At 38.7% G+C, this 116,147-nt stretch overlaps 2 protein-coding genes across 5 annotated transcripts; one reads left to right on the top strand and one right to left on the bottom strand.

Moving 5' to 3' along the window:
- Nucleotides 1-259: 259 nt before the first annotated feature.
- cbr4 (carbonyl reductase 4) lies at nt 260-10,326 on the top strand. Its single transcript, XM_028444963.1, has 6 exons — nt 260-394; nt 2,328-2,476; nt 2,563-2,683; nt 5,144-5,298; nt 7,357-7,491; nt 8,551-10,326. The coding sequence occupies exons 2-6, from the start codon at nt 2,332-2,334 to the stop codon at nt 8,727-8,729; spliced, it is 735 nt and encodes a 244-aa protein (XP_028300764.1). The 5' UTR covers nt 260-394; nt 2,328-2,331; the 3' UTR covers nt 8,730-10,326.
- A 468-nt stretch (nt 10,327-10,794) lies between these two features.
- palld (palladin, cytoskeletal associated protein) lies at nt 10,795-115,327 on the bottom strand. Of its 4 annotated transcripts, XM_028444712.1 has the most exons (21): nt 115,129-115,326; nt 110,528-111,463; nt 72,169-72,344; nt 70,431-70,497; nt 69,651-69,768; nt 69,511-69,573; nt 61,100-61,241; nt 60,988-61,011; nt 60,410-60,529; nt 54,908-55,373; nt 29,148-29,840; nt 26,311-26,455; nt 25,911-26,012; nt 21,556-21,777; nt 20,928-21,077; nt 19,360-19,448; nt 16,599-16,731; nt 14,590-14,797; nt 14,353-14,518; nt 13,870-14,003; nt 10,795-12,020 (listed from the first exon to the last, which is right to left on the bottom strand). In XM_028444712.1, exons 2-21 carry the CDS (start codon nt 111,460-111,462, stop codon nt 11,860-11,862), a joined length of 4,314 nt encoding a protein of 1,437 aa, XP_028300513.1. In that variant the 5' UTR covers nt 111,463; nt 115,129-115,326; the 3' UTR covers nt 10,795-11,859. The 4 variants fall into 4 exon arrangements, with proteins under 4 accessions (XP_028300513.1, XP_028300514.1, XP_028300515.1 ...); XM_028444713.1 differs by lacking the exon at nt 25,911-26,012 and having other exon boundaries at nt 115,129-115,327; XM_028444714.1 differs by lacking the exons at nt 110,528-111,463; nt 115,129-115,326 and adding an exon at nt 88,391-88,540.
- Nucleotides 115,328-116,147: the final 820 nt, after the last annotated feature.

Below are 116,147 nucleotides of genomic sequence, written 5' to 3'. Positions count from 1 at the left end.
ATATATTATATTTATAGCGTTTAAATGTGGAAGTCCAAACTAGAGCACATTAAAGATGAAATTGGATGTTTTCTAATCTGTTTCCCACTTAATATTAAACTGTTCCGTATTTGTCCCCTATAGTTTAATCTAAATCTTAGTTTAGGGCCGAAACTAAGAGTTAAATTTGAAAAAAAGAAGTCGCTGCTGAATAGTTCAGTGCATTATGTGGCACAAAGCTGTGTTTTTAGCTCCATCTAGCGGCTACAGCCTGGTAGTGCAACAACACACAACAAACATGGCGGCCGTGTTCCTCCTCTGCTGTCTGTCTGTCTGTCTGCTGTATATATATCTATAAAAACTCATTTAAACATCTAATATTTCAGTCAACACAAGTATAACTGCAACGCGTTATGTAAGTAGCTAAATATTGTCCATTTAAATTCAATACAAACAGTTACATACGTGGAAAGCTGTTATATTGAAACGCACAGCAGAGAATATGGAAAAATATGACTATTATGTAATATTTAAGCGATATTATATTTCTCTGTGAATGGTTTTTAAAACTGTATATGTGATTATTAGGTGGAAGAGTCATATTTGACCCTTCATGGATCAGTTACTGTTCATTTATTCATGGTTGTTTTTCTATTGTTTACCCACGTGGTTAAACTCAAAGTCCTTGACTGTGTTTAATGCCTTAGTAGCATCTTAGTACACAGTTATTATTTATTATCAATAATGGAATTTATTAAGCAGACCAGCATAACCTTAGCCTGAAAAATAAATATTGTTTTTCCTGTAGAAATGTGTGATAGATCACTACTATTGTCAGATGGCAAAAATGTGATTTTTCTTTTTTAGGTAAGGCTATATATAGTAAGTAATTAAAAACTAGTGAATATATGACAAATACTCTAAAATAGAGGTATGACGATAGTAGGGCAAAAAGAAAGGGAAATATGTGAGGAAAAAAATGAAACTAATGCTTTATAGTAAAGGCATAAACATTGGTGAAAATGTAAACCTTTTTTTTTTTTCTTTTTCTTTAAAGTAAAGCTAATGTAAAATACTAAAAACTAGTGAAAACATGACAAACACACTGACAAAGAGGTAAGGGTATAATATAGGAAGTTTTTAAACACTACACTTCGATTTAAAATTTTGATTTAAAATTTAGATTTGATTTTGATTCAAAATTTAGATTTGATTTTTATTCAAAATTTAGATTTAAATTAGGGGTGTCCCGAGCCAATATTGATATCGGATATCCGTCCGATATCAGCCAGAAAACGAGTATGGGATTTTATAGGACTGCATCTAAAATCTTTGATATAAGCGCTCCGATAAGTTTTAGTGGTTTTTGTCCCCATTCTCAGTTGTTCCCATCATATACTGACAGTAAAAAATAACTGAATAATTTGTTGACTATTGTTCTCTGAGTAACATCACTTGATCAAACTTTATCTAACATTCAACACGACAAAATAAGTCATAAAAGTATGTTTGATTCGTTAGGGGTGTCCCGATCCGATATCGATATCAACCTGAAAACGGATATCGGATTAAAATTTCTGATTTTTTTATTTTATTCTTTTGCAATTATTTTTTTTTATTATATTTATTCAATTGTAGAATACTATAGATATTATGTTGAAGGTCAACATTTATGAAACCAATTGTTAATAATAAATGGGTCAGTTTTTCTCATATCTACTGTTGCTGACTATTGTTCTCTGTTTGAGTAACATCACTTGATCAAACCTTTTCTAACATTCCGCACTACAAAATAAATCATTAATATTTATTTATTAAAAAAAAAAGAGTAACAAAAGTATAGGATTCATGCTGATATCGTATCGGATCAATATTGGTATCGACTGATACGCAAGGCCGCAATATCGGTATCATATCGGAAGTGAAAAAGCTGTATCGGGACATCCCTAATTTTAAAAAAAAACGTTTACATTTGGATTCAATATTTAGATTTAACATTTAGATTTGGATTTAATATTTAACTTTTAGATTTAACATTGACATTACATTTTTACGAGGGAAAAAAAATCACACATTTCACAAATATTGTTGTAAATCTGGGCAAAAGTAACAAAAAAAAAAAAAAAAAATTCCCATACATTTCTTAAATGTGGTTTGTGACCAAATGTTGAAAAAAGTTAACGTTTATTTTAGCATGCGCTACTTTACAATCAGCGCCCCATAGCCATACTGGACTCTCTGGGTTTGAGACCCCTGCCATTGTTACCGCTCATAGATAATAATAATAATAATAAAAATAATAATAATAATAATAATAATAATAATAATAATATACTGTGTGATTCCAGCGTGATGTCCAGGCTGGCTGTGGTGTGTGGAGGCTCCAGAGGGATCGGACAGGCTGTTTCCGTCCTGCTGGCACAGAGAGGCTGCAGGGTCGCCGTGGTCTCCAGGAATGTGGAAGCAGCTCAGGACACTGTGGCATGTCTACGTGGAGGTCCACATCTCTATACCAGTGTCTACTTAGCTTTAGCACAGAGTTCAGAAAACACGCTTTAAAGTGTTCTATGTGTTTCCCTCCAGCGGACCACGTCGCTCTCTCCTGTGACGTTTCCAAAGAGGAGGAGGTGCGTAGAACCTTTGAGAGCATTTGCCAAACCAGTGGGAACATCACGTACCTGGTTAACGCTGCTGGCATCAACAGGTGGGAACACATGAGAGATAATGAGATAAGATACAATAAAACTTTATTGATCCCCCAATGGGGGAAATTTAGATGTTGCAGCAGCTCCAGAAAAAGAGGGAAACAGGAAATATAACAGCATCAAACAATAATTAAATTAAAGGAAGAAAAAACACAATAGAATTAAACAATACAAGGCATCAACACTATGTACATATAGAGAAGTGTGTTTGTTAAAATACTGAGTCATACTGCACTTATTCTGAGCTGACATGAACATTATAACAATGACCTCTACTGTGCAGTGTTTAACAGGATAACACACCTGTAGATTATTCACTCCATCTTTGAAAGTGTGACCTGAATCAAGGAAGGTTTCTTATTTATACAAAAGGGAAGATGAACCTAAGGTGCAGCCAGACATAATGTAATATATGAGAAAGATAAAGTACCAAACATCTGCCTCCTATTAGGGCTGGACGATTTTGCCTCAAAAAAAAAAAAAGCTCAGATTTTGTAAAGAAAAATTTGAGTTTCAATTCGATTTTCAAATTTTTTTTTTTTCAATGCACTTAAAAATGACTGTAGACATCAGATATATTGTCAAAAGTGCAACTTTATTGCTGCGATTGTCCTCAAGAGTTAAAATGCATGAAACAATCCCAAAATAAAAAGTAAATGAGACTCCGTCATTCAACAATTTCAAGCTTTAACCCAGGTTTAAGAAAAAGTGCAACAGCGCCTTCACAGTAGCGTCAATTTTCTGATTAAGAAATCATATAACTACATATTTTATAACATCACAATTAAATAATAAACGCTTCCCTTAGCATCTCAGCATAGTGTGAATAAAACATTAAACATGGCTGTGGCACACATATAGCCTACTCAAAGGGTAAACACATGTAAACAAAGAGGGGGATGGCTCACATCGTGGTACGGTAACCCACAAGACCGGAACGCAAAAAAGTCTGAATATATATATATATATATATACTGTATATATATATATATATATTATTTTATTTTATTTTTTATTTTTTTAAACTCAAACTTGCAAAATAAAAATAGTTTTTATCTACAAATTTGATAAATCATTTAAATCTTTTTTTTTTGCCCAGCCCTACCTCCTACTTTTAGTAATAGGGTCAATTATAATTGTAATTGCTTAATTTATCATTAATTTCAATTATAGGGTAATTTTAGTTACCCTATAATAAATATAATAATTCTGTTGCTTTCGTATTGTAATTAAATTGTAATTGATAATAAAACTTCTATAGAAATTGTCAATTATAATTTAATGCAAAACTGGGGAACAATGTTACATTTATTTCTACACATATGTAGTTAACAATTATAAAATATGTTTCATATCAAGCTTTCCCACATTTTACCATAAAAAAAAAAGTAAACAAAAAAGATCAGATGCCCACACCAAAAATATTAAAACCTATATTTTCATTGATTAGGAAGCCTAACTGATACTTATAAATATTAAAGTTCTAAATTGTTTTTACAGTTATAGGAAAATAAAAGTCACTCAACTGATTAATGCAGAAAACGTTGTAGAGTTTAAAATAAATATGTGATGTGAATAATTAAACTTCTCTCATAGTTTATGAAAACAAAGAAAAAAAAAGGGTTTCTTGTGTTAAAGCTGCAGTATGTAAGTTTTTGTTTTGTGACTCCATAATCATCTTTAAGCATATTTTAATCCGAAGTGTTCTGAGTAGACGATGAATCTCTTCTCCCTCTCCTGGCTCTGTAAAATTAAGTTTATAAATCCAGGAGCGTGACGCTGGATGTCAACCAATCAGAGATCTTTCTACAAACACGTGTGCTCTATGAGCTGTTTTTGGTGTTACTATCGGCTGCTGCACGTAAAGTGTAATGGCGGACGTTCCAGCAGCAGAAGTCTCCGTCATGGCGTTAGGCACAATAGTTACACAGCAAATCAAGCGTAAAAAGGCAGACCGGGGTGGAGATGCCACAGTTTAAAGCCACAAATGTACTCGGGAGTAACGGAGCGCTTTGCATCCTCGTGGATCCCCGTTACTTTGCAGAGTCTGCCTCACACACTCTGATGTCAGAGAGAGATTGAGAACAGATGGGATAAATTGAGTATAAACCTAGGAGAAGTATATTAAAGGTGAATTCATTTTACACTCTGAATGTGTGAGCTCTCTGGCAGGGAGTAGCCGATGGCAGCAACCGCTGCTCAGGACAGTAACTACAGAATAACACGTACATTCATGTCAGAGTCTTTAAAACACCAAAAAAATATCCACTAATACAAGACAACGTTCATACATTTGTCTATATGTCTCTATTGAGAAAAAAGTCACTAAGAGCGTTCAGAAAAGTTACGGCTTCAAAATGGAAAGAATTCCACACACTGCAGCTTTAAAATAGGAGGTGAGTTATAAACTGCAGGTGTTTAAGGGTCACTAATCCAGCTCATGCGTCTGTCTCTCTTAGAGACTCCCTGTTGGTGAGGACCAGAGCAGAGGACATGCTGTCCCTGCTACACACCAACCTGCTGGGCTCCATGCTCACCTGCAGAGCAGCGCTACGCAGCATGCTACAGGCCCAGGCCCAGGCCCAGGCCCAGGGAGCTGCTATTGTTAACATAGGTCAGTTATTGTCTGACAGGGTTGATGGAGAGATGTTTGAGGACAATGCTGTGTCTTCTTTATGGTCGCTAGGGGGCAGTGTGTCCTAATGTTTGAGTTAATGCTGCAAAACTCTAGTAAAACTGTAAAAAGACACACTGTATAGCAGAGATAAGCAACATTCACTAAAATGTGATTTTTCTGATCTGAGGGCCAAATTTCAACATTCATGTCATTGTTAAGAATGAGTATCTTTGTTTTGTTTTGGGGTTTTTTTTAATCTCATTTATTGTTGTTTTGAATATATTTCTTGTTGTTTTGTTTACCTTTCTGTCATTTTTGTCTATTTTTGTTGTCTGGTGTGTTACGAGTTATTTTGTGTGTTCCAGAGTCATTTTTGTAGCAGTTTTGTGTATTTTTCATTAATTCATTTGTAGTCGTCTTGTGTGTTTTTCAGAATTTTTCTGTCATTTTGTATGTTTTTTGGAGTCATTTTGTGTGTGTTTTTCTTGCTGATTTTAGTATTTCTTTTTGTCATTTTGTGTGTTTTTGAAGTAGTCTTGCTCATTAACTTTGGGGGCCACACAAACTTAGACCAAGGGCCGCATGTGGCCCCCAGGCCAGCAGTTGCCTATGTCGGTGATGCTTTTATTGTTTAAAAACACAATCAAGCATATGTTACATGCACTACATGTACACATATACTATAATAATACCTGCAGCTACAAACAGTGACATCAGTTAGAACGTGGACCGACTGGTAACGGTGTCGCTGTCAAATGTTGATATCAGATATCAGCAAAAACAAAAATCAACAGGTATCTGATTATATCGGCCTGAATCTGAAATCTCCGATAAAATAAATTCGTTTTATTAAATGTATTCTAATGTTTATGTTAAACAAGTGGTGTTTTTTGCAATTTAAAAACACAATTTTATGTTATTATTTTATGTGTTAATGTTACAAGTCAGTCTTCAAAATTATTAATTATTTATTTATTCAATTGTAGAATATTATTTTGTTTAAGTTAAACTAGTTGTTATTTTGAACTTTTAATACTTATTATTTTGTTTTTATTAGTTTTCAGGGTATTTTCCTTTTTTTTTAAATTTTATTTTATTCATTTGTATAATGTTCTTAAAATGTATGTAACCTGATGGTTAATAATAACTGGGTCAGTGTTTCTAATGCCGGCTGTTGCTGACTATTGATCTCTGTTGGAGTGATTTCACTTGATCAAACCTTTTCTAACATTCCACACTAAAAAAAACAACTAGTACATGTATGTATGAGTCGTGCTGGTTCAAAGTGGCAATATTGGCTTAAAAGTGGCAGAAAAAAGTAGGAACAATGAGTTCAAACTCGCAAATAATGGGCATGACAAATCGGGAATGTGGTTAAATTGGCAAAAAATAAGCATGAAATATGGTGAAAGGAGGTTAAAGGTGACAATAATGGGTAAGTATGTGACATTAGGTGGGATAAGTGGTGGAAAGGGTTTATAAGTGCCCAAAATGTGTTGAAAGTTGCAAAAATGTGCAGAAAATGCATTGAAATGTGATGGAGAAGAGGCAGGAAGGGGAGTAATGTAGCAAAAATGCATTAAAAGGAGCAACAAACAGATCTGCTATTATAAAAATATGATTGTTACTATCTGTCAATCACAACACAATATGGATACAACTGTACGAATTATGTAAAATGTAATAATTTTGAAAATTGTGTTTGAAAATGTAGCAGTTGTCTACTTTGAAAATGAAAAATGAGTTCTAAAAAAAAAGAGTAAAAATATGGCGAGAAAAAGTGAGGAAAATATGTTCAAATATGGCAAGTTTGGTGTAGTTGCAGAAAAAAGGGTAAAAATAAGTAAAAATAGGCTCAAATTATAAAAAAAATAACAAAGCAAAAAAAAACATTGTTAGTTTCTTTAAGGCATCTGGCGGTGGCGACCCCCTCCCAGTGTCTCGCGGCCCCAAGGTTGAGAACCCCTGCAGCAGTAACTAACTCTTATCATTAGATGAACTGTCAGATGTTCCTGCAGCTCCTGCTAAAGAATGGTTCTATCTTCATGTTTCTAGGCTCTGTTGTGGCTCTCAAAGGGAATCCAGGCCAGTGTGTCTACAGTGCCAGTAAAGCTGGGTTAGAAGGGTTCACTCGCTCCTTGGCTAAAGAAGTGGCTTCACGTAACATCAGAGTCAACCTCCTGGCTCCAGGTACCAAAGTAATAGATTACAAGCACTCACGTTACTGTAATTGAGCTGCTTTTATGGGTAGTTGTGTATTTCTAAATCAGTCATTTTACTTGTACCTAAGTATGTTTTTAAAAAAGGAAAGTCATTCTTTACATTTCTAGACCCAACCATTACTGGGTAAATTATTATTGTTTGTTTTAAAATGATAAACAGACATTGTGAAACTACAAAAATTCTAATGACCAGACAACAATCAAATGTATGACATCATAGCCAACCAACCAGATTAAATGTAATGCCAAAAGAACATTAAATGCTGGTTATTTTCTCAGTTTTAGTGTTCATAAATGTAGCTATACTTAGAGTCTGAGAATATTTTTAACCCCCGCCACAAAGTGTGAAGGGGGATAAACATTAGGTTTGAGCTCCGTGTGTCTGTGCGTCCGAGTTAAAGAGGACAGCTTTTCTCAGAAACCGTGTAAGATAACCACATTCTGTTCAGGGTATCAATACCTTGATAGAGTTCGAAAATGAGAAGCACGCAATCATTTTTTCCCGAGTTATTGCCCTTTTTCCGTTTTATTTACTCTGTATCTTCAAAGAGGACAGCTTTTCTTAGAAATGGTTTGAGATAGTTTGTAATTGTATATTCTGATGTGAAAATATTTTACATCTAAGTTCTTAAATTTAGGACATTTAGGAAAAGGTTGTGAGTTATAACGACAACCCATCTGGCGGGGCATGTTGATGACTATGTCTTCTTGTTTATTTTGAAATGAATTTATTGGTGTTATTTTATTTAAAAGATAATTTGACATTTTGACAACACATTTTCTCTTATACAGATGCCGTTGTGGAAAATAATTAAGTTCCAATTGTGCAAGATTTGGTCTCTTTTTTTTTTTAAGTTTATATATGAGATGTTTACTGTATGCAAAGGAACCGTGGCAAGATTTATACTTTTTACTTGTACTTTAGTACAATTACAATCCAGTAACAGTACCTCTATGTGATTATGATACATCAGTACTCTTTACATCTCTGCTGATGTGTGTTCTCTAATGACGGCCTGTCTGCCAGGGTTCATCCACACTGACATGACTGCAGGGATGAAGGAGGAGGACGTGGCTCGCTCCATTCCTCTGAGGAGGTTTGGGAAGGTGGAGGAGGTCGCCCAGGCCGTGCTTTTCCTCCTGGAGTCGCCCTACATCACAGGACAGGTGCTGGTGGTGGATGGAGGACTGCAGCTCAGCATGTAGGGAGGGTCAGGTGACTCAGGACCATGCAGCTGATGGAGGACCGTGGGAAGTTATTGTGAAACACAGGAGAACCAAACCAACCAGTCTGTTTATCTTTGTGTTGAGTCACAGGCCTGATCACGACTAACGTCACAGACTCCACAGTGTCTGGCCCCGCTCGGACCCCCGTGACCCTCAGCTCCACACGTTTAACACCGTTGGCCTTTTTCCACCACTGCAATGTGTCACATCTACTGTCCCCTGTAGGGGTAACCAGGGTGGGGGTGGGGGGGGGCGCATGCTTTGCTGCAGCTGGAGGAAATTAGAGGTAGTGTGTGTGTATCTTTAGCTCTGGGAATGTTTTGAGGGTCTGGTTTCAGCCCAGTGTTGACAGTTGAGGACTGAGATGACTGTCGTTCTATGATGTTTGTTTGTTTCAGTAAAACAAAATATGAAAAATCCTGATTGGGGTCAATTACATTTTTCAGTTACAATTATCCATGTTCAATAAGCATTTTCACACACTGGAACTGAGCATGCGTGACCTGGGCGGGGTCATAGGTCAAGAGGGATATAAGCATAAACTCGTTCACTCTGTTGATATTTCCAACTTAACAGCATTTGTAATGTTATTCCAGACATCTTTATTGTTTTTATTATTAATATTACACATATTAGGACTCTAGGAGGTGTCCAGGGTTTTCCGCTGATGCCACTTTCGGCCGATCTGAGAACTTTTAAAAAACAATGAGAGCAGCTCAGCAGCAGTATGGAAGTTAGGGCAGTCCCCTTGCTTCCACACAGGTGACCCCTGATGGTCAAAAACACCAACTATCTGGGTCTGCAGCGGGCCCGGGAATGACACACATATCTGAGCACTTTTGTAAAACCTATGAGAGAAGCAGTTTCAAAGTGACAGGCCTCTGATTCCACACCGAAGCTTTTAACTTGTGATTGTTATGTATTTTCTGTATTTACCTTTATTCTTTTCTTTTTTTTTAACTTGTGTAGTTGTTTTAACAACTGAAATTGAATTTTTGCATGCGTAAATAAATGCATTATCATTATTGATGGGACTAGCGAGATGTCCGAGATGTGAAAAGGACAGTATGAGTTCTCACTTTGAAAAGGTACATTTACTAGTTAAACCATTCACTAACCAGGTCCATGATTATTTTTTATTATGCTATTATTTTAATTCATTTGATACATTTGAAGAAAGTGCATTAGTGATGAGTAACAGCACTGTTTAGCTGACTGGTCACTGTTTGAAAAGCAGGAAAAAACAGAATTTTTAGCTTGTGTGCAGCATTAGCTTTAGCAGCTAAAATCTTTCAAGGAATCAATGCTACAATAATCTAGATTTCTGTCAGACTCACTGTTTACACCGTCAGACATGGGGAGTTTATACCTCTTGACCTTTGACCTCATACGCAAGAACTGAACGTGAGCGAGATTTCCGAGAGTGTGAAAAGGCTTAATGCACCTCCATTACGATGACGGTGACAGACATTGTTTCCAATTACAATTAAAATTGCAATTATTTGTTTTTTCCTTTAAAGTCAATTACGATTACATTTTGAATTACTAAAGTTCAATTTGAATTAACCACAATTATTGGGCCTGAAATAAATAACCTCATAAAACACAACCTTCCTCTTGTGTTAGCTTTCTGTTAGCATCTCTCACGATATTAATACATGGGTCAGTTTGACCCATGTATTAAATCAGCTGTAAAATACACTAAAATGTATTATTTATCATCTAATTCGTTTCTCATCTCTTGGTTACCTTATTAGGATTCCTAATCAATGAAAATATTGGTATTAATATCTTCGGTGTGGGTGTCTGAGCCTTTTTTCTGTCAGTATAGGCCTTGATTTAAACGTTTTTTTTTAAATGGTAAAAACGATCCTGAAGAGAAGTGACGAGTAGTGGGAAAAGTTTTTTGTAAGATTTTTAAAGTTACATTTAGAATTATACTTTGGTCATAATTGTAATTAATTATCAGTTGCGCAATTACAATTATAATTGAGCCCAACCCTGCAGATTCTCATTCTGCTCGTCTGTAGAAACACACACATCGTTTCTGAAGAGTTGGATTTTTATTCATTTTCTAAAGTCATTTCAGGAGAATAATCCATATACAGGCATTGATTGGCATCAAAATATGTGAGTGTTGGAAAAAAGCATCCACTGTGGGACATGAGTCAGGTTTCCTGTTTGTCTCTAACTGTGAAAAGGAGGAAAATATGTCGTTTCTATACATCCTGAGGACAGTTTGGCACTGTACAAGTGTCCAGAAATAACATGCAAAGAAGCTTTTGTTTGCGTTAAGTGACTTTAAAGCAGTACATATAATTATAAAAACGTTGTGATAACAGACGAGATCAGATGCACATATAAGTTATGTCAGGATGGATGGGGAAGCATTTCGTCCTTTTCATACAAAAATAAAATGAACAATCTGTGATGTGTGTGTGTGACGGGAAAACACTGAAAGCATTCACGGCACCCTCGCTCCATATGTCAAATCACTTCAAAACAAACAAAGAAGGAAGAAGAAAGTCACCCAGATGACCCCTCCCCCACCCCGTGGTTAACGATTCCATCCAACCTTCCACTGAAACACCTGCTGTTTCCATCCCAAGCCTCATCCTCACAGTAACTGTCTCTCTTAAAACCCACATCATCATTCTTCTATTTATTTATTTAAGAAAAAAAGAAAAAAGAAGACTTTTTAAGGCCCGGCCTTGCCTAAGATCTCATTACTCATTGGACTACATTGTGCTACCCACATTCTAAAAGTGATCAATGATCTCCATAATCAAAGCTGTGCATCATCCGTCTGTGTACACTACTGAACATGCATAGGAACTGTTTGATCCTCGGTTCTAGATGTAAGAGGCACTTAAACAGGCCCAGTCGGTCTGAGCGCTGAGGGAATAACTTGTTATAAATGGTGTCAGTCTATTCAAAGGTGGAACCATCACAGTTGTGCTCATGCACGCTCTGGTTTTTGCAGTTCACTGGAGAGGTAGTGGGCTTTGCTGATGTCCTGCCTCCTCCGTGTTGTTGTTGTTGAGTGTGTGTGTGTGTGTGTGTGTGTCTCCCTAGAGAAACACAGGTTTCCTCGTCTCTGTTTGGTTTCTCACAGGTCGTCACTTTCCACCAGGCTGCCAGGCGACAGCGGGCTGGAGTCGGGGAAGAAGGCAGCCTTCACATCCAGGCCTCTCTCTGTCAGGGCGGCGTAGCGGCTGGTGGACGGGCGCACCTTCTTTGGTTTGGGGATGTTGGGCTGCTGCCACTGAGCTGGAAAACACACGAGGGTTTGTCACACAGTTAGGAAGGGTTTGGAAACACCACAGGTGGCTATTGTACTAGTCTTCAGTACTCAAGTACTGTAAAAGTATAGATACTTGAATAAAAAACTACTCTGGTAAAAGTAAAAGTATTGAAGTTGCTCCCTTACTTGAGTAAAAGTAAAAAAGTACATGCTACTAAATGTTCTTAAAGCTGATATCCGGAGTTTCTGAGAAATCTATGTTTATGTATAATTCTTTTGAAATGCGAAAAAATAGCTAACTAGTCTTTTACTATGGTCTACTGCTGGTGGTCATTCATATACATTAATGTATATAAGTCCCTCCTTCGTCCTATAGACCCCTCAACAAATGGAAATGAGCGCAGTGATCGCCCAGCCAATAGGCTTCGACTTCCTGTTTTTGAGAATGAATGCGGAACTGTGCACGGAAACAAGGCCGTGCGTCAGCAAACAGGTAAATATGATTTGGGCTCTTACCTGACCCATAGACCTACAGTATATCAATGCAACCCGATGCAACCTTGTTATGTTCCTCGATGTGCGTACAGAAAAGTAGAGGCGTGGCTTCTGGTAGACTGGGAGAGGCAGTAGAAGGAAGTGACGTTGTTTAAGGCGGGGCATCGAGACATTTCTCAGAAACTCCGGATATCAGTTTTAAACCAGCAAATTCCATATCTTTTATTTTTCTAAGAACTTGTAGAATACTGGTACATGGAAATAAATGTAATCTATTACCCTTTATAAACACCTGGGGGTATTCCAGAAACCTGGTTATGTTCAAAAACCTGAGTATGTTTGGGCTCAAATATGGGAAACTCCGAGTTTCCGATTCCTGAAAGCGAGGAAAGCTAGACTTTGAGTATGTCACCATGGTAACATCTCCATGAACTGAACCTGCTCGCTGGCAGGTTTTTTTGTATTAGAAACGTTGGGTTTCTACCTGGCTCCGCCCCTTTTGAACACTGCTTCTCAAGAAACACTTAAATTTATCTTGACACTCTTCTCGGACCACACATCACACAACACACACGTGCTCACATCATTACAAATGTTGTGCTGCTTTATGTTTTTTTTGCAAAAGGTAGTTTTCTGTCCAACATTGGGGATGCTGAGCATTTAGGGAAAGGCTCCGTATGCAGAGAAATCACAAAGGTTGCTCTGCATTAAAACTGGATACAAACCTGTGGCAAATGTAAACGGTAAGGAAGTGCGCTTGAAAGCACAGAGTCATAAATCGCCCTCTGCTAGCTCGTTGCCATGGTAGCTCGTGTGATCTTTGTTCCATTGATGATGGCTTTTTATCATGCTCTTACACATGAGTAATCCAAGGTTTACATACTCAAGAGTTTCTCATCGCAGGGTAAGTTGACCCAGAGTTTATGGATAGACTCAGATAGATAGACCCCTCTAGAGAATTTAGCACTCATTATTGATAACATTTGTAAATAAAATGTTTCAAGAAAAAAAATTGCAAATGCTCAATTAAACCAAGAAAAAAAGAGAATCATGTTCTCCAGGTTTCTGGAATGGAGACGTGCCCTTTTTGGTCTGAAAATGAGTCCTACTGAGCTGAAAAGCCTTTCACAAGCAGCAGAAGCCGTTGTTGGTTTGCGTCATATTACGTCGTGACGTCACCTTCGAATGTCTTAAAAGTAACGAGCTCATTTTTAAAATGTGAGGAGTAGAATGTTTAAAAAAGTAAGGATTAAAAGTAAAAAGTCACCCAAAAAAATACATACTCACGCAAAGTACAGATACCAGAAAAAACGACTTAAGTACAGTTACTGTATTTACAGAGTTACTGTTTCAGTTTGCTGAATCACACGCATCTCTTACTGTGAACGTCGAGCCGTGCCGTGCTGGAGACGATGCCGGCGTCGTTCTTGGCTGAAACTGTGTACCAGCCGGCGTCTTCTTTCATAGCAGGTTGGATGATCATACACAGGTAGCCACAGTTGTCCTGGTGCATGCTGGGAAATAGAGTCCATAATGTAAGGTGAGATGCTTTCATGTGGAACATGAACTTTATTTATAAAGGGGCTGAAAATAGACATTACAGTTCAACGTTAGCTCTATAAATTAGAATAGAGTTCCCAAAGAGGCGGTCGTACAAAAATAATAAGATTGTGTTGTATTTGTAGAAATGATACCGTAATTTATTCTTTTATTCAGTTACAGTTATTGATTTCTGACTGCTTTGCACCTAGTAGTGTTGTACACAAGACCAAACTATCCGAGACCAGAATGCACCAATACCAAGAAAAGACCAAGACCATACTACAACACTAGAGATGAGATTAGAGACTTGAACAGACGCACCTGATTCTGTCTGTGTTATGAGTGAAGGACTCGTTCTCCCTCTTCCAGAATATCTGCGGCGCTGGCACTCCTGTGACGCGACACTCCAGCCTCACAGGATGTCCATCGGCCACACTCGTGTTCTGCAGCTTCTCCACGAAGGATGGAGCCTTGTGCATCTCTTTAGCTGTGGAGCAGGTGGTGTTACAGAGGTGCATTGTGGGAGTTCAAAGCAGCACCTTCTCTGCGTTCCTCTACCTGCTACGATGAGTTCCAGATTGAAGGAGTTCTGTCCGGCTCTGTTGCTAGCGATGCAGGTGTAGATTCCAGCGTCCCGGCTGGTCACGGGCTCGATGACCAGGGAGTGCACACCGTTCTCCCTCACCAGCATCTTGTGGGCGGAGTCAGGACGGATCGTCTGACTGTTCAGCTGCCAGATGAGGTCGGGCGTGGGCAGGCCGCTGACCTACAGAACATGTCGGGGTTGTGAGAATACAGTTTGTGCCCTGTTCCTTTAACTTGATTAGTGAGTGTTTGTTGCTTAAATAAAACAAACAATAACACTTTACTTGAAGAGTAACTAAACCCCTGCTTTCTGCTGACCTGCCACAAAAAATGCCTTGATTGTGGGCGTTACACAGCTGCAGAGGGCTGCTTCACACGGAGCAGTGGAGTTCCGCAGGGATCTAGTTTGGTTAGGTAGGTTTAGGGTTAAGGGTTTGGGTAACAAAAGGTTAAGGTTAGGGCTAGGGTTAGGGTTAGGGTTAGGGGTTTGGGTAACAAACGGTTACGGCTAGGGCTAGGGTTAGGGTTAGGGGTTTGGGTAACAAACGGTTACGGCTAGGGCTAGGGTTAGGGTTAGGGGTTTGGGTAACAAACGGTTACGGCTAGGGCTAGGGTTAGGGTTAGGGGTTTGGGTAACAAACGGTTACGGCTAGGGCTAGGGTTAGGGTTAGGGGTTTGGGTAACAAACGGTTACGGCTAGGGCTAGGGTTAGGGTTAGGGGTTTGGGTAACAAAAGGTTAGGGTTAGGGTAACAAACGACACTTAATGACAACCTCCATGACACCTTATTCATGCTAATGACAGGTGTCATGTCTTAATATGTCCCAAGATGACACTGCTTATGGCTGCTTTGATGTGTTGGTTGGTGCACATTGTTTTTGTAGTAAACTCTGCTACTGGTTGCTCTTACACCAGAGAAGAGTTCTTGAGGCACTTGTATATATGCATATAAACAATATAATTTATTGTTATTATTATTATATTTATTATTTATGTTACAGGTTTGTTTTTTTGTTCTTCACACCATCCACCAAGTTCAATTCTTTGTATTAGTTTTTTAACTGTATTTGACAAATACAACTTTTTCTGATTCTGATTCTTCTGATAATAATGATAGAGTAATGTCCGATTTATGTATAAAACTTCAAGTAAAGTGTTGCCAAAAAACTAATAAATAAAAGTAGGTAAAAACATGACGGATGTGTGTGTGTGTGTGTGTGTGTGTGTGTGAGAGTTTGCGTGTGTGTTGTGGATCCTTCCTAAGCTGGAGGCAGTGATTAAACATCTCCACTGGTTTTTTGATGTCTCACAGGGACAGGAATGCAGAGAAAGGGAATGTTAGCGTGTCAGCTCTGACAGCAGATCCTCCAGTGGCTCACAGGGCGGGGCTCACATGGATCACCCCAGCACTGTGATTAGCATATTTTCTCTGGCGCTTTGATTCACTCCATCATGTTATTTTAGACCATTGCATCACCATCGGGATGAAAATGTCAGGATAACATCCACCGATAACAATGTGTAGTCCTGAGTGGTTACTGAAGTTACAACAGACTAATGCAACTGAGGCTTTAAACCAAGCTCACATTTAAGTTAATGACTCCACTTATCCACAAATCCTTCTATATTTGTCCTTTTCTGTCGAAGCATGAAAATCCCCTTCGTTACACATATTTATGTGAGTCATCCTCAAACCTCTGCTGACTCCATGATGGTTTACCCACAGGGTTCCAACTATGGACAAGAAAACAAGTTCAGATCACGTGTCAAACTCCAGTCAGCCCATGAAAGCAGACATTCTGACTCGAGCTCTCCTTATGAGTAAAACATGACGAGAAAAACTGATTATTGCGTAAATCCCGACACAGTTTGGTTCCAGATGTTTGTGACTGAACGTATAACTGGGCCGAGTGCAGCTCCTAAATGAGAACGAGGCGTAACAGGCGTTTTCTCTTCATCGCACACCCTTGTTGTGTGTTTACCTTGCAGTCCATCCGGCACAGTCGGCCCTCCTGAACTATGAGGTCACCGGGCGCCTGCAAGAAATGTGGGCGGAAGTGACGCTCTTGGATGTTGTCGTTCTCGTCTCCGCTGTCTCTGGACCTGGACCTGGGCCTGACAGAGAGAACAGGACATCGACGTTTTTCATTCAAGGTCTCTATCGTCTGAACTTTGAACTGGAGCATAGAGTTAAGGTTGGACAATTTGTCATGCAGAAGGACAAGTTATGTGAAATCATCTCCCACAAAGGGGCACCTTTTTGTGGCATTTGCATGTTCTCCCTGTACCGTATGTGTCCAAAAACACATTCTAAAAATCTAAAAGAAGCAGTAAGATAGCGTAAACCCCTACCAAACACCAAATATCCTCATCTGATCACGGTACCAGGATCATTCACACTTTAAAGGCTTGGAAGAAATGTCTATCTCCATTAAAGGTTCCCCAGTAAGTTCAAATGTATGGGCAAAACTTGTGATGTAATGCACAACCCAGATCCCATGTGGATGAAACTGGGTTACTATAACTGAGTCAGATTTCAGAAAAATCAGTCAATTACAAACCAAAATATTAATTATTGAAATGACCTTGTTACCTTGTTAGGCTTCCTAATCAATGAAAATATAGGAATTAATATTTTTGGTGTGGACGTCTGAGCTTTCTTTGTGTCAGTATACCCCTAGATTTACAGTTTTTTCAATGGTAAGTTTTGTGTTAAATTATAATTGACAATTTTATTAGAATTTTAATGGCAATTACAATTACAAAGTCAATTATCTAAACTCAATTACAATTTAATTATGATTGCGACAGCAACATATTTTTAAAATTTAAATTATAATTGAATGATTTTTTTAATCCACATTCAGTATATTGATCCGGATTCCTTCCAACATCTAATGGAATGTTCCATGGCGTAAGGTCTATATTTTGTCAAAATCAGTGTGTTTGATGTAGTCCTGCTAATCAATGAAGGCTGGGCAATATATCGAGATTCAAGACATATCAAGTTTTCTATTTTGGCAATACAGAAAATTACAATATTGCCTATATATATATATATATTAGCTCACTTTGTATTAAAATACTCGTTTTAGGAATGGCTGCTTTCACAATTTCTCGGAACAGCACGAAAAGTACAGTTAGATGTATTTCTGAGTGAGTCCTTACCCAGACCTTCACCTAAACAAGCCACACTACAGAACTCACTCACATGTGCTGTCCTTTTTGGAGAAAAAGACTAAAGTGGATCATATTCTGCAGCTGTTTGTTAATAAATGTGCCTGTGTGGAATTTTGTATCACCAAATTTAACCCAGAATTGTCTTTCTGGTTAGACTTTATTTCAATTAAAATTATTGAGATTAATATCGTATATCGCCATTCTGAGAAAAAATCTAGAGATATGAATTTTGGTTCATATCACCCAGCCATAAGGGTTAGTATAAATGTTACCTCTTTAGCGGAGGCATCACATTCCATTGACTGACCAACCTACTGCCACCTGTTGGCATGGAGCAGTATTTCGTTACCCTGACTACAGATGTTGGATGTAGCCAGCATTTTCAATCCAGACCAGTTCATTACATTATCAGCAGACACCATGTAGAAGCTGTTAATAAGCCAGTGACGCTCAGCATGTGGCTCTTTATGTCTTCATTGTAATTATTATTCCCATAGAAACTTTAACCCCTTTTTACCTTTTTCGTTTGGCCATTTTGCAACTTCTTTTGTCCCATTTTTGCACCTTTTCAAAACTTGTTTTAGACTTATCCAATTTTTGTCCTTTCTTTATTTTTTGTGTCCACTTTTCATCCGAATAAGCTACCTTTTGCCTAATAATACCACTTGTTTCCTTTTTTCCTACATTTTGCCTCTTTTTGTTCCACATTTTTGCCATTTTTCATGATTGTTTGCCATGTTTTGCCCATTAAGCTAACCTTTGCCATTATCTACCACCTGGTTCCCATTTATTTGTCCATTTTTTGGCCACTATTGACTGCTTTTTGCCCATTTTAGTCACTTTTCACTCTTTTCTGGCCACGTTTTTGCCATTTTTGGACCATTTTTGGCCACCTGTTACCATGTCTGCCTCCACTCGCCGGTCAAAAAAAACACGTAGCAGACTGGACCGGCCCACTTTGGGTCGACGGCCCACCGGGACGATGCCCGGTATGCCAGATGGCCAATCCACCACTGGATGTAACAGCTTTACTTTAATTTTCCTGACGTATTATCCACATAAACACCTGAGCACTCATGAGGAATGAGTAATGGGTTCTTCTCTCCTCATGTATGAACACTGAAATCCTCCATAACACTGAAAACAACTAATCACACTGGTTTAACGCTTCGGTGCTGCTGTGTCGGAGCCAATAGGTGCTCTTTTTGATTTCCCCCATAATAACAATGACTTCACCTCCCAGAGAAACCAAGACAGTTGGAGACGATGATTACTATCTGTGCTCTCATTTAATCAGGGAGTGTTCACCTAGATAACAGCCTGCCCTGAGAGCTGCTGTCAGAACATCTGTGATTCACAACACCTGTATTCACCCAAGTTCAATCTGTATAGACAAAGTCATCGGCCAACAGGTGCTGCCTTTTTTTAGTTCACAGACAGAAAACATTTGGACACATAAAAGCCTCGTGAAATCGTTCACACAGAAGTTTTGCAGATGTTAATGAACATGTGGCAGCCAGCCGTTTGAGGCCCACACTTTTTTTTTTTTTAATGGTGTCCCACCTGCGCATGTGTCCAGGTGCCGAGCGTTGGCTTCGGCCTCGTTGGTTCACAGCCTGAACCATCATCCTGCCAGTGCAGCTCACCCTGCCCTGAGAGAGAGAGAGAGAGAGAGGGCTGATGAGGTGATGACACGCCACGAGCAGCCCTCACGCTGAGAGCAGGAAATAAAAAGTGTGAGTAAAAGCTGGAAAAAAGATGTTTAAAAGCCTGTTGAACATGAACTTTTGACCTGAATGAGAGTTACAGTCATTTCCTGTCCTACTCAACGCCCTCTTCCTCTGCAGGCGTATCACTGTGTTATTATCTCACTAATGAGTGCTGACATCTGCTACAAGCTGCACATCTACTGGAACAAGAGCAAATATTTATTCATCATAAAATCTGATCTGATCTCTATCCAAGCAAATAATACAAACACGGTGACAAACGCTCTGAAATATACATACAGGACCAACACACAGCTTCTCTGGCTACTGATCTGACCCACAGAACCTCCAAGAGAACATTTAGATCATATCTTTTAGAACAGTATAAGGGTGCTTTATGATGGCGCTACGCGAGCCACATTTAGCCAAACTAAACACAGGAGTGGCTTATAGCTCATACCCATTCAGAACAGCTGCTGACTGTAAACGCAACACTGCTGTGGTTCAATCATGCATAGAAGTTAAGAAAAACCATAGACGGTAAAAAGAATGGATAGGACAATCTCCCCGGTGGAGTGAAGCCTTTTATTTTTAGAGCTCCCCCTGCTGACTGGCTGCAGTATAGGTCATAAACCCCACCTCCTCAATGATAACAGATAGGATGTGGGTCAAACTGTAAAGTTAAAATGTTTGTCACATAACCTTTTTCCAAACCTAAACTCTGCTGTGATCATTAGTTATCATCACCCTACATTGTGTTCAAAAGCTAATTTTTTGTAAAGTTATTTGAGGTTGAAAAACAGGATTTTACGTCATATATGACGATGATTGACAGCCGCGGATCGTGAAGGAAAGCCGAGACGCCATCTAACTTTTCCGTTCAGTTTTTTTTGTCTTTTTTGAGCTGTCAAAATGAGTTGTTCTGCAGTAAACTGTTCTAAACTGTTGGTACAATTTCCAGCGGTAAAGATACTTATGTTCTTTGTGTTTCTGGGCTGCGTAAGTCATCAGAGCAGTATGCTAAATGGGAGGGGCGTGTTAGCAGGGCTCCTCCCACCGGACTACTGTGCAGACTCCAAATGACGTCAAATTTGCAATTTGGCGCCATATTTTGGCTTCAATAAGGTTTAGTGGGAACAGCTACAGTGCACGCCCACTGGTTTTAACAAGTGTCCTCAAGGTATTCTCTATTAAATCCATAGTTTTCTGGTTATGTACGTACAAGTATTACTTGTCATTATTGAAGGTGGGACGATATATCATGCCACAAGTTATATACAGTATATTGCAATATTTAAATGCCAAAAAATATATTGTTGAGGGTACAAGTGGTATCACAAGAAGGAGGGGTCAGAAAAAAGCCGTCATGCACAAACGTTCTTCCAATGACGTTTGTGTGTGTATTCTCACTCTTCCGCTCACCTCGGGGTTTCCCGCTAAAATGGTGTAGTTTCCATCGTCGTCCAACGAGGCTGCAGCTGTGTGCAGGGAGCAGGTCCCATCAGGGTCTCTGCTGATCCTGTAGTGCTCACTCCTCTTTGAGATCTGCTTCCCATCCTTAAACCAGTAAACCTGGGGCAGGAAGAGAAGCACTCTTTTACACTGAGGGCCTCAGGAAATGAAATGAATCAATGAATGCATTCCCTCCAGATCAGTGCTCTAATGTTGTTTTCAGTATTCATTGAGTCAGTATAAACTGCATTTAGTCATCGATCCAGTTTTTCATCTGTGTGTTTGCAGAATTGCTGGATTTGGGTTGTTATTATGGACTGATGCTGGATGCTAATGCCTGACCAGGTGAAAGCCACTGACTGAACAGACTCACTATTCTACTAACACTGCTATCTGTGCCTCTATCTGACTTTTTTTCAATCCACGGTGAAACCTGTCATCACAGTGTGATTAATTCAGGCACGCAGTGAGGCAGGAAAGCCCTCCCCTTATCCAAGCACACTGTACATGTACACTATCAGCCTCACACATCATCACCTTTGGCTGAAAATGCTTTAAAATGACCTGGTCTTGATTACGTCCTGTATATAACGCACACCTTGGGTTTGGGGTCTCCATTGACCTTGCAGGAGAAGGTGACTGGCATGCCCTCAAAGACTTTGCAGTGTTTAAGCTTGTGGTCAAAGGACGGCGCCACGCCCTGTCCGGCAGTGTCTTCTTCATGCTGCACGTCGTCGTCCGACTCCTCCACCGGAGAACGCTCCAGTCGGAACTCGATCTCACTGATCAGGCGCTGCTCGAAGCTGGAAACTTTGTATTCCTACAAAACAGAGGCAGACGAGGAAGATAATGAAATATTGTGGTAGGAACCAGAGAAAGGAAGGAAGCAGTGGCAGAGTGATGGAGGCAGGCGTGTTTGAAAGTGAGAAGGAAGCATTCGTATTATTTTTTTTTTTTTAAAACAAACTATCCTCCAATCTCCTAACTGTATGAACCACTCCTCTTCTCATCAATCCTTCATCACCACAGCCCTGCAGAGGCAGCGGGAGAACATCTGCAGAGCCTTTTGTGATGACACATCGCTAAGATAATGACAGGCCTTAAGCACGAGGTGGAGAGCTGAACTCACTCTGCTCCTCCTCTGCTGAAGGATCATTCTGGAATCGTACTGAAGCTGTAGGTTCCTCCTAAAGAGTTCCCCAACCTAAGCCACGTTCACTTTGGCTTTTTTCAATCCCATGCAAAATCAAAGTGCAGCATTCATCACGTGAGGACAGAAGGAAAGAAACGTGCACATAACATGATGACTACAAATCAGGGTTGGGCTCAATTACATTTTACAGTTTTCAATTATCAATGTTTCCAATTACAATTCAAATACAATTACATTAACCAGCATTTCTCCAATTACAACTTTTTTTTTAATCCTCAGAAAGTCAATTACATATAAGCTCTCAATTACTAAAGTTTAATTAAAATTAAGCACAATTATTGAGCCTTTGATGAATAACCTAATAAAAGCTAACCTTCCTCGTGTGTTAGCTTTCTGTTAGCATCTTTCATGATCAGCTGTAAAATACACTAAAAACAAATATATTTCATTCAATTTCTATTGTTTACATTGTTAGGCTTCCTAATCAATGAAAATATAGGTATTAATATTTTTGGTTTGGGCATCTGAGCCTTTTTTGTGTCAGCATACACCTCAATTTATATTTTTTAAATGGTCAAATGTGGGAAAGCTTGACGTGAAACATATTTTAATAATTTTTTACTATATACAGTAAGTGTAGAACTGTAACACGGTTCTCCAGTTTTACGTTAACTTATAAAAGACAATTTTTATAGAATTGTCATGGCAATTACTGTACATTTACAAAGTCAATTACAATTTAATTCCGATTATGGCAGCAACAGATTTTTAAGATGACAATTACAATTATAATTCTGCCATAATTGCAATCAATTACAAATATAATTGACCCCAACCCTGCTACGTGTACAAAAGGAGAGTTTGGTGCCGACGTCATCAGTGTGCAGTTACAGATCTAAGTGTGATCACGTGATACACAGAAACAATGGAGTAAAAACCCAGCAGGTGTGAAAAGAAAAGGTTTTCAACCTTCTGAGGATAAGAGTCTGTATCAGATGAAGGGTCTTCCTGTTGAGAGAAACCATTGTGTTGTCACAGAAGAGGGGACACTTTGTGTGTGTTTTTATGAACCCGCGTGAACGCGTCTCACCTGGAGCTGAAACATTTGTGACATGAAAGCTTCAGAGGGTTTAAAGGTGTGAAAATCACACACAGAGCTGTGTGTTACCCCTACTTTAGTTACTTCTCACACACACACACACACACTGGTTTTAGTCTATACGTCTGGGTACCAGCTTTATCATGTGTAGGGTCACTTACAGCAGATGTTATTACTAAGGGGTGAGAATTGGCAAGGATGTTGCAATACGACACGTATCACAATATCTGGGTCACAATATGGTATTATCGCGATATCACGATATATTGCATTATTCTACCCAGGTAATGTCAAAATTAAACGTAGAGATGAAAAATCAAGTTGCTGTATATGATCATCAGAATATATTGATCATTCAGAGGACAAATTGAGTCAAAACTATTTGCTTCAAAACATCCCATTTAATATTATTATTATTATTGTTATTGTTATTATATGTAGGAACAGGAGCCAGTAGTTCCGCAGAGAAGTGAAAATGTCTCCAGCATGAAAAATACAATAAGAAAAATATTGATTAAATATGAAATAAATAAATAAATACATTTTAAATCGATTGAAAAATAAAAATCGATTTAAAATCGGCACCCAAAAATTCGCGTTATATCATCAAATCAATTTTTTTTTCACATCCCTAATTATGACCAAACTGGCTGCCAGGGTTGTAAAGGAGCGAAACATTTCTGCAAATATTTCAGGGGGAACTTGAGCTCAGGAATTTTGGAAATATATAAAAAATGTAAATAAATAAAAAAAACCACCGCAATTATTTATTGAAATTGCTGTAACTGTAAATAACTGATGCTAATGTTTTAGATCAGGGGTGTTAAACTTATTTTAGTTCAGAGGCCAAATATGGACCAGTTTGATCTCAAGTGGGCCACAGATTTTAGCAGGAAAATGAACAATTTCATCATTAATATGCCCTAGTTTACTTCCATGTGTAATTTACTGTATATGTAAAGGAAGGCACCGACATTATCTAAGCAAAGTCTCTACAGGATATTCACTTTAATTTCTTTGATTTTGTGACCAATGCCTTTTAAAATCAAGGACATTTAGTGGAATAATCTGGAAGAAATATAAAGTTCTTTCAACATTTTGAGATTAAACATAACTGACATCATGTGATATAAGACATGGAGAAACTGTGAGCCTTGCAAATATTGTGGAGTTTCATTGAAATTGTGTATTTGGAGGGACTGAGGGGCCCGTGGGCCAAATTGGATGTTCTAAAGGGCCGGATTTGGGCCCCCTGCCTTGAGTTTAACACTACGACTTTCAATACTCTGGGTTTTTCCTGTTAATTCCTATTGGAAAGTTTCCAACTCAAATAATAGTGTTTAAAATGACTCCCAACTAACCGTTTATTCCAATAAATAACCTCCATGAAAAATTTATATTTTTGACCTGGAAATGTTTGCAACCCTTGTGGTGACACCCTGGACCTGCAGGGCCAACATATTCACTCTGATGGGCAAGTTTGGGATTCCAGTTACCCTAACATTGATGTTTTGGGGGTAAATAAAGATAACTCAAGCACAGGGAGAGCATGCAAACCTCACAGAATCAAACCCTAGATCAGTGTGCAGTGCCATCGTGTACCCCTGAACTAGGGGTGATAAGTGTCAGTCTTCATCCCACCCCAGGCGTGAGATGATAGGAAATGATACAAACTATAGAAATCGATCAATTCAGGAGCCGCTAAATCACTGTTTTTTTTTCAACCTTGGGGTCGGGACCCCATGTGAGGCAGCCTGGAGTTTAAATGGGGTCTCCTGAAATTTCTGAAAAATTTAAATAGATTTTTGAACTTTTTTATTTCCATAATAAAACACAAAATCTTAAACAATTCATAGATTTTCACTTTGTGAAATGTAAATCTAGTTCAACTAAAATGTAGTAAAACAAAAAAAAAAAAAACAATCTGAGCTCAAACATGATAAAAAAATAATTTAGAAAAAAAAAGTAATTCTTGATATCAAAATGGGGTCATGATCCAAAAAAGGTTGGGAAACACTGCACTAAATACTGTTTCTGCTACATACTGTTACAGAATGAGATACTTTAAAATGTGTGTTAGCACTCATTAATTCCGTCATTATGCTCTATAGTGGTTTTTAAATAGTTTTCTAAGCAAAATGTTGCAGTGGGACAAAGGGGGGGCCTTTACCCCAAATTGTTTGTGAACCACTGCCCTAGACCATGATGCTGTGAGATAGAAGTGCAAACCACTACTTCATTTTAAGGCTTATTGATTATTTTCTGCTTAAGTTTGGAGTTATGGAGTGAATTGAGCCTTTAAAGGTGTGAAAGTGTCACTTCTGCTCCAGCTTCAACACAGCTCACTGAGACACAGGGCAACGTTGCACGCTTGTAGCAACAGTGGTTTCCAACACTTTGCATAAACAAAGCTTTTTATGGCATTGCACGGACATCTTTAAAGTGTTTACACCCTGCTTACATAACGTCCGTGGTGTTTACAGTAGGAGGGAGACTGGCTTCAGTATAAATAGAGAGCCAGTGATGATCAGATAGCAGTCAGGTATCAGTGGACACAACAGGGAGGGGATTGTGTGCTATACATGCCATAGAGCAGATACATCTGTGGGAACAAAGAGCTGTTGATGTGGATTATCTGGGTGACGGTGTACCATGCCCGTGTGTGTGTGTGTGTGTGTGTGTGTGTGTGTTGGCCCTGTACCTGTGTGACTGGCTCCTCCTCAGTGTCCTGTGTGTTTAAGACTGTGGCGGCGTTGTCAGCACCCAGCAGTCTGCGCGCCATCTTCTCCTCATAGGTTAACCTCTGGAAGCAGGGATTAATGGGTCAGCCTGGGTTAGTGTGTGAGTCGCACACACACACACACACACTCACACACACCTTTAACAGTCCACACCGTCACCTTGATGGGTTTAACGTGTGTGTTAATGACAGATGACTGGATTTATTGAAGTGATGATGACTTGTTAGAAGGCTCTTTAAAAGGTAACAGCCATTTAGGGATGTATGAGGGATGGATTTGACTTTAATTTGTGTTACCGTCATTGAACGCACACACACACACACACACACACACACACACACACACAACACACACACACACCTGTTGACCGTTGCTCATGCGTTCCTCTTTAAAGCGCAGTTTTCTCTCCAAATCCTGGATGACAGCATCTTTTGAGCCCTGGATGTCTGAGTCGGAGGCCAGACGAGGCGTTTTGGTGAGCGAGGACTTCCTCGGGAACGCTTTGCTGCACATAAAGACAATATTAGCTGCAGTACTTGTATATATGTACTGTATATATTCATCATTTATCCTCAATATTTATTAGTGAGGATGCAGGAGGCAACATCACTAATGTTATCATTTTCTTTCTTCCGTCTGCGTTAACTCCTCCTACACCATTCGTTGCATTTGTGATTTGTAACTTTTAAACTTTTTGAGTTATTAATGTTTTTGTGAAACTGCATTGACTTTTCAGCTCTTATGTCATTTTTAGAGTGGACAGCTGGTTAAGAGAGAGTGGAGCTGTTCCCATATTCAGCTAGTACATTAAACCCATTTCAACCTTAATGCTAATATTAAGCTATTGCTAGGTTAATGCTTAGCTAATGCTATGTTAATGATATTGCTAGGTTAATGCTAATGCTAGGCTAATGCTAGGTTAGTGCTAATGCTAGGCTAATGCTAGGTTAGTGCTAATGCTATGTTAATGCTATTGCTAGGTTAATGTTAATGTTAGGCTAATGCTAGGTTAGTGCTAATGCTAGGCTAATGCTAGGTTAGTGCTAATGCTATGTTAATGTTATTGCTAGGTTAATGCTAATGTTAGGCTAATGCTAGGTTAGTGCTAATGCTAGGTTAGTGCTAATGCTATGTTAATGCTATTGCTAGGTTAATGCTAATGCTAGGCTCATGCTAGGTTAGTGCTAATGCTAATGTTAATGATAGCTAATGCTAATGCTCGTTAATACTAATGATAATTTATATTAATGTTAATGCTAATACTAGCTAATTCAAGTGCTAATGCTAATGCTAGTTAATGCTAATGATATTTATATTAACGTCAATGCTAATACTACCTAATTCAAGTGCTAATGCTAACACCAATGCGAGATAATGCTAACGTTAACACCAATGCTAATACTACCTAATTCAAGTGCTAATGCTAACACCAATGCGAGATAATGCTAACGTTAACACCAATGCTAGCTAATGCCAATGCCAATGATATCTAATGCTAATTTTAATGCTAGCTAATGCCAACGCTAATGATATCTAATGCTAATGTTAATGCTAGCTAATACTAATACTAATTTATATGAATGTTAATGCTAATGCTAGTTAATGTTAATATGTGCTAATGCTAAAGATAGCTAATGCAGTGCAACATGGGCCAGCCCTTGCATCCTTACTTGCATTTTCATCAGGAAATGAAAATATTCTAGTTATTAATATTATTATAGTGTTTCTGTTTATTTCTTTTGTTTTTCACTCCATCCACCAAGTGAAATTCCTTGTATTGTTTTTAAACTGTACTGTTAATAAAATTGTTCTGATTGTGATGGGAGAAAACAGAAAGTGGAACGTTATCACAGACTCATAACTGTCTTTACTCTTCTTCACTCCCTCTCCTGCATCCACCCTTATCTGGACATGTCCAGCTTGGCCAGTCAGTCCTCTTATCTCTCGTGACTGCTGCAGGAATGCCAGTCGGAGGGGGAGGGGGGGGGGATGGGGGGGGAGGAAGATGATGAAAACATATTGAAAAAGAGCTGAGAGAGGAATGTCTTTCTCTTCCATTGAAGCTGCTGTCATTACTTATTCACTAACTAAATCATTGGAGGCTAAACTCAAAACTTGAGCTTTACCTTATTGTTTCAGTTATTATGTAGCATTCATAATCATCATCTTTTGATGGGTTTTCATGGGAATTCCAACTTTTATTAATCTCATCTTCTTTCCTTGGTTATCTTGGATAAACTGCAGCAATAAAATATCTGATCTTTAAATCTTGGTGTGTCATCATGGGCATAGTTTTGTCCATTTGTGCTCTTGTTCATATCTATCCATTTTTCTAAATCTGTCATTAAAGACAAACACGTCCAAAATAAAAAGAAGATGATAACTTGTGACAAGACACTGAACCCTACGTTGCTCCCAGTGGTTGACTAGTGCCTTACATGGCAGCTCAGTCCCATTGGTGTGAGAATAGGTGAATGAGCTGCTTTGAGACTATTTAAATGGGATAAAGCGTTATTTACATCAAGTCCATTCATAAATATTATTAAGCTTTTTAAATGTCAGCTCATTGAATAATACTTCTATGTAAAGTTTGTATCTGTTTAAGTTGCACCATGACTTAATTTCAGCATTTAGATTGTATTTTACAAAGCAAAAGCAGATTTTATTTTCTGCCAAATGAAACACATTTTTTGTAGATTTTCTCAATTTATGAGCTTGAAAGAAAGCTACAAATATTATATTTTACATATATAACCTGTAGAAAATGTGTTCATTCAGCAAGTTCTGGTCATATTGAAAGAGTCGGACCAGAGGAAGACATACTCAAACTCAAGGCTCGGGGGCCAAATCCGGCCATTTAGAGCATCTAATTCGGTCCGAAGGAAAACGTGAATCATTGTGTAAATGAAACTCAACAATATTTGGAGGGGCTCAGTTTTCCCAGCGCTTATATCACATGATGGCATGTTTTTATGTTAAACAGTTGGGAGAAAAACTAAGTTCTTGCTAAATCTATTAATTTTCCTCAAATTATTGCATAGTATTTTCCTTAATTAAATAGAAATTGGTCAAAAATCTAGGAAATTTAAAGTGAAGATCCTGTTGGGACTGATATACATATTTTGTATTTTATGTATACATACAAGTGTAAACTACAATAATGTTGAAATTGCTCGGTGTGACTGAGGGACACTTACACGGTGCCGTTGCCTCTGGGGAGACCGAGGGCGTTGACCGTCGGACTGAAAGGTGAAGAGGGTGACGCGGGCAACACGGAGGACAGGTAGCTGGAGGCTGGAGACGGTGGAACGGAGGAGAAAGGTGAGGACATGTCTGAATTAGCTGGAGACATGGAGAAGAGTGGGGGTGGAGGTGGAGGAGGGGGGAAGTCCTGGCCTGGTGAAGAAGGCAGGTTTGCTGGACTGAGGAATGGTGGAGGTGGAGGTGGGAAGGATGGAGAGCTGGGAGACTCCACGCTGGCAGTCTTAGTGAAAGGAGGGACGACCACTCTGCTGAAGGGCTTCTGAGAGGGAGGGGGGGACAGCGGGGAGGACATGCCGGACCCAGAGGAGGGGGAGGACTGGGTGATGTAGCCCACTCCCCCGGGGCTCTGAGCAGCTATGAACTGCTTGGGCCGTGCGTAGTTAAAGGTGCTGGCCTGCATGGCGACGCTGCTCTCCAGCTCCTGGAAAGAAGGAGGAGGTGGGAGAGGTGGAGACGGAGGAGCAGGTGGAGGTGCTTCTTGAGGTGGGGGAGTCAGTGGTGGTGGTGGTGGTGGAGGTGGTGGTGGTGGAGGCTGTAGTGAAGGCAGGAGGTCCTGGTTCAGGTGGAGCTGCTCCTGCTGCTCCAACAGAATCTGATCTTGGAGTTGCTTCAGCTGGGAGGCGTTTCTGCGGAGGACAACATGAAGAGATGGAGGTCAGTGAAGGAGAAGCTGTCTCCACATCTGTAGTCAGAGCACAGCTGGCAGAGGATGTGAAGCAGCACAGCCTTTGCCTGAGGGGGGGCACTGATAGTCTATCAGCTTCTGGACTCTAACAAAGACCTGAAAAAGTCACACTGCTGACAGTTAACGTTCAGTAAAGCAGGTGATAAGTGCTCAACACTGTAAAACATACACAAGGTGTCAACTAGGCCTTTTTTTGTAAGAGTGTATCGAACTCAAGGCCCAGGGGCAAAATTCAGCCCTTTAGACCATCAAATGTGGCCTGCAGGAGAAAGTTAAAAAGACAGAAAAAACATAAATTATTGTCCAAATGACCAAATAATTCAGTTGTAGATAAATCTGCCCAGATATCTCAGATCTCAGAAACTCCACAATATTTGGGCAATCGCAATTTTCCCATTTTTTTCTCACGACTGCAAATTATTTCACATAATTTCTGCCTGGATATTGTTGACGTCTTACATACTTTAGATGTCATGCCAAGTACAAACTTGGGGACATTAATGTTGAAATTGCTTGTTTTCTCGCCTAAAATCTAACTGCTTTGTATTTGGCCCCTGAACCAAAATGAGTTTGACAGCCCTGGCCTATACTCTTTGAAACTGTATATTGTGCTGACACAGCACAAACAGTTTGACTGAGATAGAGATTCTGCATTCAAAATATAAAATGAAACGCGTAACATTTAAACATCTAAACATTCTCAACAGTATAGTGTGTAACAATCGTGTCATTGTGCATGTGGAACCTTGATTTTTGAGCGTTCATCAATTGTCTTATTTGAATTTTTTAATGATCAGTAGCTCCCAAACTTTGATCTTTTCACCCCCTGATGGTTAGCATGACGTGCCTTATGTGTTGTGTGTCTTTAACACGCTGTTTCTGCACCAGAAACAACTATTACTAATTCACTTATCAATGTTTTTCAGACGTTTAGACACTTTTATGTATATCTTTTGTTAGTAGTGTTCTGCTAAACTCAATCTCCTTAATTTTCATACGTTCCCGTTCATATGTCCTGACCTAAACATTAGTCACAAACAGGTTTTACATTCTTTTTTCATGCAGTTTTTTTTAGAGAAAAACCTTTTAATTTAAAAAAAATGTAAAATCTAAATGTTAAAACTAAATCTAAATGTTAAATATTACATCTATATCTAAATATTAAATATATCTAAATCTAAATGTTAAATCTAAACAGTGAATTTGAATATGAAAATTTAGATTTAGATTTAACATTTAGATTTAGATTTAACATTTCAATTTAACAATGACATTATATTTTTACGAGAAAAAAACATCACAAATTTCACAAATACTGCTGTAAATCTGGTCAAAAGTAACGTAACAAAAGTCACATACAATTTGTAAACGTGATTTGCTAAATGTTGCGAAAAGTTGCCGTTTATTTTAGCATGCGTAACTTTACAATCGGCGCCCCATTATTTGTCACAGACGACGCCTGATGATGAACGCGAAGGTGTGCTTGTTCACTTTTGGCTTGATTCTCTGTGTTGTTGCGTCATGGAAGAGGAGAACGAACTCACGCGTTTCCTCAAGTCGGTGTTTTACTCCTGTACTTTAATATTTGCACCGGGAGAGTTTTTAAAGAGCACTCAGTTCAAAAGTTAGACATGAACTCTCTGTGGGGTTGAGAATGTAGAGTTTGTGAAGTGTTCTTTGCAGGCAGGCAGTCTGTAGAGTGAAGACCACATCCCAGCATCCCAGCGGTGCATGATGTCGGGAGTCCACTGAGTTCATGTGACCTAAACTCTTCCAGATGTGGAATAATCAGCAAAGCGCTCGGACTATTATTCATGTGTGACAATGCAGAGAAACCCTCTCCTCCTTTTAGCTTCCCTGTGTTCATTTGCAAACAGCACCAGTGAAATGTGACAGTTGGAAGTGTCGTGTAACAAAGTACTGGAGCCAGAGGCAGCGTGACTGATGGCTCGGTCGTGGCTGCTTATTTTAGTCCTTTCCTCCTTTTCCGAGGAGACGGCAGCGACTGCTAATGAATCCTCATGAATTCCACAGCGCGCATTGCAATCATTCCAAGTTTTCCCCACCTGCACCTCTCATTACTGCACCAACCACAATCAGTTCAACGTGTTCCCACTTTGTATACATATTCCTTTACATTGCTTAACGGGCCTCCTGCTCGGGGCTTCAGCAGAAACGCTGCTTTTACAGGAATAGTTTGGCAGCTCGCAGAGCTTTGCAGCGGTTTGATTCCTTTTTTGGCTGTGTAGGAGCAGCCTGACCGTCAGAGGAAACACCATTCATTTCCTCCTCTCCAACAACACACAGCCTCAGTGCCTCAACAACATTTTCAGGGTTTACCTTTGCATTTAACGCCCTCTTTGTTTCTGATTCAGAGCCTCTCACCTCTGTTTCAGGTCAGAGTGGGACATTAAATGCACTTTCAGGCCCTTTAAAGCTGCAGCATTTCACATACAAAAAGCATTGGTCACACTTTACTTGACATTTTATATATAAAGGCTGGCGTCACACTGTCATTATTATGACATGACACGTGTCATTAGCATGAATAAGGTGTCATGAAGGCTGTCATTAAGTGTTGTTTGTTACCCTAACCCTACCTAACCTCTAACCCTAACCCTTCGTTACCCTAACCCAGTGACTACCCCAGACTACCCCACTTTCTAAACCCAAGTACCCCCTTTGTCTACTACAATATTTTGCTTAGAAAGCTATTTAAAAACAACTATAGATCATAATGATGGAATGAACTAGTGATAACACACATTTTAGAAGAAACGGATTTTGTAAATAGAAACAGTATTTAGTGCAGTGGTTCCCAACTTTGATATCAAGAATTTCTGGTGACCCCAAAGACATTTTTTTTCTAGAATTACTTTTTGATCACGTTTGAGCTCAGATATTTTAAATTTTTTACTACATTTTAGTTGAAATAGATTTATATTTCACAAAGTGAAAGTATAGAAATACAGTTTAAGAATGTGTTGTTTCATTTATTTTTTTAAAAAGAAAAATAATAATAATGAAAACATTTCTAAAATGTCTTTCAATTTTTCAGAAATTTCTGGTGACCTTATTTAAACTCCAGGTGACTCCACATGGGGTCCCAACCCCAAGGTTGACAAACACTGATTTAGTTCTTCCTGAATATATTTATCTGTATAGTTTTTATCATTTTCAGTCATCTCAGACCTGAGGTGGGACCAAGACTGACATTTGTATTTGTTAATTTCTCTCTCAAGTACCTCCTGTAGTGCCATCGCGTACCATTAGGGGTACACGTACCCCCATTCCAGAAACACTGTCCTAACCCCTTACCGTTTGTTACTCTAACCGTAACCCTACCTAACCCTACTAGATCCCTCCACCTAACCCAAAAAATGCCAACATAGCTCCAAAGGTGTCATAATTTAGCGAACGACATATAATGACAGCCTTCATGACGCCTTATTCATGCTAATGACATGATAATGACAGCGTAATGTCAGCCTTATGTATAAAACTTCAAGTAAAATGTTATCAAATTATTTAATTATATTAATGTGACATGTGGCCTTCATAGAAACACCATTAACTACAGTGGTCAGATTTGATTGGACAGTTAAAAAGGTCAGAGAGCTACTTTTACGGCCCAGTTAACAACGTTGGTGCCCCTGTAGTAACACATCTCTCATCTTTGAGGTTGCACATGTGCACGATCAACCTCTCCATCTGTGTTAAATCCAGCACAGATCCAACGTAGTAGATCATTCAGGGATCGGCCGCAGTGACCTGCTCAGATTCTTCATCCCAGCGGAGAAGAAAGGCTGAATTTAGAGGGAAGAGCTTCTCTGTCGTCATGCCAACAGCTCTGTATTTTGCCGCTCCGCTCCGAGCCAACTGGCCCACATAACTACACGAAACGCTCCAACTCTCTCCCTCTCATTTCTGCTCTTTTCTTCCTTCAACCTTCAACATTATAAATAGGTTAGTCACAAAAGCTTCTCATTTTAGTCTAAATTACTTTCCTGTTTTGTTTTTTTTTGACTGAAGGGAATCAGAGAAGGAGACCAGAAGGAATCTGGTTTAAGGCTCAGACAGTAAGAGATGAACCAGACACTGTGGGTCTTTATCAACACAAACACAAACACCACAACTACTTTAAAGAGTCATGTTTTCACCACTGTGGGCTTCCTGAACAGAGATCCAGAGGTGCGTTAGCAACAGGTCTACGGTTAGATTATCTGCTGTCTGCCTCACGAGCTGCAGCTGGCTGTACAACCCCAAGCTGCTCCATTTGACTCCACTGATGACAGGAAGTATGCAACCAGAAGGGAAGGAGGAGGAGGAAGTTGTTGAATGCTCCCGAGCGTTAATGAGGGCTTTCCTTTCCTAAACAACAACAACATGACGAGAACTGAGGCCGAGCCTGTTCCCTGGTGAAGCCTGGAGGTGATCATAAACAGGTTGGAGAGGGAGAGAAAATAAGGCCTCCTCTCTGTTATTCAGCAACACGTACAAGGAACGGGATTTGGAGGTCGTGCTGCCTTCAGGCAACAAACGCAGCGTGTGTTTGCCTCACACTTCTGCATCAATCACACCTATACGCATGAACACATGCCTTTTGTTATAGACCGACCATAAAAACAAAAAGTTAACAAAATAAATTTGACCTGTCACCTTCAATTGTGTAGCAACACTAAGAGCGCGTTGTTCATGGTATTTGCTTAGAATTTAGATATTTTAGTTTGAGTCAAAAGAAACGATACATTTGATCTCACCTTATTCCTAAAGGCGTGCTAAGAAAATGCCGTTCATGCTACCCTTCTTTCTATTATCAAATACAGCCTGTTTGATAATATAATAGCAGTAAACAGGTTGAATGTACAGTATATCCTATATCTAGTGCTTTTATTGTGAAATGCTAGAAGCCAGAATCAGTAAATAAACAAAAATTGCGCTCTTTAACCTAACAAAGTTGATTTCTTTATTTGTCATTTATTAATTTAATACAAAATAAGTTGAAGGTGAAGTGTCTTTCCCAAAGACAGAATGATAGATATCACTAAATACCTAGAATTCTCAGTGGTCTCCCATCCAACTACTAACCAGGCACAGATTCTGAGATCTAATGAGATCGGGCAATGACAGGCTGGTGTGGCACCATATTGGTATTTCTCCAGGTGTTCTTGTTTTTTGCCACGGGCTAAAAGCAGTTAGCGTAACTGGAGTCAAATACAGACATTCGCATACATTTTCAAGCAACTTATTCTATGTGTTTGGGATGGATAGTGTGTGTACACTAGGGTGGTTCACAATATAATGTAAAAATTTTTTTGCCAGATCACATTTTGCCTTTTTCCTATTGGTATTTTGAACATTTGTACCACAAATTGAGCCTGTATTGTCTGTAAAGGCTGGCGCACTTTTTCACTGTTTTTCTACCAAAGAATGCGTAACGTTCACAGATATCTCAAACTTAAACGATAAAGTTACCTCACGTTTCTGAAATTGTGATTAATAATAAAGCATTAGAACAGTTCAAGCACTATTCCTGAATATATGAAAAACAACATCAACATTGTGAAAAAGTGTGCCTCCCCTAAATGTGCAGCGATCAACTCCATTTTTGGTACAGATGCTAACAATGCTAATGTCAACAAGGCAAAAAGTGATCTGGCAAAATTTGGTGAAAATGTATTTTGTGAACCACCCTATAGTGTACACTGACAGGATTGTATGTTATGGTTTCATTTACAAAACTTCTCTATCATGACCAAACTAAATACTTGCCCTTTATAATAATAATTATGTTTTACATTGTGTAGACAGCCATGACAAAACTGTGAAGAGATTCACTTATCCTGCCGACAAAAGGCAGGATTAATGGGATGAATGCGTGCCTGCTCACACCTGGCTCCAGGTTCCATCCGTCATATTCAACATGGAGTATTGCATCATCACTGCAGTCGTTACCATGAAGTCATCTGAAGGCCTGAGGCTGGATGAGAGCGACGCAGTGACACAGTTCAGATCTGCTGATCAGACAGTGACTAAAACTGGTCTGGACCTTCTATTATGTTTAACTGTCAGACTACAGTGTGTCATGATGGAGAAGTCTGAACATCTACTGAAAGGAGGGAGATTACATCTTGACATCAGCTAAAAAGAGGGTCATAAAATTGTTGACCAGAAAGTAGAAATGAACTTGAACAGAAAACATGAATCTAGACTGCTGCTTGGGGGAACAGAACCCATACTCCAGACATAGACAACTGGCAGCCCCTCAGTTTAACTCTGTGCGGCCCTCAAAACAAAATTGTAATCGATGAAGTTGGAAGTCAAACGAACATAATGCACAAAACTCCAGAAATACAGAAAACTACAGCAAATTGTCAACAAAGGTACACAAAATGATGACAAAGACACACTAAACAACCACTTCAACACAAAATAACTACAAAAACAACAACATATGCAAAAGGACTTCGAAAATGCCAATGAAATTGCACAAAATGACAGAAAAATACACAAAATAACAACAATAATAAAAAATCTAACAAAAACACACACGATGACTCGAAAAACACCCAAAAATGCATTAACATTGACAAGAAAATAGACAAAATGTATTCAAAAATACACAAAATGTCTAAAGAAATAGAAAAATAAAACAAGAAACCCCCACAAAAAGAAAACAAAGACAAAACCCTTTATTTTTTCCTGTGTTAATGCTCAGATTTGTGGCCCCCACCCTGATAGAAGTTGCCCATCTCTGCCATACACAGTCCATCCTTCACTTCTTCAACGGTTTGTTCTGATTACATTCTCAACCCCGCTCTGTGGCCGGTACCTCTTCATCTTCCTCCTCCTCCTCTTCAGCTCTAATTGCACACACACCACATAAAGCAGAACCAGACTGTTTTCCTTTCCCCCGCTCTCTCTAAAAGCATTGGACTTTTTTTTTCTCCTCATCCCAGCCAAACCAGCAGCTCACGGCTGCTCTGATCAACCACTTTCTCCCTGCCCTACTTTCTTTGTCCCGACTTCTTTTCTACTCCTACAAATACTTTTCCTCGTCTTTCTTCAGTTCGGATCATATTTCAAGTCCAAATGTAAGGAGGCCTACACTTAGCCCTGCTTTTCTTTATGTACCTCCATTCATCCATCCATCCTCTGCTCTCCCACAGAGATTCCTTTCCCCTATTTTCTAATACAAGAATTCCAAAGAAGCCAAAGACATTCTTCCCTGGATTGGAAAGGGAAACACATTGCCATCGAATGGGATTAGCAGCAGGAGGCAAGGAGGAGAGAGTCAGAAAAGTGAAGAAACAAACCCCATTGTGATAACTAATCCATCCGACCACCAAAACACTCAGCAAACACACAAACAGTCAGACACGACACTACGGAGACACTCTTTTCCTTCTCTAATGCCTGACTTATGAAGAAATGGATTACACATCAACTCTCTGAATCATCAACTCTAAAAAGTGCTGAAAAACACTGACAATAAAAGTTCATTCTATTTCCATCTTCCCTTTTCTTCAAATCTGAGGGTTTTTTTGTGTGCATTTGTGTGTGTTATCAATAATGTTTTAATAGAAAAAACCTTAAAAACAGAATTATCCTCTGTCAAGTTCCTTTTGATTCATTTTTATCCATGTTCCTTCCCTTCCCATGAGCTTTTCATTAAAAAAAAAAAAAAAAAGCTTGACAGTTCACACAAATGATGAGGAGAAGCAGTTTTACCTTGCGTGCTGTGCTGGTCTGTGTGTGTATTTCCCAGCTGCAGAGTGTGCGACCGACTCACTGCTGCCCTGTCAGGTACGAGGAGCATTTATAACGCCCAGCAGCCAGACAGGGACAGACCTGATCACTCTGTCTCTCTCTCCCTCTGTGTGAGTCAGCCTGTCTCACAGACTCCTCCTCTCCACAATAAAAGCCTACCAACCCAGAGCTCCTTTTCAGAATAAAAGAACCCACATACCAAAGTGCACTGACTTTGCAGCTGAAGAATACATTTGTAACAAAAGGAAACGACTGTCTCACATGTATCCGATTACGTTTAATCAATCTTTCCTTTCATTGCTGCCTAAATGATTGAAGACTCGGGAAACAGGCTTGTCTAGGAGAGAATCAAAGACACATTTATTAAGTTAATCATCAAAACAACTCTGTTGGTTTCAGATGATTTGTCTATTGTGAACTCACATTTGAAACCAGGGCACCAACTGAAAATGAAACCCACAATCTCACCCCGGCTGTAGACGTAAACATTGTTTAGCGTTCATATGAGAGCAGAGTCCAGATTGAATGTATTATCTCCTTGTCAAGCCTATAGGAAATAATGGTTTTATGTAACCTGGTCTGTTTGGAGAGGGCTCTAAATAATGGAAAGAGTGGCTGTGTCGGCATGTGTACAAACAGCCTCAACAGATGTGGTCAGTTGAAATAAGTTTGGAAAGTAATTTCTCAATTGGAGATTTTTGTTGCATGATGCAAGTATTTTTACTAGAATCTCTCATTTCTGAGTGTGAAGTTTCTATTTTTAAAGGCATGTCGGTGAGTCATGGTGGGTTGGTGGGAAGGACAAAGATTTGGAACATTGAGGTGACAGCATGTGTGCAAAAAATGTACGGTAGTGTTTTTGTTCTCTCTCACTCTGTGTGTGTGTGTGTGTGTGTGTTTAGAGAAAGTTCAGATGTGCCCTGAGAGAGGGTCTGCCTTTGTCTCATCAGCGAGTCATTACCTGTGAGTGACTCACTGAGACAGACGGGGTGGAAGTCGTCTGACCTTGACTAGTTGTCAGCAGAGTTGTAAAGAAAGAGTTCTGATGTATCCTATACTCAAATAGAAGTAATGTTACTTGATTGAAATTGTACTCAAGTACAAGTAATTCAGACATAAAATACTCAAGTACAAGTAAAACGCAGCTCAATTAAATAGTACTCAAAGTAAAAGTTAATTGTTACTTTCACAACAAGTTAATTGTTGGTAATAAATCTTGCCATGGTTACCTGGCATACAGTAAACATCTCATGTATAAACTTTAAAAAGAGGAGATTAAATCTTGCACACTCTTGAACTTCATTTACTGTATTTTCCACAAAGGCATATGTACAAAATAAAAGGTTTGTCAAAATGAATAATTATTTTCAAATAAAACAACTAATGAATTCAATTCAAAACGAAATTTTTTTTTATCAGGCTCTAAGTATAGCTACATTTATGAACTCTAAAACTAAGAAAAGCAACATTCATTCAATGCTGTTTTGGCGCGGGGCATTATGTTTAATCTGATTAGAACTGAATTTATTTTGCTGTGTTTGAGTGCGTGTGTTGTTGAGTGTGCTTTTTGGACAATGTGTGTGCATGTGTGTGTGTTTGTGTGCACGTGTGTGATTGTGTGTTGTTCAGTGTGCCAAGAGTAATTATTGAAAGTGTCTATTTGTACGGTTGCCGTATGGACAACCCCTGGTGCTATTGGTACGGTTACCAAAGTACACGTACGTAGCGTCTTAGGGTTAGAGTTAGGGTTAGGTTTAGGGTTAGAGTTAGGGCTAGGTTTCACTCAACCTAAACTGGCCAAATAGGGGCACTGCACTGTGGCTGTTATTTTATACATTTTTATCTGTGAAAACAGAAAAGTGCACAAAAACTCCCCTTTTTCTTTGCTGATGTTACGGCATGTGCTACTGATGGTGAATTGTGCCAATTGGAGACATCAAAAGGCATATTTGGGACGATGTATGTAGGTAGCACCTTATACTCTGCTTTCACATTGTTTTCAAGCCAATATACATAACTCAATTTTAACTGTTTATGATCAAATAAGCAAGGAGAGGATGGAAATATTTGAACTCATGTTCATAGTACAATAACACAGTTCTACTAATTCCTACAGTGTTTCTAGAGAAACGTCAGAATGTTGTCTTTCAAAAGAGACCATCTCCATGCATGTGCACCAAGGGGTTCAAACACAGTTATTATTCCAATTTAGGAATGTCTTGGATAGACATTTTTCCAAAATCTCGGGGGACATTCAGGGGTTTTTAAGGAACCAATTTTTTAAATATTTTACTTAGTAACAGTTGGGTGTAGACATGTAAGAAAATGCTTTATTTCTTTCAAACACACTGAATCATAACATAACCTAACCGCGAGAGCGGATATAGGCTCGTCTGTGAATGGTCGCATTTACAGACCTTGGAGTTGCTGTTAGTTTACCAATAAACGGGAAGAGATTCGTCACCTTTCTAATAAGTATTGACTAGACCAACTGGGATTGAAGTCCAAGGCCAAGACAGGCTGACTTGATAATAATGTATCATGTTTTTCTGCAGTCAGTGCCTTCTCCTCGTCCTTCTCTGTCTTCTCTGTATCAGGTGTCGTGAAGCTGATGATGGAAGTTCCTGATCTGTGGTTCATGGCTCAACTAGTCTGAAACACTCTGATGTTCTATCTCTCTATCCTGTTCTGTTGGTCCTTCTGTCCACTAACCCCAACCAGTCGACGCAGATGGCTGCCACCCCTGAACCTGGTTCTGCTGGAGCTTTATTCCTGTTAAAAGGGAGTTGTTTCTTCCCACAGTTGCTAAATGCTTGTTCATGTGGATCATGTTGGGTTTTTTTCTTTCTTATTATGAATTTTATTTTTTAATAAGTGCATTGAGATGACTTTGTTGTAAATTGCGCTATACAAATAAAGTTGAATTGAATTGAACTTAAGTCAAACTACTGATTTGGAAATATACTCAAAAAAGTACAAGTACCCATAAAAGCAACTCAATTACATTAACGTGAGTACTTGTAATCCATTACGTTCACCGTTGGTTGTCAGTGACATCAGACTAAAAGTGTATGAGAGTAAAAGTTGACAGGAGGAAGCTGTGTGGTGGTTGGACTGGGATATCCGATAGGAGCAGTGTTTACCACTCAGGATCTAATCGTAGGTTGATTGACCTCATCTGGAAACAATGTTTTTCAGTGAAAGTTTTCGTGTGTGTGCTACTGTCTATTTATACACTGTTGTTAGAAAACGCTCCCTCCTTTTAATGAGGCAGACCACTGAAGCCGCTTAGTTTCCATGCTGTTCTCCCCGACTCTCTGTGTCTCTTTTCATTCTCTGTGTATCTTTCCTCACGGCTCCTTCTCCCTCTCTGTGATGAAGGTCAGCTCCCTCAGCTCACTTCCTTATTTGGAAAGTTTCTCCATTCCATGCAGGTCAGTCCCAGATTGGCCGGCCTATCCAGTGGTTTCTTGGTTTGGCATTTTAGCCAATCCAATGTCTTCCGTGTCCTTTTAAGGCCTGCCCTTCTCTGACTCTGGAGGATCTGCTTTTTTGCTCTCAACTCCTTTGTTTTGTATTTAATGTCTCTCTGACAACAACAAACTTGTGCTTAAAACACTCCCAGATCAACACAAAAGTGCCAGAGAACAGTCTTTACTTTGATTCGTAGTAAGTGCCCCCCCCCCCAACAAACTGCTGTGAGTGTTACAGGCTTCACATGTGGCTTTTTAACATGCACGTCTTCCGTCAAACCGCAAATAACACCTCGACAAAAGAGTGCTTGTTGATAGTTCATTAGGCAGTCAAATGGCTCGCACCACGTAAACACAAACTGTTGAGAGGAAGCGCTGAGTCACCGAACAGAAATGTGACATTATCCTGGCAGCTGCCGTTCCTTGCTCAGCAGTACAGCCCTGACAGGAAGTGTACAGTAAACCCTGCTTTACATTCACCAAAGGCTAATGATGACATCACAGCCACACACACAACAACAGCAGCCAATCACCTGCTGTGCTTTTCGACTGTGAGCACACACACACACAGACAGAAAGAGAGACACGCTTATCATTGCTGCTGGAGAGGATTTTCTTTTTTTACTTTGTTGTTTAAAGTTTGTGTAACGTTCCCACGACAACAACCTCAGGGAGGTTAAGGAGGTTAGGGAGGTTTACAGCTACGACTGCACTCGTTTAATCCACACAGGATGGGAATCATGTCAGAGAGGAGACATTCAGGGGTTCAACATGACAGCAAAGCAAACTCTTTTATTAAGGATTTGCCTTACTTCCACTGTGGCATTGCAGATAGAGCCTCAATAAGTCACCATTAAGGTGTTAAACACTCTAACGTGTGTCTAAGTGCCTGTGTGTAGCGACTGAGCAATACTCACCTCCAGAAGAATAGTATCATGAGGACATGACTTCATTACGTTCACTGGATCCTGATGTTCCTGAGGGGGAATGCCTGTTTGTGCGAGTTATGTTCTTTTCTACAAGCATTATTCAGTAGCTTTTTTCTCTCTTTGGGATGGGAATTGATAAGAATTTAGCGATTCCGATTCCATTATCAATACTGCTTATCGATTCAATTCTTTACCGATTCTCTTATCGATTCTCATTGGGTGAGGAAATTAAATAATACAAATGGATTTGTTTGCTTTAACTCTTTGTTATATTATCTTTATATCTTTAATTTCCTGCAGGGATATCAGTTCTCTTTTAATCCATCAGGTATAAATAGTTTTCACTGGATAATAATATATACAAAAGCGCTATATAAAATTGATGAATTATTATTGTTACAACATATGACACATTATGGCTACAAACATTTGACAATTTTTACAGTGCTCCTTTTGAACTTGAACAACTTGATCCAAAACTAATTCAGACATAAAACAAATAATTATTCTGTAAAAAAGAACATATTAACCAAAACTACAGCTGCACTTATGTATTTAAACGGTAAAGCTTTAGTTTAGCCTTAGTTTACATTTCTATAAATGGACGTTTAGAGATGCCGTCACCGTTGTTACATGTGACGTCATCAGCCGTGTGTGTGTGTGTGTGTGTGTGTGTATGGGGGGTGGATCGCTTCTAAATTCATGCGCACGTCTATCGAACGCGTAAACGAACGCGTACCATGCGCCTGCACGCCTAACCATTTTTTCTTTTTCTTTTTTTTTTCTAAGTATTTACATGTCACGCTACATAGTGAAGGTCACCTGATCGCTATAGCCACACCTGCCACTACACCTAACTACGTAAATGAGGTAAGTTTAGTGAAAGTTAGGCAGGATGCTATACGTGCATTAGACTGGTGCGCATGAATTTAGAAGCGATCCACCCCCCATGGTGTGTGTGTGTGTGTGTGTGTGTGTGTCTGTGTGTGTGTGCGTGTGTGTGAAAGAGCACACAAGAGCAAACTAAAGACAACAGTCAGTACCAGTCCGTCTCCCGTGTCTGATTACTTGTTATGAGGACATAAACTGGTGACGAGGTGTGTATTCTTGCTCAAGTTTGTTGTTTTCGGAAGAAAAGTCCGTGCAAGAAGCAACTTTAGCGCGAGTGTACTAAACCCGGAAGTGACTAGCGTAGCAACAGAGACGCTACAAATACAGCATGGAGGACAGCACAGCTACAGGTGGAGGAAGTAGATTCTCCACAATGGATAACTATATGGTGGAAGGAGCTTCACTTGATGCTAGCATAAACACAAAATACAGGACCTGGATGAGTTTATCGTTACGTATTTGCGACGTAAGAGGAACCGATAAGCGGAATTGAAATACAAGCAAGCAAACGATTCCTAGAAATTTGATTACTGGGAACCGGTTTTCAGAAAGAACTGGTTTTTGATTCCCATCCCTACTCTTTGGTAGAGTAAAATACTAAAAGTATTCTGGGCTTGTGTCCCACACTTGCCCACACCCTAAAAGCATCATGCTCAGTTTATACAGGTACAGCTGAAAATAACATGAGCCAAAAACCAACTATTGAGCATCTTAGCTGAATAGACATAAAATATTCACAGTATTTTATACAATATTTATACAGTATTGTGCTCTCAGCTGTCACTTTGAATAGATCATAATATATAAAATTGGGACATGATATCGTTCGACAAGATATCTCGATATTATAATATCACAAGGGTACGAGTGGTAATCTTCTATGCACCAGATTGTTATGTTTGTTTCTATTTTTCTATAGTCCTATGGAGTTGAAAAGGCCATATTCAGACCAAGTATGTAAGTATATCCAGAGTTAAAAACTAAATTTTCCCTTTTTTAAGAATATTAGAATATTGATATTGCGAGCCCGTTATCATCTATTGTATCGTGAACTCAGTGTAGTGTCCCACCTGTAAATGGTGGAGAAATCAGTCAGTGATACATTATCTAAAAGTGAATGATGTTGGATTTTACATCATTATCACATTTTTATTATAATTTTAATGATAATGAAAATCGCCCAACACGTCATATCTTCTGCTCTTATGTTCTAATCTTGGTCTACAGACGTCTGTCCTAAATACATCCTGGGTGGGTGCAATCTTAAATCCCAAACACCATAAAACCTTTAAAGGAGCGTAAGGCAGAATTTGTCCACAAAAATCCTATTAATTTTAAGTCTTTTAATGCTAATGCTAATGTGTGATGGAGCGTTCAAAATCAAAAACAATATCTCCCTATTGCCTTGAACAGGCTGTGTGATGCATTATGTACTGATATTCTGGGCCCTAATTTTGCGCATAGTTCTGCAGACGTGATGTTAAATGACGTTGATGTGCGTTCTCAACAGCTTGGAGAGGCGTCCCACTCTACTGGATATAAAGAAGTAGAAGAAGAAGACGGCTTGAAGACTTGAAAGCAGACAACCATGGTGGACCAAACTACTATTTCAAGGTTGTCCTCTTCTGCTCGATGGTCCTGCCTGCATCCCTGATGCTGCACTCACTGCTATTGCTGCTGCAGCAGGAATGAAAAGAACGCTGCGCGCAAGGACACTATGTGATCAAAATCGAGTTCCGTCTAGTATCCATCCTCTACTTGCAGTAAACAGCCGTATGAATGGCGAGTAAATAAATAACCGTGTCACAGTATCAGCTCGGTGCTGTGAAGAGATGACTGTAGTTACCCTAATGGCCATTGTGTCACTATGGAGTCTTATTTCTTGATCCTGCCCTATGCTCCTTTAAAATACATACAGTAGGTTTTGACTTTTTAACTCATTGACTGCCAAAAACGTCTAAAGACGTTAATTGTGTTTTTCGGCTGGGGTTGCTGGGAGACAGTGTGACGAAGCTCTCCTGTGAATATCGAGCTTGTACCATGATGTAGTGACCAACTGGGGAGACTCGGCATGTCCAGCAGGAGGAGGAAGTTGCGTGTGGGGAGAATGACGGGGGGAGAGACTTGGAGGAAGGCCAAAATACAGTAAGAAATCCATTCAACTCTGACCTAGATAGCAAAATAATAATAATTTTGCCATCAAAAGCCTGGTCTCGGTGTTGTTTTTGTAGTTGTATGGTAGGAAACTAATGTGGCTTCAACGTCACTAATAGGTTTTTTCAGAAAAAGACGTTTTTCTCAGCTTTTTGTCACAAACTGGCGATTTGTGTGAAACTTGCCTCTATTCAACTGCTGTATACGGAAGAACGAAACAAGCTAGAAACAAAATATTTTTTTCTGATGACACTAGATAGTCTAATCTTTCAAATTTCAGATTGTCATAGTACAAAATATTCTGTGGGTCTTAAAAAATCAGTGAAATTCATCTAAAACTCCTGACAATATGGGGTTGGCTGCTCTAAAAAAGGGCTGGCAGTGAATGAGTAAATCTTTTTTTATTTTGTTATTAAAAGCTGATATCCGGAGTTTCTGAGATATCTATGTTTATGTATAATTCATTTCATATACATTAATGTATATAAGTCAATCCTTCGTCCTATAGACCCCTATACACAACTCACAACAGCAAACAGGTAATTATGGTTTTGGCTCTTACCTGAGCCATAGACCTATATCAATGTGACCCAATGCAACCTTGTTATGTTCCGCGATGCGCGTGCAGAAAAGTAGAGGCGTGGCTTCTGGTAGATTGGCAGAGGCAGTGGAGCAGTTTAGAGCGCGACATCGAGACGTTTCTCAGAAACTCCGGATATCAGCTTTAATGTATACTCTTAAATTTCTCTGTTCAGGTTTATTATTAATTAAAATACAATGATTTATAACTTTGACAGTTCATTTATTGTTGACACATTGTTTTGGTAGTTTGTCAGAAGTCAACCCTGAAGCTACTACCTGATGCATTGGTGAACAAAGCTTTTTGGAAACAGTTGAGAGTAAAGTACTGATATATGAAATAAGGACATGAAATCACTGAGCTCAGCTTGTGGGAAAACTGTGGGATGAGTTTGGGAATAACAGAGTGTTCATTAACAATGATTGATGACCTTGAGGCATTTGAAATGATACTGTTTTCACTGATGAAGACTGAAGACATGACCTTTAAAGAACCTTGGATCAAATAGACTTTTGGCTCAGATTTCCTTAAGTGCTTTAACACAGTTTGTCTTTCTAACTCAAAACTCTCAAACTCAAATTGAATTGTTTGGGCTGTCAAATCTTAAATTCCCCTTTAAAGCTAAAACACAACTTCCTGTCCTTATAGTTGCTGGCTGACCATCTACCTAAAATGCCAACTCTAGCATTAAAAAAAACCCAACTGTTGTTTTTCACATTTATTACACTAACTGGATCGCCAAGCCAGTTCTTAAATAAACCCACAGTGGGGAAAAAACTTGGATCATTCTTGACACAGAAACGTTTGATAAATGTTGTGAGAAATGCTTGAAATGACGTTCTGCTTGAATCAAGTCTGTTTCCTATCAGACAAGAGAAAAATGTGCCTCGGAGAATGAGCGAGGGATAAAAATCACTATGTGGATTCAAATCTGTGGAGGAGGACAAGTTCAACTGTCAGTGTTGATTCGCTCTCCTTTCATAGAGAGATTAGGCTGAGAAATGAAGGATAATTGTTGCTTCTGCTACTCACTGTGACACCCCAACCATCTGTTGGTTTGACCTAATACTGCAGCAGTCAAATAAGGAGGTCACACCCTGAACAACACATTGTGTTTGCCCCAGTGACAGGACAAATCCCCAACGCACTAAATCCTAAAACCTTTGTTTAAAAAATGAACATAATCCCAGTATTATGTACAAATATAAAATAACGACATTTTATTACAGTTGGGGCTGTTGTTCCTGTAAGAAGGGTAAGGGTTAATTCAAAAGAAAGGTTCGTGTTATGGTTAATTTGATAAATATATAAAAGAATGAAGTCTGGGATTTTGTACATTACGATTTTATTGGTTGCGATTTAGTCATTGTGTTTGTTCAGTGTCAAGACACAGCCATGACACTGAACAAACATCTGCCAATCCATCCATGCATGCAGAATCATTATGTTTACTCGTAAAGATATGAATAAATGAAGCCACATTGTGAATGGCAAAGATTGTCCAAAATGTCCTTGTAAACTAAACTGATCCCCTCCTTGTTTTAGCCCTTGAATTCATCAGACTGATGGCTTGTTTTCGAGAACAGCTAACACAATTACGTTCTTGCAATAATGCCAAAATAACTTTGTTTTCTATTAGAAAAAGAAAAAAAGCTTTATCCATTTTGTGCTTACTAGCACTTGAAAGATTTATGAGAATGATACAAAAACATTGGCCCACTTTGGTTTTTCCAAGTTCAAACTATCCCCAATTTTACGGCTATTTCTAAACAAGACATTCAAAATATTCTAAATAAACAATCCAAAATATGTTATGTACTGCAAAGCCTAAAATTATATACACATACTAATAAATAGTGACTTATGTTGTGGCTACGTTCCTTGTTTATTTTTTGGCAATTTTTGGACAAATTGACCACTTGTGATTTCTTGTGATTTATTGAAATGGATTAATTTATGATGCTGAGGCCATTTAATCACACAGGAAGGAGTTTTAGGAGCGCTCGCTGACACAATTAAAACAACAGATTAAATTATGGAGGGGTTCTCATGATATGTAGAGGGGGTACACACAGGTGAAAGTAATGGATTACAAGTACTCACATTAGTGTAATGAGTTGTTTTATAGGTACTTGTACTTTTTTGAGAATACTGTATTTCTAAATCAGTAATTTTACTTGTACTTAAGTATGTTTTAAAAGAAGTAAAGTAATTAGTTACATTTCTACATCCAACCATTACTGAGTAACTCATTATTTTTTTGTTTTAAAATGATCAACGGACATTGTGAAACTACCAAAAGTGAAATAACCAGACAACAATCACATCATTGCCACTAGTCAGATTAATCGTAACATACGACAATGAGTGCCGGTTATATTCTCAGTTTTAGAGTTAATAAATTAAGCTATATTTAGAGCCTGATAATTATTTTAAATTTTGAAATGAATTAATTTGTGTTATTTTATTTGAGAAAAGAATTGTAGATTTTGACAAACCTTTTATTTTATACAGATACCTTTGAGAAAAATAAATAGAGTTCCAATTGTGCAAGATTTGGTCTCTTCCTTTTTAAGTTTATACATGAGATGTTTACTGTATGCAAGGGAACCGTAGCAACATTTATTACCAAAAATAAACATGGGGTGAAAGTAACTAGTAACTTTTACTTTGAGTACTATTTAATTGAGCTACTTTTTACTTTTACTTGAGTATTTTATGTATGACTTACTTGTACTTGTATTTGAGTATAATTTCAATCAGTACTCTACACATGATATGACTGAAATGCAAAGGAGGTAAACGGGACGAAAAAGGTTGGGAACCACTGCTTTGGATCACGGAAATGGCGGCAAATATATTTACATGTTGTTTTTTTTTGCAAGCATCGTGTAGGACAGCAATTCTCAACTGGTGGGTCGGGACCCAAAAGTGGGTCGTGGACCTGTAATAGGTGGGTCACGGGCAGCGCTGGTCAAAAATGAATAAATGCTTAATGTCTCTCATGTTGGACTTGTCTTTTATTTTGAAAGAAACTTTTCGTTTGATAAGCATGCTGTGAAATGCATGTTGCACAGGAAAAATATAGATTTATATTTTTAAAAATATATGTGTATGTGCTATTTTTGAGAAGCAAAATTTGGTTAGTGGAATTCTAAAAAAAAAAAAGAAAAGTGGGTCGTGATTTAATGACTGTAGCAATGTGGGTCCCAGTGTGAGACCAGTTAAGAACCCCTGGTGTAGGAGACGCTCCACATCATAAAAAAATAATTCATCAACCTAATCTTTTAATATCTTTTAATGGTATTTTTCTTTCTGACCATGCGTAATTCCTAATAATAGGTGTAACATTTTTGCACAGCAACTTATTGGCTTTGTAAACAGTGTCATTTTTACTGCCTTTCATTTAAAAAAAAAAAAACAACAGCCTGATTCACATCCAGCCTCTCCCCTGAGAGTTTCCTTTGATTCTTGTGCTGATGTCTGGCATCAATGCCAGGCATCACACCCAAAAGCCCTCCAGCCCTGCTAACCTCGTCTCAATGCAGTGAAATAACAGCAGCTCTGTTTCCAGCTCAGCTCTCCTGGCTGCCAATTTACACAATGACTTCCTCCATCTCATCAGCTCAGTGTTATTCAAGCTCAAATCTGTTGTTCCTGGGACTTGGAAGAATTTACATGCACACATATCCAATCTCTGTAAACACTATGGAGCGAAAGGTATAATTATCTGATGCAAATGTTTCTTTTCATGAACAATATTCAGTGCTGCTGTGCAAATAAATCCGTATAGGCCAAAAGGGGTTTTTATAGGTAAAGTGATGAAACCAGGATTTAAAAACGTTTTCAAAGCCCAGAAAGATAAATATAAAGTAAAACACTTCCCTGGACTGTAAAACCTTACACATTACCATACAACTGCTTTCATGTAAATACAATTAAACCAAGTTACTAAGAAAGACACCAGGTTCTGAGTTTCTACTCCTGTCTGTTGAGTTTAACAGAGTGGTTTCTTAGAAGGTTTTGTAGCTTATCACGTAAAATGCCAGTAAAATGTAAAAGCGACTAATTAAATGAACAAAGTGGGAATTCTTTTCAGAGATTCCTGTGATGAATTAAGCAACAAGTGGCAGATAAGAAACTACGGCAGCCTGCGAAAATGTGCATCACAACAGGATCCTCTAAACAGTTTTTAACTCACGAGGTCGTCTTAGGTAACAGCGCAGAGTGTGGCACTGCTACGACCTTTGGTTAATAGTGTTGCTATTTGTTACTATGTAATTACTAAATTTAAATAGGAGGGTGCAGAAAAGGCAGCCTAATTGCCTCACAGTCCGGAGTTGATTATCTCTTCACGCTGTTTTAGTGGAAAAACTCAGAGGGAAGCAGCTTTACAGTCATCCTGCTTTTCGGAGAAACTCCACATGGAAGCCTCACATGTAAACAACCAAACAACACAGGGTTTGCAAAAGGTAAACATACTTTGTTTTTCAGAAACTCAGAATTGTATAGGCTTAAAACCAAAATAACCTTTATTGATACTGAGGCATTGATAGAACAGAAAGCGGGTCATGTTTATACTATGAGTATGTTCGGGCTCAAATAAGGGGAACTCTGAGTTTCTGGTTCTAGAAAGCGAGTTAAGTTATACTCTGAGTATGTCACCATGGTAACATTCTCCATGAATTGAACCTGCTTGCTGGCAGGTGTTGTATAAGAAACCCCGATCAAATAATTAGAGATGCTCTACACCACGAGCGGTGTTTTTGTCGAAGAATGGATATTCTTACTTTTCCTAAGGAATATCTTTGGGAATGTTACCGCTTTTCAAGGAACACTTTAATTTATCTTGACACTCTTCTCAGACCACACATTTGTAACATCACACACTGTGGACGTGCGCTCACATCATTACAAATGTTGCGCTGCTTTAGGTTTTTTTGCAAACGGTAGTTTTCTCTACAACATATGGGATGCAGAGCATTTAGGGAAAGGCTTGCATTGCATTAAAACACCTACTGTCGTCTTTTGTAAAGTTCCCTGGATACAAACCTGTGGCAATTAAAGGGGGAAGACACATTTATAACCTTCAATATGACCATTCTGGATAATATTTTTAGATTTAATTTTTAGCTGCTGCCAAGTTTTCTCTTGGTCGATTGACCTTTTCGTCTTAGAATAGATATTCTCCACACACTTCTAGCTTCTAGCTCTATCTGAGTGAAATAAGTCGCTCTCTTCCGGCTTGTTGCCATGGTAACTCATGGTAGCTCATGGTATCTTTGCTCAATTGATGATGGCTTTTTATCACGCTCGTGCGCAAGAGTGACTCAAGATTTACATACTCAGAGTTGATTGACCCACTTCAGCTGTGATGGAATCTGAGACTCAGAGTTTCCCATCACGGAATATGTTAACTCAGAGTTTATGGATAGACTCAGACTGTGTTGAACCTCCTTTCTGAAATATCCCTCCCAAGTCATTTCATGTTGTTATTATAATTATCCAAAAACTAACCACCAGATAACAGGAAACCATTACCAAATCATTAAATCAACAATTTATTGAATTAATAGCTGCAATTTTCAAAAACTGTCCACTCTAAGACGCACCAAAAAGCGACAAAAAAGAAAGGGGAAAGTGTTCCTAACGCCATGCAGTTTTGTATTGGAATGAATTTGGCTCATGAATGCTTTTTGTGACTCATTTATGGAAAGCCACTTTTCCCCCAGCAAACATGAGACACTGACCAAGTAAAGACAGCTGCAAACTTCTTCATCACTAACAGTGGCAGGCCTGGAAGGAAGTACTTCATGTTGTGTAAAGATGGAAGGTTCTTCCATTTCTTGTTAAAGGTGAAGAATCTAAATGCTGTCCTATGAAATATACGACAGTATAGATTGCAGAAAAGACAAAGGGACAATCTGAAAATTAGGGTGAAATTAACACAAAAAATGCTGCAAGATCCTAGAGAGACTGACAATCTATTCACATCTTTTTCTACGAACATCCTGCACACAGAAGTATGGCTGTCAGCAACTGTTGCTCTGTTTCCTCCTCTCTATTATTAGTCATCATCCAGAAAACACTGATGCTTTACATAGAACACAACTAGAACACAAAACCTGACTCCAATGATCCAGGTTCGTCTTTAACTCATACATTTTATTGCAAACCAAACACATGTTGTGGTATGGTCTGTTAGTATTTATTCACTTTCTGTAAACCCTGTAAATATTCAGATGTGGCTTTGGATCACACAATCTACTGCACATGGTAGTAGCTGATTAAATGTTGATGGGAAAGCTGTGGCTGTGTTGTCGAGTCAGCTAATTGGAGGGGTGGTGGATTAGTCCCTGGATACCCTTGGTGACAAAATAAAAGTTTCTTTGGGTCAGACATTCAACCATAAGTGAATGACACTGTCATACAACTCCATCTTATGGGGGATTGTAAAACTGTCACGTTCATAATTGTTTGTTTCATGGGCGCCAACATGATTTCCTATTTTTTTTTCATGCTGCTTGGAACAAAAATAAGCTTCAGATTAGAACACAACTCACACTGAGAATCAAACCCTTGCTGCCTCAGGGAAAGACTGAGGCCTTGACCACTATACTAAGTTGAGTAAAAGAAAAATGGTGGTACAGCTAATAATAAGGGGTTGGTTGGGGCAGAAGGAAATGGTAAAGGTTTAGGGTTCATGGTTAAGGAAAATAACTTCCAAATTAAATACATCAATTTTAAATTCCTTCCAAGTAGCAGGAAGAAGAAGAAATCGTGTTGGCACGCAAGAAACGCTCGATTAATTAACGTGACAGTTTCACAATCTCCACAGTTCCACAATTCATTTACGTTTCATTATCTCCCGTGAGCTTGTGCTGTGTCATACCGTAGCCACGATGGATGGAAAGTGTTTCAATTCCTTGTTTGCAAACTTTGCAAATGATTCTTGCTATTGATTCGCAACGTGCGTGGCGTAGTTACATCTCTCCACGCCATGCGTAGATACATTTGAGGATGAGAACAGGGCAACTTGCAACACTAACAAAGTGGATATTTATTCAAAGGGAGGAAGTACTACCATTATGCAGAAACATATGCACACCCAGCAGCAGCACACATTTTTGATTCGCTCCCGAGTGAATCTCAAGCCAGCAGCAGCGGCAAAGTTAGCACGTCCTCTGCTGTTAATGCTGCAATTTCATGTTAGCGCAATTTGCCTAGTTGTAAAACCTGCTATTACCAAGTGTCAACGTTAAATGAAAGCTTTCTCATTTCATTTAGATGACCATGACTAAGGACAGAGTCTCAGAGGCTGGCAGTACTGCCTCTAGCTTCTCCTTTCACTAAGGCAGGGAAGAGTAAAATGACACAGGCCAGGAGAGATATACAGTAAACAAGCAGTGAGTCACTGACTAAGTTTGTGTACCAGTCGACCTGTTTGTTACCCTTTTTTTCCAAATGAGAATCGATAAAGAACCGAATTGAAAATGGAATCGTAAAAATCTTATCAATTCCCATCCCCACTAAGGTCAATCCGAATCATTCATCAATTTCCAGCACCTTTATCAATAACCATCTATTGCTTGATGACGATGATTGGTTACGATATGTATGCATGGTAATACATGCACTGACATCATGCTAGCTTATGGCTAGCATGATAGCAGACTAATAGCAGAATTGCCTGGTTCATATTTTGGCCAAAAATTGTCTCTCCAAACACAAAATCCTAAAATATGATTGTGGTGATCTGCTATGGCTATTAATGTGTAGCCTATGTAGCAAGCTACAATTAACTGTTTTATTATAGCATCAGTTTGGCTTCAAAGTATACCACAATGGGTTAGTTCAACCCCATAATTCATCCCTGTTGGGTTAGAATAACCAATGCAGACATGTCAACTACTGAAGCATTCCAAACAAAGCCATCCATTGTCCAGCTCCTATCTAATGACAGTCACACTGAACCTGATCTACAGAGCTGTCAAATAGGTGTTCAGGAAAAAATAGGCTCAATGGCTCTGACCAGGGCTGGGCATGCAGCTTGAGGTCAGACAGAAACAATAGGACCCATCTAGCAAAAGCTGCTCAGATCTGTTTACAACTACAGACAGACAGACAGCAGCTGATAGACTCGCCCTGGCACACACACGGTGCAACGCTGAAACCAACACAAAGGCAGGGGACGAGAAAGCTTTTGTTCCAATAAAGGCCTGGGATTCCCCCTTTTAACCCTTTTTACTGAGTTGAAGCTTTTATTTCCACCATGTCTCAAACGATCCCACCCTGGGAGGCACACACACACACGTACACGCGCACGCATGAAAGCATGCTATGGGGGTGAATCCATTCTAAATTCATGCGCACCAGTCCAAGAACGTGTACCTGCCTGCCTAACTTTCACTAAACTTACCTAATTAAAGTAGTTAGGTGTAGTGACAGGTGTGGCGTGACAGAAGCTGCAGTAATCAGGCGCGCTTCACTATTGATCACCGTCTGCATGACATGTAAACACTTGGAAAAAATTGTTAGTTGCGCAAGCATGCAGGCGTACACGTGTAAGCGCGCAACAATTTTTTCTAAGTATTTACATGTCACGTAGATGGTGATCGATAGTGAAGCGCACCTGATCGCTATAGTTTCACTCACACCACACCTGCGTCCAATGTGAACATTTTTAAATCAAAGTTAATGGTACTTTTTTTCTCCACTGCGTATGATTGAGAGGGAGATTTTTGGTCATGTTATTGATGTAATGTGTTTGCTGATGATTTTAATTGATTTTACTGATGATTTTAAATGTTCTTATTGATTTTAAGCTGTTGAATGTTTTGTCATGTAAAGCACATTGAGTTGCCTTGTGTATGAAATGTACTATACAAATAAATTTGCCTTGCCTTGCCTTACGTGTGACTGATATATGTCTGTTTGTTAGGTGCACATCCAGGTGTGGCGTAGGTGTGCATACACTTTAATGTGTATGCACATTAAAGCTTCTGCAAAAGTGTTAACACGTCTGCAAGCACACATGCGGACTTGACTAGGACATTGTGCCCGTGTACCCATTCTAAGTCTATGGGAAATGTAGAGCAGACGTGCAGGCGCAGGGTACGCCTTCGTTTGGACTGGTGCGCATGAATTTAGAATGGATTCACCCCCATAGCGTGCGTGCGCACACACACACACACACACGATAGGTACTCACAGCTTTGGTTTAGGCTTGACTGGGATAGGAGGACCATCTTTCAGTGGAGATGGAGACAGGGGAGACATCTTGCCTGAAGATGGTAAACAGTCTTGTACTGAGTTTGTTGGACTTTGAGACTTTGTTTCCAGGACATCTGTTGTAGAGTCAGGTTGTTGTGGAGGGGAAGGTGTTAGTGAAGGCTCCTCGGGCAGGCATGGAGGTGATGGTGAGTTTGGGTGTTGTCCGTTCTCTGGTGACTGTTTCTCCTCGGCCTCTGGGCTAGCCGGTACCGGAGGAAGAGCTGCCACACTGGGCCACATCTCCAGCTCTTGGTAATCAAAAGCATCAGTGCCAGGCTGTGGTAGGGTCCTAGGCGGCAGCTCCAGGAGGCTGATTTCAGAGGGTGGGGGTGGAGGAGGGAAGGATGCTGTATCCTCAAATCCTGAGCTGTCACCAGACAAGCCGTTGCTGGATAAGTCATCAGCTGTAGAGGCAAACAAACAGGAAGGAAGTTTGACATTTTACGCTTTTTATCCTCAAAGCCTTTATTTTTTATTATGTTCTCTTTACATTAGCCCTAGTCTAGAGCCCAAATACATCTTTAATTATCTATGTTCAATTATGATTACAGTAACTGGCATTGTTCCCAATTACAATTCAAATTACAATTATTACTTTTACCCTGAAAGTCAATTACAATAACGTTCCAAATTTCAATTACAGTTAATCACAATTACGGATCCTTTAATAAATAAACCAATAAAACATAACCTTCCTCTTATGTTAGCATCTCTAATGATAACTGGTCAGTTTAACCCATGTCTTAAATCAGCTTTAGAATAAACCCAAAAAAAAAATCTATCATCTAATTTGTTTTTCATCTCTTCTTCCTTATCCATGAAAATATAGGTTTTAATGTTTTCTGTCCGTATAGCCTTTGATTTTTTTTTTTTTTTTAAATGGTAAAATGATCTTCAAGAAAAGTGACATATTTTAATGATTGTTAACTACATACTGTATGTGTGAGCCAAAGAACTTTAACATGGTTACACTTTTTAATATCTTTTAACATTATCCTAGAGGATCTCGCACTGTGCAATAAAATAGTTACAAGTAGAAATCTATCCAACAGTGCTGTGGCTAAATTTAAAGAGGCCATTCCTGCTGCCTTAAACTCAGTGCACCATCCAATAAATAACTATGATATTAATTATAACCCCTCTCAACTGGATCTGCTTGTCGATAGCTCTGCTAGTCTACTAAAATCCACCTTGCACTCAATTGCCCCATTGAGGGAAAAAACTATTAAACGTCAGAGGAAAGCTCCGTGGTTTAGCTCTGAAACTCACACACTCAAACAAACAACCCGTAAATTAGAGAGAATGTGGCGCTCCAATAAAACAGAGGAGTCACGAATACTTTGGCAAGAAAGCCATAGTAAATACATGACAGCCTTACGACATAGTCGATCTACATACTATTCCTCACTAATTGAAGAAAATAAAAATAATCCGAGGTACCTTTTCAGCACTGTAGCCAGGCTAACACAAAGTCAGAGCTCTATTGAGCCCATGATTCCTCTAGCCCTCAGCTGTGAGGACTTTATGACATTTTTTAACGATAAAATTCACAAGATTAGAGATAAAATTAGCCACTCCCTGCCTTCACCTGGGCCTGCTGTACCATTAAATGTAAATAGGCCTAACCTAAACTGTTTCACACATATAGGACTTCAGGAACTTAACTCTATTATTTCATCCTCCAAACCATCGACCTGCCTTTCAGATCCGATCCCAACTAAGCTGTTTAAAGAAGTTGTTCCCCTAGTCTGCCCATCTTTGTTGGAGACAATAAATATATCCCTATCAATAGGCTACGTGCCACAGTCCTTTAAAGTAGCTGTAATCAAACCCCTTCTCAAAAAACCTACTCTTGATTCCAGCACTTTAGCAAACTACAGGCCTATATCTAATCTTCCTTTTATTTCAAAGATTCTTGAGAAAGTTGTGGCAGCTCAGCTCTGTGAATTTCTTCAAAACAACAGCCTGTTCGAGGACTTCCAGTCAGGTTTTAGAGCTCAACACAGCACAGAGACTGCTTTAGTTAAAGTAACTAATGATCTACTCTGGGCTTCAGATGAAGGACGACTCTCAGTGCTGGTTTTATTAGATCTTAGTGCAGCTTTTGACACTATAGATCACTATATTCTACTAGAGAGATTAGAGAAATTACTTGGAATCACAGGGACTGCCCTAAACTGGTTAAGTCCTACCTATCTGATAGGTACCAGTTTGTACACGTGAATAATAAGTCTTCTGTGTACACTAAAGTAAGCTACGGGGTTCCTCAGGGCTCTGTGCTAGGTCCAATCCTCTTCTGTATCTATATGATCCCCCTTGGTAATGTTATGAGAAAATACTCTGTTAACTTCCACTGCTATGCTGATGATACCCAACTGTATGTATCAATGAAGTCAGGTGAGACAAATCAGCTATCTAAACTTGAGGCCTGTCTAAAGGACATTAGGGCCTGGATGGACCAAAATTTTCTTCTTCTCAACTCAGACAAGACTGAGGTCATTGTACTGGGCCCGCGACACCTTAGAGAAACCTATGCTAGCCTAACTGCCCTAGATGGCATTACTCTGGCACAAAGCACAACTGTTAGAAACCTTGGGGTTCTATTTGATCAGGATTTATCCTTCAACTCTCACATAAAACAAACTTCAAGAACTGCCTTCTTTCATCTCCGTAACATTGCTAAAATCAGATCTATCCTGTCTCAGGGCGACGCCGAAAAACTAGTCCATGCTTTTGTTACCTCTAGACTGGATTATTGTAATTCTCTTTTAGCAGGCTGCCCGAGCAAGTCGCTTAAGACACTTCAGCTGGTTCAAAATGCTGCAGCACGTGTACTGACTAAAACTAGGAGAAGAGATCACATTACTCCTGTATTAGCCTCTCTGCATTGGCTTCCCATAAAATATAGAATAGAATTCAAGATTCTTCTTCTCACTTATAAAGCCCTAAATGGACAGGCACCAGTCTATCTCAAGGAGCTTGTAGTGCCATACAATCCCCCCAGAACACTACGCTCTCAAAATGCTGGACTACTCGTTGTTCCATTCATCTCTAAAAGTAGTATAGGAGGAAGAGCTTTCAGTTATCAGGCCCCACTTCTCTGGAACCATCTACCAACCACGGTTCGGGGGGCAGACACCCTCTCTACCTTTAAGGTTAGGCTCAAAACATTCCTCTTTGATAAAGCTTTTAGTTAGGAACCAGCTCATAGCTCATAATTAAGATGCAATAGGCATAGACTGCCGGGGGGGGGGGTCTGGCATGCTCGGTTGGAGAGAGGTTGGAGAGGGCGTTAAGAGAGAGGTCATTTAGGTTAGAGAGGGACCGGAGAGGGTCCCATTCCTCTCTCAAACACTCCCTCTATGTCTGCTTCTTCCCTTGTGTGTTTGCTCCTGTACTCCTTCTGGCTTTTGTCTTGCAGGTCCGTGGGATCCTCAGTGTGGAGTTACAGAGTCTCAACAACTCTGTCTCCACCCTTTCCTCTGCACACACCCAACACAGCATAACGTGGATGGCTGTTCATCATAGGAATGGGATCCACACAAGGTTCCTGCTGCTTAACAGAAGGTTTTCCTTGCCGCCATGATGAATTCATGTTGGGTGTGGGATACATATGTATGTGTATATACGTATATATGCATATGTGTGTATCCATAAAATGAAGAGTCCGTCCTTAAGACTGCTCTACTGTAAAGTGCCTTGAGATACCATTGGTTATGATTTGGCGCTATACAAATAAAGATTGATTGATTGATTGATTGATTATCCATGGTTGTCAAAATATAATTGATAATTTTTGTAGGCTTTTCATGCCAATTACAATTACAGAGTCAATTACAATTCAGTTACGATTACAACAGCAGCAGTTTTTTTCAATTACAATTACAGTTATAATTACACCATAATAGTAAATAATCATCAATTGCGTAATTGGATATATAATTGATCCCAACCCTGCTAGAGCCTGCCAAAATGCCCTCACTATCCTCATCTGGATTTGCTTTAATGGCCAAAAAGTTTCCCGACAATGGACTAAAAAACAGTAACATTAAACACACATGCAACCATATTTGAGCTGATCTGAGTCTCCAACAGCTGGGTCTATTCATCCAGATGCAGTTCCTGTTCATTCATCCTGGCCTTTGAAGTGCACTGAGATCTGAGCTCAGTGGACGGATCTGTTTGTGAGAATGAGCACAGAATAGTTGTGGTCTCACCTCTCATCTACGTACAAACAATTTTCTGGTTCACAGACATAAACAATGTCCGTTTCTTTTCAGATGTATAAAAAACAAAAGTCCCTCAAACCAAAAACGCTTTTAAACATACAAAAAATAAACTATTGTTTGTACAATGAACACAGCCTGTTCTTTGCTGAGTCAGCTGCAGAACAGACTTCATACAATGGTCCTTCTGCGTCGAAAGTGTTTTTTTTTTTTCCATTTTACAAGTTAGAGTAATAAACATGTTTAACAAAAGTAAGCATTTTTTTAAATTATGGCAACACTGTTTTAATTTATTAGTAACTAAAATTACCTACACTAATACAGTGCCTGTCGGAAGTATGCATTTAGTGGGAGGAGCTTAAGTAGAGTTGTCAATTATGGCCAAATGAGTATGTATTTGAAGGTTGGATGTACAAAGAGGTGTACATACTCTGTAGTGTTACAAAGGGGTTTATTTGTGGGTGCAAAGTAAAACAGTGTGTGTGTGTGTGTGTGTGTGTGTGTGTGTGTGTGTGTGTGTGTGTGTGTGTGTGTGTGTGTGTGTGTGTGTGTGTGTGTGTGTGTGATTTCCCTGGTTTAATTCTATGGGACATGCACATGATAAATGTGTTTGTTGTTTTTTTTTTACTCATTTTTAATTTTTTTTCGTTTGGTATATTTTTCTGTAACAAAAGTTTTTTGGAGTCATTGTGTGTATTTTTTTAGTGTAGTTTTGTGCATGTCAGTTGTCATTTTGTGTACATTTTTGATAATTATTGTTTAGTTTTTTGTTTTAATTTACTCATTTAGTATATTTTTATTATAAATACCTTATGTGTGGTGAAGGCGTGTTTTAAGATTGGCTCTGGCCGCACACGTGACTCTAGCTCGCCACTGTGAGGAGCTGTGCAGTGAAGTATAGATGTACAGTATAGATGGTGCGCTAGCGCCCCCTCACACTAAGGTGAATACGTTTAACTTCTGGGTGAACATGAATGTGCTGTCCGAGCGAAATTAAATTAAAAATAAACGATTTGAAATTAAAAAAATTACTCCAAAATAACAGATGCACAGACTTTGGGTATTTGGAAGCCGTTGACAAAGTTTCAGGTCAAACAGACACCGTGTCGGGGAGATATTCGCTTCACAAACACACACACACAGACTTTTCTTGCATTATAGTATTGATTGATGTATCTCTTTGCTTGCTTTGACTTGCTTTTGGTGTGACTCACCTGGAGTGATAGTGAGTTGTGCTGAGCTGTTAACAGAGCCATACGGATTGGAAGCCGTGCAGCAGAACAACCCACCGTCCTCTGGAAAGGCTTCAGCAATCACCAAAGTACAGATCTCCTCTAAAGACACAGCATCGGTAGTACACACTTTAACCACATTCTGCAACATGAGTTTTTAGGGGTGTCGTTGACACGATCAACACAGACATCAAATACAGTCACAAGTTCACATTAGATTTATAGAGACATGACACGAGAAGGACTAGTCTCATACACTGACAACTAGTCATGTTGATCAGTGAGTCAGTAGGGAAACAAGTAATGAGAATGCCAAACAACAGCAACATCTAAACATCCAGATGTTCAGGGATGTTGTGTGACTCAGAAACACCTGATTCTAACATTGAGTCACACAGGTAAGAGAAACCTGGCATATTTACCACTTTGTGTGTGTGTATCATTGTCTTTGGAAAGAAAAAGCCATTTAAAGACCAATAACATGAAAGATAATCTAGATATCCATATTTGTCATTCACGGTGTTAGACTGACTGGGGGGCGTATGGTGGTATGGGGGTACCTGACTCAGCTGCAGATCGAGGCTCTAAAGTGAAGAAGTTGAAAAAAAGAGGAAGTCAACATATTTTTCATTAAAGGCCGATATGAATGAACTCAGCTTATTGATGTCTCACTTTTCTGTAGAATCCGAAAATCGGGAGAGTCCACAATCTCTTTTCCCTGTCGGGACCAACAGACCTGCAGAGGAGGACCTCCACGAACTCTACACTCCAGAACCACCACCTGGCCCTCAGAGGCCTGGGCATCCTGCAGATGCTACAACAGGGAGAGGAGGGGAAAGTTAAACATACTCAGAGAGGTGGTACCCCACATAGGCGACCGTGGCTCAGGTGGTAGCGGGTCGTCTTCTGACCGAGAGGTTGGGGTTTCGATCCCAGTACCTGACTATGTGTCGAAGTGTCCTTGGGCAAGACACTGAACCCTAAGTTGCTCCCAGTGGTCGACTAGCGCCTTGCATGGCAGTCCTGTCCCACTGGTGTGTGAATGTGAAAGTGATTGGGTGAATGAGCTGATATGTAAAGCGCTTTGAGACTGCTTCAGTGTGGTGATAAAGCGCTATATAAATCAAGTCCATTTACCATTTACCATAGGTTGGTAAAAGTGGACCATATAAGGGACAGAAACCAGTACTGAAAACAGAAATCACATAAATAACTGGAGATACACAAAGAAAAAACACACGTCTTTTCATGCTCTTCATGTTTGGCATTGTTTCTCTTCACTGACCCTCATTGTCCTTAGAAAACAGGTAAAGTAAGTGAAAAACGTACTTTTCCTTCACAAAAGTATGGTAAGATTCAGAGTTAATCAGATCAATGCATCTGTTTTTTTTTGGATACACATTAAAAAATACATTTACATGTTTTAATCTATCCAACTTTGAAATCTATATTTCAAAATTCATTAAGAATTAGATCTTACCTCACTTTTTACAAGTTTACCCGAGCCTGCAGGTTACATTTAACAGTAGGGTTAATAAGTAGTTAATCATCCACCTGTCCGAATTTCATTTAATTCCGATTATTGACGTCTCGACTCGATTTCGAAGCGATTTTTGATTATTAACAGTAACTAGATTTTTGATTATTTCTGCTACTGAATTAATTGTCTTCTCTTTTGAGTAACACCTTGGGCGAGGATTCAACTGATTTGCATTACAAATTGAAAAATTTAAATAATCAATCTTTGGAAATTTAGGAATCGATTCATTATCGTCGATTAAATCACAATTAATTGATTATCAATTTATTTATTTTTACCACTTCTACTTAATTTAAAATGTCTTTATCATCATACTGGAGACTGTGAAAAATCAATTTCTTATCATGGTTTCTTAAAATATACAGAAATCCATCAACCATGGGGATAAGGGCGATAATGTAGAGATTGTGATGTAATAGCATTGTGCACTTAGAATATTTCCACTTTTGCATGTTCCATGTCTAATATCTCAGAAACCTAAATTTTGCTTTATTTGTTTTTATTTTATTCGCTTTGTTTTATGGTTGCTAAAATGGCTATTGCAGTGGAATGTCAGTACTTACCAGCCTCAGAAACCTTGGGGTTGTTTTTGATCAGTCCATGTCTTTGGAGGGACATTGTCGTCAATTGACTAAAAACTGTTTTTACCACCTGAGAAATATCTCTAAAGTGAGGTGTCTTTTATCAAAATCAGATCTGGAACTGGTCATACACGCATTTATATCATTTCGTATTGACTACTGTAATTCTGTTTTTACTTGTTTTAATAAGTCGACCCTAAACAGACTCCAGATCGTTCAGAACGCTGCTGCCAGACTTTTAACTGGTGCTTCTAGAACATCCCACATCACCCCCATTCTTGCTACTCTGAACTGGCTTCCAGTTAAGTTTTGCATAGAATATAAAATATTAGTTCTCACGTTCCGAGCATTACATGGTCAGGCCCCTAAATATATCTCGGACTTGTTGTGCCCCTACTCATCAGGGCGATGCCTTCGGTCTTCAGGTCAGGGTCTCCTAAAGACCCCAAAAACTAAATTTAAAACCAGAGGAGACCAGGCGTTCCAGGCTGTAGCTCCCAGACTCTGGAATAACCTGCACCAGTCTCTCAGGGAGCTCAACTGTGTGGACACTTTTAAAAAACTGCTGAAGACTACTCTTTACAGTAAAGATTTTAGTTAACTGGATTTTAATTTTTATTTGTCCTTTAATGTTGCTGTTCTTTTGATATTTATGCACTCTTGTTTTATTATTCTATTGTGTTGCACTTGTACTTTTACCACAACTCTGTACAGCACTTTGTGATTTTATCTGCAAAAGCGCTTTATAAATAAACTACTTACTTACATACTTACTTTATATCAAAACTGACATTACCTCATATTAACATACAGCACCCAAAAACAAACTTTTCAATCATTTGCATGGTAGATTTACTCCCGCTAAGGTTATGTCGTTGCCAGTGTTTATTTATTTTTCTGCAAACCGTTAACTAAAAAACCCATGGACAGATTTTGATTACATTTTAAGGAAATATTCAAAATGGGATATGGAACAAATGATTAGATTTTGTGGATAATCCAGAATAATATCCTGAATCTGAATCAGTTCTAAAAATGTAAAAAAAAAAATCCCGATGGCTTATAATTGGTGAAATTTCAAAAATGTCATGATATTTGACTCAGACATGTAAGGTTGGTTTCTCTGTCACTCAACTGAGTTTCGTTGAAATCTGGAAAACAAACACGGTTATAGATAAACGGATTTTCTTCAATATCTTTGTAACATTTAGATGACAATTCAATATGAGGAACTGCTATGATGTGGCGGAGGTCTGCTCTCTCTGGGGCGGATTCACTAAGATCTGAAATAAAGGGTGGTAATTCAGTTGCTTCCCTAAACTCTTTAGTGGCGCAGTTTCCTAACCTGCTGCAAGGAATTCACTAAGATTGCAGAAATGATTAGTGCACGTGCAGAACTGGTGCAGACCGCCCTTATTTAAATGAGTGTTTTGTACGTGCTGTGTTGAACATGGAGTGTGAACATCAGTGCGTGGAAGCGAAAATAAAAATCTGAAGCAGCAGAATTGAAGGTGTTAGTAGAGGAAACAAATTAAAAAATGGATGAATTACAGCAAATAGATAGATAGATAGCTAGATAAATAGATAGATAGATAGATAGATAGATAGATAGATAGATAGATAGATAGATAGATAGATAGATAGATAGATAGATAGAAAGATAGATATCCTTTATTCATCCCGCAGTGGAAAAATGTGCGTGGATGTGACTGTGAGTGCCGAATAAGTACATGCGCGCGGCTCATCGCATACGTTTGTGTGAGACAATGACCCGAGGAGAAGAGATGGACGCACGCACAGCTTTTTTTCCTCTCTCTTTCACTTCCACACACACACACACGCACAACTGGAGCCTTTTTTTCTATCTCTGCTGTGTTTTCTGTCTATTTACTGCAGCGATGATCTCTGCGTGTGTGTTTGCACCTGCTTTTCAGCTGTACTATTTTCTGGTACTAAAACAGTTCCAGATTTCATGAATCGCATTGCTCCCCCCGCATACATTTATTTGCATTTCCTCCTCCCATATTTTTGCTCCCCCTGGGAGATCCGCCTACTATACATATTCATTAGGGGGAAACGCGCTAAATGGAACGAGGGCGCATTGGGAAGCGCAGCGGCGGCGCACTCCTGATTCCCAGTGCTTTGTACTTCTTATTAGCGCGTGGAGTGATGTTTACACATGTTTTAATACCACTAAATCATTAGTGAATCCGCCCCTCTGAGTGCTTTCTAGTTTTTATATATAAGTGTCTTATTAAATGTTATCCACTTCATTTTGTTGGACACAAAATTGTGTGGAGTTTATTTAGACTAGTATCGAGTGTGAAATCTGTGTTTTTAAATGCTGGTCTGAGATGTAGGGGGTCAAACTTCAAATGTGCTTACATCAGTTATTTTATTTACTTTTTTTAATAAAGACATTATGCTGATTTCCCCTGAAGTTTAGTGCATTACATGACATCTGATAGTGTAGCATGAATAAGAAAACATTTACCTGGTAGCCAATAGAGTGACACACTATGTCTGTCAACAGACGGCACTTAGCGTCAGTGGATAAATGGATAAATGTGCAGCAGAGCCTCTCACTTTGTTTTTAGCCCAGGCATATTTAAAGACTCTGGAGGTAGAACGCATTCCTGACGCTGTGGGTGTGTGTCTGGGTGACATCACAGCGCTGACTTCACTCAGCGATGAGCATCCTCTCATTGAGATGATTAAAGCCTGGGACTGCTTTTGAAAGCAGGCTGGGTGTGTGGAAAGAAATGTCTTTCTGTAATGGAGTGGAAAATGATTTAGGGCCCGGCTGGCAGAAGGAGAGTGAAAAAGACCTGACCCTTGTGGCTTTGGCAGAGCTGTTTGAAGCTCCTGCCATCACTAGACCCGCAGCCTGAGGGAGCACGAGGGAGTGTTGAAGCATCTGAGCAGAAAAAAGGCTGTTCTGGATGTGGAAAAGGAGCGTGCATCAAAGTCAGTGTTTTATCTGACCCCCACTGCAGAAAGCCACAGCCCGGCAAGCTGTTATTATGGGAAGCCAGAGTCTGAGGACACACAGATCAGGTTCTAAGTTTATATACGTGTGTGGTGTGCATGATACTCAGCATCTAAGTAGGTATTTATCTGCGGCAAACTTAAAAAAAAAATCACGGATGAGAGTCCTAAATCATTTCAGACAAGGCCAAACCTTTAACCATAGCAACCCGTTTAGAGCCGAGACCTCTGGGTTTAATTGACATGATAACTTGTTTTTATTTTAAGCATGAAATCAAGCTGATTTTTTCAGTCAGGTATTTAAATCTTTAAGTGGGCTGTGAAATCAGGAATGGGGTCAAATACATTTTACAATTACAATTACCGGTATGTTTAATTACAACTCAATTATGATTGCGATAACCAGCTCTTTTTCCAATTACTAATAAACGTACAATAATCATTTTGCCCTAAAAGTCAATTACAATTACATTCTCAATTGCCAAAGTTCAAATTCAATTATTCACAATTACTGAGCCTTTAATAAATAAGTCCATAAAACGTAACCATTTCTTATGATAACAGGTCAGTTTGACCCATGTCTTAAATCAGCTGTAAAATACACTAAAATATAATATCGATCATCTAATTTGTTTTTCATCTCTTGGTTACCTTGTTAGGATTCCTAATCAATGAACATATTGGTTTTAATATTTTTGGTGTGGGTGTCTGAGCCTTTTTTCTTTCAGTATAGCCCTAGATTTAAAAAAAACTAAAAACATTTAAGCAGTAAAGTTATCCTGAAGAGAAGTGGCAGGTAGTGGGAAAAGTTCAAAATAAACTCATTTTAATAATTGTTAACGACCTATGTGTAAGCCCTAGAACTGTAACATGATTGACCAGGTTTGTGTTTTAATTCAATTGTAAATTACAGTTTTTATAGAATTTCCATGTCACTTACAAATTCAATTGCAATTCAAACTCTAACAGAATTCAAATATCTTGGGTTGGTTCTTGACCCACAGCTAAAATTTGACAAAAATATGACGGAAATCTCTAAAACAATACAATTGTTTCAAATTAATTAGACATTAATTTCCAACCCAGGCCACCCTCCTGTACATGCACGCTATGATATTCTCACACATATCATACATAGAGAGCGCAAACCTCCGCCGAGCACCAAATCTCCTCTTTGCCAGATATTGGCAGTTATCTGGATCAGTGATCCTGATAATGAAACCATGATTATTCAGACTTTAATGACTCGTAAGAAATGTATATCCCAAATAATAACCATACAGTAGGTCCAAATGTATGGGAATCCCCATTTTTTCAAAAAAACGTAATAAAATGTGCAATCCAGATCCAACCCAGATGAAACTCGATGGGGTAAATGAGGAACCAACCTGACTTAAACGGAAGGAATTTCATAAAGATTGTTCAATCAGGAAACCGAGATATGAATTTTTGAAATTTCGTCAGTTATAAGAGATAGGAATTTTTCAAATTTTTTGGAAACTGATCCAGAATAAGCACATGATCCAGATCGCCTCCATAATTTAATAAAATCCTCCATGGTGTAAGGTTTATTTTTTTTGTTAAAATCTAAAAATTAAATAAACATCGGTGAAAATAAATGAAATGCTTGTAATTATGTAAATATCTCTCCTTGCCCCACCTGTAAATATGTATATACTGTATCTGTATCCTTGATACTTTTTAGATATTTTTTTCTATTTATATTTTCTATTTATATTTTCTATTTATATTTTCTATTTATATTTTCTATTTATATAGCCTCTATTATTGTATTGTTTTATTTTATCTATGTATTTTCAGGTGTCTTTTGGATATTCTGTGTGTTGCCTTCTGTTGCCTTTTTTATTGCACTTTATCTTGAGCTGTAATGGCGGTAAAATTCCCCATAGCAGGATCAATAAAGCTACTCTATCTATCTATCTATCTATCTATCTATCTATCTACCTATCTATCTATCTATCTATCTATCTATCTATCCATCCATAAGCTCAGGGTTTCTTTCTTTCAAGGGTCTTTTTATTAAACAGTGTACGATGTACAATGAAAATATGTTGAGCTTTACATGTTCTTTAATTTTACCCCATATACATTAAACAGAACAACAACAAACAATAAATAAATTAATTACAAAAAAAAGTTGGGGGGGGGTACTCAGATGCTGTAGTTGTAGGTCTCTCAAAGTAATCCAGAAACGGGCGCCATAATTTATAAAATGTATTTTCAGAACCTGCAAACTGTGTATCTAATTTTTACATCTTTTATCCACTGTGAATGTGAAGGGACCATGGAATCTTTCCATTTGTGCAATATAGCTCGTCTGGCCAGCAGTAATGAGTAATGTAGCACTCTGAGATTGTTTTTTGACAAGTTAAGAACCGGGGCTACACCAAAAATAGCACAGGTTGGATCTGGCTGAATTTGGTGATGCAGGACCTCTGAGACTGTGTTGGGTCCACACCTGGATAAATGCGTGCTAACCTAGCCCTGGACCAGTGCACACAATGCACTATCTCAGATTGAATAAGTGTGTGTCGAGCACACATTGATATATTGTGGATCTGGCCAAGGATAGACTCCAACACATTATCCATAATGGTAGTGTTTAAATCTTTCATTTTTCATTTCCATTTACATTTAATCACATCAACAGAAGAGCATTGTAAATTTGAAATTAAGTTATACAAAACCAATATCACGCCACTGGAGGTTGGTTTGACTAACAAAAAGTTGGCGATTGGATTATCTGGAGGTTTTTGAGGGAATTGCATTGTCATACTCTGCACATAGTGTCTAACCTGAAAAAACAAAAAAAGTGAGTAGAGGAAATGCCATATTTGGTGAATAATTGAGAAAAACTTGCAAATTGTCCATCTAAATAAAGATCAGCAAAACATTTTAAACCTTTTCTGTGCCAAATGTAAAATGCACTAAACTCAGGGTTTCATAGTTACTCGTACAGTCACTTTAGGTTAAGCAAAAACACTGTTTGAAGTTGAACTAAACCAGTGGCCAAAAAAAGATCTAACTTTATAAAACAATACAATGTTTTCATTGTTCTTAAAAGTAAAAAGAGAACTTAAGTGTTTTTTGTTGTAATAATCACAGGTGTAAAGAGTACTGATATATCCTACTCAAGTAGGTACTTAAGTACAAGTAAAAAGTAGCTCAATTAAAGTAAAAGTAACTAGTTACTTTCACCCCCCACATTTGCCACGGTTCCCTTGCATACAGTAAACATCTCATGTATAAACTTAAAACAAAAGAAACCAGGTTCTGTAAAAAATAAAAGGCTTGTCAAAATGTTAATTCTTTTTTTATGTAAAATAACACCAATTAATTCAATTCAAAATAATTAAAAAATTATCAGGCTCTAAGAATAGCTTCATTTATTAACTTTAAAACTGAGAAAAATAACCTTCATTCAATGCTGTTTTAGTGCCGGACATTACGTTAAATCTGATTGGTCAGCTATGATGTGATTTATTTGATTGTTCAATCAATCAATGTTTATTTATAAAAATGCGCTTTTCATACATAGATGCCGCGCCAACCCACGGCGAAGGGGGCCGACGACGGCGGCGAGACCAGGGAGTAGGGGGGAGCACCACCAACACGGTGAGGAGGGCCGAGTGCCGGGACTCCGGCAGCGGGGAGAGGAGGGTGGCGGCAGCGGCTGCTCCTCCAGCCATGGCGCGACTGACTGACGCTGGCGTTTGTGGCCACTAGGGGTGCTTGACGTGAAAGTTACCGGTCTAGCGCCCCAAGTGGCCAAAAGTTACACAGTGTTGCTTTAAGTACAAGTGAAATTACTGATTTACCAATATACTCAAAAAAGTACAAGTACCAATAAAATCAACTCAATTACACTGACGTGAGTAATCCACTACTTTCACACCTGGTAATAATCCAAATGTTTTGAATGAGTGGTGATTTAATCAGATGCTGTGACTTACTTTGGTGAATAAAGGAGGTGTTGACACCCCAGCAGTGTACAGTGACGACACCGGGCTCTGCATCTAAAAGAAATCACACTGAGACTCTTTAACAGGTGGAATGTGTCGGCTCAGCAGTGCAGTGTGCTGCAGGGACTGACCCGCTGTGTGGGCTGGGACAAAGACTGGACCAGACTGGAACAACGAGGATGTCCCTCAGAGATTTTAGGTGACGATGAGCGAATGGTTAGGGACATTGACGTCGTCTTCTTCTGCACGCTAGAATGCAAAACATGATTGAGCAGGGAAACGGTGACACGCGGTCGTATTTTTAGACACAGTGTACTTTTAATTCAAACAAGGTGGTTTAAAGAAAGCTGACTCCCACCATTCAAGATGATATCAGAAATTCTGGCTTAAAATTGTCAACAAAAGTGGAACAAAAATGAGGACAGGTTTAAGATGGAAGCAGATTTATTTATACAATAATAAATAGTCACAAAAACAATTGCCCAGTGTCCCACTTTTTGGATAACTAATGAAAAATATGCTCAGAACCCAATTTTATAAACATACTGTAAATCCATCAAATTAAAAAGGTAAGGCCGATTCAAATGAATAAGAACAATGTGATTTAAAAGGTACAGGTTTTATAAAAAACTAAAAAACTGCAACAATAACTGTTTGAAAAACAGGTGGAGGTGATTGTCCTGACAGGATGATTTCTCTCTAACTTCATTGGTCTTTGCGAGTCTCATTATTTACGTTGCGCTCATGTTCACGGCTTTTTGACTAACTTTTTTTTTTTTTTAAAGGCCTGAGTTAAACTGGAGCATGCAGCCAACCTGATTCGTTCCTGCAGGGATCAGTTAACCTGTGCATTGGTTGGAGGTTCACTGGGGTCAGAAGGTTGAAAGAAGTCATGCATAAAACACACTTACTGAGGCATGGTTCCTGATCTGGACTTTGACACCGCTCCCTCTCCTTCTGAGTCTGAAGACGAAGCGCCTGCAGTGAGAGAAACATTAGCCACAGAGGGATCATATCAAAAAAATACACCATACTAACAATTATTCTCAATTGTTTAAATGTTGTCACTTCACTTAACTTTTGGTCGACGCAATGTTCAGGGTGTAAACAAGAGAGTTTTGTCAATAGAAAATATCTTGCTACTATAACATGTGATTAAACAGATGTTTATTAGGCATGGAGGAAATAATTATTCACTAAATGGAACAGAAAGTGACCCTGCATTGTAAATCAAATGAAAGCTTGGACAATGTTTCCCTCATATTATTAATTCTTCCAAAATTATTATCGTCACTATTATTATAGCCTGGAAGTAACACAGAACACAGTGTAAATCACATCCAACTGTTTCTATTTGTGTAAAGATCAACTGATCTTAGAGCAGAGACAGTGGAAAATCTGAATTACGCTAATGTTCACAATATATGAAATGACATTTGTAATAAAGTTATTAATAGTTATCTATTTATACTTTGGGAAACCAATGAATGGTGATTGATGGATGATGTTAGCTGAGGTTGACTCATACCCATCATTCCGTGACATTTGATGAATAGAATAAATGACAAAAGTCTGGCTGAAACAACAAAGTGGAAGAAATGTGTAGAAATGTAACTAATTACTTTACTTCTTATAAAAAGTATAAGTTACATCACGTGCCCACACATGAAAACCCTCAGCCTGACATTTGAAAAATCCTCAAAATATTAACTGTCACAAAAAATAATTTACATTGATGTATTGTGACCAAGCTAAGCACTTCAGTGAATTTATAGTTGGAAATGGTTCGTCCATTACATGTATGATACTGGTAGGGGAATAAAACATTAGTAAATATGATTACTCACCTGTTTATGCACAGAATTTTATTACGTAGTAGTTTCTCTGACAAATACAAAGATAAAAATGTTGCCACTAATCAGGAGCCCTGAGTGAATGTTACCTTACAGCAACGTATCAATGGTCCACCTTCTTTTCTTCTTTAAAATCAGTCCATCCAAAATCCTCAAAAACGCTGTTTTTTCACCAAAAATTGTCAGACTGGAAAATGTTATTCATTACTTATAATCCCCATATTTGTACATAGTTTTGATGCATGAATTCAGATTTACACCTACATAAAATCCAAAGTCCAAAAATAGAGACTTTTTTTTTCAAAAAATGCCTTTTCTTAGCCAAAAATTATCAGATCGGAAACATTTTAGAACTAATCTAAAGCCCTGAGTGAATGTCACCTTACAGCAACGTATCAATGGTCCACCTTCTTTCCTTTTTTAAAATCAGTCCATGACAGCGTTTTTGAGGATTTTGTGAAAAAATCTGTTTTTTCGCCAAAAATTGACTGACCGGAAATTTTTTACATTACCTGGAATCCCCACATTAGTACCAATGTTTTGGTGTGAGAATGATTAGTGGGTATTGCATTAAAATACCTACACCACTCTACACACACACACACAGACAGACAGACAGACACACAGACAGACAGACGGAGGGTGAACTGATGACAATACCCCTTGGCCGAGGCCGAGGGTAAAAATCACTGATTTAGAAATTTCCTCAGAAAAGTACAAGTAACCTTAAAAGCAACCCAATTACAGTAACTTGAGTACTTGTAATCCATTACTTTCACCTCTGCTTATATCTGACCTTCAATGTAAACCTCAGCAGACGTGTTGTCTGCTCCAAGACTGTTGGACGCTACGCAAGTGTAACGTCCAGTGTCGTCCTCAAACGCCTCAGTGATCACCAGAGTGTGCAGGTCGCCATCGTTCCAGATCTGTATGTCGGGGGAGTTGTGCAGCTCACGGCCTTCACAGAACCACCTGGGGATAGGAAATACGTTCCTTTCAATACAGGACAAAACAAACAACAACAACAAACAAAAACAAGCACAAGTCATGGCCTTACCCGGTACAGGTCTAATATCAATAAAACTTTTAGCAAACACACACACACAGCAGGCGCAGCGCACCCGTAGGGGATGCACGGGATGCGACACCCGCAAATTCATCCCCCTCATTTTTTACAGAGGGATTCACTGTTGAAAACGTATTGGTGCAGGTAGATTGATTGAATGGTGATCAAGCCAATCACAGCCAGCCATTTAAGTTAATCAAAGAGAGCGAGACAAGAGAGAAAAGTGACTAAAATGGTCCAAAAGCAGTCAAGAGTGGGGAAAAAATTGAGAAAAAACGTGGAAACAGGTGGTAATGGCAAAAGCTAGCTTAAATGAGCAAAATGTGGCAAACGATAGAGAAAAAGGGCAAAATTAGGGAAAAAAAAAGGCAAAATGCAGGGGAAAAATGAAACAAGTGTTATTCATTGGGAAAAAGGTAGCTTATTAGGATGAAAAATGGCAAAAAATGGTTAAAGAATCAGCAAAAATGGGATAAAGGTGTAAGAAAAAACTTGCAAAAAAGAACAAAACTGATGAGTGTCAAATTTGAGTGTGTGAGTGTGCGCTGTGTGCTGTGTGCGTGTGTCTGGACAGGCGTCTGGGTCGTGTATCACTGCATTTACTGCCTTTGCTCACTGTCATGTGTTTCATTTCTCTTCACAGGGTTATGATTACAGCAGCCCCCAAAGCAACACTTTACTACATCAAATCATCTCTTTCCTACAATCTCACATGCCTAAGAATGGGTTTGTTCAAGGAAATATTTTAATAAATAGACATGATCCAGGTTTTAGATTTACATGTTGAAAACACTCAGTTCAATTGTGTTTTTATACTCTCTGCATTTGCAAACCTCTAGGTTAGTCAGGTATGAACCCAGCAGGTCTCTCAGATCTATGGACACAGGCCAGATAGTGGAGCCCAGAGTTCATAGCAAACATGGTGATGCTGCTTTTAGTTGTTATGCTGCAAAGAAGTGGAACAAACTGACAGCAGAGCCGAAGTCAGCATCACGTGAACATTTTTAAGTCAAAGTTAAAGGCGCTCTTTATTTTTTTATTTTTGATCACGTTGTTGATTCAATGTTTTTACTACTGATTTCATTTTATTTATTCAGTTTATTTCCGACATGGTTACAGTCACTTTTTTTTTTTTTTTACATTTTTTTTTTTATTTAATTTTTTGTACATGCCGAAAAAGGAGACGAGAGAAGCAGTTTGCTTATCTGGGTCCCGTCCCCTGTTTTACCATCGCAAATTTACATGGGTTTACATGTCTCTCTGGTCAAACATTCTTGAGTTGTTCTGAACAGTCCTTTTTTGTGTATTCTCATCTGTAGTCAGTGTTGTCTTTTTTTTTTTTATTCTTCCTCCTCTCTATCGTTGTTCGTGTTTGCCTTGTTCCCTGCCAGACGTTGTTAGCATTCCTCCAGTGCAAGAATAGTTCCTCTTTCGAAGGTGTTTGGAAGTTTTTTTCCCTTTTCATCCATAGTGTCACCACTCAGGAATGTCTCTATTGGACACACAAGTTTGCAGCTTGTTTTGTCTCTACATCAAGGTTAATCCAGCTGTTGTTAGTTCTATTGGCAGTGTTGTATTTTCTACTGTTAGATTTAACTTGTATAAACACATTATTATATCTTAGTTCATAAGCAAGGTAGTAATTTCATTGTACCGGAAAACGTGTTTCTAACTGCACATATGACAATAAACACTTTGAATTTAAATTTAATGTAATCCTTAATCACCCCACCACCTAGCAATTGAAATGAATAAATGACAGACCTTTTTTACTCTTGGTTTCCACATTTAATTCAGTCTCCGTAAAATAATCACAGTCTGGGTTTTGTTTCCAGTGTTTATATAGATCTGGGTCCATATCCATGATTACCATCAGTAATGTTGTTGTTTAGGTGGATCCTTCGTATTTTCCCAAGTCTTCCATCGTTTTGATGAGGATTGGTTTTCCGTTCTCTTCTCCCAGTGGTGTGATGTAAATTCTGCAGTTCCTTGACCACGTCTTTAAAATCTTTCCTCCTTTTTTTATTTGGCGTGCCTTCCATGCGATGTTTGCATTTTTTTTGTCAGGTTTTCATTAATAAATACCTTCGTTTCCTTCAGCTTTCTTCCTTGCTTCAGTAGTTCTCCTTTGAATTTCATATTTGTGAAGGTTATTTTTACAGCTCTGTAATCATTTTTCTTTGGCAGGAGATGGCAGGAGTTGATGTTGTCAGGGTTCAGGACAATGTCCTTCGACTCCAGGTAGTCAATGACCTGTTGTTCAATCGATTTTGTTTCTTCGTCACTCGCGTAACTCCTGGGTTTTATCTTTAGGCCTGTGATGATGACATCTTTCTCTCTTTCCTTTTGTTCCAGCTGTTCAACCCTGGCGTTCAACAATTTTATCTCTTCAGCATTTCTTTCATTCTTTTCTTTCAGTACCTTTGCTTCGCTTTGTAGGTTTTCCAGTGAGTTTTCCAGCGTCTTTTCCAACGACTTTATCTCGGCAGATAGGTTTCGTAGACCCTCGCGTATCATCTCCTTGACCTCTTCCAAACCCGAATTGGGTTCTGAAGGGCCTCCCTGCAGTTTTTTCACCATTTTCCTTCAGTCTTGGGCCCAATTTTTCAGGATGTTCAGCTGTAGCCAGCTGTAGCATAGGTCGTGTTATCGGAGCGAATGAAAACACGTCTGCTCTCTCCAAAGACCAGAGATTTATGTTTTTAATGCAGATTTTAATGTTCATATTGATTTTTAAGCTGTTGAAGGTTTTCTACAGCACTTTTTTTGAGAGAGAGAGAGACAGAGTGGAAAATTAAAAAATAAAGTGTCAGTCTTGGTTCCACCCAAGGCGTGATATGACCAAAAATGGTAAAAACTATAGAAATTAATCTATTCAGGAGCTACTAAATTAGTGTTTTTTAACCTTGGGGTCAGGACTCCATCTGGGGTCACCTGGATTTTAAATGAGGTCGCCTGAAATTAAATTTTTCTTTCTTTTTTTTTTTTTAAAAAATAAAACTACACAATCTTAAACAACTGTACTTCTATACTTTCACCTTATGAAATATAAATCTCGTCAAACTAAAATGCAGTAAAATGAAAAAACATCTGAGCTCAAACATGATCAAAAACTAATTCTAGAATATAAATGTCTTTGGGGTCACCAGAAATTCCTGATATCAAAACGGGGTCACGATCCAAAAAAGGTTGGGAACCACTGCACTAAATACTATTTCTTTCCACATATTTACACACTGAGATTCTATAAAATGTGTTATCACTCATTTATTCCATCATTAAGCTCTATAGGGGTACTTGGATTAACGAATAAGAGAAAGGGGGTACTGGAGCCAGAAAAGTTTGAGAACCACTGATGTAAAGCACATTGAATTGCCTTCGGTATGAAATGCACTATACAAATGAATTTGTTTTGCCTATAGGTTGTATGTAAAATATGTACAAATTCTAATATTTACCTGTGTTTTATTTACATCAGTAATATGTGGGGTGAACTCATAGCAACCCGCCCTGCTGACATGTCCTAATCTGTACCACTGTGCTGTTAAATGGAGGATCTGATCCTCCTCCTGACCCCTGCACTGACAGGACAGGCAGCAGGAATCTCCTAAATGTCGGAAACAGCTGCTGTGTCCATACACGTCCCTGACCCGTGCATATAGAACCCCAAACATCTCACTGCTCGCTCATTTATCCAGTTTTCACACTTTGATGTGTCAGTCCAGAAACTCCTGACTCATGTTCCACAAAGCAATCAATCAGTAGGAAATACCAGACAGAAGTTCATTCTGGAGGATTTACACATGAGACCATGTGGCTTTGTGGAGCTATGGGAACTAGGGAAGGAAAGTGAATGAACGTGTGAAGAGTGAGTGAGTCAGACTGGAGCAGACAGGAATAATAACACACGCTGTCATGACTGAGACAGATCAATCTGGGGTCGGTGACAGGTGTAGAGGTGGCTTTGTCTGTCTGCCTTTGCTGTTGTGTTAACATCCAAACTCTGCACGTTACATTCCTCACACTGTGTCCTCCATCTTATTAGTAACTAGAGTGTAACACAGGAGGCGTGGCCTGTGCTGTCACTCTATGTCACTATCCAAGTTAGCAGACTGTCACTAAGGGCTAGAAAACAGTTATACAACATAGTGCTGTCAAGAGATTAAAAGAATTGAGCGATTAATCAATTATGCTCTACTTGAGGTATTTTCATTTAAATAACTTAAATTATTGTGGCAGATAAAAAAGATTGATATATAACAAAGTGGCTTTATAAAGTCATTTATCGATTAGGTAACACTTTAGGGAACAGCTACTGACCATTAATTAGTTTCAGCAGCAGTATTTAACTCTAATAATTACTAACTACATCTATCATGTGTATTTATTTATTAAGATGGAGCACATTGGTAACTAGAGCTCCTGAGGGCCCCTCACATGGTCCATGAGGGCTACCTGGGGCCCATGGGCACCATGTTGGTGACCACTGACTGAGCTACTCATGCATCCAAAACATTAACCTCACAAGAAACCACAAGGTTTAAAATATTTAGGGCCTGATTCACTAATTAACAGCGCTAAATCTGGTGTGCACGCTAATAAATTGAACACAGTGTGTTCGTATGTTGCAAGTGACTGACTAAGATTGCCAAAGTAGTCGATAACAGGTGAAAATTTGGTGAAGACCATCATGTTCCAATTAGAGCTGTTCGCTCACAAGCTGGTGTGAAAACGCAGCGTGGCTGAGGAGAGTAACACGTGCAAAATGAAAGTTAAAAGGTGTTAGTGCACGTGTCAAACTCAAGGCACGGGGGCCAAATCCAGCCCTTTAGAGCATCCAATTCGGCCCGCAGAACAAAATAAAAATGACAGAAAATAAGAATCATTGTGTGAATGAAACTCAACAATATTTGCAGCGGCTCACAGGCTTCCCTAGTGCTTCTATCACATGATTGCAGTCATTTTTTTATGTTAAACAGTTGGAAAAACTCAAAATTCTTACAAAATCCTTCAATTTTCCTTAAAATATTACATAATAATATTCTCCTTAATTAAAAATGGTTGAAAAATCTAGGAAATTTAAAGTAAAGATCCTGATATCCATCACTGAATGCTTGGATATTGTGTTTCTTACATATTTTGTATTTTATGTACACGTAGAAGTGCAAACTAGGGCGCAATATTGTGGAAATTAATAATTTTCCCACATAAAATCTGTGGCCCACTTGAGATCAAACTGCTCCGTATTTGGTCCCTGAACTAAAATGAGTTTGATACCCCTGTATTAATGGGAGAGGATGATGGACATATTATTAAATTACAGAAAATGTACCTGAGATGGATACGGGTCTAGGGTCTTTTTTCATTAGGTTTTGATTTTGAAAATTAATTATTTTTTTTCTACATTCTGATTGAGAAGGATGTCGGTAATGATGTCATCGCACAGATGCAGGGATGCACTGGAGTCATTTCTTTGCTTTAATATGAAGCCTGGTAATTTTAAGAGATGAACAGATGTAAGTATGAGCAGGAGAAACACCATATGTGAGGCTGTCTTTGAGAAAGTCATGTGAGGAAAAAATGGCAAAAATTTGAAAAAAAATGGATCATAAGAAATGTTTCAACTTTTTTTTTCAATCCATTCACTCAAAAATGTTGATTCAAGTGGAAAAGATTTGCTTTCCACGTGAGTAAAGTTGACAGAAACGTCTGTCTGTAAAACATGCTGATAAAACACACAAAATACTCCCCACATATCAGTTAAATGTTTAACTTAATTACATTGCGTGTGCTATATTAATGTACTTTAATTTATTCCTTCCACTATTTAGTGCAGCAAAGCTCCAAATATATTGCTTTTAGTGCTTTTGCATGTTGGACAGTCTTATCCTGTTTCCTTAGGGTTAGTAGATCACAGTTGGAGAGAACAGTGACTTTTCCTCACGTTTTTAACACATGCAAACATTTAGTAAATCAGAGATTTATTCTTCCTGACAGTGAAAAGTGGATTTTTGAGGAAAAACCCTTAGGTTTCTGAGGTTATGAAATATTTTTTGTGTATTATAACGAGACAAAGCAAAGAAGAAAACAACTTCTCTGTATGACTGCCAAGTGTGCTGTGGAAACTGTTTTTTTTTTTTTTGGTGGGAGATTTTCCTTTAATTCACTCACTGTGTGAAGCAGAGTGCCTGACAAAGGACTTGGCAGCCACGGGCTCTTGATCTGATGTAGCTTCTACATAAATTATTTTATGTGCAAGAAAATCATTTGGATATTACTTAAGCACGTTAAATGCATGCTGAAGACAGATTGACACAGCACACAACATATTAAAACTAATGTCAGGGACAGTGGGCTGAAAAGATTGTATAGGATTAAGTGTGTTCAAGGTGTTGTGTGTATGTTTAAGTAAGAAAATGCCAAAAACAAGTCCTCTGCAGTGATTCACCATCTCTACAGTATTCTTGCATTGTAAAAGAATGGTAATGTGCTTTTGTTTGGACATTAAATTGAAAAAAAAAAAAAAAACAAAACATGTATGAAGCCTATCAGCCAGGGTTACATGATGTTTTTTTAATTCGGAATTAGTTATTCTGAATTAAATCATTCGGAATGAAAGTGTTCTACTTCGTGTTTACATGGTAATAGTGATTCCCGAACTGGGGTTTACATGGAAAACCGGTTTATTCCGCTTTAGATAATTCTGCTTTAGGTCTGGTGGTTGTTAAGGCTCTGATTGGACAGTGGGTGAACGTGACGTATATCACGTCTATCTGGAAAAACACAACAAACCTTTTACTGTTGGCTATAACACAGAACACCACACATGAGAACTGTTTTCACCTTTATTTTGATTGTAGTTTTGAAGCAACAGCTCGACAATAGCAAACGTTTTCAGTTTGGAACGCGGAGCAGAAGAGAAGTGAAGCTAATCACTGGTAAAAAGCCCAGTAAAACTCTGGAAAACATCCACCAGGAATAAATAGTTGTTCCCTGGTAAAGATAGTAGCTCTAACAACTGGTAAAACTGATAAACTTGGTGATATTATAGCCTGTGCATGCAGTACGGGGACGCATTTACTCCGCCTCCGGGTCCTAGTGCCAGCCGTCCATTCTTTAAATAGTCTCTGCTGGAGTCCGGGCCACCGCCATTTTGGATTATGTCGTCTTCAGCGCATCATCGCCGCAAGTCGCGCAGGCGCAAAACGATCCGAATTAACTTAAAGCAGCTTTAATCAAGTTAAGAAAGAAAAATTGTCTAATTCGGAATTAAAAATGGAATAAACCAGCCAACTAATTCGGAATTAACTTTAATTCGTAATTAAATTAGCATTAGGAATTAAGTGTTTACAAGGTCAGGTTAAAGAGGAATTAACTTTTATTCCACTTTAAAGAGGAATTAAAGTTCCCATGTAAACGTGGCTCCACTAGGAAGCACAAACCATTCCAGATTAGTTCAACAATAAAAAGCTCCTATTATTCACCCTTAGTTAGCAACAGTTAAGCATAATTACCTGCAGGTAAACTCATTTAGAGACAGACGGTAATGTTTATTTAATCCCCTCTCTGTTTCTGAGGAATGTGCTGAGTCGGCTAGGCCTAAACATCATGGAGTGTTTTCTCCTGGGGAGGGATGCAGACTTAGTTGAGTCACGAAGAGCTCCAAAGAAAACCAACCATTAGCAGACTCATTTGGAAAGGGAAGCAGGGTGTGGTAGAATAGCTCTCAACAGACAGAACTTCAAGTTTCTTGGCAGATTGTAGTTTTACCACCCGTTTCCTTTTTAGACAATAACTTTATATAATATAGCTATTGAAAATGTGCCCAAGAATTCGGACAGAAGTGGAATGATCTATGCCTCACCTCTGCATTCACCCCACACCCAGAGGCATTCAGCCAACACAGTGTTCCCACCATCAACCCGCCTCCCACCAGCTTCCTGGATTGTACTAACATGTGAGAAACCAATACAAGCAAGAGCCCATTTTTCGCCCGCTGACCTCAGCCCATATGGATGAACAGAACGTCCAGTGGACAGGATAAAGTGTGGCCCTTTACACCAGCCTTTGTAAGTACATACTGCTGAGGTGTGTAACATTTGCAGCTAACTGTTATTTGCTGTTGTTGATGAAAATTTTATGGAGTAAAGGTGTCTTGAAAAACATTTGGGGTCCATGGGAATAAAAAAAGTGAGAGAAAGGAACAGGAATAAGTCACAGGAATGACCTTGAAAAGATGGAGGAGGCCGTTAAAGCAGGGTAGGGTTAGGGTTAGGTCAGGGGTCTGCAACCTTTACTCTCAAAGGAACCATTTAACCTCATCTCACCTGGATTAAAGTCCTCCTGGAGCCGAAAAAATACCTTCTCAACGAAGACAATACAGTGTATTAAATTCTATACAGTTAAAATTATATAGAATGCATCTTCAACCTCTTACGCATCTAGGTTTACATGAACACAATGTTATATAAATATACATATATATTTTTTTAGTTAATATATTTGAAAGGCTACAATAAGTAACTTGAATTTGATGACGCATGATCATGTCGGTCATCACATGCTAATTGTTCATTTCTTGCCACACATAAAACATGCATATTTAACCAGCACATTGGTGGTTAAATGAATCTGTTCCCACACAATTAAAATCTCTATTTTCTTCCACAATAGTGTTTTTGTTGGTTTAGTTATCTTTTTTTTGGAACACTTTATTTAAAGATTTTTCAGTTTTATACAAACAAACGTTTCAAGAATCAGGGCTTGTTCAAACTTATTTTACAGAGATTTACACCACAATGCCAACCAGCGGCACATGAGCCCTCAACTTGTGAAAAGATATCCATAAAAATAGATTAAACACACACAAAAACAAAAACAAAAAAAAAAAAAAGTCAATACAATACGCTGCACAACCCAACTCCTCAATGATTGAATTTTGCTTTCCACATCCCACTCAAGTAAAAGGCAAACCTTCCACATAAGCAATGAAGGGCGACCATGTCCTATGATATTTATTTATTGACCCACGTAAGCTGTACCTTAGATATTCCATTTGCAAACACATCATCAACTCTCGTACCCACTGAATAAAGGAAGGAGGTTGTACGTCCTTCCACTTTGTTAAAATGAGTCTGTGGGCCAAAAGTGATGAAAAGGCAATGGCACTGGTCTGGTACGTAGTCAATCCATGTCCACTTGGGACAACACCAAACACTGCGGTAATCGGATTGGGATCAATCTTTCTGCCACACACATGTGAGAAAGCATCAAATATAGAACCCCAAAACCCACCCAATGCCACACAGGACCAAAACATATGGCTCATGGTGGCGGGCGACTGTTTGCATCTTGGGCACGCATCATCAGAGGTACCGTATATTCTAGCAAGCCTGGCCTTAGTGAAATAAGAATGGTGAAGAGCCTTAAACTGTATCAAACAGTGTCGTATGCAGATGGACGTTGAATATATAAGCCCGATACTTAAATCCCAGGTATCATCAGATATTTTCATGTTTAGGTCCTGTTCCCAAGAAATCTTTACCTCAGCCAAAGAAGTAGGGTCTATGTGATGCAACGCATTGTATATTTTGGAAATCTGTCCTCTGGAAATAGATTGTAGCTGCAAGCAGTCTTCAAGGGGGCAAGCATGTGATTTGTTTGGATACGTGGAGAAATGCTTTGATTCAAAGCTACGGGCCTGTAAATATCTGAAAAAGTGAGATCTGGGAATATCAAAATTTTTTGCTAAGTCTTCAAATGACATAAATGAGCCATTAATAAACAGGTCCCTGAAAAACACAATCCCTTTTGTTTGCCAAATTTTGAAACCTGACTCATTTAAGGCTGGTAAAAAAGAAGGGTTAGAAGTAATAGGAGCATAGATAAGGATCTGTTTAAAGGAAAAGTGGCGACAACATTGAAACCAGATACTGAGAGAGCTTTTAACCAATGGATTCGTGAATTTTATTTTCCCCTCTAATGGCAATGAGGAACACATTAGAGCTATGGGTGTGGTTGGAGGACTAGAACCCAGTTCCATAACAGACCAAAGTGGGCCGCCGCCCTCTTTAAATGTGCGGAGCCAGGTGGAAAGTTTTACAATATTAGCTGACCAGTAGTAATACATGAAATTTGGTAGGGCAAGGCCACCTTCAGCTCTAGAGCACTGTAATCTAGATTTCCGAATCCTTGGGCATTTCTGGTTCCATATAAATGAAGTCACAATACCATCAATTTTTTTAAAGAACGTTTTGGGAAGAAATAAAGGCAGCATCTGAAAAAGATACATGAATTTGGGCAAAACGACCATCTTAACAGTATTAATACGCCCGGCAAGAGAGATGGATAAAGCCGACCAGCGCAACAGATCCGCTTTGGTTCTATCAAGAAGCGGGGTGAAGTTATATTTAAAAAGACTGTTATAGGAATTGGAAATTTGTACCCCCAGATATGTAAATGATTTTTCCTCAATTTTGAATGGAATATTTATATAATCCATGTCTTTAGTTAGCTGGTTTATGGGAAAGAGTACACTTTTTCCCAGATTCAACTTGTACCCTGACAAGCGGCCATACGAGGCAAGCAGTTCCAACATTCTCGGGATAGACTCCGCCGGGTCCGTTGTGTACAAAAGCAAGTCGTCCGCATAAAGAGATAATTTGTGAATAGCTCCTCCTCGACTAATCCCCCTAACACCTTCACCCGAACGCAGTGCCACAGCCAAAGGCTCGATTGCAATATCGAAAAGCAAGGGGCTCAAGGGGCAGCCCTGGCGGGTACCTCTATATAGTGGGAAATAGTCTGAAACAATGTTGTTAGTCCGAACTGAGGAGAGTGGCACTGAATATAAAATCTTAATCCATGATATGAATTTTGGCCCGAAACCAAACTTGCTCATGACCGATAACAAATATGGCCACTCCACACAGTCAAAAGCATTTTCGGCATCGAGAGAGACTATCACTTCAGGTTGATCTGTGGAGTGGTCAGAATACAAAACGTTGAATAAGCGTCGAGTGTTAAAATAGGACTGTCGATTTGCAACAAAGCCAGTTTGATCTTCGTGAATGATTGTGGGACCGATACCTTCATGGCGGAGTGCAAAAATTTTTGTAAGAATTTTATAATCCACATTTAGTAGACTGAATGGCCGATAAGATTCACGTTGGTTTAGTTATCTTACCAGGGATTTAAAATTTAAGTTTAGCCACAGGTGCAGGAAAGTTGATGGTCTGTAGATGTTGCAGGAGGTGAAGTAGGATGGTGCTGAGTCATTGCACAATGTGATTTATTTTTAGGTTAACAAATTGTAATGTCTTGATTTTATTTGTCATTAATCATTAATAGCTTCTGTAAAAAAACACTAAAAAAAAAACTCTTCATTTCAATAGTTTTTTTTAAAGGTATAGGGAGCCATTGTATAAGAGTCAAAGAGCCACATGAGGGTCCAGGGCCACAGGTTGCAGACCCCTGGGTTAGGGTTAGCTTCCTGGGGTATTTCTATTAATTTGTGACTGTTTTTGAACCTTTAAACCTCAGAACTCAACTGAGCTGTAATTGGACAAGAGTTCCAGTCCAGAAAACGACATTATGAAACAAAACGGCCATTGTGGAAATAAATATTTAAAAATAATAAAACGGATTTCATAATAATATTACCTTATTTAACAATTTAATGGCCATATTATATATTTGTCTGTTATTTATCAAAATGGTATTTATTTCAAAATGTTGTTTTTATTTATTTAATTATGACTCTTTTGGGCTTCCATATTACACTGCACTTTGCCTTTAGCGCCTGTGTTATGGCTCCACCCCTTTTCTTCACTGAGATTGTGTAAAGGACAGACTGATTGGCTGATGCACTACACCTGGGACTAATTAGCACCTTCTGCCTGTTGTCCTCCTCAGTACAGCCTGGACCTTGTTTCTTCTAGTTTTTTTTAATCGTTTGAGTGCCTGAAAAAAGTTCTGTTATCCCTGAATTCCTTTTTCCCTTAAAGGTGCAGTCTGCAACTCTTAGGAAATTACTGCTGCTTGATTTACATTATGTTTGATTTGTAATTGTTACACTAGAACTCTGTAGTGCATGTGTTGTTCATACGCGTGCAGCAGCCTCCGTGTGAGCTGCTGTAAGTGACACTGTATTGCTGCTGCTGCTGCTGATAGCTTGGTGTGTGCACATTAAGAGAGAGAATCGTTGCAGTAATATGCTTTTAACAGAGCATGTTATATTACTGTGATGTTGCTGTCGGACTAACGATAGCTTGTCAGCTCCTCTAAGGGAGGGACTTTGGAAAGATTGGAGGCAGGGCAAGAGAGCAGCAGGGAGGGAGAGGGGGATCTGAGAGTTGCGGACTGCACCTTTAAAGGAGAAACAAATTATTTTCTGTTTAACCGTATTATATTCTTAGTTCCCCATGTCTATGTTTTTTGTTCCTTCCTTTGTTCCACCTTTTTGTTATAGTTTAGTTATTAATTAAATTATTTAGAAATTATATGTATTTCCATTTACTGTCTATTAGTTTTGAACAACACCGTCCACAGGGAGGTGGCCCCGGTCCCACGATGAGAGATAATGCCATCAACCGCCCAAGCATGGCCACAGCGCCAGCCACAGACCGACAAGCAGGCTCACCCAAGCACCCCCAACCGGGCACTGCTACCCCACACCAATGCCGCCAGCACAGCCCCCGGGTTGTTTGGAAGCTTAAAACTCTGGTCACTCAAACGCTAAACCGGAGTTTTCCCAAATCTTCACTTTGGTCGGAGTTTTCCAAAAGCCCCGTTTTTAATAACCTTATCCTGCATTTTCATGTGGATGACAGGTCAAACCATAGAAAAATATATTCAGTTTAGCAGATACCGGGCCACGTGTGGACAGAGCCTAGAACTGTCCTAAAGTCAGAGGCCAGAACCACGCACAAGACCCAAGACCAGACACAAAAGCCAGGAAGGTGGCCCCAGAGGGAATGCATTGGAAGCCCAGTCCCCCCAACTAGAGACTGTAAGGCCCTACTTGACCCACATCCCCCAGGACACACACAAATAATACATTTATTCCACGCATCTTTTTGTTGAGGCTAGTAACACATTGTGTGACAGCTCTAACTTAAGACAACATGGTTTAAAGTGCATGAGTCTAACACAAGGCCCAGGGGCCATAAACGGCCCTTTGGAGCATCCAAAGTAAAAATGACAGAGAAAATGTGAATCATTGTGAAAATTAAACTCAACAATATTTGCAGGGGCTCACAGTTTTGCCGGTGTTTACATCACGATTGCAGTCATTTTTAATGTTAAACTGTTGAAAAAACTCATATATTGGTTGGATAATGTGGGTTTCTTACATACTTTGCACTTTATGTATACGCAGAAGTGCAAACTAGGGCACAAGAATATTGAAATTACTCTTTTTCCTGCACAAAATCTGTGGCCCACTTGAAATTAAACTGCACCGTATTTGGCCCCTGAACTAAAATGAGTTTGACACCACTGGTTAAAAGGCTAACACAACATGTAGCACAGATGCAAGTTTTGACCCTTTTGTAATTGCATTTTTGAGTTGGCACTGCATAAACTTGTAATTCTACAGAAATTTTCTATTAAAAAAAGGTTTTGAATTGGGTATTTATTGAACATTTCAAAAAGCTATTAACTCAGTTGGAAAGTTAATGCTATTGTGATATTTGCTGTAATATTTAAAAAAATGCTCAATACTTGTGACCAAGACAATAATCTGAGTTAAAAATGTTCTGCTGTTTGACCAAAAGAAATAGAAGCACAATCATCTTTATCAAAGTTGATTTATATGCGTATTCTATGGAAAACAGATACATATATTAGATATCTTTGATATCAAAGCTCAGTTTCCTGTATTAGTGAGGTCTTTGACTGCACTAGTTTACTAGTAGAACACTGAAACATGTACTTGTAAACTAGTAGAAAGGAAAAATCCCCACATGTTCAATACTAAGGTGCTAAATATCTACTAGTTTACTAGTAACATGTATTTTGTGTCTACTAGTTAACACGATTGCACCTCGGGCTGTCGTTTATCACTCTTCTGACCTAAAGAACTACTTCTACTTATTTTTTCTGTGAATACAATAATGATGGGATAAAAAAAGGAAATCATGAGATCAGTTGTAAAATGTTCTTCTATATTATTTTAAGCTTTTTATAAATGTAACATTTTATATATATATATAATTTTCATGCTTTAGTCTCCATGGAAAGTAAGGAAGAAGCAGGTGCTTTACAGCACTTGCTCCTTACAAAGGGTTAATTTTTTTGGGAGGAGGTGGAAGTCTATATAGAGAACCAATGGGAAGGTTTACGTTATGCTCAGACCCCACCCACTCATTAGCATGTACTTGAACAAGTGTTTCTAGTAAACATTTTTGCTTTCACTAGTAGCACTAGTAAAATTAGTAACGCCAACAAGAGCCCTACTAGTGCAAATAGTGACATTTACTAGGTAACTAGTTAACCATTTTGATTTTTGAGCCTCACTAATTCACTAGTTAGACTAAAATGACATGAACTAGTGTTACTAGTTGCCTTTTAGCGCTCAGTAGTTAACTAGTGAACATTTAGAGCTTCACTAGTAAACAAGTAAAATGTGTAACTGCATCACGAGTGATACTAGTGGACATATGGGTCTTACTAGTTAACTAGTAAACATTTTGAGACTCACTAGTTAACTTGTAGACACAAAATACATATTTAGTGAATCAAATATATCTAATATATATATATGTCGGCTTTCCATACGTATTCTGCCCCAGACAGAAGGCCAAAGGAGGGAGCCCACTAAATTGTGAAAAGGCTCTTTGGTTAGAACTTACTGGAGCATTCTGGACAGCTGGAGATAACTATCACATCTCTGCCAGGATTTAGGAAACAGCTGTTTTTCATCAGGAAATTCAAATCTGATTTGTTCAGTAAGATTGTTTACTGATGCGTCATAACAAATACTAAAATGGGTGAAATTCATGACGCGGTTAGCAGGAATATATTGCAGTACTATCTATTCTAAAAATAGATACTGAGCAGGGTTCTTCAACGCAACGTGTGTGCATTTAAAAAGAAAGACTCAAAATAGTGACAGACATGTGCAGCAGCTGAGCAACAAATGCACCATCTTGACAAGGGGATACCCTACACACACACACACACACACACACACACACACACATTCACCCACGCACACCTTTCTGTTAGGAGAAAAACATAGTTTACATTTCACATTGTTTTAACGAAACCCAAGAAGACATAGTCATCAACATCCCCCGCCAGATTGGTTTTCATTATAACTCTCAACCTTTTCCTAAATATCCAGATCTAACAACTTAGATGTAAACATAAGAAAATATTATCACATCTTCAACGTTTTCTAAGAAAAGCTGTCCCCTTTGAAGATACCTCAAACATAGTAAATAAAAACAGAACAAGGGCAATAACTCCGGAAAAAATATTTGCGCACTTCTCATTTTCGAACTCCATCAAGGTATTGATACCCTGAAGCCACACAGCAAATTTGGTTATCCTATTTTAAATGGTTCCTGAGAAAAGCTGTCAGAATAAAAAAAAACAAAACAAGAGCAATATCTCCAGAAAAAATAATTGCGCGCTTCTCATTTTCAAACTCCATCAAGGTATTGATACCCTGAAGCCACACACCGAATTTGGTTATCCTATCTTAAACAGTTTCATAGAAAAGCTGTCCACATTAACTCGGACGGATGGACGCACAGACGAACAGGTAAAGCTCAAGCCTAAATCCCCCTACCACACTTTGTGGCGGGAGATCATAAGCCATTATATTCAGAAGGCCAAAATTCAAAACCAGAACAAACACTAATAACAGTTCCGATTGTCAACAAGTTAAAAAATGAACCGCTTTAGCCTGATTAGTATTTCATTAAAGAAGTGAGCTCTTCCTTACCTGTTTCTTTCCAGTTAGGTCAACCGGAGAAAGGATTAATAATTAATATCCCTGATGTGAAGTAAATCACTGAATGTGTGACAGCATGACACACCGAGCCACTGACACTCACACAAGGACAGTCACACTGGCTCACACAGGCAGACCCACAATGCTGAGTCCAGAACTGAGGGGGAGGGAGCTGCCCCGTGCTGCCAAATTCCACACAAGGCAGAAGACAATGACAAAATTATATATTTCGGTTTTAATCAAATAACAAAAATTGATAGAATTATTACGGTGATGTCAGAGGTTGGTTAGATCACATTCATGTTTTTCTCTTCCTACAACAAACACAAATCCTTCCTAAACTCCGTAATTGCTTCATTGCATCTTAGAACCAGAAGCAGGTTCCCCTACCTATGATCATACGTCTTACTTTGAAACATGTTAAGCTTTAGTTTGGAGAGTTGGAAATGTTTTTCCTGTTTCTGTTCATGCAGGACACAGTCTGCTGACCATCAGAAACATTACAGTGATTCTGGCCGTGGCCCAACTGACCCTGGCTGCATGGAAAGCTCTGGTCCTCTGATCTGTAACTGAATGAAAATAAAAGATGACAGCCCTGCAGAAGGCACTGGGATCCAGAGAAAAGGGGATTAAGTAGAAACCACAACCTAATAAACCACACATGCTCCAAGGATTCTTTAAAAAGACCTTTTATGCCCGAACAGAAATAGCCTATGTCATATGTCAGGATCCAAATAGACCACTTTGAATTGGCTGCACCTGGCATGTATGAGACAGATGGCTGTGGCTACTGTTTGCACATCATGTGTCTCACACATATAAACACACACAGAAATGTGAATATTTGAAAGCCAAGTCAGCAGACGGTAATTAATTAGGTCTCAATGCTTTGCTTTTGCATCGACATCATTAAATCGGACGTGGCAGGTTATATTTAAAGGTCCCACATCATGCTATTTTTCACCCATCTCCATTTGTTCTAAGAACTCCAAAAACATAGTATTTGAGGTTTATTTTCCCAAACTCGTCTGTTTTGCAGAGTTTTAGCCTCTGAAAAGTCACTTTCTGAGCAACTCTACAAACAGGCTGATTCGTGTCCTACTTATGCATATTCATGAGTGGGCGTGTCTATCCACGGGACACTGACTTCCCTGCATGTCTTGCTCTGTTACGAGGCGGACCAGTAATCACCAAAGCAAATATATTTTTGCTTTCCACACACAGTTGTGATTGTTTTCTGCCAAAAAAACTGCACATTACAGGAAAACACATGGCTATTTACGGTGCTATTGAGTCCGTCTCCCACCCCCGCACGGTGACGTAGGGCATGGAAGAAAAACACACTTTCTCCAAGTTGACATGATAGCGACAACGCGTATCAGCAGCGGCAGAAACAACAACAGCCTTCGATGTGCAGCGGTGATAGAACGTGGAAGCACTGCGCGAAGGACGCTGACATGCTCACCTTCGTGGGCGTGTCTGTTTACATGTCAATCACAGCAGGGATCTTCCCGGAGGCGCGGCTTCTTCAGCTCAGTGCCGTGTCAAATTTGTCATCAAATTGGGAACGCGTCATCAAATTGGAGCGAGGTGTTTGGGCTCACCCTGTAGTAAGAAAATCAATGAAAAACAACCCTTTGGGCATGTGTATGAAGCCCAAATAGCACTTTTATGATGTTTAAAGCACAGAAAAGTTGATTTAGCTTAACATGGGCCCTTTAAAGCTCCAAGACACGATAACAAACATTCTGTATACATTATACTACAGATAAAGACATTGTGCTGGCCTCATAGATCAGTAAATAGAAAGTATTTCTTCTGAAAAATGGGAAAATTTACTCACAAATGTTGATGTAGGTTGTATTTGACTCCATGACATAAGGTTTGTTGTAGTCATGTGACTTTGGAAAAGTTTCACGCATTACATTGTGGAATTAAGAATTCCGCCAAAGCAGAAAAGTTTCTTGAAGAAATGTTCTTACTTTATTCTTACTTTGAAAATAGCATGATATGGGACCTTTAAGCTCCCACTATATGAATACATACATCTGACAGGCACTGTACTAGTTATTGAAAAGTTAAAAAAAGACAAGAAAAATTGCAGTTGGAAAAATAACGATGTTTTTAATTGTACTTGCTTTTTTTTACATTAACACTGGATTTAAATATTCACTCTGGGTATGACCTTCCCAACTCAATAGGAGTATAAAAAATGAAAACAAACCATAACAATCAGGTGTGTAGGAAGATTATTCTTATTCTTATTTCCTCCCCCACACCCTCGATACCACTCATACCCTCAACAATACATCTTATGATGTTTTATTATTGTGATACATCTTGTCACACAATATATCAGCTCACCTTGACCCATCTAAACGAGTTGAAATACTGACGGAGCACAAAAGCAAACACACATACAGTACATTTTCAATGACTATCAGACGAATGTTTTTAATCCAGAGATTGTAAACTCTTGCCAGTACAAAGGTCACGTTTAGTCCAGTCAGATCCCAATTAAATGCTAAAAAGCACATTGTGACCTCTACTACAAGGGATGTTAAAGATAAGATGTCAAAATTTGGTATATAATTAATTACGCTACCATTCAAATGTCACAGTTTCTCCTTCAAATTCAATGAAAAGCAGATATCCATCACGTTTCCAAGCAGAGAGATACACCCTGTACAGGACATCACTTTGTTCCAGGGTAAATAGACACAAACAAAGTAGTCATTTACTCCTGCAGCTCATGCAAACATGATTTTGTGTAAAAATGCAAAACCCTCACAGAATGGATCCAGGAGGAGAATCAAACCTAGGAGTTCTGGACACCTCTCAACAGTTATTGCACCATGACTTGGTAATAAAATCAACAAATGTATTCAGTCTCACTGCATTTGAGAACACAGCATTAAGTTTTTCAGGTCAGGGTCAAGCGTGATGTTCGGCTTTAAGAGGCTCACCGTGTACTGTTAATACAAAATGTTTTGTTAAAAGCAATGTTAAATACACAAGCCAGCAATTTACGTCGCAGAGAATCAAAGAAAGTCTTAATGGGTACACACAGCAAATAATTTATAGAGATTAGATCTAGACTACTAGATACAGAAACAGGAAACAATCATACAGAAGATGAGAAGAGGAGGTAGAAGGTACATAATGAACTGGCACAGAAAACAACACGATAGACAGAAAGGAACAAATTAACGTCATGCTGACACACCTCAGACAGTGGTTAACCAACACCATCCCTGAGTCTACTCTTACCACATTTACTTATGAACATACTTTTTAGAGGTTAACCGAAATGGGATTTTTAAAGGCCGATGCCGATTAAAAAAAATTTATAAAAATTCAGCCAATGACCGATATCTAAAGCTGATTTTGGAAGCCGATATACTTTTTTTTTTTTTAAAGCATATTGATTATGAAAGGCAATTGAAACCATCATATGACATAAATGTATATATTAGAAATTAAAGTAAATACAACAACAGAACTCTTAACATTTATTAAACTTTAAATATACCCGCAAAAGAAAAATCTTAAGTAAAACAAAAAGTACAGGACGGATAAGTAGCAGTAAAGCACGACAACAATATACAATGTTTAATGTGCAAGTAGTCAGATTAAACTAAATACCTGTTTTAGGTTTAACCACTCACTCCTTCCCTCCACCATTATACCTAAGCTTCACACTTGTCACCATATGCACAGCTACACATCTCACTCTCACTTTAAAATAATCAACTCTTCACCACCCTTTCCATTTCCTACCTTGAGTCTCTCATATACAGTATACTGTATATATAGTGTGTGTGAGAGATTTTTTTTTTTTTGGCCAATGGCCGATCTTGAAAAAAGTCCATTTATCAGTCGACCTCTAATACTTTTAGCTTTTAACTCATTTGTCAATGATTTTAATTTCATTTTAAATTTGATTTTAATTTAGTGATAATCATTTATATATTTATTCAGGATTAGAAGTTTTAAAAAGTCTGAAGTGAAGAAGACTCCCAAAAGAGTGATGAATCTCTGAGTTACAAACAGATAAACCGTGACATGGATTCATTCAGAGCATTTCTCTGTTTCTAAAAGTTGTTCTCGGATCAGCTCAAATTACCCAAAAAATAGAAACGTGTTATTAGAACAACCTGCATTACAGTAATTCTGCACTGAGGAATTACAGCTGATGACAAACTGCGCAGTACTCGGTGTCATGCAATTGTACTAAAGTAGTGTTGTGATTTTTGGGAACAACAATTAAGACACATTTATGGTAATAGCTGAGCTGTAGCTACATGCAGCCATTGCTATGCTCTGACTCACTCAGTGCAGAACTCGCTATTGCACAGACCAATTATTGTTATTATTTCTATCCTCCTTTGAATGATGCACATTTTGTTCTCCATTTGAACTCACAGTATGTGAGCGTTGCATCTGTCATCTGTGAGCAGGGTCGGAAAAATGGACATTGCAAAAGAAATACACGCGTGGCCACTTTCACCTTACAGCGTTGTGCCTGATTCTGTGTATAATGTAGTTTTAACTAGCTGCACGTTGCTTCCTTAGACCATGTGGTGTGTGAGTTAGCAATGAGACACAATCAGGGAGAACATTTGATTCAGGGATGGACTGTCTTGATTAATCAATCCCTTTGCATTTTTGTCAAATCATTTGTACTCCCTCTTAAGTACCCTTTCCATAGTTTAATGTGCTTTTTTATTTGTAGAACATCAGGCTCTCCTAAACTCCTAAATGTGTCTCCAACATTGGTTCCCTATAGGGATTAATCTACAAATGAAAACAATGAGTAGAATTTATATATTTATATATATATAACCCTAACCCTACAGCATAAAATAATTCTGTTTCACTAAATTACAAGAAAATATAGAATGTTATTTAGCAATAGTACTGAAAGTTTGTGGTGAATGTGTCCAAAAAATAGCCTAAAAAAAGGAGCATTTCCTGATTTTTTTAAATAAATTGTGAAATCTTTCTGAGTACCCCCTACAATGAACAACTGAACAGCCCTAAAGGACTGTGTCTTCACTGGCAAAATACCAGCAACCTCCTAGTATATCATATTTTGGACCCTTACCAGGACTAAAGTACAGTTAAAACCCCCTCCTCCTCTAACTGCTGTAATAGCTTTCATTTAGAGCTTTGGAAATTTGGTCTGACTGTGCTGATGCGGTATAACTACTTTGTGTCTTGTTTTCATATGAAACCTGCTAAGTAAGATGAAGTGATGCACCGAAATTCTGGCCACATTTTTGCCCGAAACTAGGAATTAGGGGTGTCCCGATCCGATATCAATATCAGATATTGGGCCGATGTTAGCCTGAAAACAAATATCTGATATCGGATTCAATTCAATTTTTTCAATTGTAGAATACTGTAGATGTTATGTTGAAGGTTAAAATGTATATAACCAATTGGTTAATAATAAATGGGTCAGTTTTTCTCATACCTACTGTTGCTGACTATTGTTCTCTGTTTGAGTAACATCACTTGATCAAGCCTTTTCTAACATTCCACACTACAAAATAAGTAATTATTATTATTAATAAGTATTACTATTATTATCTCTCTCTTTTCTTTAATAAAAAAAAATAATATTTTTTTTTTAAAAAGTATGTATGATTCAATGATTCATGCTGATATCGGATCAATACAGGTATCAGCCTTTCTGCAAGGCTGCAATATCGGAAATGAAAAAGTTGTATCGGGACATCCCTACTAGGGATGGACCGAAATGAAAATGTTTGGCCGAAACCAAAAATCGAAATTGAAAAAACCAAGGCCGAAAACCGAAACACCAAAATAAATTATTCAAATTATTAGTCCTATAGCATTCATGGCTCTGAATGTGTACTGAACTCACCAAAATTATAACAATGCAATTGCATAAATTAATATAAATGCTTCAAAGAATAAATAAATTCAAAACATGAAAATATTTATTTAGCACAATATAAAAATAAATGTTTAACTTGTCCCCACTCATACATTAAATGTTATTGTACAGGCCTATAACTGACTGAGCTGCTGGAATACATTCTCTCATTTATATCCTGAGCCTGACAACTGTTTGACTTTGAATGCCTATCATAATGTACTGTATATATGAGCCAAGTGTGTGTGTGTGTGTGTGTGTGTGTTGTTAAGCTGTTAAAAACCTTAAGAAAAACATAAACAAAGTGTATTTAAGTCTCTGAGACGCGCTCTGTGTGCATCATTGATTGTGCGCACTGGTTTAATCCCATCTAAGTTATGATCTCTACAACACAGAGCAAGTACCGTCGTGATGTAGTAAAGAGAATCTCTGTTAAATGTGCGCTGAGAAACTCAAACCTGATTCTTCTGCTGAGACGAAGTTACGCGGATGCATGATGCTGCGTGGTCCGCGTTGACGAAGGGCTACATGTTACGTAAACACACGTCCGTTCTCCGGCCAACTCTGTTTAGAGAACTCTTTAGTGCTCAGATGTATTTAATCACAGCCACTCTGTGAGTTCACTGACAAGTTGGCCCGTTTCCAGACAAGCACACGTCATCAAAACATCCTGTTTCAAAAGTGTTTCAGCCGAAAATGCACTTTTGGGCCATTGTCGACCAAAAATGTTCGGTGGTGAAATTTCGGTGCATCACTAGTCGAAACACTTTTGTCAATGAAACAAGGCGACCGAAACAGGACGTTGTAAAGCCGCGAGCAAACACAGCAGTCAGCGCGCAGTCTACGGCTTTGGTTTTATCATTTTCGGTTTTGGCCAAGAATTTTCATAACGGTGAATCCCTAGTAAGATGTATGTACAGTATACTCAAACACAGCCTAAAATAAAATGTTAACAAACAACAACAAAGGAAACATTTACCTATTGTTAGCTTACCGACGGAGTTCCACAGCCACCGATAGATTTCTGCAGATCAAATGTTGCCACTAAATATGAAATGCTAAAAAGGCTCCAGGTTTATGTGAACCAAGTAGAAGCTTCAACCCTGCAAATTCTTTCCATCTCATTCAGAGACATCCTCTAGAGTAGATGTTAGCTAGAAGTTCATAAATCTCTTCCTCCTCCCTTTTTCTGCCCTGCCGACCCTCCCCAACATCAACGTCTCCTTTTGATATGATGAGCTTTGACACTGAACAGAGAACTACATACTGTATGTGATGCACAACAGTTAAACAGAGAAGAAGATGCATCTCTGGTTTTTCTGTGTGAGACAGTTGAACATTCTCCCAGCTGTTATCCTGTCACATGTACATGAGAAGGAAGACTTAAGCTGGTTTTTATGAGTCCCATTTGACCTCTCGGCTTGTCGTAAAATAAGTATCTCTACATGGAGTCTGTTCTACTCGCGACCCACCCGGGTGAACAATGCATGTATGTAGAGCACAATTTACAGCTTAAAATGTGTGGTGCTCGATGTTGATTATAACTATCGAGCCACACAAACGTTAAAAAGAGTGCACTCTAAATTCCACTGTAGGCATATTTTCAAAGGTAAAGAACTGAATACGGCTTAGCTTCAAACGCAACACTTTATAGTAGCCCTTAAAGTATCACATGAAAAAGTGAAGATATATATCTTGGAGTACTTTATCAAGTCATTGAACAGGTGAACAGATTACAGTTGGGGTCCAGCTGTGGAGCAGACCCCGAGGCCTCACGGACTCAAAGCTAACAACCTTTAACTCCAGTACGTCAGTGCTGAAGAAGCTTTCAGTCACGATTATTTAGCACACCTGAACATTTCCTTCTGCTCTACAGGAGCTTGTGTAATTCCTCAGTATTTTAAAAAGCTGTGTTCATTGACTGATGGCACTTTTTCTACTCATTCTCGTGCCACTGATAATGCCTGGTTTGATGGACTTGGCTAATGGTCTCTGTGAGTGTGTGTGTGTGCACATTTAAAGATTTATGGAGTGTCCTCACACATCCTCCTGTTGAACTTGTCTTGGATTACCAGTCTCCTGCTGTGCATGACTGCTGTCTTTGTCCACCATAGACATGCTTCATATTAGATCTGGTATTCCACTTCCTCATCTGTCACGGATCCAATCACTTACAAATCTCTTTTTCCAGTGTATGGATGATCCAGTTCCAGGAGGATGGGTTATTTTAGTTCTCTGGCTCACTAAGGAATAATAAGACTTCATCACAACGCTTTCAATTACAATTTCTGTTTATCTTTTGCGTTGTGTGTTTAAACATGGACATGATTCATGATGACTGTAACCAATTTATATGATTTTGTATTTTTATTTTTTCTATCTTGTTGCCTGCTGTTCTCAGTTGTAAGCTGTTATAATTTGTCATCATTTTGCTTGCTGTTTTGGTTCTGTGTATTTTGGAATTGTGTTCATGGGGTAAGGCATCAATAAGTAATATACTTCAGCCTTAACCCCTTCAGTCACTATGTATAGACGTTTTTTTGCTTTTCTGTGTAAAGCCTTGTTTTAATGACTGAACGAGAAAAAAAAATAACTAAACTAATTAACTGACTAACTTCCTTCCTGTTCAGGGGTCTGCTGGTACCTATTCTGGTGGGGTTACACCCTGGACAGGGCAAACATAGACAGACAACCACAGACACTACCATTCAATCCTACAAGCAATCTGGAGACCCCGTTAACCTGACATACACCTTTTTGGATGGTGGGAGGAGAACAAAGTAAACCCAGTCAATCACAGGGAGAACATGAAAACTCCACACAGAAAGAAACCACGTGTCCACCCCAGGATTTGAACCCAGAACCTTTACACAGAATTAATGGAGGGTAATATATCGAATATACTGTACTTGATATATCGCGGCTTGTTCCACACAAGATGTATGCAGTGGGGCAGTGGTGACTTCGTGGTTATAGAAGTAGGCTTGTAACCGGAAGGTTGCAGGTTCAAATCCACTGTGGGACCTTGAGCAAGTCCCCTACACCTGATTGTCTTCAGGACTCTCTTGACAAAGAGATTATTAATCTCAATGAGACTTTCCTGGTTAAATAAAGGTTAAAAAAAAAGAAGAAATGACTATCAAGAACATCAAGTACAAATCATCACAAACAATGCATTGCTGTCAGCTGGAATTCTCTCACTCTCTTGGCGCTCCTCACACACCAGGCTGTGCACTCCCCCACCCATCCAGGTCAGCGACGATGTTTCAAGACCTGACCCGTCTTGAAACAGCTCGCTTTAAAGCTTATCACCATTGATGGCAGCAATTGTGATGAAGCAGCTCATTTGCCTCTACCCTTAAAGTCCCTGACATGATTTAATAACGAATTGTGTTCTTTTATCCATCCACCTTTCATTTAAAAACCTAATTCCACAATGTTTTTAAAGTTGCTTTGATTGTACATTGCAAACTGTTTAGTTTCCCATTGGATTTATGCTGCTCATTGAAGATTTTGTTTGGAAGTCTTCATTCATTTTTACTGAATAAGATAGCTTTTGCATTAGATCAGATTGAATTATCTGAATAAGCTATAATAGGATTGCTGTTGGATTTGGTGATTTGATGTCAATAAAGATAATGGTGATACATTTGCTTGGTTACTTTAATAAATGGATACCGACACATGAACCTTGTTTAAAAGTATGAAACCTTGAATGTGGGGAGAAGATGCATTGAAATCGTGATGATCTTTGAATAATCAAACTGTAGCACCCTGATTCATAAGGTTCCTTAGATGGCACACCCCTAATATGAGGCGGCTTGAATCATCATATTGGTGTCATTTTATGCACCAAAGGGTTGAATTTAACATTTGTAAAGTGATTGAGAGGAGAAATTAAAATATCAAGATATCATACATCGTGATTTAGCCTAAAAATATTGAGATATTGGTTTTAAGCCATATTGTGCAGACCTACACAGAATCCTATTGTAAATTGTAATACATCAGAAACCTAAAACTGTGGGATAAACTCATACTGGGCTTAACCTTGATCTCAAATACCAGTTTTAGGTATAACCACTCACTCCTTCCCTCTGTTCACGGCCACCACCATTATATTTAAAGGTCCCAAGTTAAGCTAAATTGACTTCTCTGTGCTTTAAACATGACAAAAGTGCTATTTGGACAAAGTGTTTTTTCATTGATTCCCTCAATCGTTGATAAGAGGGTGATTTGCTCCTTTCTTACTGCAGTTTGAGCCCAAACGCCTCGCTCCAATTTGAAGCGGCACTGAGCTGGAGAAGCCGCGCCTCCAGTAAGCTCTCTGCCATGATTGACATGTAAACAGACACGCCCATGAAGGTGAGCATTTCAGCATCTTTAGCACAGTGCTATGTATGTATTTTCTACAGTCTATGTATGTACCGGCGAAAGCCCCGCCCCCACGCTCTGTCTCATGTTTATAAAGCAGCATGAACTCGGCTACGGAGTGGGTGGGAGGAGGGCGGGCCGTACTCTGGATCTACGTCACTGTGCGGGGAGGAGGAAGTCAGTGTCACGTCTATACACACGCCCACTCATGAATATGCATAAGTAGGCTGCAAATCAGCCTGTTTGTGTAGAGTTGTTCAAAAGTGACTTTTCAGAGGCTAAAACTCTGGAAAACAGGCGAGTTTGGGAAAAAAACCCTCAATAACAATGTTTTTGGGGTTCTTAGAACACATGGAGATGGGTGAAAAATAACATGATGTGGGACCTTTAAGCTCCACACTTGTCACCAGACTGGCTGAACTGATCACACAACATGATGATATGCACAACTATAACATCACATCTCACTCTCAGTTAACTCTTCCCACCCTTTCCATTTCCTACCCTGACTCCCTCTTCCCTGTTCCCTTCCCCCTCACCTCGGTGTAACACTGCCCTCTCTTTTTATATCATCTCTATAATAAAGTGTTTCTTACCCTTCCTTGGGGGGGGTGGTGATGGTCACAATCATGTATTAAAATAAATGCATTTATTTAATTGCAATAACAAAACATGCATTGCTGTCTTAAAAAGATTGCACTTCTTGTAGTGTTGACCTTTGACAGCATGTGCAGACAAAGTAGAGAGAAAAAAAAAAAAAGAAACTCAGACACAATCAAACATGTCTCGTGTGTGTCCGTGATGTAAACAGCTTTGTGTGACTTGATCAGTAGATTAGTGTGAATTTTGGGACCATGTCCGCCACCATCAGGTCGAGATCCTGAGAGAATCTGTAGAAGGTGTACAAGAAAAGTCTCACCTCGCTGGGTGAAACTTCACACTCTGTCTCCAGTCCAGAGGAGACACAAGGTTTAGACGTGGCAGCTCAATCCGTCAACTGTCCTTAACGTACACACGAGGAATACCACGGACGTGCATACATCAGAGTGTTTGACGGCTGATATCTCAATAAACATGGACTTTATGTGCAGTAGCAGGATTAGAGTTGGAAAAAAAGTATGTTCCAAGGAGTTGCACATTACACGAAACCTGCTTTGTCTATTTATGGCTGTCTCATAACACTTTCTGGCAGGCTGTGGTGAACAAGCTCCAATACACTCCCATGCAAACACACGTGTAACACTGATCCATGGACACAGTTAAGTTATCAGCATGGTGAGAACTACACAATACGTCAATCTGACCGTCTAACATCGCTTCGCCAAATCCTAAGACAGTATCAATAGTTAATGTCCCGCCTTGTTAAATGTTTTCATGTTTCAGGAATGTTAAATTCCTGTCATCAAGTGTCAAACGTGTAGTAAAACTTAGTCTAAAGCATTACCACAGTTGGTCCAGACTCACATTGTTTGGAGCTTAAATATAAAATGACATCATGCAAGTAGATTTATTAAAGGTAGGTATTAAAAAGAAAAAAAATCTAGAGCATTTCTATTTCCACTCCTCCTGCAGAGATCAAATGAGTCCAGGAGGGAGAACTTGAAATTACGAGCTTCCTGTACTGGTCCAAACAGACAGCATTACAGTGAAGCCACGTCATGAGTCAGCACTGGGTCACCTGCAATGACCTCATACCCAGACCAGAGCGTTCCATGAAAACAGCACTACTGTAACTGTTAGCTGCTGTGCTAAAACTGCCAAAACTGCACAAAGGTAATAAAAAGAAAAGTATGAAAATAAAAAAAAAAAAGAAATACATTTTTAAAATGCAAATGAAGGTTCTGCTTCAAATACCATATTTTAAAAAATCTAATAAAAGTTTTGCTACACACAGCAAACATGGAATAATTAAACTACTTTTTCAACGCTAGATTAGTGATAGACTAAAAATTAAACTGGAAGTTTTCTTGTCTTCTTTTTTTCTTTTCATTAACTAGTACAGTGCCCATCGGAAGTATGTATTCATATAGTGGGATCACAAGTGTGTTTGAATGTTGGATGTACAAAGAGGTGTATAAACTCTGTACTCTGCACCCGCAAAGAAACCCCTTCATAACACTACAAAGTAAAATAGTGTGTTGTTTTTTTACAACTTTTTATATTTTTTTTGTTTGGTGTATTTTTCTGTAATGTATGTTTTTTGGAGTCATTTTGTGTATTTTTGTATCTTTTTTTAGTGTATTTTTGTGCATTTCTGTTGTCATTTTGTGTATTTTTTGTATAAATATTTAGTTTTGTGTGTGCGTGTGTGCGTGCGCGCGCGTGCCGGCATCAGGGTTACATTTTCAATTACAATTACGTCTTCACTCATCCATGTTCAATTACAACTGAATTACGATTGCGGTGACCGACAATTAGATTCTTAATTACTAAAGTTTAAATTTAATTACCCAAAATCACAGAGCCTGTAATAAATAAGCCCATAAAATGTAACATAACCTTCCTCTTGTGTTAGCTTTCTGTTAGCATCTCTTATGATAACGGGTCAGTTTGACCCATGTCTTAAATCAGCTGTAAAATACAAAAAAAATATTATTATCATCCAATTTGTTTCTCATCTCTTGGTTACCTTGTTAGACTTAATAATCAATGAAAATATTGGTAAAACTATTTTTGCTGTCGGCGTCTGGGCCTTTTTTCTGTCAGTATATGTCTAGATTTCAATTTTTCTTTTTTTTTTAATGGTAAAATGATGCTCAAGAGAAATGACAGGTAAACTTGATATGAAACATATTTGAATAATTGTTAACTAAGTATGTGAAAGCCATAGAACTGTAAGTGACAGTTTTTTTTAATAGAATAGATTTCCATGCCAATTACAAATACAAAGTCAGTTATCTGAACTCAATTAGATTTAAATTATGACTATAACAGAAAAATATTTTAAAAATTACAATTCCAATTATAATTCTGTCATAATTGTATTTAATTATCGATTACAATTATAATTGATCCCAACCCAGGCGTGCGTGTGTGTGTGTGTGTGTGTGTGTGTGTGTGTGTGTATCCTGAGACACTTTTGACTCTGACTGATGAACATGTTGGATATTTAATGATAATTTCCATCGTCAGTGTCTGGAATCTCGTCTCCTCCTGATGTTGCACGCCAAGCATGGAATGAAAGCGTTGGCAGATTTCAGCTTCCTATTCACTTTGAAAACCTTTCCCCTGTGGTTTGAAGTTAGTTTGATTGAAACAGAAGCCAAGGTTGCTTTTCGGCATAACTGCCTCATACCATGTCTGCACTGCAGGGCATGTGCTGACCTGGTTAGGCATCCAAAAAAAAAAAAAAAAAAAAAAAAAAGGGCTTTTAGGAAGAGCAGTTTGCAAATACGGATTTATTTTCTCCCTCTTTGTAGTGTGCTAAAATGGTGAGACATTAGTTGGCAGGCACCTGCAGACTGTTTTATGTTCCGCGCAGACCTCACACGATCTGTTTTGTGTGGAGGGAACCAAAAACACATGCATGCACTTAAACACACATTTCATATCTACCTGCTGTACACACACTAAAAGCTCATTTACTCTCATTACACACACACACACACACACACACACACACACACACACACACACACACACTTTCCTTTCCTTTTCTTTTCTGTCGTGCTAAGATCAAAATCTAAACCCAAAACCACCCTCTCACAAACTAAAGCACGCTGAAATACATCAGAGGAGGGGAAAAATGCACGCTCGCCCACAAGGATGTAACTCACATGCATCCCAATACCAGAAATGCATCAATTTAAAAACCAAAATCACACAAAACATTGTGTGAGAGGATGCTAAGGAATACCAGACGCCCGGCACTGTAAAGACTCCCCGGCTGAGACAAATTGTGGCCAACCACAGAAGTCCACGCCTAGCATCCTGGCACCATGGCTCACCATGCCATGCAAACACCAGCATGTTTAACATCACGTTCAACTCATGAGAGTTTCCATTGAGCAGCAATAAACACTGGAATGAAGGTTATTAATTTCATATAAGAATTATGTTTAACTCTTTTTGTGGTTGTATTTGATAACTTTAGAACAGTGGTTCCCAAACTTTTCACAGTTCCCAGAATTTAACCTGAAACCATGTACGCCCTACTCTTGCACACTTAAAAAACATAATCATGTAATGTAATATATAACGTAGCCCTACAGTGCAATTTGTTTCTGAATTTTACCTATCCTGTTGAGGAGTAATATATAAATATAGCCACAAGCGGCGATAAACAGCCCCCGCCTTTTTTGCCGTTTTGCCGCGCAGTCTTTACCGTGCTGCCTTTGTCTTTTTGGCAATTCCTATCTCGTAATGCATTTTTGGCGTACTTGGGGGCGCTGGTGCGTCAGATTTTTGCATTTTTTAAATCGAAAACAGCCAGAAATTAGAGAGGCGCGCAATTGAATTTTGTTTTACTTTTTGAGACTCTACATAATGGTTCAGAGGGTGAAAAGTAGGTGAGTTGGTTTTGATACTGGGAAGGAAAGAAAGAAAGAAAGAAAGAAAGAAAGAAAGAAAGAAAGAAAGAAAGAAAGAAAGAAAGAAAGAAAGAAAGAAAGAAAGAAAGAAAAATATTCCAGCACAATAACAAAGTTTCCCCCTTTTTGAGTACCATGAACTAATATATTTTCAGAAAGCGCAGGGGCATTTCTACGACATGACAAGGGTCCCTGGTCACTGACGGGCATGTGGCGTTTGCATAGGCTCCGCCCCTTCCCTTGTAGTGTGACCACTACGAGAGCAAGAGGCCCTTCGCCAGCTCGTGGCGCTCGGGCCTAATTAAAAATAATCATCATCTGTAAACACACAATAAAACATCTTAGAATTATTACTTGATTTATTCAATAATTAGCCTACTGACATTTTCAGTGAGAAACATATCTTTTACTTTGGAAAAAGAAATCTACCAAACATTTGTTGATTGAATATACCGCGTATAGCAGTAATACAACATATTCATCACCCTGAAACTGTGAAATACAACTCGCTACAACTTTATTGAGACGGGTGAGGTTGAGAGGATGCACAGAACTCTACAACGTTTGGCTGAATTTCAGAGAGTCTGAGGCTGTAATCGTTCTCCATGTAAACTCTTGTTTTATATTTTCTTTTCATGTTTGTCCAAGCTGAAAATCCACTTTCAATTTCACACATTTGGCTGGCACAAAACAATATTTCTATCATCATATTTGCGCTTTTTTGGTGACTAAAAGATAGTCTTACAGAGGCCAATGTGTCATTTGTGGCAATGCACGGAGGCTCCTGGCTCCCTGTCAATTTCCGGATTGAATATAAAATACTGGTTCTAACATTCCGGGCTTTGCATGGCCAGGCTCCTCTATACATTTCAGACATGTTGTGTCCCTACACTTCAGGACGCAGCCTTCGATCCTCAGGTCAGGGTCTACTAAGGTTCCCAATAACCAAATTTAAAACCAGAGGAGACCTGGCGTTCCAGGCTGCAGCCCCCAGACTCTGGAATGGTCTGCCCCAGTCTCTCCGGAGAGATGAACTGCGTGGACACTTTTCAAAAACATTTGAAGACTTCGCTTTTCAAAAAAGCTTTTAGTTAACAAGATTTTATTTTTAATTTTTACTGCCCTTTTATGATGCTACACATGTGATGTAAATGTATGTTTATTGTTTCTGTGTACAGCACTTTGTGATTTTATCTGCGAAAAGCGCTTTATAAATAAATACTTACTTACTTACTTACTTACTTACTGACTGCTTATCTATTTACATTCTAGTTTCCAATGTTGTTAGGCTGTTTTTAATTTTTATTCATTTATACCCCCAATGACAACTTGCGTACCCCTGGGGGTACCTGGACCCCAACTTGGGAACCTAGGCACTGAATAAGAACATTAGCCTACATTGTTCATGTCAAATAATGTTTGAGAATATGAAAAGAAGGTCCGCACAACAGCGTAGTTAGCTCCCAATTTCAGTTTTTAATATACACCAAAAGACGTGACGTTTTGAGCTGACAAAAATATATACACTACCTATATGCAAAATATATACAAAAATAGTATATATTTGCATATATGTAGTGTATATATTTTTTGTATATATTTATATATAGTGCATAAAGTTAGTACACAGGGCGACTGTAAATACTGTATATGCGAGACAAATGTCCTTCCGCCTATGCTGACATGTATCATGTGACCACCCTGTTTAATCATGTACACTATAAAAACAGGTTGGCCGGTAAGCTGCAACTCATGTCTGATGAAGGGCGGTCAGCCTGAAACGTCACGTCTTCTTAGCATTTTTGGACCTTTTTGATCCAGCACACTGCCTCAAGTAAAAGGGAAGTCCATGTTCTTTTGACTGAAATAACGTTTGAGAACCATGTGATTTCTAAAAAGACAGAAAAAACATAAACTATTGTCTAAAATACCAAATAATTCAGTTGTAATAATCTTGTAATAATGTAACAAATTGAATGAAACTCCACAATATTTAGACGATCGCAATTTTAACCATGCTTTTATCACATGACTGCAGACATTTTGAATATTCAATTGTTTGAAGAACTCAATTTTCCTGAAATTTCCAAATTAAATAAAAAAATAGTCACAAAATCAATGAAATTTACGAGAAAAAATCCTGCAGGGACTGATATCTATCACTTATTGCATTGATATTATCTGCACCTTACATACTTTATGTATCATTTATACGTTGTGTAAAGTGCAAACTTAGGGACATTAATGATGAAATTACTCTTTTACCTGTCTAAAATCTGCAGCCCATCTAAAATGAAACTACTTCATATTTGGCCCCCGAACTAAAATGAGTTTGACACCCCTGTTCTAGATGAAATTGTTATCATTGATACTTTGAGCCAAAGGGTACGGTGGCTGGGAACTGTCAGGTGAATGCATTTACAGAAAAACACGAAAGCAAAAAGGTCACAACACGAATGCAAAATGGCCACAACGGAAGTGTTTGCGACGGACCGGTATTATGATATGATAGCCTAATATGAAAAATATAAAAGTATCCTAATCAACTTTCACTTACTTTCATACGTGTTTCGATGTCTTCTTCTCTGTTCTTCTTTGTTCTGGCGGGTTAAAAACATCCACCAGAAACGTGTCCATCTGTAATACAGGTCCGTCGGAAACACTTCCGTTGTGAAAACACTTCCGTTGTGAAAACACTTCCGTTGTGAAAACACTTCCGTTGTGGCCATTTTGCATTCGTGTTGCGGCCATTTTGCCACAACGGAAGTGTTTCTGCAACGGAAGTGTTTCCGACTGGTGGATGTTTTTAACCCGCCAGAACAGAGAAGAACAGAGAAGAAGACATCGAAACACGTATGAAAGTAAGTGAAAGTTAATTAGGATACTCTTATATTTTTCATATTAGGCTATCATATCATAATACCGGTCCGTCGCAAACACTTCCGTTGTGGCCATTTTGCACTCGTGTTGTGACCATTTTGTATTTGTGTTGTGACCTTTTTGTATTCACCTGACACTTCCCAGCCACCGTAAAAGGGCGTCTGAAGTATGCAGATTCAATAATCCACTTATTCCTTTCTAAGTACATTTATGGGGAAAAAACTGACATGACATGGATTAAATCAATCAGAATGGTGGCATATATCTGGAAAGATTAAGATTTTAGTCAAAGTCACTTTACTGATCAACATTATTACAAACCACTAAAGCCTCATCAGTGTACCCAGCTTGATCTCACACAGTAAACAAATTGCTGCCATCTAGTGTTCATCAATGATCAACAGCTTTTTGAAATCTGTCAACTTTGAACATTACAGACACTTGTCAACCAATCTCTCTTTCTCTCTTTCTAAAATTCAACAATCAGGATTATTTTGAAGTGTTTCTTCTCTAAACTCAATGTCCTTTCTGGTTGATACACGAGACACATTAAAATATCTTTCTATCTATTTGCATTACTGTATTATTTGACTATTTTTATGTGTCCGTGTTGACTCACTTTCCTTTGCGTTACCTTTGTATCCTCGTGTAGGTGTGGTGAGATGTGGAGCCTGGTGAGCATTGCCTACATTCCTGTGCCAGGCTCCCATTGGCCTGAGGACTATTTATACAGAATGAGAAGAGGCCCTGTCACAGCACTCTGAGAAAAAGCACACCCAGAGTAAAAAACTTTATGATCTACTGATAAAATTAAATAACAATAATAATAATAATAATAATAATCAAATGAATTAATTGTGAATACATCAAACATATACTTATGTTAGATGAAATTGATAAACTATTGTCTAATTTAACTTTTACACCATGTTTTTGTTTGCGTTATTGTGTCATTAATCAGTATTTTATAGGTTTTGGAAGTATTTAAAATAATTCCATTACAGAAACTGTTACATGCTTATCTTTGACATGAATATGCTGTACATGATTTCATATTGGAAATATAAAATCAGTCGGACAGACACACCAAGGTTTTAATGGTTCAGCTGCATATGCGGAGTTGGAAATTCTTGCTGTGGGGGCAAGAGAAATAAAATAAAATAAATAATACAATAAACTATATAGACTGTCTCAAGATTCATGCCAACCACAATGTGTGTAACAAACTGTATATAATAATGTAAAAGTACATATATATATGTGTGTGTGTGTGTGTGTGTATGCAGAACCATACATGAACTGCTGGGCACATGGGCACAGTGTTGCTTCACCATGTAGAACCAACCTAAAGTCTCAAAAGTTGGGGACAATTTCACTGAAAACTTATACTAGTAGTTTTAAAAGAACAATTGAATTCATTTATATTTTGTACAGTCACTGTGTTTTATGCCACTTAAAATATTTGTATATGATGTACACTATATGAAGAATTATATTTTTTTTTTATTATTGATTTGGGTTAGGGTTCAGGTGTGCTTCTCTTCAGTGAGTTTTGAGGTGGACATACAATTGATCAAGTGAGGAGTGTGTTTTTAGTCTTCTACAAAATAATAACAGGTTTACAGCTGACGTCATTTTACCAAACAATTTGATCTGACAAAGATCAAACCAAAGAGATCCACGACCATGAAATAACTAGGTTACAGTCTCCAATGATATACTGTACTTAAAAATCAATGTTTTCCCTGTAATTGTTACTTGGTTATTTGAGTTAGACTCGTCTGGTTTACAGTTGGGTGAAGCCAGTGCTGGGCTTGTCAACACCTCACCTCTTTGCCACCCTGCAGCTCACTCATGTTATCTGTACATTCAGTGCCTGTATGGCCAGATCCTGATACTCAGTCTGGTCTGCATTACAGACATACTGACATAAAGGTGTTAATATAGGGAGTCAGGTCAAACATTAAACCTACAGAGCTCTAAGTCAAACACAAACATACATGTACCTGAAGTATTGAGACGTCGTAAAACCATTTAAAAAATGTTTGATAAATGCGAACTGAAAAACTTTAGTAACACTTTACTTGAAGTTTTATACATAAGGCTGACATTAAGCTGTCATTAAGATGACATGAAACCTGTCTTTAGCATGAATAAGGTGTCATGAAGGCTGTCGGTAAGTGTCATTTGTTGCCCTAACGCCAACCCTTTGTTATCCTAACCCCACATAACCCTAACCCTTTGCTACCCTAACCCCTAACCTTAACCCTAACCCTACCTAACCCTAGCCCTTTGCTACCCTAACCCCTAACCTTAACCCTAACCCTACCTAACCCTAGCCCTTTGCTACCCTAACCCCTAACCTTAACCCTAACCCTAACCCTTTGCTACCCTAACCCCTAAAGGTTAGGGGTTAGGGTAACAACGAAACCCCTACTGGTCCACGGGACAGAGACGGTACGCCGAGAGGCAGTGGATCAGTAGGTTGGGCACGAGGATCCCGGTGGGTTTTAACCTGAGGGATGCCCCAGTTCCGGTCCCCCCCTAGCAGTTGACCGGAAGGAGGGACCCAGGGAGGTTACGGTCCTATGCGCAGCGGCCCTTTTTTCTGAAATTTCTTTTAATTTATTTCTTAACCTCTTAAAACTTTCAATTACTATTTGAAGTAAAGTGTTACCAAAATGTTTGAACAGTGGCTGACTCCTGCTAAGCTACTTATAAATACAAACACATGATATTTTGTGGTTGTTTTGTAGACATGGTGAAAATGACCTGCAGATCCTCAAACTGAGAATCAGCATTAGTAGAAAGGTGATTAAGTGACTTGAATAGGTTATAGTTGTTGGTCAGACAGGCTGGTGTGATTGTTTCAGGAACTGATGATCAACTTGGAAATCAAGTCAGACTAGGATGACTGAGAGTTCTGAAGTTTACAGAACATGGTCCAAAAGAAGCTCTTTTGTTAATATCATAAATAGGATGAGGATCCAACTGGTTGGAATTAATAGGAAGGCAGTAACTCCAAAAAGCAGCCGTACAAATTACAAGTGGGTTGACTACAGCAGAAGATTAGACGCTATACACATTTCTCGTCAGCTAAGAATAGGAATCTGAGACTAAACACTGCTCGCTGTAATCAATGTCAACTTCTGTATACAGTTTGATGTTAAGGCCAGAATTTGGTTTAAACATAATAAAAACAGGCTTGACAAGGATTGATAAGGGGTTGCAATGCTGCCTCACAGGTAGAAAAGTGTAGGTTTAAACTTTAGGATTTTGTGCTTCTGTTTGCTCTATTTCATGAGCTGAAGTGATGTCCTCTCACAGCTTAAAAAACAAGTCTCATGTGTAATCCTTACATCAATTATAGGGAATATGTTTGTATATTTCTATGTAAATCCTGCAGGGACTTTTACAGTATGTATCCGCCCATTACACTTTCTATTGCTTATATAGATATCTGTCGGTCCAGGGGTCACATGCGGCACTCTGTCTAATTTTGACAGACCCCAAAACAAGCAATGACAGAAAAATACAGAGAAAGACAAAAAACATACTCAAAATGACAAAAAAACACACTAAATGACATAGAATCACATAAAGGACAACAAAAAGACAAAATGACAGAATTACAGAAAAGGACAACAAAAATACAGAAAATGACAGAATTACAGAAAATGACACAAAAAAATACACAAAATGACATAGAAATACAGATGGACAACAAAAATACATAAATTGACAGAAAAATACACAAAATGACACAGAATTACAGAAAAGGACAAAAATTACACAAAATGACTACAAAAACACACAAAATGACATAGAAATACAGATGGACAACAAAAATACATAAATTGACAGAGAAGTACCGAAAACGACAACAAAAATACACAAAATGACTATAAAAAAAGTAAATGACAGAGACATACAGAAAATTAACTCTGTACTTCCCCATGAGCTCACCAATATGTATATGTATATATTTCATCCACCTCATCTGCACTATCAACACCTTTCCAAACCAATAAACCACTCCAGCTCAAAGTTGAAGAAAAAAAAGGACTTAGTTTTCTGTTGACTTCCAAAAGATGAACAAACACTTGTCTGTGAAACTATTATTCTATTAAATATAAAAGAAACACTAACTACATAAGAAACGTATCAATCATATGATATTGTAATTATAATGAATGAATAACTCGTTATTTGATTATAAGTTATGATCAAAGTTAGTTATGATTCATAGCCGACTCAAAACAGAACAAATGCACTGAATAAACACTTTGAAATCTGTCATTTTGACCATTATTTACCAACAAAAGCCAAAATTTTTTTAAACAAACTGAATTTTGAAACAACAAAAAATGTAAAATAAATTTTAATAATTTATAATCATTGTCATGTATCTCCCGTCTGTTCCCACTGTGTGTACCGTACCTGACAAGAGGCTGCGGGCTTCCTCGGACTCTGCACTCCAGACGGATGGGACTTCCCTCAGCCACCTCCTGGCTCTTCAGCTTCTGGAGGAATTGAGGGGGGGCTAGGGGTCCAGTTGAGTGTTGGTACCCAGCAGAATGCTCAGGCTGAGGCTTTATGTCTGGGGGCGTGTGCTGTGTCTCCCCGTGCTGGCCCAGAGGCACCGAGGAAGCAGAGCCTGAGCCCCGAGGACCTGGATGATGGATTCTTGGAGTCAAATATCCGCTGTCAGGAGAGGAGGATTCCTCCTCCACCTGCTGCTCTAAATGTGCAGAACCTTTGAAGATGGAGGACAGCTCCTCAATGAATGTGGCAGCTCGACTGCAGAATTCAGTGGCTGATGCTGCTCGATCGTGGAACTCCAGGCCTTCGTGAAGTAGCCGGGGTTTGTCCTGCTTATACACAGGCTGGATGGGTTTATGACGAGCAGGTTTCTCAGCAGGGAATGGAGCCTCACTGGGCACGGATGTGAATGTGGAGTCCTGTTTGGGGAGAACATCAATGACTGTACTGTCATCTGAACATGGGGCTTTGGTCTGGTGATGCAGGGTTGGACTTGTGCTGATTTCAGTAGTCTGAGGGGACAACGGAGAGATTAGGACGGATTGAAGGGGAGCCTGCTCCTGATCTTTCACATTGGAGGGTTCAAAGGTGTCATCGAAGGCCTCCCAGGCCAGGTCCAGGCTACGATTGATCTCATCTGCACTCAAGAAGGCAGTGAGGTCTGCAAAGTCCCCGTCTCCAGATCCCAGCTCTGGTACTGAGTCCAGATAAAGTTCCCCATCAGAGGAAGCCTCGGAGAAAATACCACCATCGCCTTCCAGAGTCCCACCTGCCGCTGGCTCCTTCAGCGGCAGAGCGTTGGGGAGTGGCTGCTTCCAACTCCCGTCCTGCATCCTGAAACACACACGAAGGAACAATGAACGTTTAGGAACACACACACATTTACAACAAATAATGCAGACTGAACTGCTTCACTGTTCCTATAAAGTGTTACCACACACAATAATGCAATGAAATATTTGTCCAACGGTTTGCAGAAAATGAAAACAGAAACATGAGCAAGCCATTACAGCTTATAAACAAACAAACAAAAAAAATCCCACATTAAACCTCCAACAATCTACTAAACAAGATTACAACCATTAGTTTGACTTCAAAAACGAGCAATACGTTATGTTCATAATACAGGATATTTGGACCAAACCGAGGCACTATTCAATAAAACTAAATTACTAACATTAGCAGAAATTGTAGCTTTTCAAATAAGTCAAATAGCATTTAAAGCACAACAAAAACTTCTCGATAAAAATATTGAGAAATTGTTTATTGAAAAAGCTGAGGCTTATAACTTAAGAGACAAAATGAACTTTCGGTCACTACACGCACGGACAACAAAAACAAGCTTTCATGTGTCAGTGAGCGGCACCAGGTTGTGAAACAGTTTGTGTGTTGAATAGAAAATATGTCCGAATTTAAAGCAATTGAAACCTAAATACATAAAGTTTATCTTCTTGAAGCACAAGTGTTAAAAAGATAAAATTGTAAATAGGTGTGTATATACTTGTGTATGTGTGGACAAATGAATGAATAATGGATCACATGAATTGTATAATTATATAGATTATATCAATGAATTATGTGTACAGTATATAAATCTATATAGATATATATACTGTATCTTTATAGTGTAAATAGCTGTATATTATAAGATTATATACATAGTAGTTGATATTACAAGGAGCAGAATCATATACTGTAAGTATATACTTCCTCCTACTCCTTTTCGAACACGTATAGGCTTCATAGGCAGGATTTCTGTACCAGTTGTTCTCTATTTGCTTTGTTTGATTTATTTCCTTTTTTTTTTTTTTTTTTTCCTTATTACTATTATTATTATCATAATTTATTTATTTATTTATTTCCTTATTGTGCGATACACTGCTGTTGTGTTCATGTTCGAAAAAAAATTAAATCAAATCAAATCACCAAAAATTCAATATACAATGAATCCCTCAAACAGTAGTTTTTAACATCTCTAAAACAAATAGCATTGTGAAGGGACCCAAACTGAAATGACATGCTGTAAATGATGTGGCTGGAGAACAAGCACATGAAAACAAGTAGTAAATTAACTTGGTCTAAACAAATTGAGAAAGTAATAAATGGTCACATGCTGCCATAATCACACATAAACTGCCAATTGAGCAGAATAAGGCAGCATAATTTCTACTGCGTTGTTCATATCAAACCAGTATTAATCAAATGTATAACTGTCTTGCATGGTTAAAGGTAAAGAACACACTTATTGCCTTATTACTTGTTTATATTAGAACGATATCTGCAACTCAACAGCCAAGTGTTTTATATAAATAATTGTCTTTTAGTTCTGATGAACATGCATATAACACAAGGCATGCTACGGAAGGTAGATTTACTCTAACCTGAAGCAAAGACTAATAAAATGAAAAGTACTGTAATGTACAGGCCAATGGAGACATGGAATGCTCTTCCAGGACAAATTATTTAAGAAAATAACTACTTTATATTTTTTTTAAAACTACTGAAATAAAATGTTTTAACAAAACAGCTCTCGGTGTCTGATGATGTATAATGAAGGTTAGTAAATACAATTAATTAGAGTAAGTTTGATCAGCTTTATGTGATCTATAAATGTATATGTACTGTATATTGATATATAACTGAAAATCTGATGTTAAAAGCCACATGTTGGAGGAATTGTTAATTGGATAGGTCTGACTGTATGAATGTTATTTTTGTTTTTGTAAATTGTTGTGAATTGTTTTAGTTGTTGTTTGTGTTGCTTTGTTGTGTGATTATATGTAATTGTATACTGCACTAACAGGACAATTGTATTGGGTGTGGACTTCAGGAAGAGTAGCAATAGACTAGGTCCAAAAGTGTAGGCACCCCCACTTTTTTCTGAAAAATCGTGATAAAATGCAGATCCGATCCGGATGAAACTCGGTTGGGTAATTGAGGAACCAACCTGACACTGAGTGAAAATTCATAAAGATCAGTCAATTTATTTATTTCTTTTTTATTTCTCCAATGATAAGAAATGGGTTTGTTTGTTGTTTTAACTGATATAAATAATTGAATAGAATCTTCCATGGCATAAGGTCTGTCTTTGGTCATAAATCGTCAAGTACTTTTGACTTAATCCTGCAAACAGACAAACAAAAAAATAATGGCTTGGATTTATATAGTGCTTTTTTCAAGGAGACTCAAAGCGCGTTACAGAAACCATTATTCATTTACACCAGTCACTCACACAGTCACACCAGTGGCGGTAAGCTACAATGTAGCCACAGCTGCCCTGGGGCAGAATGACAGAAGCTCGGCTGCCATTTCGCGCCTACGACCACCACCAACATTCATGCACAATTCATACCCATTCATGGTAAAGTGCACAACGACAATGACTCAAATAGAGTGGGATTCGAACCATCAACCCTTCGGTGACTGACGATACCACTGAGCAATGGTCGCCCAGAATAGATAAATAGATCAACATAAAAATATTACCTCTTTGGTGGATAAAAAAGGAGGAAAACCTCAAATGAAAACACAAGTTAAAGTGTGAAGGCACACATGAGAGCAGAGTGAAAGGAAGAAAGGCTACAGATATAGATACAGGTGTATTATTTGCTCTGGCAGTCATAGTTGGCACCATGAGTCAGCCTGCTGTTGTCAGGACACCGTTGGTGAGTATGAGCAAACTGGGCTCACATAGTAAACAAGTGGCATGGCTGACTCTACCTGTTTATATGTGTCACTCTGCGTCCTGCTGGTTGGGATGTGAGGCAAGTTACAACACATCCCAAAACAAAACAAAAAGAAGAGCTTATTCAGAACCAGTTAATTCCGCCTGGTGCGGACTGTAAAAGTAAGTCAAGCTCCATCATCTTTCTCTGATGCATCTAGAAGCTGACTCCAGACGTATAGCATGTTGAGAAACCGTTGGCGTGGTGCTTGTATGACGCAGCGGGACCTCATGGCGTCCTGAAGGCCAGCTGTTGTTATTTTTAATCCCCATCGGCTGTGTTTCACAGCAGCACACACAGCCCCACCCTGAGTACAGAGCGGGGTCAGGTCGCTACCTTTAAACACAAACACAGGTAGAGCTGCATAAGCCCACTGGTCCCTTCTGTGGCCAAGCAGAAGCAGAGGAATAAAGCCAGTCTGCCCAAGACTCTCTATTCATGGAAGAGAACAATAACATAAGAGAAGAGCTGCTTAATTATGGATGTGGAACATTTGAAATACTGAGAGGGATTTAAAGTGTTGATGGTGGTCTGAACTGTTTATAAATCCAAGTTTTTTTTTTCAGTATTTGAAAATCCAGTGTAAATGTGTGTTTTGTTTAAATCATTTCTGCAAAAGAGATCAAACGGACAAAGAAATTCCTACACGAGTGTTTGACATCCACAGACTAATAGAAAAAGCAGCAATGTCACTGTCACTGCCAATAACTGAGGTCATGCTCTGGATATACAATAATAAAAAAAAAACAGTTAAAAGATAAGGACAAGATGTACCTTCAACTGAGCTGTTCGTCCCAAAGCTCCCTCCTAGCTTTGTGCTTCCAGGTTGATTTGCTAATTTAAGGTTAAGGTAGAAAGAAGCTCCTCTTTCCAGAAGAGTCGCCTTATTGGTCACAGCGTTTTCCAGGATCTCCTCTCAAGCTCGGGGTCCAATAGCATAGTGCCTCTGCAGTGGTCCGCTGTCCCATCTGTCCCGGTCCCTTACTGCTCACTGTGTGAGGCTATATTTGGACCCGGGCTCAGGTTTCACAGCCAGAATACTGGCAAGAGAGAGAGTGTTGAGGTTGTCCTGAGGAACAGAAGGTGGCAGTGACATTTTTATATGAACAAGTACTTGTTAATTAATTCAACACTGTAACACAGACAGTTGTCATGTGAATAAATAAAATAATAAATCAGCCTTTAGGAGTGTGGATCCTGTAACATTCAGGGGCAACATCTACAAAAAAACAGATCTGTCAATCTTCTAGTGCATGATAAAGACATATTTGAGCCACTGATCAACCTGCTTGTGGTTTTTGGGGTGAAGATATATATCATCTTACTGAAGCTGACAACAGCTTGTGATTGCATGCACTTTGTCCATCTGAGCTGACCCACTGACCCCAGACCACCCACTTATCTATTTGAACTTTTACCTCCAGTATCCGAGAAAAGCTCAGGGAGGTTTCTGCAGAAAACTGGTGCTGCTCACTTTAGTTCTAATAAATATAGCTTTACTTGTATAGATATCTTCTTTAGGTTACATTGTATTTTCAGGAGTTGGCTCAGGCTGAGGCCATAACAGTGATATTCAGTTGGACACCAGGCAGCCTCGCTTGGTCTATTTCGAGGCCACTATCACATTTTGAGCTCTCAAACCTATTTTGGTTTTTCATCAATCTTCTGATTATACTTGAGTGAGTGCACTGATAACGTCAGAAAGAATTCCCACATGATTAAATACGTCGTCTATTCCCACACACTGGTATTAGCCCACTTTATAAATCTCTATTAATTTGACTTTGTTTATC

The sequence above is a fragment of the Gouania willdenowi genome, chromosome 4 (genome assembly GCF_900634775.1).
Source record: "Gouania willdenowi chromosome 4, fGouWil2.1, whole genome shotgun sequence".
Taxonomy (NCBI): domain Eukaryota; kingdom Metazoa; phylum Chordata; class Actinopteri; order Blenniiformes; family Gobiesocidae; genus Gouania; species Gouania willdenowi.
This window is presented reverse-complemented; position numbering and strand designations above follow the sequence as displayed.

Excerpts from the sequence above, each read along its gene's own strand:
- cbr4 (XM_028444963.1), top strand. The coding sequence starts at position 2,332 with ATGTCCAGGCTGGCTGTGGTGTGTGGAGGCTCCAGAGGGATCGGACAG. Across the intron at positions 2,684-5,143 it reads AACGCTGCTGGCATCAACAG|AGACTCCCTGTTGGTGAGGA; the intron begins GTGGGAACACAT and ends TGTCTCTCTTAG. Across the intron at positions 7,492-8,550 it reads AGTCAACCTCCTGGCTCCAG|GGTTCATCCACACTGACATG; the intron begins GTACCAAAGTAA and ends CCTGTCTGCCAG.
- palld (XM_028444712.1), bottom strand. The coding sequence starts at position 111,462 with ATGCAGGACGGGAGTTGGAAGCAGCCACTCCCCAACGCTCTGCCGCTG. Across the intron at positions 70,498-72,168 it reads TGCTGAGGTTTACATTGAAG|GCGCTTCGTCTTCAGACTCA; the intron begins GTCAGATATAAG and ends CTCTCACTGCAG. Across the intron at positions 69,769-70,430 it reads AGATCAGGAACCATGCCTCA|CGTGCAGAAGAAGACGACGT; the intron begins GTAAGTGTGTTT and ends TTTGCATTCTAG.